The sequence below is a fragment of the Peromyscus eremicus genome, chromosome 3 (genome assembly GCF_949786415.1).
Source record: "Peromyscus eremicus chromosome 3, PerEre_H2_v1, whole genome shotgun sequence".
Lineage (NCBI taxonomy): Eukaryota > Metazoa > Chordata > Mammalia > Rodentia > Cricetidae > Peromyscus > Peromyscus eremicus.
Window position 1 is genome coordinate 137,797,176 of NC_081418.1, and position 144,179 is coordinate 137,941,354.

Below are 144,179 nucleotides of genomic sequence, written 5' to 3' on the forward strand. Positions count from 1 at the left end.
GCTCCCGCACCTTCTTATCCTTTGCTCACTCATGGCGCTTTGTGTCTGCTGCCATCCACAACCTTAGGTTGCCAAGTCAGGAAGTCCAGCACCAAACTGATGTCCCAAGTACTTCGTTCCTGCTTAGGGGTTGATTCTTTCAGACTCCTTGGGGCATTTCATGTTCCCCTGTGAACATGCAGTCTCTCCCTTCACACAGTTTGGAATCTCTCTGTTCCATTCTTCACCTAATTCTGGATTCCCCACTCTCCTCAGAAGCTCACCGAAGCCAGACCTATGAACTTCGCCAAATGGCCCTACTCTGTCTGCAGTGAGCAGTGCTCCAAAGGGTCTTAATCTAGTCTCAACTAAGGTGCTAACAAGTGAGGGCCCAGGGCTCCCACTGTGCTTTAACAGAGAACTCTAAGAAAGCTAGTGCTTCAGGTCAAAGGAATGAGTCTCTGGTGGGGGTGTTTTTAAGTCCTAATAGTTTGTAGGGGTCAAATATTTGAGACCATGCTGCCTTTCCCTCTGCCCTTCTCAGAGATCTCTTTGCTTCGTGCACTGGGGGTTCCACTGCTGGGTTCAAATATATTCAAACTATGACATCTTCAGTCTACAGTGGCACCATTTGTGTTCAGTAAAAACTTTTGTCATAGAGTCAATTTTGTGGTCCCTCTTTTGTTTTCTGTTTACATGGTATATTTTTTTCACCTTCCAACCTGTGTATCTTTAAAGTGAGTCTCTTGTAAGCACAATATAGTTGGCTCATTTCTTAAAAAATCCATTTTCCAGTATCTTTTAATTGGAAATTTTAGTTTGTTTACATTTAATCTGATTGATAAGAAAAGATTATGTCTGCCACTTTGCTATTTCCTTTCTATATATAATATATATTTTAGTCCTTTGTTTTTCCATCACCACCTTCTTTTCTATTAAATAGATATTATCTGGTTCATCAATAATTATCTTACCAGCTTTATTTTAAAAATATATCTTCTTGGTACTAGCAATGAGGGTTACCATGAACATTTCAATTTATAACAATATATTTGGATCAATAACAACTTAATTTTTTTTTATTTAGGGCTTTACTTTTTATTTCACCTGACTTTCAACTGACTTAAAATAGCAGCATAAATGAACAACAAAAAAACCTTAAACAATTATTTGTTTTTTAATGCTTAACTTATTTTGAATACTAAGTAAATCCTAATGTGTGATTTTTACAAGATGTATCCTTGAAATGTTGCAAATATCAGAAAATTATGAATCCCCACCTTGAGTATTAGTTGAATAACGACTTAATTTTAATAAGACACAAAATTCTGATTCTGTGTAGTTCTATTTTCCTCTCCTTTATGTTGATATATATTACCAACAATTTTATGTTTATACCTTCTGAGCCTGTCATGTAGATTTATAATTATTGCTTCATGTACTCATCCTTTAGTTTGTCCTTTAAAAGGAGTTATAAGTGGCCAAGGTGCAGAGAATAAATGTCAATGGAATGGGATGTCTCTATCTCACCCTAACCCCAAAACTCAGGGGCCACCACAGAAGAGAGGATGATAAGATTGTAAGAGGTTGGGGAGGACTGAGACAATACAGCATCTTCTGAACATGACAGGACCACCGCACACATGAACTCACACCAGCTGTGGTTGCCGTACAAGGTCTGCACAAGATCAAGCCAGTCAGTATCCCATCATTGGGTAGGGGTGCTCATGAACCCTTACCCCAAGATGAGGGGCTACTGATGGCTCCTGGGGAGGGAGACTCAGTTATCTTTAAGGGTGTGGCCCCTGGGGCATCAACCATGTGCCAGTGGATGGTCCTACACTCATGAGTATGTGGACAGTACTAATTAGACTCAGTGTGTTATTAAAAATACACAAAAAAAGACAAAAAGTTCAGAGTGTTGAGAGTGGAGAGTGGGTTTGGGAGGAGTTGGGGGCATGATGGGGGTGAATATGATCAAAATATATGTATATATGAAATTATCAAAGAATTAATAAAAATATTTATTTTAAAGGAGTTATAAGTAAAAAATACATTTATATTCTCTTCCATATTTAACTGTATGATTTTACCAGTGTGCTTTATTCCTTCATGCTTTTCATATTATCTGGTTCTCTCTGTTCACCTGAAGGACTCCCTTTAGTGCTTCTCAGAAGGACCTACCTACTAGAGTGGAACTCCTTCAGCTTCTATTTCTCAGAAAATGTATTAGTTTACTCTATTTGGGGGTATAGTTTGTTTAGTTGACTTTCTTTTCTCTCTGAGCACCATGGCTCTGCCATCCCACTGTGCCTGGCACCCATAGTTCCTGGTATGAAATTAGTGTAGTCTCATTGAGGATCCCTTGTACCAGATGTCACTTTTCTCTTTGTGCCTTTGAAGTTCTTTGTCTTTCATGGAGGGATTTTGGTGTCCGACTATGGGTCTCTTTCAGTACATCCTATCTAGATGCTGTTGAGCTTCTTCGATGGTTGACTAGGTTGATAGTTTTCATAAGTTTGAGAAGGTTTCTGCCGTTATTTTTTCACAAACCTTCTCCTCTGCTTCCGGAATTCTCATTATGCATAGTTTATATTCTTGATGGCTCCAGAGGTCTTTAAAGTTCCATTTATTTCTCTTCATCCCATTTTCTTTGTGTTCCTCAATTGGCCTGTCTTCAACGTCACTGATTCTTTCTTCTGCTTGATCAAATACACGTTTATGTGAAATGTTATAATCATCATTGTGTTTGTAGCTCCAGAATGTCCATGTTCATTGTTAGGTTTCCTCTGTCTGGGTTCATTTCCTTTCCTTGGTAAGATATGACTCACCCTTTCTTCTGGTTCCTCAGGGATGGCTTGTGTGGACACAATTAAAATGGCTTACTTTTAGGGTGGCAAGATGATTTAGTGGGTAAAAGCACCTGCCACAAAAAGCCCAATGACCTGAGTTTGAGCCCAGGAACCCATGGTGGAAGGACTGGTTCCTGGAAGTTATCTTCTGGCCTCCATATTCATATGAGGCAATTGTGCACTCCAGACACACACACACACACACACACACACACACACCACTGATAATAATCATGCATAAATAATTTAAATTTAAATAGCTTAGATTTCAAGTCTCAAATCTGCCCTGTGTGCAAATCAAGTCCCTCTCTCCTCCTTCACAGTGCATATTGTACAGCAGGAACCTGGATTCACTGTCAGCTCCACCTCTGGGCTCCTTCTCAGTCTCTCCTCTCTTCTGAATTGAACAAGGGAAGATAGCATTTCGATCTGTGAAACTCTGCCCTCCAAATGAGCTCCTGGAAGCCCTTGGTGAGATGAGCTTCCCCCAGGGAGAGTTCAGTCCCTTGGGTAGGTGGAGGGATGATGATGTCCTCAGGTAGATCTTCATGTGCTCCCTGCAAAGCTCTGCTAGGCAAGGACAAGTGTGGGAAGGTTGAAAATCAGATCTGAAGTTTGAAAAATAAAAGGCCATTTACAAATAATGCAATCAAATTTGCAAATAATGAAAGCAGAGCCCACATGCATGGTGAGCCTAATTCATAAGTAGCTGCTACTTGGAATCAAAGCCCCTTTTGACTTCCAGGTCTGGTCTTGGCCCTGGCCCTGGCCCTGGGAGCAAGGCACCTCTCCTCTCTTCATGCTCAGCCAGGATCCACAGGATGTGACTCTATTGATGAACCTCACCCTCCTTATGGATGGATAAGAGGATGCCAGAGCCATCTGACTCTCCAGCCCCCTCCCTAGTTACCTCTGGTGGTGTTTCTATTAGTGGACATATTCATTACCAGTAGCAGCCACACTGAAGAACCTTCCACATGATTCAGTGGGGCCAATTTAGTCAAAGTGTCCTACTTAGGAGAACATTGCTGGGAATGTTGGGATTTGGGGAAACCATATGGTGCTTGGCAGAGGCCCTGAAATCAATGTGGAAACTGAGGAGCACAGGTGAGGTAGTACCATTTATCATCCTGGCTGAAGCAGGTCCAATAACTGACCCTTGTTCCTAGCTGGGACTTCATCAAGGCTATGGCTCAGATCCAGAAGGGACTTGTCATAATACCAGGAAGCTCCTCTCCCTACAAATGAGGACTCTGAGGACCAGTGAGGCCTGTGCCGTCATGATGAATTATGACTGGATTCATCTGACCTATAAAAAGTACAACGCATAAAAACCCTGCACTCCTAAGCAAAAATACCCAAAGAACACAGACACGGAGAATGGGATTGCTAAATTTTGATGTGGAAACAAGAATTGAAATACAGGAGTATGAGATGCAAAATGCTATGGGTTACATCATGGATTTTGGAAATGTGGCTATGGAAATGGGATTTATTAAGCAGGTTCAGTATTGGGTTGTGGTTCGATGCCACAAGCATGGGCTCTCCAAGCCCCTCTGTAATAATGCTAGTCAAATGGCTAACCACTGTATATGATGCTCATTCACACACTGACCACAGGGCTCTAGAGAATGACAGGCATGGGACTGAGCTCCCAAGGGCAGGCCCATTCATCTTTATAGCTCCAGTTTGGTCTACATGAGCTATTGAGAGCAAAGCATTGTTTCTTCAGAAGAACATCCATCCCTGGGGGAGCTGCTGTGCTGGAGGCCCAGGTCTTACAGGCTGGGCAGCTCAGTCTAGGCAGACTCAGCTGGTTCAAATGAGGTACTCCTTCTGGCTTTAAAACAACATGCTGGGGAGCATTCCAGCTGCTGTGATTCGATTGCCTTTCAGACAGTGTGATGCCCATCAGAGTGCTCCATCTCATCCCCCGCAGCCACCCCAGCTGCTAGTGGCAATCCATTACCCCTGGGCAGCCCAACAGCTCAATTGACTTGGGCTCGATGCCCTGTGCATAGCAGATGCTTCCCTGCCCAGCTCTTCTTCATCCTGGTATGAAACCAGCCCTTCCTACCCCACTGTGCCCATCCTGAACACTTTCTCTAATTTCCAAAGGGCTGCTCAGAATAAGGTCCTACATACAAGTGTGTGGCCTTGAACAAGCTCTGGTATGGCTCTGAGGCCACCTACACATCTGTAGTGTAACACTCTGCCACCCATTGTGGACAAGGAAGAAAGACAAGTGAACACTCAGGGGGAGGTCTACTCAACTGAATGGCTCCAAGCAAGTCATAGTTATTACATTAGCTGCCAGGAACGGCACCAAAGCATGGTAGGGTAGAGGGTGGGGAAAACACACTTCTGGATAAGTGAGAGGCGCAGGGGTCACAGGTGAAAATGCCTCCCATTACTTGCTGAAGAACTAACTAAATGGTGTTACTTCAAGCTCTGAACCAGGGTTCTGGATAGATAGACGAGAAAATACCTCAGACAACATGCTCCAACATGACCCACCTTTGTATGCATGGTTTGTAGAACACTTTAACACTGGGGTGGTGAGAAAGTTCTAGAAACGGAGGATGGGAATGGCTCGATGTGATCATGCAAATGTACTTAAAGGTATTGAACTATACATTTTTAAATGGTTTAAACTAAATTGTGTGCCTATTTTGATCACAATTTAAGAAAAAACATTTTAAGGAACATTGGATTTTCTCCCATCTGAAAGTGAAGCCCAAGTAGTGAGTAGCCATTCCAGCTTTGATCTGGAAGTTCCAACCCCCCAGTGAGGCTTCGGTAACTGTCATGCCTACAAGGTGGGGCCGAGAGAGGACCCTGAAGACCCAAGATCCAGATGCGCCACCTCTCTTGGTTCCTGGACCCTGGACGCTGGAGGTAGACCAAGCAGAGTTCTCCAGAGAACACCACCGGACTGCGCTACATCTTTCCCAGACCCTGCAACCTACCTATCCCTTCCTTTGTAAGTTACACCGCTAAATAAACCTCCCTTTTAACTACGTGGCGTGGCCTTAATAATTTCACCAATAAGAAACTCCTAAAAACCCACAAGGAACTTGCCATTCACGTGCCACTATAGTATCCACTGTCTTTCACCCTAAGGACCTCTTCCAACACCTGGACCCTGCAGATGAAGGCCCTCAGGGCTCTTGGCATGCATGTTATCTATGCACAAGCTTGTTGGTGTATCTGCCTCCACCACTAGGGCAAGTCCCCTATCAGTGGGACCCCTATATGGCAACAGGAGTAGCTACAGGCCCCAGAGTAGGTACTAGAGCGTGTATTGAGTGAGAACATCAAACAGACAACAGACGACTCTTGTTGCTTCTGGAGTTCTGCTGCATCGACCACAGCAGAAATGGGTTCAAAAGCACCCAGGGATGCCTGAGCTTTAAAGAGACTTGCATTGAAACCATTACTGGCAAAGAAAAGCTGGAGAGGGAGAGGGAAGCTCATAGTCCAGGGGCACAGGCAGACTTGGGCATTAAGCTTGCTCTGAGTAGCTCCAGAGGTTGGGTTAGAGCCAGGAAGCAGAGCATAAGGTTGAAGTATCTCTCTGGGGAATTGACCCGGAGCACTGACCAGAAATAGAGTAAGCACTCCCAGCCCTCTGCTCCTGGGAAGGGGAGAAATGGAAAGGATGAATTCCAAGGCCACACCCCTACAGTCCCCATCCTCAGACTCAATGAAGGGAAAGGATGCACCCACTTCCTTATCACCCAGGTCCTCTTCCTCCATCCTCTGTCCCCTCCTTCCTATAGGTCCCATCTTGCCTGAGTGTCCCCCCAGAGAGCTCTACAGCGTCCCTGGAGTGGGCAGAGGTGCTGAGTCCCTGCCAGGGCTCGCCACCTTCTCTACTGTAGCAAGTGGAATCACCGGCTTCACATCATGGGTCTATTTAAAACAGCCTTTCACATCTGATGGATTTAAAAATATGCTAGAAGCTGGAGGCTTGCATGCAGAAAACACAAGCAAGCAGATGAGGCCTCTCTCCTTCCTCCTTGCCCTCCCACCCTGCCTCTTCCCCTCCCCCACCCCGCCTCTTCCCCTCCCCCACCCCGCCTCTTCCCCTCCCCCACCCCGCCTCTTCCCCTGCCCCACTCTGCTGCTTCCCAAAGCAGTTTCCATTCATGAGATCCATGTCCCTATTTCTACCCATCCCTCTCCTCTCAGGTACAGGAAGTTTGCAGCCTGAGACTGGTCCTGCTCAGCTCCATGGGAACTCCAGAGTGGAGCCAACGTCTGAGGCCTATCCAGGACCCCACAGGGGCCGCTGGTGTCTCCTCACTACTGTTGTAACCAAATGAAGACCCAGCTGACCCGCCTTGACCAGTCCTGCAGGCATGGGGACTGGGACCACATCCTGGGCAGGAAGAGGGACCTGCCTAAGCTGCTGTGTCAATGAGCAGTTGCTGGCTCTGATCTACTGTCCTTGCCGTCCTCAGCCTTCCGGAGTCTTCACTTGGTGTTCCAGCAAAGAGGTGTACCACCCTCAAACAACACTCACAGAGAGCCTCAGCCTTACTATCCCTTGTAAAGCACCTGTCAGAGTTCCCTAGCTCCCAAAAGTGCCATCGCCACTCTGTTCCCTCATCTTAAAGGACCGTATTCACTGGGAACCCTTTTAGGGCCATGACCCACTTTCCTTGGCCTAACCCAGTTTTCTCTTGCTATAAATTAAACCACATACACCCTGAGCCAGAGTGTCATCTATCTAAGGTTTGATAAGTGACCCCGTTGCATGTCCTCCTGTCTGTGAGTGATGGCCACCAATGACCCAGCTGGTGCTGCTGACATTGAAATCAGCAGAGTGGCTTTATCTGGACAGAGCACTACCACCCCTAGTCAGCCTGCACTGTGCTGTCCCCAAACCACAGCCCAGCACATCCAGCCTGCACTGTGCCCCTTACCTGCCTAGCCCAAGCCATGATCCTTAGCTCTGCTTCTAAACCTTGGTTGTGTGCCCAAATCATCTGGGAGTTTAAATAGTTTAGTTTTATGCTACTTTTGATAGCTTTACTTAATTAAAAAAATCAATCCTTGTCATTCGCCACACCTAGAGATGCTGATTTAATTAAATGTTGGAAGAAGCCCAGCATGATGGGGCATTCCTATAATCCTAACATCCAGGAGGCTGAGGCAGGAGGTTTAAAAGTCCTATACTATCTGAGGTTGTTTAGCTGGAATCTGTCTCAAAAGCAAGCAAACCAACAGGCTGGGGCTGGACCTAGTACCACAGGCCTGTAGTCCTAGTCATTTATGAGGCTGAGGCAGGAGGATTACCAGTTGAAGATGTCCATAGGCTACAAAGTAAGTTCGGGGTCAGCCTGGGTAACATGGTGACACTCTGTCTCAAATTTTGAAATATGTAATACTGAGAGACAGGCACAGTGACAGAGTGCTTGCCTACACATCGAAAAGTCCTGGGTTCCGGGATGATGCAAAAGTAAAGAAATAAAACTTGAAGAGATTTATCAAGCAACCTTACTTTTAGTAACAACAAAAACAGAATGGACTAGGAGAAAATGAAATGTCTCAAAAGCATGTGCATCTCCTTGACCTGCTCTTTGATGTTACTGTCCTTGTCCAGCCCAGTCTAGACCAATGAATCTTAATTCTTTAAGAGAACATTGCTGACTTCTCTGTGACATACAGCAGGTGGTTAGTACAGCAGATGCCGAACAGGGCCCTCAGGCTCCCACACCTGCCGTGCCCACTCCATGACCAGGCCTGAGGGTAGTCCACTCTGACTGCTCACATACAGGATTGAGGGCTCAGTGCCTGCTGTGAGCTTTGGGTGCACCATACACATTGATGAAACCACACGCTGACTCCCCTTCTCAACATGAGGTGATATCAGGCCTCACACCTCAAAGCGAACTGAATTCTGTATCATCTCTTACCTGAAGGGTCACAGGTCACAGTTTCTGGCACAGAGGTGAATGATCAAAGCTATCTGTGGTTTGTGCATTGAACAGGTGACAGAAAGCCCAGGTGCACACTGAACTGCAGAGATTATAGGGTGTTATCCCAGCATGCTGTGGAAATCAAGACCCTTCCTCAAAGGGGTCCAGTCCTCTGTGTTGCCATGGGCACTCCACATTTAGACCCATCTTGTGGCTAATGAACCAAGCGTCCCTCACTATACCTCCTCTTACCCTGGGCACCTCCCCAGTCTTTTGCCCTCACAAAGCCCTTGAAGTCATATCACAAGGGACCATCTCAATGGAAATTCTTGGCAGCATGACACATGAATGAGCATCTAATCAGATAGGCAACATGAGCAGACACAAATTAACTCCCCACAGAAGAGTCACCCGGCTCTGGCCAGCCAGCAGCCGGCATCCTTAATTCCATTTCCTTTCAGTTATTAAAATGATTTTCCCCCAGATAGCCTATCTCCATGGATTCCAGACTAATAAGCAAAAATCAAGACCAGAAGACTTTCCTGCGGACCCATCTCCATTTCCTATTGGTATGCATCAAAACACCTCCAGGAAGCCCTCCAGCAGCCCTGGAAGAAACTTCCTTCACTCTTTGAATCTTTATTTATCACCCCATTCCCAAATAATAATAATAATAATAATAATAATAATAATAATAAATCCCAGCATTCATTATACTCCCTCAAAGTAGGAGACAGGCCCTTCTTGGAAAGGATTGGATATATTGTGATAAAATAAAAACAACAGTATCAGAAAGATTCCTCCAGCTGGGTAGGGACCTGGAGATTACTCCAGGTTAACACCTTCGTTTTCATGCATGAGACACAGAGGCTGAGACAGTGAGTGAATAAAATAACTCGAGGTCCCACAGTGGGTTCCCAAGGAGAGTCAGAGCCAGGTACAGTGGTATGGGCATCATCATCATCATCATGGTGACAGTCCATCTCCTGGCTGTAACAATATTTGAATGAACTAGGATCTGTCTTCAATACTGAGAGACAAACATGAATGAGACAGTCTGACTTGTGCAGGGAAGAGACATAAAAGCACTCTAGTGAGACATCAGGAAAATGTGGGCACAGGGGTACGGGAGCTCAGAGGGGACTAACACATGCAGGTCCTGGACTTGAACCTTTGTATGGCTCAGTGGAGCAGCATTCAGCAAGAGAGTAGCCATTGTCTAGATTTCTCAGCTTCTCATCCAATCCTTCTCCATACCACCATGGGGTGGACAACAAAGTTATCACCAGTTTCCAAGAAAGAAAACTGAAGCAGAGAAAGGCTTGTGGCTTGCTAGTGGCTACACAACCTTGAGTGGAGAGTCAGGGTTTTAACTCAGTCTTCTCACTCTATGCTCCTCCACCACCCCGTGTCCCTCACCCTGAGCTATCCGAGGTTGGCCAGGACTAGGTATTCGGTACCTCTCATCCCTGCCCAGCCCTGAATTGTGCTTGATGATCTCACATTTCTACGAGTCTGGAGTCAGGGACTCTTATTCTTTGGATTGCTCTGAACTCCTACAGGGTCCAAGTCCAGACATCTTCAGGACAACCTTCAGAGTTAGACAACCACAGAGGGTCATGTGCCTTCTAGCTTTGCTCACAGCAGGCCAGCCTCCTGACCTACTGTAGGAAGGGGCTCTGTCTTGGAGCTAGATGCTCTGGACCTTCTTACCTGAAGCTTTTGGTTCCAGTAACCGGGAGAGTTCCAGTGTATAGGCAGCTGTTGTGAGCCACTCACCACACAGGGGGCATCACTGTGCCTCTCTCGTGCTTGTAAAAACCCCAGGAGAAAAGGGTTATTATCATTCCCATTTAACAGGGCAAGAATCGACACAGGAACAGACACAAAAAGCCAAGAAGCTGGCTGCAGGTCTCACAGCCGTGCTCTGGAAGAGCCAGGCTTCTACCTCAGGATTGTTTATCTCCAAGGCTGGCAAGAGTTCCAGGTGTCATCCACGACCGCGAAGCTGAGCTTGTGAGTCTGTGAAGCCCGAGCTTTGGCTTCAAGCAGAATGCGCTATCCAATTGAGCTAACCAACCGTGGCCAGAAAGCAATTGTCACCATATCAGAAACCCATTATGACTCATGGAGCCTCTGAAAGATGCTTCAAGAATACTCTCTGTGAGTTGAAAGTGATGCCAAGCATTAGGCTTCTTTGGAAACAGCTGCCCAGGGCTTGAAGACTCCCCAGTGCGGATCCAGCCTTGCACAGATCAACCACCTTCTGCCTCCCAGACACTTATGTCCTCGGAGCCGAGGGGAAACCATCCTTGCGGGAAGAACAGAGTAATATGACACTAGAAAGGACAAATGCAAGTGGTGTCACACACATTGGCCCATCCCAGATTCTCTCTCTGTAAACCAGGGAATTCTAAGATGAATCCATCTGCAAGCCATTTTCAAACCCAGCATCCAAAGGCAGCCTGGTTTGCTACCCTCCACTCGAGCCCTGGAGCTTTAGCAGCTGTTCAGCGCTCCCTTTCTACCGGTTCATTTTCTCAAGTCGGCAACGGGTTAAGCCTATCACCAATTTCCAGGGGAAATGGCTGCAAATTGAGCTCATTAGATGGAGTGCATGTGTGGCATGCAAATCTTTTGCTGTCACATTCCTGATTAAAATCCTTCAGTGTCTTCCTGTTGCCTAAGGAAAAAGTGTCCTTGACATGGTTTGCCGGGCCCTTGACCTTGGAGCTTAGACGGCTTCACTTGCCCCTCTTCACTCCGCTTCTGACCTTCAGCTTGCACTAATATGACTTGCTTTCAGCATGCTAAGCCCTTTGGATTTCCTCGGTTGGGCCTCAGCACATGCTGTTTACAATGGATGTTTCCTCCAACGATCCCCCACTTTCTGCCCTCCTTTCTGTTCCCCATTTTTTTAGAGTCTCAGATTAAAGCTGTGTCCTCAGGGACACTCTCTTGATGTTACACTTGGCCTCACAGCCTCATATTCCCTCTGCCTCTGTGTTTTCTTTTTCCTGATTTTGATCCGATCACTCATGTCTGTTTCCCAGTCACAGGGAATCCCAGGAAGGCACACTGGTTCCTGGTTTGTCCACAGCTATATTCCTGCAGCCTTCTATGGAGACACAGCCCCAAAAAAGATTTATGGAATGGAGGATGCTGGGAGAGACCCCTCAGTCCTCTTGGTTCTAACAGGACTACAAACAAACCAAGGTACTGAAGATGGAGTGGTACCATGTGCTTTACCTGAGAGTGTTGCCCTGCATCCCCGGGACAGATGCAATGGCACCTCCCTCCTACCTCCAACTAGATCTATGCTTCATGGTGACCCACTACTTCCAGGTTAACAGGTTTTATGACCAGCACTGCTGTGATTTGGATCTGGAGAGTTCTTTCCCAAGGCCCATGTGTTGAAGACTTAGTCTCCAGCCTGAGTTGCTGTTGTGGGGAGTGGCGGAACCTTTAGGGGGTGCGGTATGATAGAAGGAAGGCATATTATTGGGGGCATGGCTGTAGGAGGATATTGGGGCCCAAGCTTATTATTTCCTAGCCACATTGGGGAGCATGCCCCTCTGCCTTGTATTCCTCACCGTAGCACGCTGCAGGTCCAAAGACAATAGGACCAAGCAACCGTGTACTAAAACCTTGGAAACCTTGAGGCAAAATAACCTTTTCTCTTTGTAAGTTGATGACCTCGGGTATTTGTCACAGTGCTGTGTCGTTATTTCCAGGCCTTGATCTTTTCGTCCTGTACAATGTTCTCAGGAGGCTCGCTCCATCCTTCCCTGGCCTCCATGGCCTTCCAGATCATAGAGAAGACACCTTTGGTTCTGAACTTCCAGTTCTTCTGAAACACAATGCCATATGGATGTGCCTCTGTCACGTTGACAGTAATTTATGACAGATGGAAATTGACTGGTTATCTCCTATTAAAACTGGCCAAAAGTGTCTCAAGGGCTTACATGGTCAGTACGGCCAATCAGCATTCAGTTCTCATCTTGGTCCCTGCCCTGCTCCCACAGCTGGCTTCCAGAATGGACTGCTGAGCCACTAACTCTGAGCATCAAAAAGCACAAGTAGCCTGTGTATACAAACTCAATACATTATTAATGGAAACTAAATATGCCTAGGGGAAAAATTCCCCTGGGAAGAGCTGCCTGCTCTGAATTCCAATGCCAAGTGAGTGTTTCAACACTCCTGCTCTTCATTGGACGACACTACCCAGGCACTTTCAAGCTACTGGGCCCCACCCCAAGATCATAGGAAGTTCTCTGAGACTAAAAGTGGGCAAAGAGCCCTGTGGAAGGCTAGCCCAGTCCATAGCGTCTGAGAGGGAGAACCGGAGTAGATACATGACTGAGGCTCTTTCGCTTTTAAAGGAAAGACAGGGCTGTGGACACCAATCAGCCATCACGTGGAGGAGCCTGGGAAGTGGATTTTAAGGCCTCTGCAGGCCTGTCAAGTGCTAATGAAGCGAAGCCACAAAGCAGGCCACTCCTGCTCAGAGCTCTGATTCACTCCAGAATGCGACCCCCAAACACTAGGCGAACGCTGCAGCCTGGATCCTCAGCTGCCACTGACCGGAGTTCTGCTGCAATGCCTGCTGCCCTTCCAGACCCAATGAGCCTAGGCCTCGGGACTGGCATCCAGGGCGTATCTTGGTAGCAGGATGTTACACCAGGTATCATCTCTATCAGGACAGTGGGAACACGTAGAGTTTCCTTTGCCTTTGAAGTTCCAAGAATGCTTTATATGATTTCATTTCATCCTTGGCCATCTCCTGTGTCAATGGTGAAGCTCTAGAGCAGAGATTCTAAACCTGTGGGCCCAGGACCTCTTGAGGATCAAACGGCCCTTTCACAGGGCTTGGCTAAGACCATTGGAAAACACAGATACTTACATTACAGTCCATAACTAGAAAATTACAGTTATGAAGTAGCAACAAAAAATTATATGGTTGAGGGTCACCACAACAGGAGGAGCTGTGTTAAGGGGTTGCAGCGTTAGGAAGGTTGAGAACCACTGCTCTAGAGCCACATGGTGAGTGGTGACTTTCTAGAGGCCACTTCACCAGCCAGCAGCAGTGCAGGGATTTTGCTGGGTCCTTTGACTCATGTCCTGGGCAGGGTTGTCCACCAACTAATGGCTACCATCAGAAATGGGGACAGCAGAGTTTTGAGTCTAGGGACCAGCACACAGAGAGGATTCTCTGCCCTGTTTGCCCTGGCTGTCCTGGGGCTAAGGTGCTGGCAGACGTTTGATAAAGTTGCTTTAGCACACGTCTTGCGAGGAATGGCCTGCGGCTGGCATATAGAAACATTGTGGGTCTCTAAATGATGGGCTGGGACATGGGCTGTATGGACCACAGGGAGATCTGAGCATGCTCCCCCTTTGTTCCTGAAGGCCTATTGAATGAGATGGGGTAAGTCTCATGGTTAATTTTCACGGTCAACCTGACTAGATTTAGAATCCGCCATGGGAATATATTTCTAGCTGTGTCTTTAAGGATATTTCCAGAAAGATTTAACTGAGGCCAGGAGACCCAGCCTCAATGTGAGTAGTGCCATCTCATGGGCTGGAGTCCTGGGCTGAAACAGCAATCTGAGTCCCAGCATCCATCTCCCTCTGCTTGACTGTGGATGCAATGTGGCCGGCCACCTCATACCCCGGCCATGGTGTCTCCCCTGCCATGATGAACTGTTCACACCCCTGCCACTGTTCCCTGTCATGATGAACTGTTCACACCCCTGCCACTGTCCCCTGTCATGATGAAGTGTTCACACCTCTGCCACTGTCTTCTGCCATGATGAACTGTGCATTAGAAATGTGAGCCAGAAGAAACCCTTCCTTAAGTGACTTTGGCCAAGTGCTTTGTCACAGCGGTGAGACATATAATGAGCACATTAAGGAAGAGTGTCTCACACCTGTTCTGCCCAGGGGCTGAGAGCTGAGTACACTCATGGGCTGGGGGTGGAAGGGGGTTGCACAGACCTAGGGGACTCAGTTAAGTCAGCATGAAGGAAAGCTGAATGGCCTTATTTCTCAGGATTTGGACAAGAGCTAATCAAATCTACCAGAGACTAACATGATGAGGGAGTTCCATGAAGTCATGTTGACTTAGGGGTTCGGAGTATCCTATTCTGGCCCATTATCCAATAAGTGTTTCTTGGATAATCTTTTGATTAGTGGATACACTGTGTCTGAGTCTTTGCGGAGTGCAAGCTCATGACTTCCTTTGGGCCAGAGACCTTGGAAGCTCCTGACCAAGAACAGACTACAGCCACTGGAATCAGGCTTATCTTGGAAGTCACAGGATAAGAGACCCCGAGTTTAGTGTGATAGCTGATAGCCCAAGGGTATACGGCAAGCCAGAGTGCCCCCCCCCAAGTAGGGTTGTGCTCAGAAACAAGACGTCTGAGGAATAGATGCTCAAGGCCCCATACAGACAGGTAGCAAGGATCAAGAAAAATGTTCTTTTAGAAAGAAGGCTTCACAAACCAGGCTGGAATTGTTGAGGGTCTTAGAAAAAGGTATTTTATAAACAAGTTGGAGAACTCTTAGACTCTGAGACCTGGGGGTGGGGGTGGGGCTGAGACAAGCAATCAAGACAAGACAGATACCAGTGATTCAAACTGGCCTCCAGGTTGGAAGTGTACTCCAAGCAAGTTGAACATGACCCAGGGATGGTATTTCAGTCCCTTTCTGTTGTTATAACAAAATACTTGAGACTGGGTAATGCAAAGAAAGAAAGAGAGAGAAAGTTAGTTTATTTCGGCATTGGTTCTGGGAGCTGGGAAGTTCATGGTGTTGGTGAGGGCTTCATGCTGCTTTAGTCCGTGAAAGACAGCACAGGAACAAGCAGGGGTGAGAGCGGGATGAGGCATGAGTGGCCATCCTCCACCCTGCTTTGCATCAGCCAGCTCCACTGTAACCAGCCAGTTCTGTGAGAGCAAGGACTCACCAGCCTGAGAAAAGCATGAGTCCTCTCACAGGGGCTGCAGGCCCACAGTGAAACTCTCCCACTGAGACCTACCATACGGCACTAGCTCACTAGGGACCAAGCATCCACACAAGTTTCTCTGGAGACAAACCATAGTCCAGCCACTGAGGATGGGCTAAGATGCCTGGGGACATCCCATGCCATTGCTGAGGTCTGGAGCTGGGCAGTGCCTGCAGATGGAGTACCAGGGGTAGCATGAGAGGCCGGTTATAGATAGAGGTGGAGACTAGGTAGGCCTGGCAAAGGCTTCATATCTGCCCATAGTCTCCAGGGAAGATGGCCTCCATGGACCATCTTACTTAAGAAAGTGAGGGAAATGTCAGCATCTCAAGGGACTGGAAGGCCAAGGACTAGACAGGCCCATGGGAACATTGCATGGAATGAGGTTTGCTCAGCTCTGCTGTTGGCCTGATCCCCCTAGCTCTATACTCTGTTCATTCACAGAAGTCACATCCTCAGAGCCTGTAGTCTAGCTGGGGGAGAGAGACCTTCCAAACCTGGACTTCAGAGTATGCCCAGTGGCCCATGTTCGACCATATCCACGACACACAATGGCAAAAGAGGCAGTGCAGAGCCATGCTCATGGATCTGTGAGAAGTTCTCTAGAAGAGTGACAGCAGAAAAAGCCACGAATAGGCTCACTAATGCAGCCTCAGCAACAGCAAAAGCAATGAGTTTGGGTGAGGGGTGAGCTTCTGAAGGGACATCAATTCTACAGCATCTCTGTATCTTAGACCCGGACTTCTATTCAGAACACAGTCAAAGCAGATATGGTTTATTTTCACTGAATCAGAAAATAAACAATAAATAAATAAATAAATAAATAAATAAATAAATAAATAAATAAATAAATAAAATGAAACCAAACCTAAACAAAAGAAAAACTTGGACAGTGCCCGCTGGAGACTCCCAGTAGCAGGAGGGGACAGAGCTGTCATTTTAATCCTTTGTAGGGTCCATGGGCAGAGAGTGATGGCCACAGGACAGGGTCTGGGGCAGCCCCAGGAGGCTGAAAATGAGGACTGGGGGTGAGGGGAGCCTGGGATGTCCCTCTTCTCTGACAGCTGGAGAGGATGAAATGGTGTCATGGATACCTGTAACTCTCACAAGATGGTCAACCGGTTGACTCCTACGGTTTCTGGCAACCTGGGACTTTGCCCTGTTTGCAGGCATCCCCCGTAAGTGGGATCCAAGGCTGGGCCCCTTGCAGTAGGCAGAACACAGGACCTCTCCAAGAGCTTTGGCAATGGAAGCTCACTAATAGATTTCCCCCCAATGCCCTCAGAGTGCCCCTTTTCAATTAAATTTCTTTTTCTAACTCAAGGTTTTGCCCTCCCCTTAAGTTTCTCTATTTTTCTCATCTGGCATATGCAGATTAAATTATTATATAATTCTCACTGATTTTTTTTCTAAACACAATGAGGGTCTCATACTTTAGGTCAAGTCTCTGAAGAGCCAGCCTAGGGCAGGAAGGGCACGTGGAAGTAGTCTGGAGCCTGCTCCAGCTCTGCACCAACTCTGTGGCTCCTCCCTGGGTCCCAATATCTGTCAGCTACAAAGGGGGTGATGAGGCTTTGCCATCTATCTCCCAAGGCTTTGGGGAAGTTGACAAGCTTCATAACACAGAGTTCTAGAAACAAAAGAGACACTGCCATTGGATTTGTTTGTCATTATCTGAGGACTCTCCATAGACTTTATGTAGGCTTGATCCTGTCTAGAGAGTCCTTCTAGGTTGGTTTTTATGAAAGTAGAGAAAAATGTTAAAATCCCCCTAGAAGAGCACTCAGGGGACTGGAGCCTGGGGTCCTGGAGAAGGTTGTGGGAGCCTTTCATAGAGTCAGGTTGTGCTAAGATATGCTGTCCCTGTCACCACCTCCTGTAACTCACTCTATGTAGGCAGCTCCACCTGGAACAATCTATTAACAGCATGCCTCTCCCATGCACAGCCAAGCCCAAGGCTCCTCTGCATCTGACCCCTCCTGGGCACCATCACTCCACAATGGACTCCATCTTTCAATGGGCCCCTTTCCTTCCCAGCACTTAGAATGTCTCTCCCATGGGAGACAACACAGGTGACAGTCCAGAGGCCAAAGAATAATCTAGAAACAAAGACCAAGTATTCCACCAAGCCTGACAAAGCACACTGTCTTTCTATCCTGTGGAAATTCTGTTTCCATTCTTAGACAAGGGCCTTCAGACTACAAGTAGCTTCCTGGCTATGTGTATAGCACTGTTGGTCAGTTCCTGTCCCTTTCCCCAGCACCCTCACCTCCACAGCTCCAGGACTCTCGTGTCCCCTCAGGGCAAGCCTAGACAATCTACAGAAAGGTGTGCAGGACTGACTCAACTTCCCAGCTGCTTTCATGGAACTTATTTCCAATGAACAAACATAAACACAGGCAGGGCCTGCACTCCACGATTTTCTGCCCCATTGTGGCTTCCTATCACCCACTCTACACCCTGCACCCACCCCTACACCCACATAGCATCAGGAACACAGGTATCCCATATTGCTTCGTTCTCATGTGTGTTTATTGAGCGCCCACAGAGCCCGTGGTACTGTGCTCAGGATTCAGAGCCACAGTCTAGTCAAAACGAGACCAGAGCTAGAACACAGAATGTTTCATAGCTGCGTAACATCTGTTAAGGGATGGGGATGGGGAAAACTAATCACGAAACAAATTCCTATTCAAAAGCAACAGAACCTCCTCTGAGAGTAATATAGATTCTAGGCACACACATCCACACTCGCGCATACACATGTGCACACACCCCTCAGAATGAACGCCCAACTATGCCCACTTAGTTGTATATGCATGCATATACAGATGTTTGTGGGCAAGGAAATTAATATATATGCTGTATGCACACACACTAGCACTTGCGCGTGCACGCACACACTCACACACACACATACACACACACTCACACACACACACACCACTGCACAGACAGAAAATCTGGCTTATGCTATCAAAGACACTATGTCTCCAGGTTCTAGTGGAAGCAATCTGTCCTAGATGTCTGCAGCATGCAAAACTTGGAAGATCCATAGAGTCAGTTTAGGAGGACAGTGGGGGCACATGGGTATGTTTCCATCCTTGGAGCCCCCACCACTGCACACCAGGCGACAACAAAGCCTTTGTGAAGGGCTCCGGGGGCAGAGCAGAGGAGCTGGAGGCTCCCCGTCATGGTGGGGCCCCGGAGAGCCCTGGCAAGTTCACCAATCTTCAAGGCAGAGTGGAAAGCTCTGGTTGTCGAGTGTGGTCCTCCTAACAGTATTCCTTGGGCAGCGTGGCAGGCTGAAGTGAGTGCCTCTTCTCGCTTGCTCTCTGCAGCTTCCCACATGTGCTAACGCATTTTGTAGTCATTAGATACAGATGTTTCACACAGCTGTCCCTTAAAATCCAAGTCTACTGTGAAATCAAGGTCTCGCTGTGAGGAAAGAGCAAAGGGCCACAGTGTGAGTCTAGGTAGGGGATCATAGCCCTTCCCAGGCACAGGACTTCTCTTGAAGCCCACAGGGACAGGCAGCCATGGCATCTCTAGCTCAGGGGTCTCCATGGACAGTCCTCAGGAATCCATTCTGGTGCCCCGTTATCCTCACAGGAAGGACTTTGACAGCTAACCTAAGCCTTCCTGTCCTCACACGAAAGCAGTCCCAGGATTTCTTTCATCTAGGTGATAACTGAGGTTGGCGCTGGTCTGGCTCGACACCACCCTCAAAACCCTGCAGACTTGTAGTGTCTGTGCAGATACAGGGACACCTCAGCAAGGTCCCACCAGGTCAGCTGGAGAAATGCCCAACAAACACTCCCTCTATAGCAGACTCTTGCATTTACTGGCTCAGCTCACCCTAAATGAGGCAGAACCATTTGTACAACATCCCTTCGCAAAGGCTCTCCTGTGGGCTTCTGGGAGCTGTCCTCAAGGTTGAGTTCAGAGTCCAGAAAGCCTCTAGCCACTGGGGTCAGAAAGAGTCAACGTTGAGATCATCATTTAGGCCCTGTCACCTGCAAACACAGCTGCCGTCTGCCTCCCCCAGAAGCTTTTCTGTTTGTAACACAAGACATTCAGCTGGGCAGGTGACTTCTGGGAGCTCCCCTCAGTGGTCACGGCCATGCAGGGCTCCCTCAGACTCACCACATTTTTGGCATTTGGCTTCATGGATATGGTCCCGTAGATTTCCTCCCCCCTCCGGACAGTGAGGTAGTCTTCCAAGTAGAAGACGGTCTGCTTCCAGTGGGTGTAGGGGGCATCAGGGGCTGGGGAGGAACACAAGAGAGGGAAGAAGAGTCAGAGATGAACAAGAGTCAGCTGAAGCCCAGGACCCACAAATGAAGTCCTGAGCTTTCCACGGTGGAAGGGCTCTGGCACGCCCAAGCATGGCCAACACAGGCCTGAGCACGACATACAGGGCTCTGGCAGGCCTTGCTCTTCCCCATCCCCTCTACCTTGCTTACGTTTTTTTTTTTGTTGTTGTTGTTGTTTTTTTTTAATATGAGTACTCTGTCTGCGTGCCAGAGAGAGCTTCAGATCCCATTACAGATGGTTGTGAGCCACCATGTGGGTGCTGGGAATTGAACTCAGGACCTTTGGAAGAACAGCCAGTGCTCTTAACCACGGAGCCATCTCTCCAGCCCTCCCTCTACTTTGCTAAACCATTAGATAACATTCCGAAAGCCAGCTACCAAGGTCCGTTCCCTTATTTGGCCACTTCCTTTTCCTGAGGCTGACCACCAAGGTCCAGCTAGCAAAGTATCAAAGCCTAGCAATCAGAAGCCCCTTGGGCTCACCTTATTAACATGCCTAGTTCAAAATTAACCAACTCATCCTAACACTGGGTTTCCCCCTTTCCCATTATAAGCTGCCACTTACCTCTACACCACAGCTGTCTCCTCTCTATCCAGAGGCAGTCCTTTGTTTCTCTGGGACAAGTACCCCTGCCCCCTTTCCTTTGCTCCCTTCCCCTTGTCCTCTGTTTCCTGTCTTTGTCTCTTATTCCCTGTCCTTTGTTTCTCTGGTGCAAATAAATCTCCTTTTGTGCTGAAAACTTGGGCTTGGGGTGTCTTGTGCCAGCACCAATCCTTTCATGGGGGACTTAGTGATTTCTGCCCATACACCAACACTCAAGGGGACAGGTGTACAGTCCAAGGCCCAGAACTCCGGACTCAGCCCCAGTGCCCTTCCTCGCATTTCAGCCCCGCTGAACTGGTGATCTCAGTGAGGGGTCAGAAGAGAGGCAGCCTTGTACCGGGGAGCAGCTGGTACCCTGAGAGCTCCCTCAGCAACCAATCCCATCAGAATAAATGGGTCTCCTCCCTATGCTCCTGTGTTAGTGCAGTAAAGACTTGAGAGTGCGAGACATATAGAGCAGAACATCCCATCTCCATCATTTGTAGATTTATGACATCGTTCATGCAATCTCTACAGCTCAGCCAGTCTCCCAGCTTTACCAACACCCCTCCTTCTCACTCCTGCATCCTTCGAGTAGTTTCTCTTGCCTGGGAGTTTGCCCCAGCGCTGCACCCAGCACCCTGGCCCAATCCTGCTGTAAGATTCCAGCTGTGCCTTCCCAACCAGACCAGAAAGAAGGGGATTCTTACTCCACAGATCCCCCCTCCCGCATAGCTCAAGGCCATTGTGATGCTCGAATCTCCTGGGTATTTGCCACTGGATCTCATGTGGTCTCCAGCTGACTGGGAGGGGCCCTGTGTCTTTGGATACAGTCCTTTTCTTTGGCAGTGACTGCCTCTGAAGCACTCTCCCCCTTCCCTACTCACTACATCCTCATCCTTCAAGGCCAGCCTTCCTGGACCACTCCAGCCTGGATCTATCTGGTGCTCCAAGGGCATCCAGAATGGATGTCATCACAATGCCTAGCATGCCTCAGAATGAGCGCCTCCCCCTCACTTGTTTACATCCTTCACAGACTCCTAGAGAGCAGAGCCAGGCCAGCCTTGCTTAGCACTGCTTAGCTCTCCCCAAATTTAATCTAAAAGTACGGAGTCGAGTGTCAAGTGGACACCGATAAGTGGACAGTGTCAAGAGCCCAAAGCACAGCATCATGTGATGTGTGATGTGCCTAAAGATGCTCAACTGAAGCCGGTGGCCACAGGAGACTCACTTTAGGGTGACAGCCTCTTGGCTTAGACCCTCATCTTCCCCCGGTGGACTTTGCTTCTTGCCTAAAACCAACGCTAACAGCAACCAGACTTGGGAAGGACATAAGGGTCCTTCAAACACACGGAAGACTGTTTGCATGGGAGACTGCCTTACATGCGCCGTGGGGAATTACTAGGAGTCAGTTGTGCATCTGCAGGAGGAGTTGGAGCTCTCTTACAACCGTGGGAACTGAGCTGCTTATTCCTCCCCAAGGTGTTGAGGACACCACTGGCAGTGAGCTCATTTGTCACGCACCAAGTTAGACGGGGTGACCTTAAATATCTTCCCAAACCCCAAGATCTATTTTAACGATGGCAAAGAGGCCCTTCCTTTCCCTTTGTTGTTTGCCGGGAGCGGGCGTGATCAAATGTCAGTGGTCAGATGGAGACTAGGGCAGCCTTCAGTGTGTGCATTTGGCAATCAATGAAACCCCAAGGTCACAGGAGAAAGCACAGCCCGAGCATCTGGAGGGGGAAGGAGGAGTGAGATACCACAGCCCGTGCCATGCAGACCTGGGGCCTCCAGCCCACCTAGCACCCAGCCTGCAAGGCACGCTGCTGTCTACAGACCACCTGCTCTCAGCACGCTTCTGCCAATTATCTCTAAATAAACTGCCAAAAGACAGTTCTGGCTGTGTGTGCAGAATGCCAGAGTGTGAGTGACAGCACTCTCACCCCCATCTCCACCTCCACCCACTCAGGCAGGTGTTCCTAAAGACCTTCAGTTAAGGGGGTTCGAGCTGCCTCCTCTATCACCCAATCAGAGACATTGAGGATCCAAGCTTCACCGGCTTAGGTCTGCTGGCCAGTGAGGCCAGACGGCTTCCAAGGAATGGCCCAAGGCATGCATGCCATTCCTGGGTGGAAGGAATATTGTCTCAAAAGATTTTCCAAACGTCATTTCCATAGTGGAACCAGTAGCCGTGGCCTAACGGTCTCAACATCTTTTCTCATCTGAGTTTTCCACTGTGTCCAGTAGAAACAGCAGAATTTAGAAGCTTGGCTCTGCTTGGTTTTGCATTTCTAATTCAATAATTTTGGGGAGGTGGTGCACAGAGGGGTCAGACATGCCAAGACAGAGTATCTGCCCCCATGGCTAAAGTGGCTGTCTTCTCTCGAATCCTCCTGGGTAGATACGGTGGGAAGAATGACAGGCCCCACCTAGTTCTATATTCCTTTTGCCACAGGTTTGTACTGTGATCCTGGAAATCCTGCACCACCACATGGACCTATAGGTCACACTATTTATCCCCTGAGGTATTGTAAGGGTGAGATGGATCGTAAAGAGTGACCATACCTCCCTCTGTGCCTGGGGACACAGTTCATGTCTCTTCACCCCGCACAATCATCACTAGCTCACCCTCTTGCTTGCCAAAGCATCCTTAATTGAAAGCTGTATCATATGGACACCCCACTTAGAACCGATTAGTTATAACAAAACCACATTAGGGGATGGCTAGGCTGTGGCAGCTGATAGTGAGTCATTTCATGAACTGGTGTGTAAGTACCCATCCATAAACTGAGGGATACCTGCAAAGAGACACTGCCTCATGCCGGTGTTCTACAATGCCTGAGTTATATCTGGAATGCCGCAATGCATGGGGTGGTACTCACACTAAACCATGCATTCAGGGTTGTGAATGATGTCTAAAGCTTTCTTTGTCAATGACTAAGTTTTCCCCCCTTCCCAGTCCCAACCCACAATCCAGGATGGCACAGCTTCCAGTCATTATGAGGATGAGTTCCTCTTGAGAGTATTCTGGACCCACATGTCAGCCCAGCTTCCTGGTTCTGGATTACTGCTGATTTTCACTCTATATTTACAATGAGTATGACCAATACTGTTTGGAATGCTGCAAGTATAAGAAAGTGTATTCAAAGATCTTTGGCTTAGGATGCCTGTCATGCACCAGGCATGGCTCTGAATTTGTCCAGCAATGCCCAAGACGAACACAGCTTTGCATTCCCATGCTCATCCCTCCTGTAGTCCCTACACCCTTAGAAGACCATCAGGCAAGTAGTGGATAGTGCAAGCAGAACTGTGGAAGCTATGATCTTGGGTGAGGAATGGAAACACAGGGAGCCATGAGAGCCATTGGGAGTGGCCTCTCATGAAATGATCCTTCTGTGCTTTGAGAAAGAGAATTCTGCTTCCCGTTTTACTTTCTAGTGGTCAAGTAGTTAGTGTTTCTTTGTAGGCTATATGTTTTCCAGTTGTATATTTAGAGTTGTGTTGTCTAGTGAGCTTCTTGGAAATTAAAGACTGTGCACAGAGAGCCTTCATTGACCTGGAAAATGACTCAGTGCCACAGGATAGCAAATCGGGAAAGAGGCTGCCTGAGGCCCACAAAGTCACCTGCTCAAGGGCATCTTTGGTGATTATCATCGTACCTTGGAAAACCTGATATTTGAAGCCAGCTTCCCTTAGGGCCACTGCCTTCCACCCAGTGCTGTGGGATGTTCTGTATGGCAAATGTGTTGCTAATTAGTCAATAAATAAAACACTGATTGGCCATTGGCTAGGCAGGAAGTGTAGGCGGGACAAGGAGGAGAATAAAGCTGGGAAGTGAAACAGCATGTGAAGATGCCGGTAAGCCACGCGCCATGTGGCAAGGTGTAGATTTATAGAAATGGATTAATTTAAGCTATAAGAACAGTTAACAAGAAGCCTGCCATGGCCATACAGTTTGTAACCAATATAAGTCTCTGTGTTTGCTTGGTTGGGTCTGAGTGGCTGTGGGACTGGCAGGTGATAGAGATTTGTCCTGACTGTGGGCCAGGCAGGAAAACTCTAGCTACACCCCACAGCTTTCCTGGATTGAACAGCAGCAGCAAATCTCCTCCCACCCTCAGAGAGGATGAGTTCAAGGGGACAGGGACAGCTGTGCCTCTGGCTGGCGGAGCCTGGAACCTTGGGTACTTCTGCCTGATGCTGTAAAGCAGCCAGAACCATTAGCAGCAGCATTTTCAAGCCACACAGTATGTGATTTGCTTTTTTGAGTGGATCCCCCAGAGCTGGCTGCACTGGGTCTGAGATGGAAGACTCAATGGGGAGCCAGCAGGGAGGGGCACCCGCTGGGGAGGGGAGGATGCATCCACAAACTCCCACCATCAGCATCTTGTTTTTGCGTGTGCATGATTGCATTAAAACTCTTTTTCCAATAGTCAGGACATAGGACTACTTAATTTAGGGATGGGATGGCTGGAAATGGGACATTTAGATAAAAAATTCAGAGATACTGAGTAACTAAGCCACTAAGTTCTGAGGTGGGCTCACAGGGAGTTCTGTGAATATGAATTAGTTTATTTACATTTATTAATTATAAATATTACCATATATCATTTATTCATCAACCATTATAGCTGATATTTATATTTTAATTAAGTATTACTCAATAGCTCGTGCACTTACATTCCAACAGAAATAATAATAAATTTGTTTCCAGCTACTCTTTTGCATTGTAGTTAATAATTTAGTTCCGTTCTAGTTAATAATTCATCTCCATCCTAGTTATTGAGTTAGGTGGTAAGTTCATGGGTACTCATTATATTAATAAACAAATAAGTCAAAAGTGAATCATGCATAGGTTGTCCAATTGTGACAGCATGTCTTGAACCTAACATTGGGATTTATCAAATTGTATGCACCTATGAGCCTGAAAAACAACAAAAAAAAATTTCTCTGCCAGTGGCCAGAGTGAAGACTCTGAGTAGAGCCCGCTGACAAGTGCACACGGTCTAGTAAAGTCTTTGACACGCTAAACTGGTGCTCATCTCCCGAGAGGGCTAAGAGACTAACCAGCTGCATTTCCTCTGGTTCTCAGCAAGCAGGGTAAGAGTTTACAAGCAGCATGGAGACTGGGTGAGCGCAGAGGACATGCCTTGGTGAGGAGACAGGCTTGGCCTACCAGAAGGGAGTCAGGCACAGTTGAATTCTCAACTGTTTCGTTCCAGATGGTCTCACAGTGCTTCTCAAACTCAAGTGGGAACCATGGCCACCTAGAGGCTTTGCCGAGGCACAGAAGGCTGGGCCACCCTCAGAGTTTCTGAACTGATGGTTCTAGGGTGAGGCTTTCCTGGGCTATGTCCACATACCACACTTTGAGAGTCACTGCACAGAGACACAGGAGTTAAAGATTTTAGGGCCTATGAACATCCTTCCTGAGCTCAGCTTTGCAGAGTTCTGTGCAAACAAGAGGAAATATGGCTTGCTAATGGTTCGAAGGCAGAGAAGAGCCTTCCACCTGGGCTTTCAGCCTAAGCGGAGTAATGGTAAGGGGATGGCCAACAGACAGAGGAGACTGAGCCTAGAGTTACACACTTCAAGTCCTCACCTTCTTTCAGGAAGCCCAGAAGCAACAGTTTGGAGTCTGGGCTGAGCTTTAACCAAGCCTCCTCCTCATGGGACCATCAGAATGTCAATCCTGCCACCACAGAGCCAGGGAATCAACTCTGGACAGAAGTCCAGTAGGATATTGGGACCAGAAGCAAATCACTTTCAAGAAAGATAAGCCTTAGTAAGAGTCATGGGTCAGGATCCAGGCTTTAGACACCCACAGCTTTTTCCAGAGTGCCCCTGCCGGTGGCTCTCATCACCCACAGGGTAGGCTCTGTGCTATCATCATTGGGAGATGGGAGAGACAGAGCTAGACATCATGGTTCCCTCACTACCAGCCTCCCTTCTCCATTGCTAGACTGAGTCTCCTTTATCCTTAAAGTTCAAGCAGAATCTGACTTCCCCTCTCCAAGCTGCTCCTGCACACTGGGAAAAAGAGCTCAGCTCACCGACTGACCTTTGAAGGAGGGCAGCCCTCAGCAATGGCCCAGATGGGGGGGGATCTCTGGTTTTTCCCAGGGCCAAGAGAGCACCAGGCCGGCCTAGATGATAGAGCCCAGGAGACACTAGTCTTTGTAGTCAGAAGCTGAGTGCTGGACCTAGGAGAAGACTTTCTGGGATCTGGACAAGATTTGTGTTTGTTTGTTTGTTTGTCTGTTCATTTGTTTGTCTAGAGACAAGGCCTCTGTATCCCTGGCTGATCTGGAACTCACTGTATGGACTAGGCTGGTCTCAAACTCACAGAGATCCACCTGCCTCTGCCTCCCAAGTGCTGGAACTGAAGGTGTGCACTACCATACCTGTCCTGATATTGGATATGCTCAAAAATTCTCCTGCCTCCTGTCCACAGGTTAAAGGGCATTCCTGCCCCCACGTATCTAAGAAATAAGTGGTTACATCTGCTAGAACATTCCCCTGTGCCACTAGCACACCTACTCAGCCCCTGAGGGCACATTCACAGTTTCCAGGAACTCATATGGAGGACATTCAGTCTCTGGACCTTTGTCCTGGCAGCTCAAGCAGACTATTGCAGAAAGAAAGGGGTAACAAGAGCCCTCTGATAAAGGACCCTCCCGTTCCTGGGTCACATCCCAAATGAACATGTAGAAACAATGGTCCAGTGATGAAGAAGTCCCCTGAGCCTAGGGCACTGGAGGGAGCCCAGAGTGGCTGTCCTGTGGGTGGGAGTGATGGGAAAGAGCTTGGGCACTCCCAGCAAGAGATGTCTAAGGACCCACTAGGGGGCTAGGGCCAAGCCATGGAGCCCTCCCTTGCTGGGCCCAAAGGCAGTGAAGAGTCTCTCAAGGTGAACTAGACAAAGGACATGGTTTGAATTTGTCTGCCAAAGCTCATGTGTTGGAAATGTGGTCTTCAGTGAATGCATCAATGTTGAGAGCTGAAATCTTTTGGAGGGGGAGGGGTGGGTAATTGGGTCTTGGGGTTCTATCCTCATGAATATACAAATCTATTCATGGATGGATGGACCTGTGGGTTATCATGTGTCTTAGTTACTGTTCTATTGCTGTGAAGAGACACCATGACCATGGCAACTCTTATAAAAGAAAGCATTTAATTGGGGGCTTGCTTACAGTTTCAGAGGGTGAGTCCATGATTATCATGGTGGAAAGCAGACAGGCATGGTGCTGGAGCAGTAGCAGAGCTTTGCAACCTGATCCACAGATAGCAGACAGAGAGAAAGAGAGACTGGTCCTGGTATGTGCTTTTGAAAGCTCAAAGCTTGGTCTCAGTGACACACCTCCAACCCTTCCCCAAAAGTTCCACTCCCTGGTGACTAAGCATTCAGATATATGAACCTATGGGGACCATTCTTATTCAAGCACCACATCACAGGAGTGGCCTACCGTGCAGGAAAGCTCACTCTCTCAGGCTTTCTTTGTCTCATCTTTGGTACCCTCTGCCATGTTATGATGCAGCACAGAACCCTCATTAGGTGCCAAGCTAAACATGTTTTTGGACTTGCAACTTCCAGAACTGTGAGCCATATAAACTTCTGTTCCTCATAAGTTATCCAGACTCCAATGTTTTGTTATAGCAACAGAAAGCAGACCAGGATAGTGGAAGTCATCTTCTGGAAATGCAACCACAGACTTAATGAGTGGACACAGGAGGGAAAAGCAGAAAGAAAAGAGAGAGGCCAGTTCATAGCCCAGAGAGAGTTATGTGTAGTCTTGGGTAGGGGCCATCACCTCTGCATGCTATACACACAATCCCACTTGTGCATATGGGCTGTCCTAGGGCCACAAGGGGATTCTATCAGAAGCTCTATGGTGTTCTTACCCTTCACACAGAATTTTTTCACAAATGCTAACCAGATAAACATATTTAAAAATCTCCAGAGGACAGGCACAGTTGAGATGGATCAGCAGCCAGAGACTCTTACCACATAAGCCTATTGACCTGAGTTTGATCCCAGGAACCCACATAAAGGTAGAAGGAGAGAATCAACTCCGAAATGTTGTCTTCTGACCTCCACATGCACAAGCACGCCACAGCACACCCACCCCTCACACACATCATAACACACATTATAATAATAATTCATTAAAATTTTCAAAAGGGAATCTCCTTACCCAGCCCATGTCTCCTACCTTGCCCTCACCCAGTGTTAAGTAGGGCGTCATATATGAGCAGGGTGGAGGTGATGGGGATGAGCCCTCCCACATTATCAGCAGCTTGTAAAAACAGGAACAGAGATAGCAAGACTTGGATGATTAGTCAAAACAATGAGAAGTCTATCTCTGGCCCCAGGTGGAGACATGTCATTCTGAACTGACAGGAATTGCCTCCATTGCATTGGCCTGTGGGCATGTCTACGAGGTATTTTCTTGATGGTTAATTGATGTGGGAAGACTCAGCCACTATGGATGGTACCATCCCTAGGCAGGTGTATCTGGGATGTATAAAAAAGGAGGGAAATGTGAACCTGAGAGCAAGCCAATAAGCAGCGGTCCTTCAGTTCCCGTCTCTGTGTTCTTGCCTGGGCTTCCCCCAGTGACCAACAACAGCTGTAGGATTAAATAAACCCTTTCCTCCCCGAGTTGTTTCTGGCCATGGTGTTTATCACAGCGACAGAAAGCTGACTGGGACAGCCTCCATTCTCCTGTGCTCACACAAGTGAGCACACAGGAACCTTCAAACACAAGACACAGTGTAAGGTAGACCTAAGGATGGAAGTCAGAATGACGACTTCCCTGAGCACTGTTCACGCTTGACCGTCCAGAGTGTCTCCCCCCCACAAAGGTCCCTTTGGTCACTATCCACTCTCACCCTCCAAAGTACCTCATGTTGTTTTACAATAAGCTCCCCTGTGTTATGTAACTACACCATGTCTCATAGGAATTCTTTCCTTAAAGACCACAAGGATAGAAGAGCAAAGGGGAGGCCAGAGTGCGTTCCTGGTGACACCCACGCCAGCTCTCAGCTCTGGGAACTCTACCTCTATCATGTTTACCTTCTCCTTGGGAAGTCAAGAGAGTGGGGGCTACATCCTCTCCTCAGATGGAGAAAGCTCGTGAGATGCCAGGTCACAGCCCCAACTGATGTCTGGCCAAGTTAAGGCCAGCCCTGGTTCCTACCCATAAGCCTCAAGGAAGCACAGAGGGGAAGTTACAGAAAACCAATGGAGAGCTCACCTGTAGAAAAACCCATTTTCTTGTGGCACTTGGTAAATTCAATATTAAAGTAGGTGACGAGGGCGTGGACGTAGTCATTGCGCTGAATCTGCAGGCAGAAGGCAGATGTGAAGGACAGCTCTTCCGTCTTCACAGTGTAAATGTCCACTTCCTGTAGCCCAGAGGAGAAAGAAGCCGGAGGCTTACAACCTCTGTCTTTCGGGGGCCCAGTAGCCTTACCCCTAGAGAAACTGGATTAGCCACTACTTTGGGGTGACTTCCAGACCCACCCACCGCCCTCCCAACTACCTCCTCCATCTTTCCTAAGGTAAAGGACACTTGGAGAATGGTGTGAGTGGAACTGAATCCAAATCTGACCAGAACTGAACCAGGAAGGTCCATCTGCTGGGGGAGGAGGCCAAAGGGGCAGAAGCTTGAGACAAGAGTGATTGAGGAGACCAAAGCAAGTTAGAATGGCTTCTGGTGGCCAGCCAAGCATTGCTACCTTCCTCCAGTCATCACAAAGTGTGGGGCCCCCCTGCTCGGCGTCTTTATTACCTGGGAGAAAATTCTGAGAGGGGCAAGGAGGGTCACCACAGACCTACTCAATCAAAACAGCAGGACCCTCCCTCCAGGTCTCCCATGAATCAGAAGACTCATTCCCCGGCCCCCACTAATTTTTATTTTTTATTTAAGTTCTCCAAGTCAAGAACACTAAGTGTTGCCTCAGGACTGAAGCATAAACGGGCTGGAGGAAGTTCCGCTGACCATTTATAACAAGGCTAGACAGGTTTAAAAAATAAATAAGAGGGGGAAACATGAGGCGAGAAGTCTCAGTTTGGACTGGGGAAAGCGGAACACAAAGAACTAATAATTCTCACAAGTTCAGCTGGAGAGTGACTGAAAATCGATGTTGCGTGGGGAGTGAGTGCAATGCAGAGACAGCTCTCCATGTGCTGCTCTTCTGTGAGTGGAGGATGCTGACCGACCCGCTGTTCACTGGCCGTCCTGAGGCAGGAAACCCTGCTGGGGGCTCTAAGGGGCATCCAGGCAGATGCCAGTGAGACTAGCTTTTTGTTTGTTTGTTTGTTTGTTTTTTGAGGCAGGGTTTCTTTGTATACTCTTGGTGCCTTTCCTGGAACTCACTCTGTAGACCAGGCTGGCCTCGAACTCACAGAGATCCGCCTGGCTCTGCCTCCCGAGTGCTGGGATTAAAGGCATGTGCCACCACTGCCTGGCACCAGTGAGACTTTAAGAACTTCTCTTGTGTTGGGCTGTATAGCAAGAACCACTCTTTGGGGGACTCTGGAAGAGACAGGCAGGCATCTGTGTGCCTAATGGCTCCAGACAGTGTTCCAGATACCCAGCAACAAGACCCATAGAGCGACAGATGGCACTGGGCAAAGGGCTCTCATCTCTCTGTGTTTTTAGAATCATTAAAAGGAATGGGGTTGCAAAGGTCATAGGACTTGTAAAGAAGAAATAGAGTCACAGGAGCCAAACAAGTCTCAGTCCTGATGGGGCCTGAATGAGCCACCATGGCCCTTGCGGAAGGGAAAACGCTCTCAGACTGGCCAGGAAGAGGGCAGAGGCAGGGTTAGAAAGTGAAGCCCTCCAGTCATTGGCAGCGAGCAGCTGGGCTGCAGGATCAGATGGAGCCTTCCATGAGGTGGACACTACATAGTTTCTAGAGCCCAAAGATGGAGAATAAGAACTAATGGGAAGGTGAACCTTGGGCCAGAGGGGCCACCATAGATGATATAAAGCATCTCATCCATCCTGATAAGTGACAGCTTGACCTGGGTGGACAGCCCAGGGATGCTGATCCTCTGTCCACCATATAATGCCTTCCAGGTCAAGGCATCTTCAGAAGCAGTGGAGAGATCCCAGCTGTTTGCCCTGACTTCCACCTACAGGGCAAGCTGAATGTCCAACATGGAGGCTCTTCACTCTCCTGCTGGGAGTCGCAATGCCGCGGGGTTCTGTCTGCGTTCAAGTATGCTCTCCACCCCGCCCCTCCAGCAGAGACCCTGCCTAGGAGTGGAAGCCATTGTTCCAGGGTAAGAAGCCCCTTCAGAGGAGATGTCTGACAGACTGTCTCAGTGCTCACAGTCCCTCCAAGCCACACGCCATCTGAAAGTTCCCCGTGGCTCCAGAATTCAAGAGAAAGCCTCAGGGAACTGAGCAGTGACTAATGGTGTACATAAGCACCTGGTGACTTTTCTGCCTCCTCCTCATGCAGATTCTTTCACAGTCCCTGCATCTTTCTCGTTTGATCCTCGGCCACCAGCCCAGCTTGACTTCTGGCTCTTATGTAGGGGACTTGTCCACCTCCATCCTCAGCCCCTGCCATTAGAATGGATCCTTCTGGGGACAGGAGCCATACCTCATTGTCTTGTGTGTCCTTGGTATATAATCGAGTACTAACAGGTGCGTGGGCTCACCTCCTCCCAGAACAGGTCTCCCTGCCTGGAGTCTTTCCCTCCTTCCTGGGCTGTCTTTCACAATCACCCACCCACTCAAACTGTGTCACTCTTGGTCTACAGCCTTCAAGGACTCCCTAGGACTTATCCCCGGATCTCATAAATTTCCCCATCTATTACTTCTCTTTCACTTTTAAAACACACATGTGCACACATGCACACACATACATAAATGCACACATACACATAGATACACATACAGACACACGCAAACACATACACACATTGCTTAATGGGAACAAAAATAAGCTTCTACCTCCACACCCTTCAGTTGATTCCAAAGACATTAGTTTGGGAGACTATGCAGCCATCGACATGTTACCACTGGCTTCACGCTGGCTTTGCTCCAAGTGACACTCTGCACGAAGCCACCCTGCTGTGTGAAAATTGCATTTCACTATCTAGCCTGACTACAGTTGCATGTCTCTGGCCCTCCAGACTAAGTGGGTTTTCTCTATCCCCCAGGGTCTTCCAGCAAAGTAGTCCTTCGCCATCTTTTCCACTCTTTGGAGAACAGTGTTTTCTATTTTATAATAATTAGCTGCAGAATTAACTTCTCCTGGAGCAAGCAATTCTAAAAAAACAGGAGTTGTAGATTTGTTTGGTTTGGTTTGGTTTGGTTTTTTGAGACAGGGTCTCACATAGGCCAGACTGATCTCCAACTCACTAAGTAGACGAGGCTGGCTTTGAACCATGATCTCTGGCCTCTACCTCCCTAGTGCTGGGGTCTCAGGTGTGTCCCACCATGCCTGGCAGAGACTTTCGAATCAGTAACTTTACTTTAGATTTCAGAATCCAAAACAGCTGGTCAGCACAGTGGACAGCAGTCCACACATCAGAGAAGACCAATGCTGGTTTAGAACCTGAATTCCACTTACCCCAAGTGCCCTCATATTTCCCTGTATCGGCCTGCAAACCCAAGGCAAGATGATCTTGCTGATATTCAGGGTATTTTTTTCCTTGCCCCGACAACCTGCTCTGGAGTCATTAGCTTTTTCCAGCGATGAGCAACAAACTTGTATTCATGGTTACACACACACATACACACACACACACACACACACACATATACACCACACACACACACACACATATACACCACACACACACACACACACACACACACACACACAGCCAGCACAAGCAAACCATCTAGCAGGAATCCCATCTCCAGACAGTCTCTCAGACCATCCATCAACCAAATGTCATCCGTCATGTCTTGTGCTAGCTGACAGTGTTCCATGGGTCCTGGAGACATTTGCATCTTAATTGGGGCCTCTGAGGAAACAAAAGGCTCCCGGCAAAGGGCAATGAAGCTGTGCACTGACGTGACAATAGTAGAGGCAGACGGGTCCCATCTGTGGGAATAGGATCAGACCTGGCTGGGCTTTGGGGACTCAAAGGCCCGGGGCTCAGGTGCATGCCCCAGCCCCCAGCTCAGCCACAGTTATCCCCACTGATGCCCCGGAGCCCAGGCGCTATTACTGGAAGGCATCTTTCTCTCTCATTTGCACCCTTGAGACCTCAAGGAAATTCACTGCCTTGTCCTCAGACAACCCCAGATAACACAGGGATCCTCAGGGAATGAGCTTCAGAAGAGCTCCTGGCCTCTGCTACCCCCACCTCTCAATAATGTCACAAATAGATGTCTCCAGGCAGAAGTCTGGTCAAAACAGAGTCTTAATTATAATAAAGTGTCACACTCGGCAGTGTTAATAGCTATGAAAACAGCAATTAAGTGTGTGAAGAAGGGCAAGTGTTTTCCCAGGAGGCTCAGTGAGATGCTGCAGAGAGAGAGAGAGAAAGAGAGAGAGAGAGAGAGAGAGAGAGAGAGAGAGAGAGAGAGAGAGAGAGAGAGAGAGAGGTGGGAGCGAGCACTGTAGGGGCAAACAGTCCCCCTCCTGGCTCAGAAAATGCTGATAAGAAGAAGGTCACAGCGCAGCAGCAAAGAGGCATCATCGCAGAGGGTCCCTGGTCCCAAGACATCTTCAGATACTTCTGAGTTTGCAGGAGGAACAGATGCGACACCCATCCTTCCCCAGCCTCCTTCCCTGTCTAGTCTGACTGCTTGGCACACAGATACACCCAGGTGCAACATGGCCAAGGATCTTGCTGCTGAGGTACCCACCTGGGAAGCGGGAAAAGGAGAAAAAGGGAAAGAGAGGCATGGGGGCTGAGGGTTGGGGAGGACCTAGCCAACCTGACAGGCAACACCTCGGAACACAGTGGCCACATTGCAATGGGACTCTGTCAAGGACAGTAAGGCGATCTAGTGCCCCAGAACACTGACAGATTTTATCTCTAAGCTAAAGCTGCTTTGTGCAGGCACCCGATGGCAGCTGTGACGGCTACGTGTTGTTTTGGAAAATTCAGTAGCACTCGTTGACGTCTACCTCTTCTGAAATCAATTAATAAATCCATCAATTTATTTATTTGTTTGTTTATTTTTGGTCCTGGGGATTGAACTCTAGGCCTAGTATATGCTAGGCAAGTGCTCTACCCCTGAACTACTGAACTGAACTCTCCTCTTCTTGCTTTGGCTTCTCCGACAGTTGCTCAAGGGTCTCAAACTCTCTATCTTCTCTATCCTTCTCTCTTAGCCTCCTGGAACACAGAGACTAAAGATCTCAGCCACAAGGCTCAACTCTTCTTCTGAATTTTGAGGGGTGTGCCATGCCCTGAGAGTGAGCTTCTCCCACTTTCCTTGCTCTTGTTCAGAGTTCCAAGAGAGAAAGGCCTCAGGGGTATGGGTTTATAGGAAGATGTGGGCATATTTCCTTGCAATGACTCCTGCCAGTACCAGAGAACTGATGAGCGAGGAGTACTGTGAGCCTGAGGATGAGAAGCCAAGACTCAGATCTGAAGCTAAACCTCTCAGGCAGGATGCTGCGAAGTGGGGGGTCATCAGGTGATGCAACAGGGATGATCAGGAACAAGGGCTGCAGTGGATCCTATGTCCAAAAAAGGAGGGAGTTCTTTGTATGAGCAAACAGCAGCCATTCAGATACTTCCCCTCAACTTTGGAGGCCGTGAATTGGTCCTTACTTCTTCCAGAAAGGTTCCAAGCCACCAGTCCCAGACATCCAGAAAACAAGGGAGGCACGGGGGCCCAGAGCAGACAAGGATGCCCCAGCAGAATGAGAGAGACAGGTAGATGATGAGGCTTACCTAGGAGCCAGAAAATGAACTTGCATCCTGTGAAGTGGATGTCTTTTAACCTACAAGACTAGAGCTAGTCACATGTCAGTTGTATCTGTTTCAGATCATACATTAGCACATAGGAGTGCTAAAACATAGAAGAAGGACTGAAAAGATTCATCTGGCCTTGAACAGTGGTGGCTCCTGGGAGGAGTTGGGGTGGGCAAAGTGGTGGGGGTGAGTTCAAATGCTTATTGTTACGCTTTGTAATTAGGAATGTTTAGATATTTAATAATAAGAATGAATTCAAGATGCTCACCAACTAGTTGTGCACACTATAGAAACCCTGATAAAGGGTTTCAGGGCACAGACCAAGGAGGAAGCTCCAGGATGGGGCTGGAGACTCTGTCTGTGCAAACCTGATGTGTGCTTGGAGTGGCAGTCTCAGGAGGTCTGAGAGGTCCTCCCCAAGATGGACACTCAGTCCTGAATTGCCCTGCTATCCTAAGTCTCCATATTCCTCCTGCTTCCCAGCAGTGTGGTCTCTGATGCGCTTCCCCTCACTCATACCACCAAGGGCCCTGCTTTGGGTCCCACTCTCAGCAGCATGGTTTCTGAGGCTCTCCTCCTCACTTATACCACCAAGGGCCCCGCTTTGGGCCCCGCTCCCAGCAGTGCCACTCCGGAGCTGTCTCAGCAGCTCTGCTTAGCAAGAACACCAGCTTTTGACTTGTCGCCAGGCTCTGACCAAAGTGGCCTTGGTGCCCTCAGTGGGGAGCCCTGCAGGAATCGCTATGACCCCGCTTTCCAGAGTGGCACCGCTGGGTCCTTAGCATACCCAGTCCCAACCCAGACGAATCTCCAGACCTTTATTAAACAGGCATTGGTCACCACTTGCTTTGGGTCCACGATGTCCACCAGGGGCTCCTTCATGGCAACATCCCGGATACAGGTCATGTCAAAGCCATAGACGTTCTCCCACCCTGAGGAAACAGAGTGAGACATGAAGACAGGCAGCAGGACCCCCAAGCTCACACAAGCTCCTGGGTGCTACAGCACAGTCTTTCTAAGACAAGGGAGCAAGGCGAAGTCTCTGCTCCTTTCGATCAGAATACTGTAAGCGTCACTGGCCTGCAAGGGGGGCCTTGCAGTGAAGCAGCTGCTCATTCACACTGCCATTCTCACCTCTAGAAAAGGCAAGCCCCATTCTGTCACATCAGCCAGAAGTCAGAGAGGCTGTGAAACTGCTGGAAGGTCACACATCTAGAAGGCAACAAGGCTAAGGTCCTTCCTTACACACAGGACCTGTGACTTCCGGCATGTGCCTGCTGTCTCCTCTCCAGGCCATTTACTTTCCTGTTTCTGGGCCTTTGCTCAAGATTCCTGTCCCCTAAGGGCCCATCTGAACCTTCAAGGCAGCTGGGAGAAACCAGGGCTCATAAATGAAACAGACTCAGGTTTGAGTCTGGCACTGTAGATTACTCTGAGGGCGCTGGGCAGACTCCCTCCCTGATCTCTCAGAATCCCAGCTTGCTCAGCAGGTGGGTCCAGGGGGGTGCTCACCTTACCCCCATGCCATCAATCTGAAAAGCACTCACTGAGGATTCACCCCATAAGAAATCACCCTATGTGGGGAGGGGGCAACCATTTTTATGGGGCTCTGGGCCACATGGACTACTCATGAAACGCTTTGGGAAGGAAGAAGAATTAGAGTGTAGGAGCTGGCGAGTTTGAGTCTGATGGCCTAAGACCATCAGAGATGGTGCTAATTGGCATTAGTGATTAGTCACCTTTGCCTAATACACCCAACAACCCCTTGAGGGTGCCTCCAAGCTACAGATGAGAAAATTGGCCCTGATAAGTTGGCATCTGGCTCACACACAAACCCTGACCCAAAGTCACACACCAGCCCAGTGACACCAACGTGGAGCTAGGAAAAGAGCCAAGTTGACCCCTGGCCTCCAGCTGTGTCCCAGTGTAACACCAGCCAGGCATAGAAAGTTCTTTCTGCCAAAAGGAGGGCTTGGGCCAGGGCTCTGGTCCCTGAGAAGCTGGATCTCATCTGTTTATTCTGAAGGGTTTGGAAATGCTTTGAAGTAAAGATGCTTTTGTCTAAACTCTTATTAAATGTAAATTTTCTTTTGGTGTTCATCACACAAATGGTGCCTTGGGGAACTCAGGTCCCTGTGTGTGTTGAAGACAGTGGATGTGGAAGAGGGAGGTGTGAATGGCCAGTCAAAGAACTGCTGTTCTTTTCTAAGGTACATAAAGATCTCTGGGGTGGGGAGAAGCAGGCAGAAGGAACACTCATTTCCCAGAGGGTGAGTGCTGGTGAGTTCCTGCTTGCAGAGAAGTTGCCAGTCATGGCCCATTCAATTGCAGGAGGCTGGTGCCAAACTCCTGGTTGAACCCGATATTGTGGGGGCTGGGAAGTAGCTCATCCGGTGGAGTGCTTGCCTGGCGTGCCCTGGGTCCATCTCCAGCACTGTGTAAGTGTGGTGGTTCATGCCTCTGATCCTAGCACTCAGAGGTGGAGGTGAGAAAACCAAGAGTTCAAGGTCAGCCTTGGCTATATAATGAATTCTAAGCCAGCCTGACTACATGAGACTCTGTCTCCAAGATAGATAGATAGATAGATAGATAGATAGATAGATAGATAGACAGACAGACAGATAGATAGGCCATGTTATGGGACCTGGCTGCTACCCACTCTCTTCCCAGATGACACATATATACTGAGTCACATTGCCTTGGGTTTAAACCCCTCCATGAAGAAACCTGCCACTGTGCACCTATTCCTTCAGTCCCTGTACCCCTTCCCTCCAGAAAAAGCTCTATGCAAGTGTCCAACAAAATCCTCAGAGATGGCATGTGTGATGGTTGATGGCCTGGGTGTTTGGGATTCACATCTGAGCTCTTCCGTTTCTTTGTTGTGTAACTTTACGTAAGCATGAGTTTCTCCAAGCCTCCGTGTCTTTTTCTTTAAAATGGAGCTGTTGGTGATAATGATGGCTATTCTCCAGGGCCCTTATGAGCATTGAAAGGACATTATATGCAAAGTGCCTGAGACAGTGCCAGGTGCAAAGAAAGACCTTGGCATGTGGAGTCGTCGTTATGTGGTTTGAGCGCTAAGCTGAGTGGCCCTGTGCAGACCAAGCCTCTTCTTCAATCTTATTTGTAAAAAGAAAGGTTTGGCTCAGTGTTGATGTGTTCTAGAATGCTTTTTAAAGGGCAGCTCCTGGGCTCTGACCAGACCTACTGGACTAGAATCTCTAGATGGGAGACTCAGGAAGCCGGGCTTCCACAAGCATGGTCATTCTACCTAGAGTTGGCAAACCTTCATGTTGCTTGATCTTCTGAGGTGTTTTTCAGGTCCTGAGTTATGAACTTAAAGTCCCGTAGCATTGGTGAACCCCTTTCCAGCTACTGGGGGCCCTTCCATGTCCTCGGCACCCACAGCATCTGACACAGCACAGACCCGCAGCTGGTTCTTTTCAAGCTGAAGGTATTCACAAATGAAATGTTGTCTTTCTTTGCAAATGTCTCATCCTCTAGGTACCTTTACTGGGGCTTATTGATGTCTTATGTCCACAGCTAGACTGTCCCACTCCAGCTCTTCAGGAACAAAGCATCCAGAACCTTCAGAAACGCATTTTCTTGGTTCTGCTGACATTTGTTTCCCACTAGGCTGTCTTGGTGGAAGTGAAGCAGAAATGGGAGGCTGTGGATCAGGTGTTAATTGTCTATTGAGAGGCCATAATGTCTGTTGAAGGACTGCCATTACTTATCTAAGTGACATCAGAGGGCCCTGAACATCTTTTGTTGATAGATTCACATTAATTCTGAAACAGACCTTGACACATCACAATAAAGGTTATTAAGGCAACCTCAAAGCCCATGACTGCAGGCCCATTCAACTGAAGCCCCTATTGCAAACCCTGTTGGAGGAAAAGGCCTCTTTTCTGGGTACAAATATCCTTCGCCTCCTGTGTTGGGGTTTAACACACTGCCCAGCAGCAGTGAAGAGTTACAAGACCATTGAAAAGGACACACACATGACCTGTGATCCAAAGAGAAAGAGAAGGACGGACTCAGCTACAGCTCAGATGTTAGAACTGCTCAGCAGAGACTGTAAAGCCACTATAACAAACACATTAAGAAATCCAGTGGGGAAGGTAAAGGATGCTCAACAGATGGGTAGAAGAGAGAAACAGTGTCTTCAAAGGCCAGTGAAATTCTTCAAACCAGAATCACGCTACCAGAGAGGAAGAATTCCTGTAATCGGCTGGTTGGTGGAATGCATGAACACATTGAGGAAATGATCAATAAACCCAAAACTAGTTCAATAAAAATAACTCAAAATTAAACACAATGAGAAAAAAAACATTCAACATCTATAGTGTAATATCAAATACATTTTTAATGAAACTCCCTGAAGATGAGGAAGATCAGACAGAGACAAATACACACCGGTATGGATGATGGCTAATTTTGTTCCAGGTTAATGAGGTAATCAACCTACAGATCCAAGCATTGTATATAACCCCAATCAGGATGCATACCAGGAAAACACACCCAAGTAAATCAAAGTAAAACTTGAGAGAGGGAGAGAGAGAGAGAGAGAGAGAGATCCAGAGAGACACATACAAGAAAGACATATGCACGAGGAGATACAGTCTCAAAAGCAGCCAAAGAAACAGAAACACAAGTTCTTGGAAAGGAACAGAATACATATTGGAAAGTACAGCAGCTGCCCTCCTCTTTCTCTGGCCTGAAAGATCTGAGTTTCTCTGTGAGGGCTGACAGCCAGGGCTACTGTCTCAGAAGACCTCCAGAGGAAAACAGGGGTACCTCAAGGCCCCACTTACAGCCTCGCTGTGCAGAATGGAAGATGTCTATAATGTCCTCATGTGTTTTAGGCTGCCAGTAGCAAAGTGAACGATGGGGAAAAGCTCCCACATAAAAATGTATAGGTCCAGGAGTGGAGTAGGGGGTAGAGAGTAGAAAAGCCAGACGGACCCCAGCCCTCCAAGAGATAGAGTCTCCAACTCTCCAGCCACAGTGCAGCTGCCTCTACACCGGGTCTTCCTTCTGGCTCCCCCTCCTCTTGACCCCAGCTGGCTGGAGATTCTAGTGTTGCGTGACTTGTGGCAGGGATGAGCCAGAATGGATGGCCCAACTTTGAGATTCCATTCCATAAGCCTCCTCTGCAGTAGGGGACTGTTGTTTTTACTGATTGGTCCTCTTTCAGATTCAAACACACCTTGCACGTTCCTCTGAGGTGTTATTCCCTGCTTTGTCCAAGAAGACATGCACACCCTGAGCCAGGGAAGGTCAGGCACCTGGTCCCCTTTAGCTGGTCAGTAGAGTGAGGACAGGGCCTGTGTTTTGTCGTATGCTCATGGCTGAGAAGGTGGGGAAGAGCAGAGACAGGAGGAGAGGGGAAGTGGGGAACAGAAGAGGAGATGGGAAAGAAAGCCTTCAACCTCAATAGTTTACTTTCTGTAGAGCGGGACAAGCCCCACATTCACACTGTTCCCGTCCTTCTTGGACCAATTGAAATTTGCCTGTAACTGTCCCCTTGGCAACCAGCAACCAAAAGCTGTTGTTGGAAACACATTTCTCTAAAGGGGCCTGTTTCCTTTAGCTAAAAATGTGTGTTTAAAAGAAAAACATTTAAGTAGAAAACTTAACTGTATCCTAAATGAAATATAAATGTTAGAATCTTGTTCTTTGGGAATTTAGGGGTTTTGATGTTGCTTGCTTTTTTTTTCCTGTGGTGCTGGCAGTTGAAGCTAAGTAAGTATTCTACCACAGAACTATAGTGTGAGCCTTTTAAAAAAGATACTCAAAGGTAAACACTTTATAAGGAAAAAATGGCGCCTGACTTTGGGTTTTGTTCAGTTTTAGTTTGTTTGACTGTTAATTCGTTTTTCTCCTTTCCAGAGCTATAAAGGCAGTCATAGGAACTGTGAGAATAAATTACATGCTCTCCAGTTCCGGGCCGTCCCCTAAGTAGCAGCCACTGTCCCTTCCTCTGGTAGGTTCAGAATGGCTCATTGCAATGTGCCTGCTCCAAGGAATCCCAACAGGTTCCGGGGAGGGAAGTGGGGAGGAGGTGAGTTTGTTCTGGAAACCAGAAGGCCGCTCCATAAAGAGCTTTCCTAGAGCTCCATAAATATTTAAGTAGATGTGAGTGAAGAATGTGTTTGAATGTTCTGTCCACACGCTGCTCAGAACAATTACTCCTCACAAGCCCCAAAATGCTGTTCCAGGGTGATCTGAATTCTATTTAAACACACGCTTGACTAGTGTTCGTCACTCAGTGGCTTCTTCAGTTTTCGATGGGGAGATGCAAGGCCCATATTCCGAGCCACCAGAGGCCAGCAGGCTTGACAGAGCCTGGAGCCGAACAAGATGCTGCCTTACTCCTTCAAAGGATAGGCCTGGCCTGTTGCTACACACACCACAAACTGTGGTGCTCTTTGGCATGTATCATCTGATTTAGTCCTTGCAAATCACTGGGATTGAGAGCATCACCTCTCCCTGGGGCTCAAAGTCAGGCAACCCACTCAAGGTTACTGAGTCAGTGAATGGCAAAGCCCTCATTTAAAACGCTGGGGTTGGCAGGTGTCGAAGCATTCCCCCAAGCCACCTCACATCTGACTTTCACTCAGAGGCCTGTGTCCTCCTTTCCTGGGGTCAAATATTAGCAATGACAGTGACCTAGCAGGTTTCCAAGGCCTGGAGCTTCAAGTCACTCCTTCATTTCCCCTTCCGAAGTTTGACTCTGAGCCTCACCCTTTGACCTTCGACTTCCAGAAGGGTGTGTGAGCCTCACAGCCATCTTCCCAAGCAGGTGTATGCAGCCCGTGGACGTGAACCTGGACGTACTGACTGCTGTGCAACCTAGAGCTCCTGCCTCTTGCTTCTGGTTTGAATGCTGGTGTGTCAATCATTTAAAGGGCTCTTTGCTCCATTGCCATGTGCCGTTCCAAGTGACACGGCCATGTCTCACCTGACAGAAATACACTGGGTATCATTCCACCCAAACACCAGGCCCATGTCACTAAGAAATAAAACTTTTAAAATGAAATAGAAAAATATGGTTCTCTAGAACCAGATAAAATACTGGCAAAGGTTTTGTTTATTTATTTTCTTTTGTTTTGAGACCGAGCTTTATTCTGTAGCCCAGGCTGGTATTGAACTTGAGATAATTCCCCCCGTCTCAGCCTCCCAAATGCTGGAATTAGCTACTACATCTGTTTCTTTTGTTTAGAGTGGTGTAGAGAGAGAAATATAGGGTCTTGCTGTATTAGCCCAGGCTAGCTTCAAATTTATGATCTTCCTACCTCAGCCTCCTGAGTGCTGGGCTATAGGAATGTACCACCACATGGAGCCCTTTTGCCTGAGAGAAGACACTGTTCTAACTCGTAAGACATTGTGGATACATATTTACCTATGAGCCTCTGCCCCCACCCCACACGCACACTATCTGGTTGATTGAGATCCTCTCCCCACCTCACTGCATGTATCCTTAAAGGAACCTCAGAGAAGCATCCATACTTTACCTAATGTGACGCAGAGTCACGGTGATTTTGACCAGTTTAGAGGCAAGGGGACGAGTTTCAAAGCGGTTGGCTTGACGGGAGACCTGCCACACCTGGCCACCTGCCCCTCCGCTCTCTGCACAACCACAACCCCTACTGCCCCGGGTCCACACTCTGTTCCCCCTTCCCAGATGTTACCTTCTACCAGCTACATTGTTCATTTATATTCTGTAGACCCCCCACCCTTGGGAATAGTGAGAAAGACTCCGTAGAAGACTCCAGAAGGGTCACAGATAAACTCTCCCAGGACACCAGCCGTCCACCCTGAAGTTTCTCTCACCCCCAGCACACAACAGAAGCTCAACAAAGAACCATAAGGTGACTTACAGTGGATTTTGAAGTCCTTGTACTGTCTGTCTTCAATTGCTACCACGTATAAAGCTGCCCGGTCTGGAAACATAAGCCCTCCAGGTTTCTGTTGATGAATTGTGGGGAAATGGGTCTCGTAATCTATTCACCTGACAAAGACATCACATTTTGAACTGCACATAGAGTCACCAGACAAGCACCCCCTTGCCAGCATCTCTGACTCAGTGGACTGACAGCCTGGCTGGACGTGGCAGTAACACTCTGTTTATTTGGAGCAGGGGGAATCTGAGGAGCCCAGGCAGAGCTGACGGGACAAGTGAAATGCAGAAGGTAAATCAAGGAAGGACGAAGCACCAGCCCGTGGCTCGGCGAAGCCGTGGCAAACAGGACCCCTGGCTCTTCGGCAGTCTTAACAAGGGGAAATGGGTTTCTGCTCTAGCCAGAGTGACAAGTTAGACCTACTATGGTTATGCATTCTTCCAGCTGAGCGTGTTGGACCAGGGTTGACTGATCACTTGCTGCCATGAAGCAGTTGTGTTTCGAAGACAGGGCCTCAAGAGAGTGATCTTCTAGCCCATTCCTCTCTGAAATTCTCATATTTCCCCCAGGCAGGAGGCTATGGGAAATGTGGCAAGACTGCCACCAGGGCAGTGCGGGGACAGCATGCGGACCACTTACCAGCCACTTGTCCCTGGCAAAGATCACCGTGTTGAGCATGGACTCATAGAACAGACAGTAGCCCATCCACTCGCTGATGATGATGTCCACTTTCTCCACAGGCAACTCCACCTCCTCCACTTTACCCTTAAATATGGTAATGACTAGAAAACAAGAACCCAAGCCATGCTGTGCGAGGACCCCTAGGCACCCTGGGCTCCTTGCTGCAGGGCTGCTGAGTCTTGAGCCCCATTCTCATCCTGCTTTTAGGGTGTGACTTACCTTATCCTTCATTAGAGGAACTTACTTAGTCACTGAAAATGCTAAGAAAGTCTTTGAAAGCTACTTGAGTGTGTCCTTTATCCAAGGTACTGGACAATTACTATGCATCTGACTCTGTGCTAAGCCTGCAGAATACACCATGTCATGCAATCTGCCTTAAGAACTAAGCACATTACCAACCTCTTCTTTTACAGCTAGGGAAGCTAAGGTATCAAGGTGAGATGATGGAGTAGAAAATGAGTCCAGGTCTGATAGAATGGGACTGTAACACTCCTACTGTGCACTCCCTGCTCCATGTGAGGTTACCATGACAACACAGGCCCAAACTGAGCAAAGGACACTGCACATATTACTCTTGCATCTGCACACAGCCAAGGCCCTGTACTCAGTGGGTGCCCATCTAGTGTCTGTGAAGGAGGCAAATTGGTGTTTTGACAAGACCAATGGACTCAGCAGACAGAGAAACCTAGGGTTAAATGCTGGGTCTTCTAATTAGCTGTCTGATTTTACACACATCACTTGGCCATGCAATTCCCATCCAATTCCCCAAAGAATACCAGAGAGCATGAGGTCTCTGTCGGGGCTGGTTGTATTAAGGAAATGAAACGACACCTAGGAAGTGCCAGGTCTTTAGCTGAGGCTCAACAGAAGGTAGACATAGCAGATACATTCTTTATTTAGCAATATATGGAAAAGAGAAAGGGGTAAAGCCCCGGTGAGAAGTGACTTCCCATCCCATTGCGGAAGGAGAATGATCTTGAGTTTTTGATCAGTTGACCCAGAAGGACACATAATTTTTGTATTCTTTGATGCACAGATGGAGAAAAAAGGGAACCTTAGGGTCTGCTGTCACACTGGAAGAGTGTTGTGTCAGTTGCCTGGTCCCTTCTTAACATCTCCGCTGCAAGGCCACACGCTGTCATGCTCTGAAATCCTCCTTCTGTGACAGTCCCTGGAAAAGTCATGCTAACAAAACTGAGCAGAAGCCCAGACCTCAGAATCACAAACCAAATAAATTATGTCTGTCTTGAATCCAAGGCAATTAATTTGGACTGGAGGCTCCTCTGCAGCCAAGGACACAGAGGCCAGGGCCTTTGTCTCGTGTCTTCACAGTTAAGGGCACCATCAGCAGCTCCTCATGGCAGCTCCCTCTCCACTTCCTGGTTAATCAAGGCTTAATCAAGTTTTATAAGGTGTCAGACGCTGCTCACATCCACCCACCCTCACCACCCACCATGGAGGCCTGAGTGCCCTTCCTGCTCACCATTGGTGGCCCCTCCCCCCAAGAAGGAAGAGTAAAGTAAAGCCAGACTTCTCCAAAAATTTTGGAACAAGTGGGAGAGGCAAGTGTTAAGCCTGTGGGTTTTTTTTTTCCGGGGGGGGGGGGGCAAGACCATGAAGAAAGAATTCAACTAAGAGGAGGGCCCCATAGCACACCCTGAGAATTCACAAGGGGACAAAGTCAAAGGCTTTGGAAAGTGTTCACAAAGTCCCTAATTTATTCCTCATTCTGAAAAAGAGCCAACCAGCATGCTCACGCCCTTCCGCCTAACTAACAGCTTGCAAAGTCTGGCTTGTTTTATTTTTGTCAACAGTTTGACACTGTCTAATAGCCTTCCTTTTTGTATTTTCTTTGCACATCTAATGTTTATATGCAGCTGTACAGCTTTGGGTCACTTTGTCTTCTTGTAATATGGCATGGCCTCCGTTTGGCCCTGGATAAGACTCCCTTCTGCCTCTGGGATCCCATAGCCCCACTCTGGGTACTTAATGCAAGGCTCCAGCTGGGATGACCTCAGAGATACTTCGAGAAGGGAACTACTTAAGGAAGAAGAAAGGGTTTATTTTTGGCTCACAGTTTGAGGACATAGTCCATTTACAGGAAGTCATGACAGCAGGAACGTGAGGCAGCTGGTTACACTGCATCTGCAGTTGGGAATCAGAGAGATGAACACTGGTTTTTAGTTGATTTTCTCTTTTTATTCAATCCTGGATCCTGGCCCGTGGGATGGTGCTGCCCATAGTTAGGATGGGCCTTTCCACATCAATTAATCTAATATAGAAACTCCCTCATAGGCATGCCCAGAGATTATCTCCTAGGTCAAGTTGACAGTCAACATTAACCATCACCCATGTATGCATGTATGTAATATATGTATTATCTATCTGTCTATCTATCTATCTGTGTTCTATCTATCTATCTATCTAGCTAGCTAGCTAGCTATGTTCTATCTATCTATCTGTGTTCTATCTAAGCTGTCTTCCTATCTGGCTCACATAGAGCATGAGGCTGGCTCACAGGACTGTATAAGCATACAAAGCTCTATTTTCCTTCTCCACAGACAGGCTTTTTGAGGGGTAGAAGCTAGTGTCCTCAAGGCTCAGAACAGCTAGGCTGCAGATCCCCTTGTCCAGTCTGGACCCCACATCACCAGGGCAGCATCAGCTCAAGGTGGATTTGAGGTCACTATCTGGAGCTGTGTTTCCAGGCCATAAGTATGATGGAAAGTTTGTTCGACTAGCTGTGACAGGACCCTGGCTCATAAAATTTACAGTGATTAATCATAGCTAAATGTTCCACAGGGAGCCATAGGTTCTAACTTGGGAGCTTTTACCCTGTGGCTTCAGTTGGAAAATTAGACAACCAGAATTCAGTTGTTGTTGCTTTTAATGGGATTTTTTCCCTTTTTTATTTGAGTGGTTATTACAAAGTAAATTAGGCCAGCCTAACCTGATTTGGGATTTCAATGTATCCATCAAATCAGATGGCGCCATAAGGCCTGGAGTTCATGGTCTGCCATTTAATTTTATTTTAATTATCTATTTATGCTTATTTACTTACTATTTTGTTTTTTAGATAGGATCTCATACTGTAGCCCAGGCTGACCTGGAACTATGCATCCTGGACTAGCCTCAAACTTACAGGGAACCTCCTGCCTCAGCTTCGTAAGTGCTGCATTATAGGCACGAGCCATCCTCCTCCTCCAAGAGCTAATTCTGTCCCACGGAAAAGTGAGCAGTAAGGCTGCATTCTCCAGGACAGGAAATGGATTGTGAGTCATGAAACCCCCAAATCCGTCACTGTAACCACACCAGAACCCCTCTCTCCATGTCCTTGGCTTAGTCTCCTGTTTGGTGACACTTGGAGTCACCACTGTCACCACTGTGCCCCTTAGGCATCAGCCCATGACCCCCTCTCCAAGTTGCCTATCTCAGCTTCCCGCTTCCATTATCTGGCCGAGCACTAGACTCTCCACAGACATTCTAAACTTCTCACGTGGGTGGGTAGATGAATAAACAATTAAAAACAAACAAACAAACAAACAAAACAAAGGCATTGGTTTAAAAGACCAAAGAGCTGCAAACCAGTCCTAATTATACTAGTAAATTATCAATATCCGAAAAGCAGCTTGAAGAGCAGTTTCACATGAATTGACTTAACCATTCCCCCAGAGACAATGTGGCTGCTCTCATCTGCCCATTAAGAGACCTGGAGTCTAGAAGAGTCAAGTTCTAGAACCCAAACTGGGCCCACTGAGTCACCTGAGCAACTCACCCAGCCTCACAGAGGCTCCTGCCCCTACTTCGTGAATGTGCAATCATTTCTGACCTTCTGCCACCGGGAGAGTGTGCGCACCGAGAGGTGGAAAGGAAGAAGCTGGAGGAGGGGAGGACTGCCCTGTCCTTCTCAAGGCTGCTCACACGAGCAAATGAGGGAAAGACGGAATAAATGTGGGCAGCTAGGCTTGGTTAGAGCTACCAATCTTCCTTGGCATCAACCCATACCTTGCTTCTGTGCCCTGTGTTCTCCAGAGCCCAGGTACTCCGTAAATCTCTCTCACACAGAATCAGAGCCTACACACCACAGTCCACTGGTGATGGAGAAAGACACCCTCTGAGTCACCATCTGTATATCTAGTGGTCCTGCAGCAACAGATTCCATTACAAGGGGCGTAGGTGGGTCCTGGGTGCCATGCAGCCTCAGTGTACCACATACAGCAAAATGGTACCCTCTCCTGGTCCAAATCCCTATTCACCTGAGAACTAGGAGCTTGAGAGTCCACCCCTCTTCCAAGGCATGCTTCCTATCCTAGCCAGCTCCAGATCTCTGCAGGACTTGCAGGACCAATCCGCCAAACTGCCGCTCCGATGACATGTTCGGCTTTAGCTGGAGGCCTTTTCTACCTGGGCATAGCACCCACCATAATGCTTTTACCATCAAAGCCATCTGAGGATTGGCCACCCCAAGCCATCCCTGAACACTGAGAAGTACTGTCTTGGTTTAGTCTGCTTAACTCCCAACACACTGGTCAAGGTCAGGTGACTGTGCAGGCCCAGCCTACATGGTAATTAAGAAAGAACTTGTACCAGGCAGAATGGGTCCCACTGGGCTTGGGTGTTCAGAATATCACCCTCAGGTCTCGTTCTCACCCTATAACCAGATCAAAAGCCAACAAGGGACAGAGAAAAAACTGTCCCACACCTCAGGGGATTTACACAGACGACTCTCTATCACTGTAGGTTTTATATCCACAGATCAGACCACCAGGGAATCAAGAAGATTTGAAAGGCAAATGGTGTCTGTACTGAGCATAGATGTTTGTTGTCTTTATTCCCCAGGCTGCATCATCTAACAACTATTTACATAGTGTTTCCATGGTGTTCGATGTTCTAAGGAATGTGGAGAGGATTTAAAGTATGGGGAGGAAATGCACAGGCGACATTCAAAGTCTACATACAAACATTATGCCATTTTATTATTAGGGACTTGATGTGCTTGGTTCTTGATATCCTCAGGGAGTCCAGGACCAACCCTCCATGGACACTGAGTGGCAACTGTACATTAGTCCCCCTACATAAACCACTTGTCCTGTCCCCTCAGCATGGCTGGCCTCTGCTCTAACTCTCTCAAGTCTCTGCCCCAAGGCCCTCTCTTCAGAAAGTGTACCTTTACAACCAGTGCTTGTCAATGCTTAACAATCGGATCCAGAAAGGGAACTGGGATCAGAGGGAAGGGGGAGGGGGGAGCGGGAGAAAGGAGGAGTTCAGGAGGGAAGGAAGGAGACCTGCTGATGACTAGGATGTAAGCTCCAGCCTGCTCTCCCGCTGCCCGCCTCCCCCACCGACTGGGGGCTGGAGACCATTCCAGGCAGGGCGAAGATGCATGTGCAAACCCAGCTCTCTAAAGCAAGCATGTGAGCTGCTCCCACACACCTCCATGACTGTCCGTGCTAACGTCCAGCCCCCAGTTCCCTCACCTGTTCTTTCTAAGCACGTTCGTTCACGGCGTCTAATTACACAGTAGTCTTTGTTCACCGCTTTTGTGGTCGTGCATCTCTGTGAGGCTAGAAGCTTCGTGACAGCAATGATTTTTGTTTTCCTAGTCACACGGTTAACTCCTTTAATACCTAGCACGGGGCCTGGCATATGGGACAATAATGCTTGAAGGGCTGAATCAATGGAATTACTAATGGAGCATTTCACTGCAGTTAGGAAAAGGAGAGGCGATTGCCAGGAGCTAGTGGTTCAGGTTCATTCAAAACAGTTTTACGTGATTAATCTCATTTCTTCCTTTGACAGCACTATTTGTCAAGTTAATAAATGAAATAATAATAACAATGGCTAACGGGTATTGGTTGCTGCCTGCCCACCAGCCTGGGTTCTGTTTCATACAGTGATGTGCTAGAGAGAGATACTTGACCGGATCTCCAAGGAATGAAAACGTGGTCCTTAGACTTTGACTGTATGGAGGTGGTGAAAAGGGATGAGGGCCAATTTCTTTTTGTTTTTGCTTTTGTTTTTTTTTTTGTTTGTTTTTTTTTGTTTGTTTGTTTGTTTTGTTTTTCGAGACAGGGTTTCTCTGTGTAGCTTTGCGCCTTTCCGGGAACTCACTCTGTAGTCCAGGCTGGCCTTGAACTACAGAGATCTATCTGCCTACCTCTGCCTCCCGAGTGCTGGGATTAAAGGTGTGCGCCACCACCGAGTATGTCACATGGGCTCTCAGGGTCACATAAAGAGCTGCTACAGGCTGTGGCAGCTTTACAGCAGTAATCACCCAGTCCCCACAGTGACACCATGATGTCTGAATCACTATGGTTCTATAGAAGAAGAAACTGAGGCACACACAGAAACTCATCTAAGATGACTGGCTGCCCTTGCCCAGATGGATGTGAATCGGGAGCAGCCCCTGCAGTTTCCCAATAAGGAGAAAGGCAAGCGTCAGTCCAATGGCACCCTAACGGAGTCAGGGACAAGTTACCATGCAGGTTCACAAACAGTCCCAAGACCACATTCCAGAGCTGGTCATCATGTAGGTGAGTGTAGGTCTCCTGCAGGGACTTCCACATGCACCACGGGATGCTACCAAACACGCAGCTAGCATGCTGCTGGGAGCTGGGACCCCAGGCAAGGGATGAATGAGAGAATCTTGGGAGTTTGTAGTGAAAACCAAATTGAACAACACTGGTGTTTAAATTTAAAAAGAAAAAGAGTATGTCTCTCAGTTAGGTTTCGAAGCATCTACCAGGCAGGTTTAGATGAGGAGACAACACCTGCCAGCAGCCTATGGCAAGACCACCTCCTCACACATAACCATTGATCTCCAGCTGGTAGCCACGTGACGTGGTACCTGCCAAAGTGCCAGTGGGAACCACAGTGCACAGTGTGTCTGGCCCAAAAGAAAGGGATTCACCCAAGGCCCTCAGAAGCACAGACAGGGGGAATCTAGGAGAAACAGCCTGGGGATGTGTGAGCAAGGACAGCTCCTTGGCTTGTGTGGCCCAAAAGAAAAGAAACAGAACTTCAGGAGAGTAACAGGGAGGTCGAATCCACCTCAGCGAAAAGTGCTTTCTGATGGCCACAGAAGCCCAGGTGTTCGGCAATGAGGTCTTGTCAATGAATCCTAAAGTGTCTGACGTAGAATCACAGCAGTATCGGCCCTGTATGCTATCAGTGTGAAATAACATACAGCGAATATGTGTTGAGTAGCTAATATATGTAAGGTCATGTACTTGACATTTGACCTGCTGCTCATTGCTCATCTCTTCAAGCTGTACCTCAATATACCTCCTCTGGAGAGCAGTTAGCTCTTCCGTGTAAAATGGTGCAAGAGAGAACTCGTGAGTTAGACTGCAGACCCGTGTGTTCACTGCCACTGTGTTTCATCAGCTACCCTACGATCTCTTCCACCTGTGACACGTATCCTTAGGGACATGCACAAGATGAAGAAAACAGAGAGGTACATCTTTTCCCCTTGAGTGTCTGGAGAGTAAATGAATTATACTTCTTTTTCCTTCTGGTTTGTTTGTTTACAGAATTACAGAGCTTCGATCTCTGCCCTGATGTCAATCTTCAAAAAGGAGGGGAGCAAAGGAGGGGAGCATGTCTTCAGCTGCTCCCCCCTCCCACGTCCCCGTCAGTTTCTGTCATGGAGGAAATAATCATTGCTGGTGTTTAAGTCAGAGAAAAATGACTGAAACATGTGTGGATCGAGGCACGTGAAGGTGGCCCATCTGTGCAGGTGGCTTCCTGTAGGTGTGTGTCTCCATGTGAATCAACCCACCCCAGGAGCCACATGGAGGGGGAGAGGGAGCCACGCTCTGACTCTGGGTGCCAGGTATTTTGTGTGCGTGTTGTTATTTATGGCCCGCCGCCCACACTCCCGACATTCGTACAACTGGTGGTGGCGGCATTTCTAACTCATCTCCATGGAAGCACTCATCCAAGTCAAGCTGTCCTCTGTCGAGGACACATGCCAAGGCTGAGTCAGCTGGTGCAGGGGACACGGCCTGCTGCCATCTCGCCCGCCCCGCCTACCTATTCTACCTTCTAGGGAGGAAGAAATGAAGGCCACTGGGCCTGGGTTGGTACAGTGCATATGGTGTAGGGGGGGTGCACACCTGAGGCACAGGGGTAGTGGGTTTTTTTAGGGGGAGTGGTGAGAGCAGTCTAGCCTTCATAGGCCTTTGCTTCAGTTAAGCACGAGACCAAACAGAACCAAGTATGAGCCATAACAATCCAGAGCATGAAATGGGTGAGCTGGGGCTGAGCAAACTGGACGTCCGTGCTGCCGGGGACAGGTGAGGTAGATGTTGCAGGGCAGCATGGGATGGAGAAGCCTGAGTCAAGAGACAATGGCCCAGCCTGGCCATCTGACACCAAGTTGGGAATGGGGGACATTTCTCAGAGGACTGTTCTGGGTGGGACAGAGGTGCCCCAGAGTGGAAGCGGGCCCTTGAAGATGGAGGAGGTGGGATGCCACTTGGGAAGCTCTCCAGCAAGGGTGATAGAGTGACAAGCGTACGTGGTGCAGGAGGTGGGGACTCTGGGAGATTGGTGACATGCAGGAGGATTGATCCAGCAAGCCAATATGTCAATAACAGGACTCTAGCTTTTCAATGTCAGAGGAAGAGGTTTGGAGAGAGAGAAAGGGAGAAAAGCAGAGGAGACTCATGGGGCTGAGTCAGAAGTGAAAGAGTCCCACAAGCTTAGCCTCAACAGCATATGAAGATAGAGAGAGGAATGAGTGTTGTGTAAGTGTGTACACACATATACACACATACATACACACATATACACATATGCATACACACATATACATATATTCACACACATGCATAAACATATACACACATATATACATATTCACACATGTAACCCATACATATATATACATGATATATACACACATATAGCACACACAAACATACACCACACATGCATATATCATACACACGCATGCATGCACACACATACACATATATGCACACACATATATCACATACATACTCAGTCCCCAGCTCTCTGCAGCGAGACACCCTAAATCTATGGAGCATACCCAGCTCCTTCTTTATTTCTAGCTGCTATCATCCAGTCAAGGATACTGGGGGGAAGAGCTGATTGAAAATAGAGGCAGATGAAGTGCAAGACGCACCTGAAATGGCTGGAGCTGGGAAATCAGAAATCCAGAAAAACGGGGAAAGCACACAGGAGCCAGGCTTAAGATGCTCTTGGAGACCAAATCAGGGATGCTGGAGTTTTAAAGTAAGTCGTGATAACCAGGTAGAACCCACTAAGTACAGTATGGGTGCACAGTAAAAAAATGTTGAAACTAATAAGTAAAAGGATGAATACTTAGAAATGATAACAAGATGATAGGTAGGGACAGACAAACAGATGATAGCCATAGACAGAATAGAAAATATAGAGAGAAATAATAGAAGATAGATATAGATGGTCGATGAAAAATACATGGTAGAGATAGACATACATAGAAGATAGACACATGGTAACTAGAGATGATAGATAGATAGATAGATAGATAGATAGATAGATAGATAGATAGATGATAGATAGATAGATGATAGATAGATAGATGATAGATAGATAGATAGATAGATAGATAGATAGATAGATGATAGATATATAGATGATAGATAGATGATAGATAGATAGATAGATGATAGATAGATAGATAGATGATAGATAGATAGATAGATAGATAGATAGATAGATAGATGATAGATAGATAGATGATAGATAGATAGATAGATAGATAGATGATAGATAAATAGATGATAGATAGATAGATAGATAGATAGATAGATAGATAGATAGATAGATAGATAGATAAACAGATATAACAAATGGGGAATGGAATGTTTACAGGATTTCAAAGTACCTCCCCCAGAACTAACTTGCTCCAAATATGTTGTGACAATAGCAAGAAGAGAAATTAATTCAGCCAGTAGCAAAAGAAATGGGAAAGCACAGGGAGAAAGGCAGACCCCAGAGGTTGGGAGTTACCATCAAGGAAGTCTACAGAGGGGCAGCCTAGGCACCAGAGGAAGGCCCCTGGGGCCAAGGAATGGAGCCCAGCATCCCAACAGTAAATCAGATTCCACCTCATCTACACTCACTTGTGTTCCCACTTCTGGGACTGTGGGTGCTAGTAGAGTGCTGTGTCCACTCACAAACACATGTTGGAGTGCAGGAACAAGAGCTCAGGTGGGGTTCTCCCCTCAGCCCCCACACTCTTCACCTTAGTTTCCACATCTGTTAACTGGGAAGAATCACTTTCCTTTTTCAGAGAGATAGAGAAGGGATGGGGGAAGCCTCGGAGTGCCAGGCTATGTCACCCTTAGACAGAGGGGTTGGCCTGGTTTCCCTTTTCCATACTTAGCAGGTGGAAAAGACACCTGTCCTCCTTCTGTCCAGGTCAAACACTTTTGAGAAGAGCCTTGTTCCTGTGCCTTCTGAGGGAGCTAAGAGATGCTAGGGACCAAGCCAGAGGTCAAGATGTCCGAGCAACATTTGCCCTGTTCAGTCTGAAGGCATTGCTCATGGCCATGCAGCTACTGCCCATACAGTGTCCCAGCCTTGCCCCTGTCACCAACACCCTCCCCACCCTTCACTCTGCTTACTTCTTTACCCAGATTCTGCTACAGCTTGAAAGTTGGCCAATGTCTCCCCAGATGCCCATGTGTCAAAGGCTTGGTATCCGGGGTGGCATTAATGTAAGATGGTGGGCCTTTAAGGGGAGCCAAGTGGGACATCCTTAGGTCGTTGGAAGCATGGGCTACCTCTCTTGGAGCTCCGAGTTCTTGCAAAATGGGTGTCATAAGAGGAGCAAGCCTGGCCCCATGCATCCTTTCCCTCTGCTTCCTTGTTCTTAATTTTAACCTCTAAAACTGAGCTACAGACTTCTTTTCTTCATTGATAGTTGGTCTCTGGTATTTCATTATGGGAACAAAAGCTGACAAAACCAGATGACATCATCAATTTGTCGTCATTGTTCTCTGGACCCTCCCTCGCTCTGCCTGGTCTTCTCATCAAAGCTAGACAGCCTCCAGCTCCACACACATACAAGCCAGTGAGCAGTGGAAAGAGAACAGCCACAAAACAATGAGAGTTGGGCCCTCTGCACAGCGGGGTCCACAGCTCTCTAAGAGAGAAGCACATTTTCCAGCAATCCTTACTACCCCAGCAAACCCTGCAAAGAGCACCCGGGCTTTCTTCTCTCCCTTCCCATCCCTATCTATTTTCTCTGCCTAAGACTGTATTCTCGAAGCAAACAGAACCAAGAAACTAGAAGCCTCAGGCCACCAACCACCTCCACCTAGATGCCCCCATTACTGTGTCTAAACTGTCTGTACTCCGTGATTCCCTCCCCTATGATCTGCAGCCAGTCCTTCGAGATCCCTGTCTCGCATACCTCTTCCTGCATTTCTGTTGAATCACATACATTTTCCCAGCTTTTCCTTGACCCCTATATCCTCTGTAGCTGCTGCTCCATTTTCCCATTCCCCATTACTGAAAGAAAAGACATTTGTGGTCCCCACATCACAGCCTCCGCTAATCCTACTCTAACTGGACTCTGGCCCCTGCTACACTGAGTACTCATTGGTAACACCAATACCTACCAAGTGGCCAAATCCCGCTGCTGTTACTCTGGCATTATCCTGCCTCACCTCAGCATTCCCTGGGCTGCTCTTGAGGGTTCACCAGCCTCCCAGGCAGCAGCTCCTCCACTTCTTTGCTGGCCCCGCCTCCCCTGCATAATGTCCAAGTGATGAGCGGCCCTTCGGTCCTATCTTTGTCTTGTTTCTTTTCTCCTAAATAGATTGGAGTGACACTTCAATGTCGATGACCCCAAATGGAAGTCTCGGTGACTCCTCCTGAAGCCCTAGATGCATAAATCAAAGTCTTCCTCAATATATCCACTTGGGTACCCAAAGTGGGGCACCTCAAGCCCTCCACAGGCAAAGGCAGCTCTTGGTTTCTCCAGCCACCCCTGTGAGCCGTCTGTCTGCCCACAGCCACCTTGAGTTGGTTGTTCCCTACACTTCCTCTCCAGCTCGGCAGCATCAGGTCCTCTGGCTCTGCTTCTGAGGCTACAACACAGCTCATTTCTCTCCACCCCTCCATGGCCATCTTTCCTGTCACACATCTCTCTCAGGAGCCTCTGGAATGCATACTGGTGTTATTTGCGTCTGCAACCCATCCAGATGTTCCCACTACCGGCAAGGTTCCTCCCCTGCTTAAAACCCCTCCAAATGATCTCCTGGCCTGAAGAAAGAAGTCTAACCTTGTCTGTGAGTGGCCTTCGATCATTCAGGCCCCCTCTTTTAGGCTTCTCCTCTCTGTGCTGTGGCCATGGGCCTTTCTGTGCCCTGAGCATGCCCAGTTCAATGCTGCCCAAAGTTCTCCTCTGAACTTTAGGTACTTGGGTTGAGTGTGGCCTCAAGAGTTCATGTGTAGGATTCTTGATTCCCGAGTGTGGTGGTGTTGGGAGATGGGGCCCAGCAGGATGTTGGGTGATGGGAACTGAGTACCAGCAAATGGATTACTGTTACTCTCAGGGGAAGTCATGCTGAGAACAGGTTTTTGGCCTCCTTGCCCTCCCACATTTTCACTGTGAGCAGAAGCAGTACAAAGCTCTTTCCAGAGACATCAGCCAGTCTGGGACTTCCAAGCGTTCAGAATGGTGAGCCAAATTAAACATCTTTCCCTTATAAATTTTCCAGTCTCAGATATTCTATTATAGCCATGGGAAACAGACACTTGGTCAGCCTGCTTCCCTCACGTTTTTCAAACTTGAACTTGAATGTGCTGCCTGAGAGGGCGTCTAACCTAATGTGAGTGGAAGGTCCCCAGCTCCCCTACCACCCAAATGATCAGAACATTGTCATCAGGAGCTTTTCTCTGACTGGTCACTGCTTGCTTTAGTATCTGTAATTCTGCTCCCCACTGGAAGCAGATTCAGTTAGGTCAGGGACATCCGTTGTCGTATTCCCGGCTCTGTCCCCAGAGTCAGGCTCATGATGACACACAGAGAAGTTTGTGGGATGATTTATGCTCCTGTCTTCCATGGAGTCTGCAGCAAGTGGGTCAAACAGAAAACAGCACAGGTGGCAGGCTGAGGCCACCCCGAAGCAGGTCTTTGACCTACTGCAAGTATTGCGTAGTGGGAGGGGCTATAGTGTCTGGTCTCTCAGATGGGGGGGGAAATATCTGACTCCCTATGGGGGAGCAGAAGAGTCCTGGGCTACAGCAGGAGGTGCCCAGGGTCCCAGTCTCCTGTTCCACCCTGCTCCCATGCCTGCCAGTGAACCCAGCCTACTTCTCTCAGAGATGCCCATCCTTCCAGGCTCCATACTTCCCACCCTTTGGAACTGTGGATGGGAGCCTTGCCCTTGACCTTGCCCCAGCCACTGCACCCAGCTACCTTAGCCTCACTGCTCCTGCCAGCCCTGCCTCTGTTCCAACCCACTCCTCATAACGTGGCTTCTGGTCTACCTGCCGCTCTTCCAACTCCACCTCCACGCAGGACCAAGTATGCACCTAGAATGTCAAGTGCTCAGTAGCCCGACGCTAAGCATGGGGCCTGGCAGCTATAGTCAGGCCTGATGATGGAGAAAATTTATGAGGAGGTGGCCTGGTCAGGGACCCTTGCAGGTCTGAGCATACTGAAGATGGGCCACTGAGAGAGGGAGGCTGGGAATGCCACAGATCACAGGAAGGGAAGGGAACACATCTCTCCTCGTGATCAGAATCCAGCCTGAGCAAGACCTCACTCCCCAGAACAGCTTGATGAGCACACTCCATCAATACCAGTGCTAGTGGCAGACATTCTGGCCAATACCCCTGGTCGGGTGACAGAAGAGGATGCAGGAGAGTATGGAGAATGCAGAGGAGGAAGACCACCAGTGGCTACCTTACAGGCTTGACAGCCTGCAGCTGGAACCAGCAGAGAGCATGATGACCAGGCCTCAGTCACAGACAGGGTTGGCTGATGGCTAGGGTGGGACAGACTTCATTTGACTAGCAGGATAGGGGAATGTCACACTCCCGGGCCACAGTTCTGTGAGTGGTTGTTCCAGCACAAGCAGTACCTCCCTCAAAGCGCATGTCCTGTGCTCTCCCCCCCTGTGCCCACCTATGCTGCCAGAACCAGAACATGCAAGCCCCTATCCCACCGCGAGGAAAGACTCAGAGGTGGGCCTTACCATTGTCCAGGTGGTTGGCCTTAATGATCTTCTCTGAGTAGTCAGAAATACTGGAACATTCGATCTAGAAAATACACAGAACAAAAGAGACAGGGATTTAAAAAGCACAGCTGCCTGCTAAACTCAGGACCTTCAAAGTCCCCAAAGGCCTGTGTGTTGAAGGCTGGGGAAAGTCCCAGCACATGGCACTATGGAAAGCAAAGGGACCAAGCAAGAGGAAGTTAGGTCATTGGAGAGGGGTATGGAGACCTCAGCTCCTCCTCTTCTTCCTCTCTTTGCTTTCTAGCCTCCCCGAGGGAGGTGGCTTTGCTTTACCAAATGCACCTACCATAATCAGCTGCCTCATTGCAGGCCTGGAACAACACAGCCAACAACCTGTACCAGACCTCTGAAACTGAGTCAAAATCAACCTCTCCATCTTTGGAGTGGATATTCTCAGGGATTTTGTTGTAGTAATGGTAATCTGACACAGCACCCAGAACCAACTGAATAGATGGAAAAGTTAAGGTTCAGAGAGGTGCACAGTCTGAGACAATAGATTTGTGGTAGCTAGAAAGCCAAGATCTGGCCCTCTCATTGGGCGGCTCACGTCATTTTACTAAATTGACCACTTTGCCTAGAGAGCAAAACCTAGCTGTGGAGACCCTGTTTCTGTGCTGGAGTCTAAAGAGTGGCTGACTGACCTCACCATCCTGCAGGACGGGGATGGGAGAAGGCAGAACAGACTAAGCTCCTGAGGAGGGGTGGAGGGCAGCGCTGGGCCAGAGTTACCATGAGTGTCTCTCTACATCCCATCACTAAGTCCTGCCACAGTCAGGTGGGCACATATGTGAACAGAAATGTCAGGACAGCGCTTGGGACTGGTCTTAAGTCCCCTCTACCAAGGCACGCACACAAAGGTTAACTCTGAACCCTTGAGCTGATTTTGGTAAGTGTTTTCTAAAGGCCCTTGTGGTGATGGTGCAGTCCTCAGCCTGTTGGTGCTACCGGCACTGGTGGACCGTTTAAGAGGTGGAGCTTTGTGGGAGGAGGTTAGGTCATTGGATGCATGTCCTTGAATGTGATCTTAGGATCATAAGCCCTTCCTCTTCTTTCCCTTCTTTTCCTACCAGGAAGTGAGGCCTTCCTTTACCACAATGCTCTCACGGAAATGTGATGGCTCATCTCAGGCCCGAACCAAGGAGCCAAGTGACCATGAAATGGAACCTTTAAAACCGTAAGCCAAAACAAAACCTTCCATCTTTTGAAACTGATTGTCTCGGGTATTTTCTTATAGTAACTAAAGCTGACTCACAATGCCCTTCTCTGAACTCTTCTTTGGACAGAATCTCTTCGCTTTTGTATGAAAGGTTTTTCAGGATCCCCAAATCTCCAAGAAAGGGCACAAGTATTTGAGAAATTAATTGACCATCAGCTAAGAGCAGGGCTTCATGGGAAAGGTTGGAGGCCAAGACCCGTTGCAGGGTCTAGAAGCTTAGGACATGTCGTCAGAAGGTGCTGGAGCAGAAGGGCATTTCCGTGACCTATCTGCCACTTTACCTGACTCTCTGACAGAGGGCTGAGGCTGAGGCCTGGGTCTCAGGAAGGGCTAGTTCTCTTCAGAAGTTATTGCAAAGGGTCACTGATGGCCTGATCCAATGTCCACCTTTGGGACTGGAAAGGTAATAACCAAGGGCACAGATGCCACTGGCTGTGCTCTGTCCCAGGAGCACCCACACTTCCTTGGTCATCAGGCCCTTGACTTTCAGGTTCCATTCCCCACGAGCATTGTTCCTGTCTTCTCCTCCTTCTTGCCTCCCTGCCACCCCAATACGTGTGGCTCCTGAGGTTAGCACTGAAGAACACAGCAGCTCTAGATAGGTAGCTGGCCACATCCCGAGGGCCTCCCCGGCCTCTTGCAGCAGGCTGTGGTCCCTTTCAGGCGGCTGGATGAGGGTGAGCTGAGTCCAAACACATCAAGCACAGAGGTCACCTGCTGTGGGGAGCCCACTGGCCAGGCTGGAGACTTGAGCTCCTCATTTTAGGCCATCACCCTTTCCTTCTCTTCCCTCTGTTTCTAATCTCACTGCTTGCTCCATTCTTCTTTACCTTCTCCTTCATCTTCTTTCTTCTAGCTTGCCTCCAAGTCTCTCCAGCTTGTTTCTCATGTCATATCACCTTCCTTCTGTGTTTCTGCCTCCATTTCCTATCCTTGACCATGGCTTCTGCTGTTCCCCACAACCTCCCCCTCCCCAGTGGAGTGGACTGTGGACCAAGGGGAAGCCTGAAACAGGAACAATGGAAGTGAGCTAACGGGAAAGAAGCTGGCTAAACATGGCAGGGCCAGAGCCGCTGATGACAGGCAGGCCATGCCAAGTTACCACTGAGAGGCACCAAGCAGGAGCCCCGGAAGCAACTCAGCTGTAGTTCCTGATGACTCAGGAACCAGAGACAGTACACTGCTCTCTCCTGCTCAGCCTGACACTAATCTAGGCCACAGCCCTTGAAGGACAGTGTGGGATCACCAGATGGCCTCAAGGCCACTGAGATCCATGACATCAGGGTTCCATGCTGATGAGGTTTGAGAGAAGGAAGGAAGTTTCTTAGCAGTGATGGTGATGGTGCTGTTCTTGATAGCAACGGTGGTGACGACAGTGATGGTGATGATAGTTATGGTGGTGATGGTGATGATGATGATGATGATGATGATGATAGTGATGGTGATGATGGTGGATGATGATGATGATAGTGATAATGGTGATGGTGTATGATGATGATGGTTATGGTGATGATAGTGATGGTGATAATGGTGGATGATGATGATGATGATGATGATGGTGATGATAGTGATAACGGTGATGGTGTATGATGATGATGTTGATGGTGATAGTAGTGATGGTATTAGAACTGTACTGTGATTGATTTTCTCTGCTCCTCTAGCAAAAGAGATGGACTGGGGCTGGGGATGTGGCTTGGTGATACAGCAATTGCCTAATATGCTCAGTGTTCTGGGTTCCATCCCCAGCACAACACAAAAATAGAAAAAGAGATAGTAGGCCAGGGTGGGTCTTTGTAGGAAGATCCAGAGAAAGCAAGAGGCAGGGACCACTCTGCAGAAGCTAACACGAGGGAGGGCGACATGCTTACCCCGAACACCTTCTTGGCCCCTGCTTTGGCAGCGAACATGGAGAGGATCCCTGTGCCACTTCCGACATCCAGCACCACTTTGTCCTTGAACACATGCTTATTATGGTACATGGAGTTCCGGTACGTGAGGGTCCTCACCTCATCCTTCAGCATTTCCTGCAGTGGAAGGAAAAGACAGTTATAGTCAGGGAACTCAGGACATCTGGGAGCACATCTGGGTCACTGGAGCACATCTGCATCACAGGCAACTGAGTCATCCCAGTAACATCTTCTGGAACCACTATGACATCACTGGGTAGTTAATGAGAATACTGTAGTACATGCAGGACACATGCCTCATTCCAAACTTAGCCTGCTTTAAAGGTCTACTTGAAAGATAGCTGAGAGGTATAAAAAAGGAGTTTGTGTCCAAACCTGCTCCAGTCTGTCTAAAACCAAAATGAAAGATCAGAACAGCACAGCACGAGAGACTCAAGAAGGAATCATCAGACTGATGTCCTCCCTAAGCTTACACCAACTCTGCTCACCACCCTTCACATCTTAGCAATTTAGTATCTTTTGTATTTTTACTTGTAGCAATTTCAGTGCATAGGAATCCACAACACTGTGGTTTTAATTGTACGTCCTGTTTGACTCCTGATAGACATCACCTTTTCAGGGTGCTCACTGGTTCTTTCTCTCTCTCTCTCTCTCTCTCTCTCTCTCTCTCTCTCTCTCTCTCTCTCTCTCTCTTTCTTTCTTTTCCTTTCCCTTTCTCCCTCTTAATCAGTCTAGGTTAGTGTTATTAATTTAATTAGTCTGAAACCTAAATTTTGAGCTACACACAGCAAACTTACAGCCACATTATGCTGAATGGGGAAACTGAAAAACCTTTCCTCTAAAACTGGAGAATAAGACAAGAGTGACCACTTTCTTCACACTTACTCAGAACGATGCTTACATTCTTAACTAGAGTGGCAAGAAGAGAGAAAAAATAAAAGGGAACAGAGACAGAAGGAAGAAGTCAGGTGACTCCCATTTACAGAAGCCATGATCCCATTATTGAAAGACACTAAAGACTCCTAAAAACTTATCTCTGACAAACACTAAAAACTTAACTCTGACAAACGTGCAGAAATCTGTAGCTTTTCTAGACACCAATAATAAATACGAAATGCAGAAAACAATCTCATTCACAATAGCCTTTAAAAACTTAAATGTGTAGGAATGAGCCTGACACCAGAAATGAAAGACAGCTGTAACAAAAACTATAAAACACTGGGAAGAAACTCAGGAAAATACCAGAAAATGAATTTTTTCTCATGGGTTTACTGCTGAGAAAATGGCCACATTAAAGTAACCAGCAAATAAAATACAAGCTCCATTAAAATTCCAATGACATTCAAAGAACCAGGAAAAGCAAACCTAAGGTCCCCATGGCAGCACAAAACATTAGAACGCAAAGTAATCTTGAATGAAAAGGTCGATGCTGCAGGGACTGCATGCCTGGTCTCAAGTTACACCCAGAGGAAAAGTGACAAAAACAGCCTGGTGCTGGTGCAGAAGCCACACGGACCTAAGGAATGGAATAGAGAACGCAGAAATCCACGAAGCTCCATAAACCAAAGAAAGGTGCATGTGGGAGAAAAGACAGCTTTTTCAACAAATAGTGCTAGGAAAATTGGATAATCCCATGCAGACAAATGTAACTAGATCTCTATCTCTCACCCTGTACAAAATCCAACTTAAAATGGATCAAAGATCTTAATGTGCAAGACTTGAGACTTGGAAAAGGAACACTTAATGATATAGACACAGGCAAGGACTTTCTGAACAGGGTTCAGTAACTCAGGAACGATAACAAAAACTGACAAATGGGACTGTGTGAAATTAAAAGGTTTCTCCCAGCCAAGGAAGCAGTAGAGTGAGAGGAAATGTTTGCCAGCTATACATCTGGCATCAAATTAATATTCAGAATATATAAATAGTTACAAAAACCAAGAGAACAAATAATCCAATCAATAAATGGGCAAATGAACTGAACAGATACTTCTCAAAGGAGAAAGACAAAATGTCCAATGAATTCAAGGCCAAAAAAAACCCAAAAAAACCATTAACATTCTTAGTCATCAGGGAAATGCAAATTAAAATTATGTTCAGATTCTCTCACCCCAATCAGAACTGCTATTGTCAAAAAAGAAAACAAAACAGTGCTGGTGGGGGTGTGAAGAACCCACTGGTGGGAATGTAAAGCAGTCGCTATAGTCATCAGCAGGGAGATTCCTTCAACACTGCAAGTAAAACTGCCATAGGATCCTGCCACTCACTCCTGAGCACCGACCTACACGATGGGCCATACTCACGCACAGATAAGAAAGCACACCGCATGAGGGAAACTGGAAGAATCATCATGCTAAACGCAATAAGCCAGACTCAGAAAGACATATATATTTTCTTTCATATGCAGGATCCAGTTGTTTACAAAGATGTAAAAGAAGAAAAGGGGTGGCTTGGGAAGAACAAGGGGCACAAAAATAGGTGATTTGGGTAAATAAGGTTAAAATGAACAATATTCACTGTGAAACAGTCACGATGAAATCAGTTACTTTATACAGCTAATGTGCACTACTAAATTCAAAACATTGGGCTCTGATGGTTTCTCTATCATTTGATTTCTATTTAGTTGACTTGCTCTCATCTGTATCATTTCCTTTCTTTGACCTGAGTTTTATGTGTTCTTATTTCTCTAGCTTTGCAAGGTGGAAGCTCTGCTCTTGGATTTTGGTGTTTGTGTTTTTCCTTTTGTCCCTAATAGAAGCATTTAAAGCTATAGATTTCCTTCTAAATCAGTGGTTCTCAACCTTCCTAATGCTGTGACCGTTTAATACAGTTCCTCATGTTGTGGTGACCCCCAACCATAAAAATTATTTTATTGCTACTTCATAACTATAATTGTGCTACTGTTATGAAATGTAATGTAAACAGTTGATATGCAGGGTAGCTGATATGTGACCCCCACCCCAAAGGAGTCATGACCCACAGGTTGAGAACTATTGTAAATACTACTTAAACTGCATCCCACAAATTTTGATGTGTTGGTCTCTTACTTACAGTCATGTAGTCTAGAATGCTGTCTAATTTCACTCATGTTTTCGGGTACATGGGTTATAAAGAAGAATAGTTTAATTTCCAACCATTTGAGGATTTCCTGTATAAATTACTTTAGGCTTTTAATTTTGATTGTTCCAGTGCTGAGATTGACTCTAGGGTCTCACACAGCTTAGATTACTACCCTAACACTGGCTTTTTCTAGTCCCTTTCCTCCCCACCCTTTATCGTGAGGCAAGATCTCACCAGCTTGTGTAAATCGACCTGGGACTCACTGTAGCCCAGGCTGGCCTTGGACTTTCAATTCTCCTGCCTGAGCCTCATGAGTAGCCACGATGTTAGGTGGAAGCCTCTAGGCCTGGCTCTAATTCACTTTAGTGAGCACACTGTGTGGTTTCAGTCTTTTGCAGTTCATTAAGATTTGTTGAAGACAGTGATGTTTGGATTCTAAGGGTCTCCAGAGCCTGCTGTGTTGAAGGTTGGTCCCCTAGCCTGTGGTGCTAGGGGAGGTCATGGAGCCTTTAATAGATGGAGCCTAGTATAAGGAATTTGGGGCATCAAGGGTGTCCCTGCAAGGGACAACTTGGGACTTCTATCCCTTCCTAGTTCTTTACTTCCAGACCACTCTGAGGCCAGCATCTGGCCCACCATGCACTCCCCACCATGATTAATTACTGCCTCCTCCTCAGGGGCCCACATTCTTAGACCACAAATCTGTGATAGAACCCCTAAATCTGGGCTGAAATCAATCTTTCCTCTTCTAAGTTGATTATCATTTTGTCACAGCGACGGAAAGCTAATAAGCCCTCCACAAGATCTATCTCAAAAGACTGTTTACCACACTGCTTGAAAAGCTTGCACCTCTGCAGCTTGGGGATGCAATACTCCATAAGTGACAAATTAGGCCAGACTGTTTGTGGAATGCAAACTACCTATATCCTCACTGGTTTTTAAATCTACTTGTGCTCTCCATTACCAAAGAGAAAAGACTACTGCTGTGTATATCTCTCTGTATAAATAAAATGCTGATTGACCAGTAGCCAGGCAGGAAGTATAGGCAGGATAAACAGAGAAGAGAATTGTGGGAAGAGGAAGGCTGAGTGAGGAGGTGCCAGCCGCTGTCCAGGGAGCAGCATGTAACAGGCACACAGGTAAAGCCATAGAATACATGGCAACATCTAGATTAACAGAAATGGGCTGAGTTTAAGTGTAAGAGCTAGTTAATGGTAGGCTTGAGCTAATGGCCAAGCAGTTTTAAATAATATTAGTCTCTGTGTGTTTACTTGGGTCCAAGTGGCCAGCCGCAGGGCCGTAGGAGCTGAACAGAACCAGGAAAACTTTAGCTACAAACTACAACCAGCTATTTGTCCCTGCATCTATTTAGTCCTGCTGGTCCCCATCCACGCTTTCAGAGCTCTATGCACAGGTACTGTGGTAATGTGTCCCCTTGGCCAGGCTGTACAGCATCTCCTAGGATTCTTTCTCTTGTGTTTCTAGTTATAGTAGATCAAAGAGAAGAGTCTCCTGAGACATGGAAGGCAGAAAGGAATCAAGAACCACTCTGAAGGCCAGCTGCCACTTCCTCTGCTGCCCCAGGGCTGGCGGCTTCAATGTTATAAGGTGTGTGTGGGGGGGGTGGTACTTGGACTGAGTTCCTATCTGGATTTTACTTTGAGGATGAGCTAAAGCCTCTCTCTTCAGGAGATTCCTAGATCCCAGTGCCACAAGCATGCAAGGCCCTATCCCCAGAATAGGCAAGGGCATGTTAGACATGCTCAGTAAATCAGAAGACAATATACAGAGCATGTGGCCATTGCACACAGATGTGGAAGCCTCAACCACTGCACCCACACCACATCTCCACTGTTACTAAGCTCTCTGACCCAGCCCATCACCAAGTGTCCGGTGCCTCCGCTTCCTCGTCTGTGAAGTAATGTGATGTAATGTGAAGTAATGCTGTGATGATTAAGCAAATGCAGAAAGTTTCACAAAAGTGTCAATGCTAGGCTAATGCGAGAAAGTCAGGTCTCCCAGCAATGTACCTAGCAGAATCTGTAGAAGGTATTTAGTACACAAGTGCTAGCCAGCTGTCAGGCCACACAGGCAGGGATGTTGTCTTCCAGCCTGATGTCTCAGACCTACCTCTGACCAGCAGACAGATGTTGAGATTCAGGCTGGCTTTTGGGGACCTGGAGGCTGTCCTCTCCTTTGAAGGCCCAAGGAAGCCACTCTGGGTTCTGCTGGAAGGTCATGGTCACTTTCTCCTGGCCCTGCCCTCTTGAGTCCTCTCTAAGTGAAGCCGTGGATGCAAAGAACATAAAGGTCCAAAACCACCTCTTGCTTAGCCCTCTTCCTATCGTCCATGTTTTCTATATTTACAGAATAACCATGCTCTGTCCATCCACCCACACTGTGATTCAGCCACGCTCTCTGATCACCATTGTTCCAGTGTCCTACTGATGGCCTGGGGACCACTGCACAGTCAGCTGGCCTGCTCTGGGCATCTGAGGGTCCTGCCTAGAATGTCCAGGAAGACTTTCCTTGTGAGCTTTCCAGGGATAAGCAGATCCCTGCTGCCAAATCACAAGAGGTGAGAAAGCGTCTCTCTACACAGAGCACCTCCATTCAGCTCATCCCTGTCCCTACCTCCTTTCATAGTCAGTGATCCTGGAGACCAAAAAAAGAATGGAGGCCAATCACAGGGGTGAAGGCCACCCATCTAGTCATACCTGTATTAAAAGACCTGCATGTTACCCTAGCTGGATCTGGAGATGGCCTATAGCAGTAACAGGAGGGATTGAAGATAGATGTGTAGAAGCACTTCCCCATGAGACGGTTGCTAAGGCTGTGGGGTAGAGGTGTCGTCTGTGACTTGCAGACCCTTTCATCTGCTCTATGACATACATAAGTTTGGGTTTTTTGTTACAATACCTGACTGAGGGTACCTGGTCTGGTATTCAGTTGGTAGCTTTCTCCCAAGCAGAGTCAGGCCAATCTCCCACCTCTCACATGTTGGTCATGATGCTGCTCCCCATTGACAAGCTGGGTGAAACCAGGCGTGGCAGCTCAATCTGCAATCCCAGCACTTGGAGGGCTGAGGCAAGAGGGCTGCCACTAGTTCAAGGCCAACCTGGCTACATAGTGAGACCATGTCTCAAAATGCACACACACACACACACACACACACACACACACACACACACGTGCACACACACCTGAACTCACTCAAAGCCTTGACAATGTGCAATCCTCAGGTCACAGTGAGGGGTTGTCAAGTACTGAAAGAATTAGAGACTGAAAATAGCCCAGGAAAGCTGCGCTATGGGCCTGGAGTTGGCCCAGGAACTCAGATGGAGGCTTCCTGGGGTCAGTGTGGAGATACAGGGAAGGCTGTTGTTCTCAGTGTGCTCGGGGCTGGTTTCCAGTGCGGGAGCTTTAGGCAGGCCAAGCCATTCAGGGTCCTGGATATAGTTCTCAAGTGTGGTGGTTTGAATGAGGATGGCCCTACAGGCTCATATATTTGAATGTTTGGTTCCCAGTTGGTGGAGTGTTTAGGAAGATTTAGGAAATGTGACCTTGTGGGAGCAGATGTATTACTGGGGTGGGCTTTGAGATTTCAAAAACTCATGCCAGGCCCGGGCTCATGATTGTTTCTCTCTCTCTCTCTCTCTCTCTCTCTCTCTCTCTCTCTCTCTCTCTCTCTCTCCAACTTTCAAATTAGATGCGAACTCTCAGCTAATGCTCCAGCACCATGCCTGCCTGCCAGCCTGCCTGCTGCCACGCTTCCAGCCGTGATGATCATGGACTCACCCTCTGAAACTGTAAGCAAGCCCCAATTAAACGCTTTCTTCTAATGTTGCCTTGGTCGTGGTGTCTCTACATTGCAATAGTGTAGTAACTAAGATGCCAAGTGTCAGCCCAGAAGGGAACCCAGAGCTGCGGGCTCCTAGAGCTTGCTACATGGATGTACCCTTTCTCTAGGATGGATACTGTCATGAGTCCCCTCTGCTGCATGGAGTCTGCACGGCTTTAATACAAGTTAATGCTGGATGGGAAGCCAGACCAAGGATGGTGCAGGCATCTACCCCCTCCAGGACCAGGGCCCTTGGAAAAGAATGCTGATCCTCAGGCCTCCCCACAGGCCCGGCCTCACCATTTTTGCAGAAGGCAGCACAGAGAACCTCCAACCTCCCTAGACTATGTGAGACAGAGCCCCTGATCTTAAAAAAAGGAACTGAGAGGCCTCCTCACCTTCACCGTCTGCCTCCACAGAGGCTGCCAAGGACGCAACAGAAGCAAGTGAGTCTACTCAATCCTTAAGTGAGGGTCAGGGAACATGGAGGAAGGAAACATTTTAGAAGGTGTATGGCAGGGCAAATAGGAATGAAATCCATGTGCCAAAACGGGAAGGTTGGATTTCCAGCTGTCTTCACTGGTCTTAAGCAAAACAAAGGCTAGGGTGAGGGCCGGGCTGGTTGGTAAGGCCCTGATCACCTGTGAGCAGGAGCAGCCTAAGGTTCAGCGGAGAAGCAAATGAGCTAATAATCCAAAACGCCGGGAACAACACTCGGGACACAATAAGCATTTCACAACCAAAAACCGCTGACTGCTGATATTAAAAACCTCCCTGGCAGCAGCCTGGCAGTTTGGATGGAGGCAAACCTTCCTTCTGGCATCATCTCATCGCCAGGGAGCCACAGGAGCTGGTTTGCAAAGACATCCTCACAGCCAGGGAGCCGCAGCCAGTAAACACTCCCTCCTTTCCCAGGACTGTCTTCCCTTTGGGATGGTGGGGATGTCTTCCTCACTGGGTTCCCATTAGGATCAAGTGAAAGGGATCCATAGGACATGACTAGAACCATGCCCAGCACTTGGCCAGCGACAGCCACTGTTAACCGCTTTGGGGGCAGTTTGGGTCAGTGCTAGGGAATTACATAATGAGGTGTGACATGGGGCTCCAGTCTGCACCCACGGGGGCCACGAGGCTTGCTTCTGTCTGGGGACCGATACAAGGCTTCTCTGTTGGGAAGGGGGCTGAGTATTCACCCGAGAAACTTGCAAAGATGGAATCAGAGTGTCAGAGAAGGCCTGTCTATACATCTCATCCTCAGCTCTTCCCATGGAGATGACCCTTGGACAGATTAATAAGCATCACGACCTCCGGGAGGCCAGGACAGCCTCAGTGCATTGGCGGCAAGCACTTCAGCTCTTGGCCAGCATTGGTGCTGTGTCTGGGTCTGGTGGTAAGACTTAAGGTATGACAGGGCAGGGCCGGAAGGTACCACAGAAGCTCAAAGCACCTCTGGCCGCCCCACCCCCAATGTTGCCATTCATTTGTTTTGAACAGCAGTTCACTTTGTAATGCGGTCTGACCAGGAACTCACTACACAACCCAGGCTGGGCTCAAACTCAACAGTCCTCTGACCTCCCCTCAGCCTCTCAAGTGCTGGGATACACAAGCATCCACTTGTACCTACACACCTGCTCCAGGCCCCACCTTGGCCATGACGGTCCCAAAGGGAACCACAGGATGGAGAGAGGGTCAGGGTTCAGGGGCACCAGAGGGGCTCATTTTGAGGTGGTAGAGAGTTGGACATACATGTTTTGCCACCTTTGAAAACAAGAATAAAATGACAGAGCCACACCTGTCCCACCCACTGGTCCCCAACCTGAATGTGTTACCTCATGGATCCCAAAGTGAGCATAGGAGTCAAAATAGTAATCCCTTGATGTCATCTCCTCGGGATTCAGCAGCTTGGACATCTTGCCCCGTCCTGGGCAGCTGGGCTGTGTGGACACGTGGTGGACACATTGCACAGGCTTGGCTGGGATGACAGGCTGAGGGGGCTGAGGGGGGGCACTGCTCACCTAAAGGGAGAGAAGGGACTCAAGTTAGCCCTGCCTCAAACGTTTCAGATCATCTCCCCTTCCTCCTCCCCCCTCCTCCTGTAGCCCAGCACTAATTGCCAATGACTTCTTGACCATAGGATTGACAGCAGGCTACTGATGCGCCAGACCCAGATTGACCTCAGTTCCAGATCTTACAAACTAGGTGGTCTAAACTGGTCTGAGCCTCAGTTTCCATACCTGTCAAATAGGGAAACAGTATTTTCCTTTAGTGGGACCAGGAGGAAATACTCAACAAAGGGAAGGATGTGTGGGGAAAATGGGAAGCAAAGAACTGGCTTTTTAGCAGCCTTGGTTTTGATATCGCTTATCTGTGAAGGGCTCACATATTTAAGGCTGGCTCTGCATTATGGTGAGGTGGGAGGCAGAGGAGTCTTTAAGAGGTAGAGTGGCCATGTCATTGGGGACATGCCAGTGAAAGTAATTAACCTCATTGTCTCATGGGGATTTGATTAGTTCTCAAGAGAGGATCTTCGAAGAGCAAGACTCTCCTTTCTCTCTCTCTCTCTCTCTCTCTCTCTCTCTCTCTCTATCTCTATCTCTATCTCTATCTCTATCTCTATCTCTATCTCTCTCTTCTCTTTCTCAGCAGAAAACAACACCATGCCCCTAAACCTTCAGAACTGTAAGCTAAAGAATTTTTTTCCTTTATAAATTACCCAGCCTTGGGTATGTTGTTACAGTAGTGGAGAGATGATGACTACATCAATTACATAATGTCAGGCAAAGTTATTAACCACTGTACTCTGTGCCTTAGTTACCCACCTCTAACATGAAAATAAAATATCCATACTTCTTAAGATTGCGCTGAAAATTAGTCAAATTAGTATTTTTTTAAAGTGCCTAGAAAAAGGCTGGGCATGTAGTAAGTGTTCATTAAACCAAATCAAATATCACAGGCAGATATGGGGCCTAGGAAACGAAGCCTATGCACTTCTCTCACGTATCATCTCACACTAAGCTACAATCAGACTTGCCACCCTCAAATATGGGTCTCAGGTGTTGTACTATGTCAGGGCTGATGTCTCAGCCCATAGGTTCTGATTCTCACTTTGCCTTGAACTTCAGCACCACAAGTCCCTGTACTGACTGACCTCTTCCCTGAGCTCTGCCGACTACTGCTTCTCTGGGTCTCTGTCCTTCCAGCCCAGCTCTGTGTCACCATTGCAGCTACTTGGCTTTCATTCCTCAGGCTAAGGGAAGGGGGGGTTGTGGAGGTCAGAAGTCACCCAAATGAAGCATCGCAATGCCAGAGGACTGCCTGTCTCTGGAATGGGTACACCAAAATGCCAGGCACAGAAAAGGCCTCAAAGAAAGACACACATCTTTAAAAATACCAAGACCAACAGCCAAGTGGGTTTCTCCAAGGGCTGGTCTTCTTCAGCTGGGAATCAGGGCTCCAGGATTCCGTCCTGACTCCTGGCTGTGTGACCTTGGGATTTTTGTATACCACCACTACATCTCTGTTCCCTCCTCGATAAATACAGGACCTAATGAAACCTCCCACGGAGCTCTTGAGATAGCTCAGTGCATGAAGGGCTGTCAGGGAAGTGAGAGCCCAATCCCCAGCACCTATGTAAAATCCAGGCATAATCCTAACACTGGGAGGTGGAGACAGTGGACCCCTGGGCTTTCTGGCCAGACAGTGTAGCCTAATGGGTGAACACCAGCACCCTGTGAGAAACCCTACCTCAAAAAAACAGAGTAGATGGTTCCTGAGGAATAAATAACACAAGGCTGACCTCTGGGCTCCAAACATACGTGCACACATACGTACATAAACTGCACAAACACACACACAGAAAGAGAGAGAAAACCTTTCTGCAAGAATAGTCAAGGCACTAAGGTCAGTTTCCTTAGCGCTAGACGTCAGCATGGTGTATATATAATAAGGGCTTCATTATTGTTGCTAGTATCATTACTACCATCTGGACCTTATAGATAATATATATAAAAATATCCTTGTCCTGTCTTGATTTGCCCCTCCATGAGCTGGATTAACTCAGACTTACAGTCAAGGGAAAAGGTAACCCCTGGGACAGAGCAGATGGAAATGCCATCCCTCCCTCCTACCTCAGGCACAGCCCCAAGACCACCCTGGGTCTGAGACTAGACAGGAACAAGCAGCACGGGGCAAGAGGTGATGCCCTGTTCTCATGGTGCATCCAGACTGCCGCCTCTAAGAAACAGCAATGACTTCCCAGTTTAGCAATGCAGGCCTTTGGGTCGAAGAGAGGCCAGGCTGGCTGGCAAATGGGGCTGCCTCATCATAATGCTGCAGGTGTACCCACCCTCTGCTTGGGATGTTGGTCACGGTCTCTGGGAGGCTAAAAATAGACTGTGTCAATTGCACAGTCCCGTGCAGGCTGCAGAGTCACCTCCAGAGCTGAAGACAGCTGTGCACACAGTTGACCCCAGTATTGATTCCATTTAAATACATTAAGGAGAGAAAAACTCTTAGCTGGTGCAGGCACTTGCGTGTCAAGGTCATGGGGCTCCCAGGACCCTTCGGCTGTCATTCAACTCTCAGTCCAAGGACTTGTTTTCCTTAGAACTCTCTGGCTTTTTATCCTCCACAGTCAACTTGTGAGGTAACTTCCACATGTCACACATTGCATGAGGCAAAGGGATGAATGATTTGACCAAGGACAAGAGAAGAGCATTGAATAAATAGCCACAGGTCATGAGGACAAAGGAGTGATCATGGCTGATGCTTTGTCCCAAAGGCCACTCATCAGCCCAGCTCAGCCTTCTGCAAAGTAGACTTGGACTCTGCCCCTAGACTGACTGACAGGCGTGCTCTTCTCACAGGGGCCTTGAATTCACAAGCATTGAGCTGCAGGAGAATTGCTTTGAATTCTAGAGACGACTGCCGAACACCTGCTGCCACGAGGCACTGTGTGGAAGAAATAGTCCTGGGGGGAGGGGCCCCCCAGAGACTCTGCTTTCTAGACCTTTTGCAACCTCACCAGAAGCTGCAATAAAGCGCACTCCACAAAAGAGGTTTGAACACAAAGAGGTGAATTCCCTTCAGCTGGGAGTCAAGAAATCCTAGCGGAGCTGGCCATGCCATGAGCATAGAGCTTTGTCAACGGGCTTTGAAAGGTACGGCTGACAAGAGGGGATTCTGGGAGGAAGGGGTGGTTGGAGCAGAAAGGATAGGGGGCGGGAAGGTGGTGAACTTGATGGGGGAGAACATGCTGAGATAGCAGAAGATTCGGCTGAGAGAAGGTCATGGTCGGGCTAAGAGGGTGGAATTAAATACAGCGGCCAATAGAGAGCCGTCGTGCCCTGTGTGTGCAGGGCCCCCGAGTTTGCACACCGATTTGGGGAATCCAATGTGAGCACAGAGTAGAGGAGGGGGCAAGGAGAAAAGGGTGTCCATGGAGGAATTTAAGAGACTGTTTTCAAAGTCCAGTCATGAAATGATGAGTATCTGAGCCCCTGGGGTGTCGGAGGGGCTGCCTGCCAGCGGAGCACAGAAATAGAACCTATAGGGTTGGCAACTGGCAGAACATGAGGAAACAGGGAGAAGCTGGAATCCGAGATGCTGTCCACATTTCAAGCCTGGATGAGTAGGAAAATAGTGGTGACATTAACAGAAATAAGCGAGTCAGCGGGAAGAGCAGGCTGGGGTGGGGGAAATAATGAATCTCAATTTGGATATGCGGAGTTTGAAATGCCATCAAGCCATGTAAGAAAAGATGTCAAGCAAGCGGGTATGGAGGCAGTTCTAGTCAATAAACACCTTCAACAAGACTGAAAGGCACACCCTAACATTTGTGGTGAGGAGAGGTTAATGTGCGCTCACTGAGCGAGAGTTGACAAACCAGTAACTTCACACCCCAGCTTAATGGGGATGAAGAAGCTTCATCTGTTCATGTGCAAATAAAGACCAATGGCAAATTAACACACAGCGTAAACGTTTGGCTCCACTGGAGCTCAGATAAATTTAAAATAGAACAAAACCTTATCTCATCCCTCAAAACGATCAATCTCTGCACTTGCAAGATTAGAAGGGGCAGGGGAAGGGAGGAGGGGGAGAAAAGGGAGGAGGAGAGGAGTACTTTTGTATGTGTCTTGTGGAAATGTAATTAAGTCGAGACTTTTTAGAAAGCAGTTTGGTAAAAATTCATTAAGCGCATCAAAAAGCGCAAATCCTTTAACCCACATTGCTTTCTTTAAAGTTAACACCAGGAGAGAGTCATTTATCGTCCTAAGTATGTAGCTCTCTCAATTTCATGATGACCAAGAGTCAATCTAGATGCTTCACAAAACAAAAGTGATTATAATCTGTAGTGAGCACCTTGCCGTAGAAAGCTATGCAGCCCTTAAAAATATAGGGAAAGTGTTTAAGAACACAAACACGAGCCCAATAAGCTACTGGTTGAGGAGGATGCACAGGAGAATACACTGCAGTTATGTCTTAATTAAAACCTGTTCATGCTGGTGCATGAAGAGAGGAGACCCAGGGAAGGCACCGGAATTGTCAACGATTGTCACCGGGTATTAGGTCATGAATAATTAATTCTTTCTGGCGCCACTTTTGCAAATAGCGAAAGCTAATATTGCAAAAGAGTATGAAATGTAATTCCAGACCCCTGGAGGGAAACTGAGGCCAGGACTGTGTCTTGAGAGCCATCGGAAGGATGGGGTGGAGTAAGAGCTTGCATAGGAGAGACCCTAGTGGAAGAATGGTGGATACGCCTAAGAGAAAAGCCACAGTCACCACCCTTTGAGGACCTGGGTAAGCTTGGGGGACTTAGGGAGTTGACAAGGGAACAGGGATACAGTGGAGAAGAAAGATGTGTCTTCAGACTGCCCTTCTGGGGACATGTGACCCAGGCTTTGACTTCAAGGAGGGGACTCTAAGGCAAAGCTTTCCTTCCTGCAGCCTGGCCAGGGCCTTCATCTACCCAGAGTGACAAGGAGCTCAGAGGGCATCCTAGAGTCATCCCCCCAAACTCAAGAAGCCCCTATACATGCAGTTGTCACCAATATTGACCCTGTTTAAATACAGTTAAAGGAGAGAACATTCCTAATTTGTTCAAGCATAGTGCCTAGTCAAGGTCCTCTGTTTCATGGGGCTCCCTGAGTCTCTTCCCAACAGCCAAGTATCTGTCATGCGCCACAAGTGCACTCATGAGACAAAAAGATGCATGAGTCAGGGGAGGCAAAGGAGACTAAGAGGTGACATTAGCCCTGGTTCCAAAAACTGCCAGCCTCCTGCCGAGGAGACCTGCATTCTGCCTGTGATTCCAGAGGTGTGCCCTCTCCCGAAAGCTGAGAGTGAACGGCAGTATCCAGTGTCACTTTGCCTTCCACGGCTACTTGATGAGCTACAGGGCACTGTGAATGTGCTAGGAAAGAAATGTGAGACAGAAGGGTCCATGGAGGAATGCAGCAACCACCCTAGGAAGATGGTTCAGCCACAACTGAAGGCTCACTCTGGGAACTCAGCTGCCTGCCCACGTGGCCTCTGGAGACACTCAAGGAACACAGGCCATCAGTCCTGGTAGTCACTTCTGTAAAGTCAGAAGGCCTGACTCTTCCCTAGGAAGGAGGTTCAAAGAGGCAAGTCTTCCAACTGAAAAGTCAGGAAGAGGGTTTGAGGGTATACCGGGTGTGGAGCTCAACTAACCCCCAGCTGCAGCACCTTAGTCCCCCATAGCTGTGGCCATTAAACTCCAGTGTGCCTCCCTACCCAAACCCCTTCCCTCTATGGATAGCCTTCCACCACTGTGTTCCAGTAGGGCCAGAACCCAATCCACCCTCCAGTTATGACCCTGCCTGCCCTGAATGGCTGTCCTGCTCAGAGAAAGTGCTTCTGCCCAGTGGCCCTCATCTGGTCCTGCCCATACCTGGGGCCCCAGGGCATGCGAAGGCCCAGCAATATTTATCTTAGCCTCCTCCAAGATTCTCAGGGTGCTGCTATTTCCTACGAGTCTCTCCACACAGCTTATGATCCCATTGTGCTTAAAATCATGCCCACTTTCTGCCAAGGTCAAGAAGAAGAAGGCTTCTGGAGAAGAAGAAGAAGAAGAAGAAGAAGAAGAAGAAGAAGAAGAAGAAGAAGAAGAAGAAGAAGAAGAAGAAGAAGAAGAAGAAGAAGAAGACGGCTTCTGGAGAAGAGACCCTGACTGAACTGGTCCTTCAAGGAAGGGTAGGACTTCCCCAGGTGGGATGGGATAGGGACATTTCAACCTAACCCTATCTCAACCTATAAAGAGTGGGGGGCAGGGAGATAGTAGGTGATTTGAGGAAGGTGGTTAGTTCTGATTGAAGGCCCATTCTGCTAAGCACTTTGCAAACATTGCTCAGTGAAGGTGTAACAAATTGACAAGGTGCTGCAACACACAGACAAAACAGAAAAAAAACTCTAAAGCTCTCAAACTCTAGAGTTATTGGCAAAAGTCCAGAGCTGACAAGTCACAGAGCCAGGCATTAAACGAGTATCTGTAACAACACCAGAGCCCATGCCATCAGCGTTGACACCATAGCAAGCTTGGGTGTCATGCCTAATCCAGCTTCTGCCTCCACCAAGGCAGGCTAGCTCAGCAGGGAGACCCGACACTCAGATCAAAACAGTGACCAGCTCAGGAGCATGCTTCAGCCGGGTAGACACTTCTCTGAGGTTTCAGGATTTAAAGAGAATCCGGAGCAGATTTCAGGTTATAGACAGAGAAACTAAAGCCCACATGAGGACAGGGATCTTTTTAGAGTGGCCTGGAACTGAAGCCGTGAAGAGCAGGGAAGGCGTGGAGACAGGACAAAGAGCAGCATTGGGTGGGCACAGGGAGAGGAAGGTAGGGCTGCAGGACAGAGGACTGCCCGTCTTTTCTGCATCCGGCCGTCAAAGCCGACCTGAGCCCTTTGGTCTATAAATGACTCCTCCTGGTACCAGACCAAGACTTAAAACAATCCCAGAAGACAGATGCCCACTACAGGAGCTGGGTCCTGCTCTGTTCTCCAAATGCCAAGAAAGCTTCTAACATCACATTCCTATATGTCCTGGGGTTGTCACCGAAGGAAGGCAGTAGAGTGTGGAAGACAAGACCCCACAGGAGAGCGGGGTGCCCTGGCCTCATTCCTGTCTTCTCTCCCAGTTGCCTTTGTCTCACCCTCCTTGCCCATCCTCTCACCTGGCCCTGCCACCAGAATCACTCATAGACACCCTCTGCACCCTTCGCCATTCCATACACACTTCCAAGACTGTGATCTAAGCTGTAGCTGTGTTGTTGACAATGGCATAAGCAGGTAGCTGTGCTAGCAACATCTGTGGGTACCAGAGTTCCACACAGTGGGCTTTTGGACCACTCCAACTTCCTAAAGAGGGAGCTTTCAAGTCTGTGTTCAGCCCCAGTGGCCAGAGTGCATCCTCACATCTGCTCTCCTGCATGCATGTTTTCTGACAGCTGGGCTGCAGGATGAATTCCTGGATGCTGATAGAGAAGCCTTGTGGTCTGTGAGTCTGGAGGGAAGCAGCGTTTCAGTAGGTGGGTCTCACTCACTGCCAGAACCAGGGGCGGTGGCGAGGGTGATGATGTCTAGGCACCACAAGCCCTGAATATTATTGTCGTTGTTCGAGATCGTCCACCAGCTGCCTCCTTTGTGCTCCCACTAAATGGGATGCCTAGGCACAGCCACCCCCAGATGCTCTTCCTTGGCCCTGAAGGTAGGAACACGGCCCTCCCCTGCTGCCTGCCACCCTTCATGTGCTGTTTTGTGACCATGGAGTCACACACCCTCCTAGCTACCTTCCTAGAAGCCCTTCTCTCACATCCAGTCACACCACACTCAGTTCATCGCACTGAACAAGGTAGTATCAGGAGGAGACAGGGGACAAAGGGCAGTGGTCCTCAGAGTATGGGTCCCGTACCACCAGCATCAGCCTCCACAACACCAGATACTAGTGCCCCAGAATCTACAGTGGGACCCAGTGGTCTATGTGCAGAGTGTTCCCAGGGAATTCTGATGTCCTGTCCATTTTAAGAGCTGCTGGTCCCTATGGGCACCTCCCTACCCAGCATGTCATGGAAAAGCAACTCTCGGGGGGAAAAAAAAAATCTGTGGTCAAGTATAACTGGGCACATGAGCTCAGAAGAGTTCTTTGTGGTGCTTTTAAAGCTTTGATTTGCTAAAAATGAACTGTCAATCTCTGAGAAAGATGGTAGGATGCCCATTGGCCCTGAATTCCTGTCTGGGTTGCTCTCTCCCAAGAGGGAAGGTAGCATGATTCTGAGGGAGCTAACCTGGGCTGTCATTCAGATTAGTTTCTAGTTACCAGCACTGTGGACCCTCACAGGCAGGTCTGAAGCTCTGATGCCCAGAAGCAGAACTCATGAAGGGAACACCACAACTGTCAATCACATCAAGCTCCCAGAGGATGATGCTCATGAATGTAGAGTACGGCTACATGCCTTCCTCAGCCCCTCTGAGCCCCTGAACTCTTACATGGCCCTCAACACGGAAACTAGACACACTACCTGGGTGTTACTGGCATTGACAAAAGGCTATGGCAGCCCCAGACCCTGGGGGAGAGACAACTGAAGGTTCTAGAAGGCACATTAGCTCTGCAGGAGGTGATTGGAGAGTGGGCAGATTCCATCACACTTGGGCTCTGTGGCCTGGACTGATCCCTGACTGACTCACAGTCACTACTAGAACCCCTTGTGGTATATCTGGAAGGCAGTCGTGGTGCTGTGCACTGTGTCCCAACGCTTCCTGTCAGCCCCTGGCTGTCTCTTTGTGGTACAACAGCAACGCCTGCCTCAGATCAAAACCACACTGCTCCCACACAGCACTCCCTCTGTCTCCTGGATCAGTAACCACCGAGAAAGCATCGCCTGGATTTGTTGGGCCTGACCTATTTTTTAAATAAACTGGGGCTATTTTCCATTCTTAGTCACTTTTCTCCCAAGCCTCCACATATTAAATTCTCTTCTTATATCCTCAGATATTTGGGCTGCAAACGATGTCAGGTTAATTGGATGCTTGGCTCCTGGCTCTTCCTCTTCAATGGGCTTATAAAGTAGACTTCCCCAGGCTAGCATCTCCTCCTACTCTGTCTCCCCTCCCTAAGGCAACAGGATCCTCTCTCTCTCTCTCTCTCTCTCTCTCTCTCTCTCTCTCTCTCTCTCTCTTCCTTCCTATGACTGGAAGGAGCTTGCTGATCACCTGGCTTCCCCTCTGCCACTATGGGCAGATGCACACTTACCGTCCCTATGGGCAGATGCACACTTACCGTCCCTATGGGCAGATGCACACTTACCGTCCCTATGGGCAGATGCACACTTACCGTCCCTATGGGCAGATGCACACTTACCGTCCCTGTGGGCAGATGCACACTTACCGTCCCTGTGGGCAGATGCACACTTACCGTCCCTGTGGGCAGATGCACACTTACCGTCCCTGTGGGCAGATGCACACTTACCGTCCCTGTGGGCAGATGCACACTTACCGTCCCTGTGGGCAGATGCACACTTACCGTCCCTGTGGGCAGATGCACACTTACCGTCCCTGTGGGCAGATGCACACTTACCGTCCCTGTGGGCAGATGCACACTTACCGTCCCTGTGGGCAGATGCACACTTACCGTCCCTATGGGCAGATGCACACTTACAGTCCCTGTGGGCAGATGCACACTTACCGTCCCTATGGGCAGATGCACACTTACCGTCCCTATGGGCAGATGCACACTTACCGTCCCTGTGGGCAGATGCACACTTACAGTCCCTGTGGGCAGATGCACACTTACCGTCCCTATGGGCAGATGCACACTTACAGTCCCTGTGGGCAGATGCACACTTACCGTCCCTATGGGCAGATGCACACTTACCGTCCCTATGGGCAGATGCACACTTACCGTCCCTGTGGGCAGATGCACACTTACCGTCCCTGTGGGCAGATGCACACTTACCGTCCCTGTGGGTAGATGCACACTTACTGTCCCTGTGGGCAGATGCACACTTACCGTCCCTGTGGGCAGATGCACACTTACCGTCCCTGTGGGCAGATGCACACTTACCGTCCCTATGGGCAGATGCACACTTACCGTCCCTGTGGGCAGATGCACACTTACAGTCTCCTTTCACCCTTCTCCCTGCTGCCCCTTCACCTCCAGACTTCAGTCACATCGTCCCTATGGGGTCTATGCTGGGCTCCTGACTCTGGTCCTCTCAAGCTGGGGGCATCAGCAAAGGGGTCTACCCTGTCTGTGTCTGATTTCTACTTGAACAAACACCTGTGGATCCTGCTCTTGAGGCTCTCCTCACTTTTATGTCACTACACCAAAGCTGTTTCTCAGTCCTACCCCCCCCCTTCCCCTTCTTCATAATGACAATGTATTCTGTCTCTTCTCTGGGGCCACTAGGGTGACTAAAAGACTCTGCATGTGCCAGCAGTTAGAGGAAATTCTCAAGTATGACATGGGTACCATTAGATAACCAGTTCTGGCCACCTGATCCCATGCCATGATGCTATTTTTGGATGTTCCTTGGGCCCTTCAGCAGCGCTGGGCACAAAGTCTCTGGCTGCCCTTTGTGTGCTGTGTGACAAGTGTTTGACACACACACCCCTACATGGCCTGTTTCCCCAGCATTTGCTCCACTCCCCATCCCACTTCCCATCATTCTCTGAACTCCTTGAGTTCTGGGGGACTGATCTCTGCAGGAAGGAGCCACCACTGGGAATCCTCAGGCACCTGAGTTTCAGCTGCTTCCGTTCTGAAACCCCAAGGCACCTGCTGGTCTAAAGCTAGTAGCCATAACTGTAGGGGTCACTTCTCCAAGAAGGAACCCCTGCAGACTGTACAGAAGGATTATTCCACAGCAGAACCGATTTCATACATCTCCGGTTCCCTCGGCACGCTGGACACAATGCCGTGTTGAAGGCACCGCCCTGACACTTCAGTGGGTCAGCATGGTCCTTCATCAATGAGACCTCCACCCGCATCCCTTCTGCTAGCTGAGATCCACGAGCTCTGCCTGGTCCAAGGAGAGTGGAGGCCGCTCCCCTCCCTCCTGAGACCAGACACAGACACTCCCTTGAGAAGGTAGCAAGGCGGCTGAAAGAAAGTTGAGCATCATCAAAGGTGAGACTATGGATGTTCTCAGTCCCTTTGGAGGGTTCACAGCACTCAGGTAGTCCTACCAGAGTGCCTTATCACAGGGGGGTTTCACGGGAAGAAAATATCTCAAACAAACAGCTAGCTTTGGCTAAGACGAGTAACCCCAGCCTTGTAGACAAGTGACTTCAAGTGCAGACTCGAGTGCATCTGTTAGACATTTTCCCAACCATCTTCTTACACTCTGGTAGCACACTCACTGCTGCTGGTTCCTCACACCCTTCAGGCTCTATCATTTGGGCATTACACTGATAGCTCGGATTTCATTTTCTTTGGGTTTGGGGCTTTTGTTTTGATTTTTGGTTTCTATTTTGAGACAAGATCTGACTATGTAACCCTGATTGGCCTGGAACTCCTTGTGTATATCAAGTTACCCTTAAATTCACAGAGATCTGCCTCCTGAGTGCTGGGATTAAAGGTACACCATGGTACCTGGCCAATTAACTTTTACCACATTTTAGTGTGTGTGTGTATATGTGTGTATGTGTGTGTGTGCATGTGTGTGTGTGTGCATGTCTGTATGTCTATGTGTCTGTGTTTACATGCGTGTGTGTGTGTGTGTGTGTGTGTGTGCTTGTCTGTATGTCTGTGTGTGCATGTGTGTGTGTGCATGTCTGTACGTCTATGTGTCTGTGTTTACATGCGTGTGTGTGTGTGTGTGTGTGTGCTTGTCTGTATGTCTATGTGTGTGTGTGTGTGTGTGTGTGTGTGTGTGTGTGTGTGTGTGTGTGTCTGTGTCTGTGTGTGTTTGTTTCGGGAAGGGAGTGTGCTTGCTATGATACACCTGCAGAGGTCTCAGAAGGTAACTTGGGGGAACTGGTTCTATTCTTCCACTGTATGGGTCCTGGTGATCGAACTCAGGTCGTAAGACTTGGCAGCAATTGCAGAACCATTTTTCTGGCCCTCAGTGATTTCTTCAGGAGAACTACAGGTCATGTGATAATACAGAAAGAAGTTGCAAGCGGCTGGCCCAGCTCACAGCCACGCACACTTAGACTGTCACCTGGTTTCATGGATTCCTTCAGACATTTTCCACCTCATCATAACAAGCTTATTTGCCCCAAATAAATGTATTTCCACCTGGACTCTTAGCAGAAGCAATTGGCTTCTTTCATCAAAGAATCTGATAAGACTATTTCTTGACAATGCTGGCACAAAGCTAGAGAATAATAAAGTCTGTTGTCGGGTAATCGCCAACACAAACTAGATTTTTTGAAAAAAAAAAAAAAGCATTCCCAGGCAATTCCAATAACTATTTTAAAAGCCAAATGAAACATAAGAAACAAACTGTTTAAACCAAGTGTGGTGGCACACACCTTTAATCCCAGCACTCAGGAAGCAGAGGCGGCCAGTCTGATCTATATGAAGTTCCAGGCTGGCCAGGGATACAGAGTGAGACCCTGTCTCAGAAAGACAATTAACAGTTCTCATGACCCTGAACACCAGACAATGGAAAAGATGACATCTGAGAAAGGAGCTGTGCCAGCATGTGGCCTGGAGGAGGTATCCAGGTACAACAGACAGAGTTCACACTAGGCAGAGCTGATGGACCTCTGTTGCTGAGAGGGATGGAGGTGAGGACCTGATGCCAGCCAGGCAGGATGCCAGCCAGGCAGGACTTCCCAAGGCAAAGTCCCGGGGAAGAACAGTCTCCAGGGCATGTGCACTTCTGCTGAGTGTTCCCATGGATTCTGCCAAGGTTGACCACATGAAGAATGTGAAAAAACCACATAAAACCAGGAGAAGAAGCCCTGCAGGGACAAGGTGCCTAATCTGCAGTGCTCACAGGGCCTGGAGAGCTTCTTGTCCCTCCGAGCCAATTTGGAAAGCTCTTAATTCATGAATACTCAAAATGTTTCATTGCTAAATGCTCCCCAATACAAAATACCTAAAAGTATCCACTCCCCAACAACAACAGCAAAAGACCATAGTGTTTGGCTTCAGTCAAAAATGATCAGACTCGCCGAGCGGTGGTGGCACACACCTTTAATCCCAACACTCGGGAGGCAGAGGCAAGCGGATCTCTGTGAGTTTGAGACCAGCCTGGTCTCCAAAGCGAGTTTCAGGAAAGGTGCAAAGCTACACAGAGAAACTCTGTCTTGGAAAAAAAAAAAAAAAAAAAAGATCAGACTCTTAAAGAAGCAGAAAAACACTATCCAAAACCATCTAAGGTTAAGAGCAAAACCTGCCATACATGTTACGGTACTACCTGAAGGCACACTACAATAAGTTGGCAGTATACATTGTTGTCCTGTTTGGCTTTTTTTGATCAACTTGATACAAACTAGAGTCGTCTGGGAAGAGTGGCCCACAACTGAGAAAATTCCACCATAAAATCCAGCTGTAAGTAAGCAGAAGGACATTTCCTTAATTAGTGATGATGTGAGAGGGCCCAATCCATGGTGGGTGATGCCACCTCTGGACACATGGTCTTGCCTTCTATAAGAAAGCAGGCGGAGCAAATCCTAAGGAGCAAGCTAGTAAGCAGCACCCCACGAGACCCTCTGATTCAGGCTCCTGCCCTGACATTCTTCAGTGACTATGATGTGAAAGTGTTAAGCTAAAATCAGTTCTTTTCTCTCCAAGTTGCTTTTGGTCATGATGTTTTATCATAGCAATAGAAACCTAAGGCAAAAATTGGACCAGGTCATTATAGACTTGATCATATATTTTGGGCAAGATTGAACTTTGGACTTTGAAAACCACTGAGTACTCAGAACTCAGCAGGCTGTTCTGTGTGGATTTGGAAGATAATGTCGAGAGGCGTGCAGATAAGAAATGAAAGGCTTGTGGAGTTTCAGAGGGAAGTTTGAGAGTTCTTCAAAAACTCTTCTGGGACCGTTCACATTATTTTTTTTAATATTTATTTTTTAGATTTACTTATTTCATGCATGTATTTTGCCTGCATGTATGTGTGTGTTCCACATGTGTGCCTGGTGCCCTTGGAGGTCAGACTACCACATCTGATCCCCGGTAACTAATGTTACAGATGATCATGAGCTACCATGCAGGTGCTGGGAATTTAACCCAGGTCCTCTACAAGAGCAACAAGTGCTCTTAACCACTGAGCCAACCCTCCATCTCTCATTCATGTAGTTCTGGTCAGCAGTGATAAACAAGAGGCCAGCACCACTGAATTGAAACTTTTGTTTTATAGGTAACAATTGATGCTGGTCAGCTGGAGCTGAGAGGCGATTAAGAAGAGACCAGCATCACTGAGGTGAAATCTGAAATCTTATTTCCTCAGGATTAGCACACAGAAGCTGTGGCCTACAGGGGACCAAGGCTGAGTTTCATGGATGTAGTTGAACTTGGTCATATGTAAGAGTCTCTCAAGTAGTAATGATTTTGAAGACATGCATGGATCATGGAGAGCAGCTGAGACTTGGCACTGTGAGAGGCCATTGGTGAAGGAGCAGCCTCAATATCAATTGAAGTCTCAGGATTGAAGGGGTCATGGAGAGAGACTGTAGCAGGGTTGGCATCCCAGAAGACAGCCCAGTAGAGGCTACTGGCAAAGGAGCAGCCCATTTGCAATGGAGACCCAGCATTTTGAAGATGTCAGTGCCACGGGACAATCACCAAAGACAGCAACGTGTGTGGAGTGGAGCTATCCTGAGCCCATGAGATAAGCTGTGGGTGCTATGGATGGCAGAGCTGGAGAAGAGGAACTGTCTGAGCCCTTCGGAGCCTGAAACATTGTGAGCAGGTCTCAGGAGCCAGATGGCACTATTAGATTTTGGCTTTGCTTTGGTTTGATTGTGACTGTGCCCTGGTTATTCCCTCTTGGAGTAAGAGAGTATGTAACTTCTTGATTTTTATAGGGGTCAAGAGACTTGGAATTGTAGACAGACTTTGAATTTTTAGAGTCTTTGGAGTTTTAGGGAAACTTTGGATGTTTTAGAGACTGGATATTTAAGAGACTTTGGATATTTTAGAGAGGCTTTGAACCTTTGGACTTTGAATGTTTTAAGACAACTTTATACTTTTAAGCATTGAAATTTAAAAGGCTGTGGGACTTTTAAAAGTCAAACTATTTTATATTGTGATAGTGATATTAATATATGAGCTTGGGAACAAACAAGAAAGGAAAGGTTGTAGCAGAATGTCCACATATTTGTGTGTCAATTTGACAAGGGTCACTTGTCCTTGTTTTATGTTTGTTTGCCAACTTGACACAGTGGGAATTATCTGAGAAGAGGGAACCACAGTTGAGAAAATGCCTCCATAAAACTGGCCTGTAGGCAAGTCAGGGGAACATTTTCTTGATTAGTAATTGCTGTAGGAAAGGGTTGCCCATTGTAGGTGGTGCCACTGGGCAGATGGTTTGGGGGTATATAAAAAAAAAAAAACAGTCTGTGGAAGCCACTAAAATGTTTTCCTCTGTGGCTCTCTTTCCATTCCTGCTTCCAGTTCCTGCCTTGAGTTCCAACCCTGACTTCCCTCAGTGATGGAGTATGACCTGAGAGCTATAACAAAAATAAACTTTCATCCTTAAGTTGCTTTTGGTCACAGTGTTTTATCACAACAATAGAAACCCTAAGACAATGGTGAATCCTAAAATGACTACCTTATGAAAATCAGTGCATTGTAGGTGGTGCCACTGGGCAGATAGTCTCCCCAAAGGGCCCAAAAAGGAGAAGTGACATGACAAAGAAACAAATATCAAGATAATAGGCTTCAACCTAATTGCATCAACAATTACATTAAACATAAATGGTTGAAACAGCTCTATAAGAAGGCAGAGGCTGTCATATTGGATTTTTAGAAACAACCAAATGCTTCCATGTCTGAGATGCATTTTAATGTATTAATAAAGTACAGTGAAGGGATGAAGAAACTATGCCATGTTGGTGCCAATGGGATGAAAGCTCAGCAGCCATGCTAACAGCAACACATTCTTCAGAGCAAATAATGTCAGGAGGAAATAGGGACATTTCACCGTGTCCACTTTATCAAGAGGATATAGCAGTTCTATACACTTATCCACCTTAAAAAAATGTTATAAAAGATATCAAGAAAAACCTGACATAATTATTTAGGCCCTAAATCAAAATGCTAATCAAAATATACAGGGGCTGGGAGTGCAGCTCAGGGGTCAAGAACTCAAACAGCATGAGCAAGGTCTTGGGTTTCATCCCCAGCACTAGCAAAATAAGCTGCAATGAGTTACCCTGTCACACAGAAGGCAGCAAGCAGTGAGGAGATTGGAAAGAAAACTGTGTGTGCTGCTGGTGAGCAAGAAAGATGGTATTGCTACCATGGGGAACAGTATAGTGGGTCCTCAAAAAACTAAAAATAGAACTATGTCTAATGCAGTGATTCATTTCTAGGCGTGCACTCAAAATAACTGAAAGCAGGTTCTGAATGAGACATCTATGCTTCCATGTTCATTCTAGCAGTACGATAGCATTCACGATAGCTAAAATATGAAAGCCTACCAAGAGCCTGTTAATGCACACATACAATGGAATATTATTTAGCATTAAAAAGGAAGGGAATCCTGTCTAGGGGTGTGGCTCAATATTAGAGGGCTTACCTCGCATGGAGAATGCCCTGAGTTCAATCTCCAGTACCATCAAAAGCAAAAAACTAAAATCAGAAAGGAAACCTCAATACATGCCACAACACAAAGGAATTTTGAGTACATTGTGATCTGTAAACTAAGACAGTCATAAACACCAAATACTGCACCAGTCCAGTAGTCTGGGTAATTGGAACAATCAATATTCTAAAGACAGACAGTAGGACAGTGGCTGCCAGAGGCTGGGCAGAAGTGAGAGATGTGTGGTGTCAGGGCTATAATGTTTCTGTTCTGCAAGATGAAGAAGGTTCCAGGGAAAGCTGTCAGTGACGACTGCAGAGCAATATGAGTGAGCTTGGTGCTGTAGTGCCCCACACGTGGGTAAGATGGTAAATGCCGTGACTATGTGTACTTCACCAAATTATAAACATATAGAGAAAACGTCTGATGGAATAATAAGGAAAAGTAGAGCAATCCCATTAAGTGGTTTAATGACATTCAAATAAGCCAGCCTTGGACTAAGAGCCGATGAGGTGACATCAGCCTTTTTTCTTTTTTCTTTTTTAATCACTTCCAAACTCCCCAATTAAGGTGTCTACTTAAGTAAACATCTTAGCGTGAACTCGCTCATCAGGCCTCTTCTCCTCTGAAAGGAAGGGGGAGAAGAAAGACCGATTTCAAAGACCATTTTCCCAGGGAATGGCTCAGATCCTGAAGGGTGGAGACAGCAGTCACAGGAAGTGAAGTGAAGCTGGTGCTGAAAAGACACAGGAAGGTCGGAAGCGCGTTTAACCAGCCTTGGCCTGCTGAGGCCCTAAACACATGCCCAAACTCCTGTATCCTCTACAAAACCTTAGATGCCGCATCCTCTGCAGCCCCCCGGGCTGTTTGGCCTTGGCCTGCCTGCTGCTCCTCACACACTACAGACTCCTCTCCACCCCAGGGCTGAGCACCAGCTACTGTCCACACACTGAGCCACTGAGCATTCAGTTCACATCTCTTCCCACTTGGGTGTCTGTTCAGATGGCGCCTCTCTGAGCACTGTCTCCACGCCGCCCTGTCTGCAAACACCGCCACTTCTGTTACCCCCGCTTCTCATATCTGCTGTTTTCCTCAAAGCTCCATTCGGTTCCTGACTCTGTTTCACATCCTTGTTTGTTGTCTGTCTCCCCCGTAAAAAGAAAGTTCTCTGCTGGCGGTGCCAGGCTCCTCTACCTTCACACCAGTTCTGAGCGCCGTGCCTTGTACTGAGTGGGTGTTCGATAAATCCCTGGTAGATGCCTGGATGGATGAGGGGAACCCTTAGCCAACTGCCAGGGGGGATGGTGCAGAGAGGAGCTAGAAGAGCCACAACCGGGACAAAGGAGCCTCTTCCATGCCCAAGCTAGACTAAGCCCCACTTCACAAAGCCAGATCCTTGAGGACAGAGATGAAGCTGGAGTCATAGGAAACCCACTGACAAAGTTCAAGTTCATTAGCAGAGATGGTAAGTTGACTCCCACCTGCTCCTTGAATTCTTTCTTGGACTTAACCCCTTCTCGAATGCTGGCCCAGTGTCACTGGCCTTCACTGTGTCCCCTTAAGACCATGACAGGCCTGGCGGCCTTTGCACTTTCCTCTGCCTGGAACCAACACCTTCTCCCTCTCTGCTTACCTGCTCAGCTCACACCTAGGCACCCCTGCTGCATTTTCAAGGAGGTCAAGACGGTGGTTGTTAAAGATGATGGGGTCACCACTTCCGTGTATGCCACTCTCCTCTCCCCATGAGAGAGAGCATCGCGAAATTCCCTCTCCCAACTGACCCAAGACAATCTTCTGAGGAAGGCGTCTGCTCTGACTCTGTGTAAAAGAAAGCTGTGGCTTTGGTGTGTGTTAAAATGGTGGGGGTAGGGGCGTGAAAAGGTGAGCCTTTGGGGGCATGCCCTTGGCTCTCTTCTTCCCACACTGCAGGTCTCAGTAAGTGAAGTCTGTCCTCAAAGTTCTGAGTCTCTTTTCCCCCAGTTTTCTGTGGGAGACCAGGCTGGTTTTGAACTTACTGTGTAGCCAGAGCTGGCCTTGAGCAGCTGATTCTCCCGCCTCTGTATCCTGAGGGCTGGGATCACAGGCATACGTCACCACACTGGGCTCAGTTCTGAGTCTCACATTTTCCCCCAGCAGCTCCCTCCTGGAAGACTTCTCTTGCCTTCCTCCTAAGCTTTTCAGAATTCCCAAGACTGATGGTCTCCTTACGAAGCCCCCACATCTCTACTAAAAGCATATGCTTCTCAAAGACAAGGACCACCAGACATGGCAGCACACACCTATAATCCCAGCACTTGGAAGACTGAGACAGGCCAGTTGCCCTGAGTCTGAAGCCAGCCTGGGATGCAGAGTAAGTTCCAGGTTAGACTAGAACTACAGAATGAGACCATCTCAAACACAAAAGAATGCACGTGCACTACACCACACACACACACACACACACACACACACACACACACACACACACACGGGGGTGGGGAGGACCATGTCTTAGTTTTAATTGCATAAAAATTCCATTTGTTGAATACACAAATGGATGGGTGGACAAATAACCCTGAGGAGGTGACTGAGACTCTGAGAGCCTAAGTGATCGTTCCCTTGAGTCCCTCTTCTTCAGAGTCTATCACACCCTCTCTCCCTCAGTCCTTGGGCATCGCCTCAGACAGCCAGGGCTCTTTGCTCTCTTTGAACTTAATTTTATCTTGCCAACTAGACCTGCTTTGGGGGTTTCATGTAAGAGGCAAGCATTCAGCAACCCTGAACAGCCAACATCATCACTACCAGAATGGCAGCCACACTTCACGGAGCAGGCCCTGTGCTAAAGGCTCTGTTAATGTTTCCTCATTTGACCCTCACACAAATCTGAATGGGGTGGAAAATGCCATCCATAGAAAATAAGTAGCTAGCTCAAGGCCATAGAGATAGAAGCTAGGAGAACCTGGACTCCAGCCTTAGGAAGCCACATCTCGTATTTTGATTGAGACATGAGAGCCAGTGCTGTTCCAAGGTCGTTGGTATAAGTGGCCAATGATGACAGCCCCTGCCTGGAGCACTTCCCAGACAAGGTTCCTTTCAGACCCCACAATGGAATGTTCTGAGCTTTCCATTAGTACTTCCCCACTCTAACTGGACACAAAGCTTTGACCCTGTGTATAAATCACAGCACCCACAGCCCATCTCTAGGACCTTGAGAGAACCTTTCTTTAGTTAGACTCATAACAAGATCTTGAAGAAAGCTTCTACTGGGGCTGTTTTAGGGGGTTCAGTGGCACAGAGATCCCTACCTTCAAAGACCTTATTAGGCCAGGGTCTCATTTCTAGTCCTGGCTTAGCCCCTGACTCCAAGTGTGTCCTTGAACATATCTACCTTTCTTCTCTCTGGTCTTGGATTCCTATCTACTGAAATAGGAAGGACTAGATTAGATACTGTTAATCCTAAGCATCAGACAAGCATTTCCAAGGGTGACATGAGTACAGTGAGAAGGGGGGCATGATGCCACCCACCTTTGGTAAGCAGGGTGACTGGCAAAATGGGCCCTTCCTCTATGAGGTGGGCAATGGCCCATGCTTTATTTTAATCTTCTGATCATACACCTGTTGGTTTTTAAAAGGTAGCCTCCATGAGGCCAAATGAAACATGTGTGGGCAGGCTTGGTCCATGCCTCCTCAGTAATTCACACCGTGGCATTCATAATTAAGGAGAAAACTGATGTAAGACAAAGCAAGGGGAAATACGTACATAGTTCTAAAAAGCCAACCACAGGAACAGCCTGCACTCTGGGATGAACACAAGCTTCAAGAAACTACCAAGGCTAAGGGCAATGAGTAGACCCCGAGGACAGCCTGTTCCCTTAAGTGGGCTAGAGAATAGTGTAGTCCCTGATCAGTGGATAAGGGAGCCAGTGTATTCCCATGAAGGGCAATGATAAGTGATGATAAGTGGCAATTCAGTGTCATGGGCTGGTCATCAAGTGGCTGTGAGAACCCCCTACAGAAATGATTACTGACCCCATCTCTAGTGCTTTAAAATCCAGTCGGTCTGCTCTGGGAAAGCTTACAGTTCTAACAGCTCCAGGAAGTGTTGCCGTGGCTGGTACTGGGACACCAGGGCACCAGGGGCCATGTAGGTTCTAGAAGGTAACCAGTTCTCTTGAAATCAGCTGTGTGACTGCCAGAACTTGGGAGGTTGCCTGAACCTGTCTGGATCACAGCTTCATCCTCATCTGTAAACTGAGGCTGGGATGCATATCCACTCATGGGGTTATTTAAGATTTAAACTGGATGATCCCCACTGGGTGTGTCGAAAGGTGACTGCTCCTAGCACAGAGTGTGCCAAGTGAATGAGGCTCATCATTTCTGTTTGTGAACATGGCTGAGTGGAAGCCACAGCTGTAGGAGGCTCCACAATGATCCCTAGTTCTCAGGCGAGAAGAGAGAAGTTGCTGGAACTCAGAGCCCATGTACCTAGGTGACAGCTCCAGTTCATAGAAGGAGCCTTGGTCTATAGGGACCACACAGAACAAAGGAGTATATAGTTGACTGTATTCTCCTGTTCTCCTCCTTCCCTGCTGCTGCTGCTGCTACCCCAGGACAGACCTAGTTAATCAGGGGCTGATAAGGGGCTGTGATGACCTGGGGATGGGGTGGTATAAAGTTACTGTATGTCAACTCTCTGCAGAAAGCCCCACAGAATGTCCAGGGGACAGGTGGAGGGTGAACTGGAGGAGCAGACTTAAGGTTACCTGCATGCTTCATTTCCTTCAGTGAAAAACATGTATCAGGAAGTCTCCACTGGCTGGGCCAGCAACTGACCCCCATTCTGCAGCAGCAATGGCCAGCACCAAGCTGTTCCCTGGCATCCCCTGCCCTGGCATTCCCGGCACCTCTGGCAAGATGAGCCAGAAGGTCCTGGGGCCACAGCCAGCTCCAGCACTAAGCCAACCAGGTGCTAACATCTTTGGTCCTCAGGAGAGGACAAGCCACTACCTTGCAGGGTCCAGTAAGGTGGAGTGAATTCAGGAGAGCCTGGAAGATGAACACATCACCTGACATCCGGCCCCAAAGCCAACTCTCTGACTCAGACAGAGCAACTTGTCATCAAGGGGCAGTCACTGCCACCCTGCCCCCTCCTCTGTCCAGATCCTCCTTGTCCTTCTAGACTGAGGCCGGAGAAAGATTCCAAGATCTGCTAAGTCACTTTAGGCTCCTTGGAGAAAAGCAACATGCTACAGTGTAGTATTCGTTATCTGAAGCTGGACAGAATAAAAGCCTCTTGAAAGATATACGATAGGGCATGAGTCTGCCTGAGCCAGGTACGGGACTAAATGCACAGCCATTATTAAACATATTCCCAAAGCTGCTGACATTTGGTGCTCTCTTTCTTCAGATTCTGGCTCTCTTTGTCAGAAGGCTTGAAAGGAACTAGTAGTGGGGAAATGACATGCAGGAAGCCCGGAGCTGGATTTCCAAAGATATCTGGGAACAACGAAGTGCAGGCGATCTGATAGACCGCACTGTGAAGAAATGGCTGCTCTATTGGGGTTCACCTGGAGTCACTGTAAACCGCACGTGGAAGAGCAGATGAATACATGGGAACTCCAAAAGGGACCTCCAGAAACCCCTGCTGTCGGGTAAGATGTTAGGCAGGTCTAAAAGTCCTTCACCTGCCAACAGGTAAGGGAACTTAACCTAGCGTGACCAGTGCAGAGGACGTACGCTCTACTGGGTTAGCATCGGAACTATAACGGCAGGACAGCTGAAAACCTCGGACGCCATGACTCTTGGCTTCACAGCACTCTAGAGGACAAACAGTCTCAACAAAGGGCGGCCACACAATGAGCCATTGTTGGATGGGACTCTAGCTCCAGTGTTTTGAATCCCGTGACCCTTGTCCTAAAATTATTTAACTCCCACTAAGGCTTAATGAGCTGATCTTACCTGACATCACACTTTCAAAATGTTCTGATGCCATTATCCCCGGTTACTAAAGGGCCACTCCATAAAGCAGGATGGATAGGAGTCACCTTGCCTGCTTTTCAGAGGAGCCACAGCGCTCCCTGTCTGCTAGCCTCCAACGACAGAATCCAGACTGTGGCTTCTGCTTCTTGGGTCTCTACTTTGACTACGGTATCTGGCATCACATGGGAACCAGAGAAACTGGAGGGAATGAACAAGGAACGTGGAGGCAGTTCATCGTTCAGGCTCAGGACAGGTCCCCACTGGCCGTACCAGATCATGTGGCCTGCAGTGTAGAGCTGGAGGATGGACCTGAAGTGCTCTAGATTCTGGATCACTGAAGGAGTTGGAGCAGGGTGCAGGCTCAACAGAGCCTACGAGACAAGACACCAGAGCGCCCTGTGGCAAAAATCACAGTGCTCCTCAGTGCTAGCTGCCCACGCAGTTTGGGTTTCTTTACATAGGAGAGTAGCAAGTATCTATTTTTAACTATGAGATAAATGAGTAAAAAGCAGTGCTGAACCAAGAGCAGGTGCCATCCAAGAAGCCTGGGCCAGAGGAGAAACGGAAGTCTGATGGCTTCTGTATGACCTGTCCGCTATAGGCTCCTGTGCTGGAACACTTGGTCCCCAGCTGGTAGCACTATTTTGAGAGGTCATGGAACCTTTGGGACATAGGCCCTATTTAGTCGAAGTAGGTTGCTGGTGGTATACCTTGAAGATTACATTCATCTCTTATTTCCGGGCTAGTTCTCTCTGCTTCCTGACCCAGTCATGACGTGAATATCTCTCCCACAAGCTCCTGTGAGTACAGAACTATTCTACCATGTGCTGTGGGATGTCTTTCTGTATGCTGTGAATATGTGTTGCTCCCATTGGCTAATAAATAAAGCTGCGTTGGCTTATGGCAGGGCAGAATGAAGCCAGGCAGGAAATCCAAGAGAGATATAGAGAGAAGAAAGAAGAGTCAGGGCAGACTCTGTGAGCCACCACCAGGAGAAGCAAGATGTGAGAGAGCAGGTAATGCCAGGAAACCATGTGGTGAAACATAGATTAATAAGAGTGGGTTGAGTTAAATTGTAAGAGCTAGCCAGCAAGAAGCCTGGGCCATAGGCCATATAGTTTTTAATTAATATAAGCCTCTGGGTGATTATTTTATAATCGGCTGCAAGAGTTCAGGTGGGAGAGGCTTGTTCGGACTGTGGGGTTAGACAAGACCAAGAACCTTCCCCCTACACACCATGCCTTCCTTTCCATTGTGGGCAGCATCTTCTGACACCATGAGCCAAAACAAGCCTTTCCTCCCACACATTTGTCTAATGTTTTTGTTAGAATGACAAGGAAAGTGACTGATCCAGGCTATCATGTCCACTTCCCTGTATACAGGCACTGCAGGACTATAGTTAGGAGTCAGAGTCTCAGGGCAGTTCTGATCCCTTGACTGGGGGCGTTTAATCTCAGAGCAGCCAGGGATGATAGACCAGGTAGAGGAAAGGTACTGGTGGATCCAGAATCACAGTCCCCTGCCTCCAGCCAGGGTTTTCCAGGCCCCTCTGGTTATCTTTACTGTCTCTTGTTGTGACCAAAGGGCCAGGGAGTCCCAGTCACCACAGACAAAGCCCTGGATCCTAGCCCTTGCTGAGTTCTGTGTCTTGACAGTTCTTACCACAGTGGGCCTGGAACATGGAGGGCAGACTTGGGTTGGGAGGTAATAAGGACCTAAGATGCCTAAGTGGAGCTGGGGAATAACTAAATGGTGAAAGCTCTTCCTATGCAAGCACTCATCCATATAAAGTCAGGCATGACTTCGTGTCTGTAACTTCAACATTGGGAGGGGATGGAAAACATATTCTGAGAGCTTGATGACCATCGGCCTTAGTCGGTGAGCCCCCATGCAGTGAGAGACCTTGCCTCAAGGCAATAAGGCAGAAAGGAATAGTGAAGGACGCCCCATGATCTGTCTTGCTCTGGCCTCTTCATGTTTGGGTACAGGCACCTACATATTCACATGCATATACCACACATACCTATGAAACACATACACATACACACACACACACACACACACACACACACACACACACACACACACACAGAGCAATCGGGCCTTGTTAAAGAGAAAGGAAGGAGAAGAGTCCAGGTTTGTAGCTTTGGTGACTTAATGCTCAGCAAGATGAGAATACACAGAGCAGAAGAAAGTGTGCTAAAGTAAAGAGAGGAAGCCTGGAGATGAACATCTGAGAAATCCGTGATTCCAGTGAGACATCTAAGTGGAGAGGTCCTGTAGGCAGTCAGACATGCGGGGTGAACTTGGAGGAGAAAGCTTGGTTCAACTCTGAGGTTGACAAGCAGCTGCAGATGATCCAGGAAGGAAGCTATAGTAGTCGGCATCACAATACTGTAACAAAACACTGGAGGCAGGCTTCTTATGAAAAGGGACTTCCATAGCTCACAGTTTCAAGGTTCAAAGTTTGAGGTTGGGCTGCCACACTGGCTTGGCTTCTGGTGAGGGAAGACAGGTGAAAACATCATGGCAGCAATACATAGAAACGAACCTTTTCCTCTCAAACCAGGAAACAGAATGAGACAATAGTCCCATAGTCTGTGCTGAGAGTACAACCCATGAGACTCGCTCGAGTAGCCCCCACTCTGCCCTGCCTCTTTGTTTCTATTACTGTTACATGGCAATGGGCTTCACAAAGGTAATTTCTTTCACGTCTATCATGTGATTTGACCGTCTTCACCCCAGCCCCACCTCTCAAAGCTCCGTCTTCCATTCCCGCCATTCTGAGGACAACGCTTCCAAATCCATTGACCCTCTGTACTCTAACTACATTCAAACCAAGGAGAAGCTGGGAGCAAGGATGAGATCACCTGGAGAAAGCCCGGGAGAGAGAGAAGGCAGCCCAGATCCCAGCCCTCAGGGGGACCATTGCACCTTACATAGCACACGGTGGAGATTTGAGGCTGCAAAACCTTCCTAACCCCAAACCCAGCTCTCTTTCCACAAGGCTCTGCCTCAACTGTCCCCACAGCTGCCTGTGACCATTCATCTTAACTGCCAGCTTGACAGAACCTAGAACCACCTAGGAAAGACACCACTGGACGAGTCTTAAAGGGGTTTCTAGATTGCTTTAAATATGGGTGACAGTATCCTGTAGGCTGGGTGCCTGGACTGAATAGAAAGGAGAAAGCAAGTGGAGCACCAGCATTCAGCTCTCTCTCCCACCTGCAGACAGTATGACCAGCAGCCTCACAGTCATTCCTTCCCCGCTCCTTCTCTGCCCTTCCCTGAAGCATTAATCTAATTAATCTTATCAATAAAAAATCAGGAGTCGGATATCACGGTAAAAACCTGAAAGATCAGAGAAGCAGGAGAACAGCCACAATCGCTTCCTACCCCTCCGGTTCCTCCGTGCAAAAAATGTCTAGATCCTCTCTCTGCCCTGCCTTATCACTTCCTGCCTCCTCTCTGTACAGACCTCCATAGGGTTAACTAGTGGCTAGCTCCACTCCCTGACTCCAAGCAAGCTTTATTTGTCAGAACACAAACAAAATGTCACATAACACTTCCCCAACCACGATGGTCTGTACCCTCAAACTGTGAGGCAGGATAAACCCTCCGTTCCTTAAATTGCTTCTGCCGGGTATTTTATCACAGTGACAGGAAAGGTAACTAATCCACCAGCCTCATTCTAACCACAGCCCACATGTAACATGCTCCCCTGTGCTGAGACTTCAGACGCTGCCTCTATCTCAGCAGCTCCAGCCAGCCATTAAAACTGCCCTCATGCATTCTGTGAAAGGAATTCGAGCCACCTCTGATGAGTGTGTAAGGACGTGAACATGCTTGTCTGTGCAATGTGCCTACCTCCTCAGACATGGGTACGAAGACCCCTACAGGAGCACACTCATCCCCTGCCACCACAGCCTGCCAGGAGCTTCTCATTCTCATCAGCTCTCCCAGAACATTAGAAGCAACTGTTCCCACTCTGAACTATAAATTTTCCACTAACAGCGAAAACAAAAGCTGGGTGAGTAAAGTTCCAAGAGGAAGCAAAAAGAGAAAACATTTGTGGGGCTTTTTTATGTCCAAAGTCATTATTAAACGTAACACCGATCCTGTAAAATGCTCTTTGTAATCCCACAGGGATGAAAACTCAAAACTGATGCCCCAAACCACCTTCAGCTCCAATGTGAGCAGAGGGGCATGGGAAGAAATTCTAATACAAGGAGATTGGAGCCTGTGTGTGGGGCACAGGTGAAACGTCACTGTCACTCAGCCATTAACTAGTCCTCCTTTCCCTAGTTTACACGCGCACCTGTGGGCAAAAGTTGGACGAATGTGTGTTAATATTGACACAGGATAGTCCTCAATTAAAGTCCTATCTGCACTTGTCCTGGGCTATAATCATTTGTGTATTCTCTGATTGAGCCTCTTCAGAGAATTGCTGTCATAACTGCTTGTCGGGGAGAGATGGAGTCCTTGAATTGAAGGCATCTGCGGGAATTCCAGCCTTTCATTTTCTGGGAGCCCCAATCTTGAAAGGCCACCACTTCACTTCATCTAGTGGGAAATTATCTCCCACAATACAGTGGCAAATAGGCCCCTAATTAATGAATTTGCTAATCGCCACTCCCTTTGTAGTGCCATTAGCCCAATTTGGTCCTACTCAACTGGACTAGCCTGAGCCAGGCCAAGCACACAGAATCTTCTAACGGATTTATGATCAAGAGAGGAGGATGCTTAACTCATTAATTAACCACCCAATCTATCCTGTGAGACTGGGCATCTCTCTCCTCAGTTTCTCTCTGTTAAGAACATGAAGGAGAGTACTACATTCGTACAGTAATTAACAGGTAAGGGTTGGGGTTTTTTGTTTGTTTGTTTGTTTTTTGTTTGTTTGTTTTAAGGAGACATGTTGTGGAGGATCTCAAAGGCACCTGAGCCATTATGTGCTTCCTCTGGCTCACCATAATCTGGCCAACTGATGTCCCCATCTCCATTTCCCTCAGATGTGCAGGGATGCTCTGAGATTGCACTTTTGCTGTAGATATTACCAGGTACCAGAGTGCTGACCTTCCAGGGCTGAATGAACTCCCAGTGCAGTAGGTCAGCCTGTGAGCCACAGAGAATCCCCATGCTCCTGTGACAAGGATATTGCCACGGGACCAGGTTTTCCCAGGGCAGCAATACTCTGGAGTCCTGTGTCCAGCTGTCTTTGGACCACCTGAATTTGAGCCTTTCCTCAACCGCTCAGCTCCTGCCTCTGCTGCACTGACTGCATGATGTCATCAACTAAGGCTCTTTGTCTGTCTGCTCCCTCTTTTAAGACTCCATCCGATAAGCCCAGGTGATTAATGATAGCACATGCTCCTGAGCACAAACCTCATGCTAAACACTGTGCTTATATGATCAAACCCACTTACCACTCAGAATGGCCCTAAGGGATGAAGTGCTGTTACAGATCATGGATGAATGCCAGGTGTGGATACATGGAGAAACCTGTGAGAGCTGGCAAGCAGCAGGTAGCTAAGCTCACACACAGTTTGGCCAGAAAAGACAAGAGCTTGCATTCACCCTTTATTCAAGGCCAAGAATGTGGAGGCCCACAGAGGCTATCTAGTGAGACCTTACCCAGGGTCAGAGAATCTGAGCTTGCTTTACCCAGCAGGGATGCATAAGGAGATGATTTGGCCACAGGCCTGTTTACTAGGTGTCTGGAAGGGTCTACACTTGGCTGTATGGTGTGCTTTGATCTTGCAAGGGGAGGTCTTTTGCCTCTCCTCTTGGCATGTTATAAAAAGCCTTTTGAATAAATCTCTGGGCTGTTGGGTATTGACCCAGGGCCCTCCGGAAGCTATCCTGTGTTTCTGTCTTTCTCCTAGTCATCTAGGTCTACCTTTCTATCTAATATTTTCTCACCCAAGATGCCTTTGATAGGTGAGAGCTGGACTCTCGCACAAGAAATCAGTAGCTCGTGCTTTAACTTTTAGTAAGTACTGAGAGGCTGGCTGTGTCCCCACCCCACCACCACCACCCAGAGTAGCCTTGCCAGCACACTACTGATGGGCTCACAACTCTGCCACTTAAATAACCCCACTGGCAATTCCCAAACAAATCCCTGAGGAGCTAACCCACTGCAGATGTCAATCAGTTATGTGCTCTTTCCCATGCCTACAAGTTTATCTGGTGGGTAGGAGCTGGTGTGGAGCAAAAAGAAAGACAAGCTTAAAGTTAGGAGTGTCCATAAAAGAGAGGACAGAGTCAGGTGGCTTCATTGGTAAAGTACTTGACATGGACGCATGGCGACCTGAGTTTGGATCCCCAACACCCATAACGGGGGAGCTGGAGACAGGAGGATCCCTGGGCTTGCTGGCCAGTTATCTTGCTGCGTAGGCAAGCTGCAGGTTTAGGGAGAGGGCTTTTTTAAAAAATAAGGTTGACAGTGATAAAGGCAGACACCTGATACAGACGTCTGGCCTCTATGTGTATACATGTACAACATACATTTGAGCAATGCATACACCACACACACACCAAAAACCTATTAAAGAGGGAGAGACAGAAATGGAGAAAAATGAAGGGGAAAGAGAGACCTTATGTCAATAACAGAGCACATTCCAACTCAAAGTGTTACATCCCAGTTCCCTACCAACTGTATACTCTTGGTCGAGACAATTAACCAGTGCAAGCTACAATTTCCTCAATTCTAAAATGCAATTGATATGGCCTGCTTTTTACTGCTGCTGTTAAGGAAAACAGTGCCTACCCCTGCCCCCAGCATTTACTGTGCCCAGTGGAAATAAAAGTATAAACATTAAACATGGTAGTGCCTGTGATCATTGCTACAGCCCAAGGAAAAAACTACAATAAGAGACCCTGGGCCAGGTGGGGAGCTAAGCGAAGGGAAAGAAATCAGTGTGGAGAGAGGAAAGGGAAGGAGTGATGAAATGACCTGGACTGGATAATCAACTGTCCAGTCATTCGACAGCCAGGTTCTGTATTCAGCTTACTATGTGGTGGGCACTGTACTGAGAGAACCTAGATGTTGAGCTGTGTTCCTGAAAAGATGTGTTTATGAAAGTGACTGACTTGGATGTTTTTGGTGGTGGTGGTGGTGGTGGTGGTGGTTTTGGGGTTTTGTTGTTGTTGTTAGCTTTGTTTTGTCTCTGTTTCTTGGTTTTTATTTTTTGTTTTTGTTTGGTTTTGAGTCTTGCCAACTTGACGTGAGCTACAGTCATCTGGGAAGAGAAACCTTAATTGAGAAAAGACCTCAATCATATCACCTGTAGGCAAGTCTATGGGTCATTTTCTTGATTAATGATTGATATGAGAGGGTCTGGCCCACTGTGGGTGGTGCCACCCTTTGGCAAGTGGTCCTGGGTTGTGTAAGAAGCAGGCTTAGCAAGCTACATGGAACAAGGCAAAAGTGTAGCAAGCTTTTTCAACAGCCACCAGCTCACAAATAACAACATGGAAACATATTAATTATGAGAGCTCAGCCGTAGCTTAGACTTGTTCTCAGCTAGCTCTTATAACTTAAATTAACCCATTTATATTAATCTATGTTCTGGTGAATGGCATTACCTTTCTCCATACCTTTCTCCTGTTTCCTCCATGTCTGACTGGTGACTCGCCTTTCTTCTTACCAGAGTTCTCTCTGTCCCCAGAAGTCCTACCTAACCTCTTGCCTAGCTATTGATTGTTCAGCTTTTTATTATACCAATCACAGAAATACATCTTTACACAGTGTACAAACTTTGGACACCAGATAATATGTTTATCTAATTATTCTTTATCAATAAAAACTTGGGAGTCAGATATCGGGGTAAAAACCTGATTGATGAGAGAAGCAGTAGAGAAGCAACCAGTGACCTCCTCTCTCTCCTTCGTTGATCCAAAAGGGCCAAGAATCTCCTAAGCCCCTCCCTACTACTTACTGTGTATCTCTATATGTCCTTGGTCCTCCAAAACCTCAATGACTAATTTTGGTCAGCTAGTAGCTAGCTCCATCCTCTGATTCAAAGTAAATTTTATTGTCAGTCTCGGGATTATCAGAGTGAGATCAAGATATCCCACAACAAAACAGTTCCTCAGTGATCCAGTACGGCCTGAGATTTTTAAGCTGAAATAAGCCCTTTCTTCCCCAAGTTGCTTTTGATCATGGTGTTGTATCACAGCAATAGAAATCCTAAGACAGTGACTTACTGCATTTGGGATTGCAATCTTAACAGAAGTGATCAAGTTAAGATGAAGTCCAACTGCAGTGGGGGAGGGCAGATAAGCCAATGTGGCAAATGGCCTTTTAGCACGCACACACACACACACACACACACACACACACACACACACAACACAGCAGAACTCCCTGTGAAGATGGAGGCAGAGACTGGAATGCTATGTCTACAAGCCAAGAAATGCCCAGCACCCTTGGCAACCAAAGGAAGCTAAGAGAAGGGGAAGGAACAAGAAAGGATGCCCGCCAGAGCCTCCAGACTGAACCAACTCTGCTGGCAGCTGGATTGCAGACTTCTGGCTTCCAGAACTGTGAAAGAACTAATTTATTCTGTTTGAAGCCACCCAGTTTATGGTAGTCCACTACAACAACACTAGAAAATGCAAAGAAGTGATGAACCCAAAAAGATCCTTTAAGAAACAAACAAACAAACAACAAAATAGTCTTTAGTGTTCACTCCATTCCCACCAAGTAGCGGCTAGCTAGAGTCCAGGTGTAATGCCCATGGCCTTGAGTTTAACTTCCAAGGTGGTGCTTGCACTTTATTAGACAGGAGTGTTCTTTCCTGGTCCACCAACACAGTCTCCAGAAGGAGCTGCATGGATGCACATGGGGGAGGGGAGATAGTTGTCTCCACCACAGGGGAAGGGGAGATAGTTGTCTCCACCACAGGTTCTGATATGTCCTTGTTATCCACAGGTATTTCTGAGGACTTCGGAGGTGAAGGTGGCAGCAAGATGGTGGTGGAGACCACAGGGGAGTACTTGAAAAGGGAAAGCAGGGCTGGGGTCTCTTCCTAGGTGTCTCCCAAGCCTGCAGGTCCTCGTTACCCTACTGATTTTTCCCTTCCTTTGTTTTCATCTTTCAGTTCTTGTCTTTGGTTTCTCCCATGTCTTTCCAGACTCATGAAGTGGACAAAATGTGGGTCTTGGTGACTAGAGAGTCAAAGTTTGGGGTCTTGGTTCCATCACATACTCATGTCAGGGCCTTAGAAAGTCAAGTCATACTAGCTGTCCTTGCCTTGGCTTCTTAACTTACACAATGGGAATAGCATTTGTCTCACAGTGTCCCAAAGGATGAAATTGCTAACAGAGCATCTAAAGGTCATATGAAGAGGAAGAAACTCTCATAGTGCACAACTTCCAATGTCTGTGTAGAGAAAAATAGAGCTTTGGATGATGCTGTGGGTCAAGATGTACCAGAAAACATGTTCAAAAAGTCAGAACCAGAAATTTGATGCTCTCTTTGAAAGGGGCAGAAATGTCATTGCTCTAAGACTAAAGGAGTGTTGTTCTTTCTTTGTCTAGATTTGAGTTTCTTTCAGCTCTAAGATTATGACATTATAAAAATGTACAGATCAAACTGTTTGCATTTAATCAAATAACACTTTGAAGGAGATTTATTTTTACTTATGGGTGGCCCATTAAAAATCTGAGAAAAGCCATGATGCTTGAGAGAATTCTAATAACAAGTGAAATATGAAAAGATATTTGATGTGTGAAAGAGCTGACAGGCTGGATGATACAGGACAGAAGTCTTCTCAAATGTTGCCTTCTACATGACCCTATGAGAAGTCTGAACTCAGAGTAGTAGAGAGAGATCTGAACACAAAGTAGAGAAGAAATTAATAGGCTTAGCATGATGGAGCTCGCTTTTACTCAGGAGGTAGAGGCAGGCGGAGCTCTGTATGTTTGAGGCCAGCCTGGTCTACATAATGAATTCCAGGCTAATCAAAAGTATATAATAAGACTCTGTCTTTAAAAAAAGAAGAAAAAATAGGAGTCAGTAGCTAAACTGTTAGCTAGAAACCTAACCACCCAGTTTTACAAAGGTAGCTGTAATTACAATATGAGAGGACAGGCCCAGATTCCAGGAAGAACTTCTCAACTACTGAGATAACTGGGAAATTAGGGGAACCATTTTCTCCGAAGCCTTTGACAAGAGACCACAGAGTGGGCAGGCAACTAGACATCTTGGGTAGGGGCATTCAGAGTCAAAAGCAATGACAAAGCAACTTTTTGGAGGTCCCTGTCCTTCCGTTGACTGCTTCGGTTTGAAAGGATGAACCCCCCTGTGTCTCATACACACAATAGCCTCTTGCAGTTACCTTGGCAGCTCACACATTGTCAAGCTGCCCGTTTCTTCCCTGCTGGCACAGTACAGTCCAAGGTGTAAACAGTGTTTTTACAGATTCTTGCGTGTTCCACACTGGTATGTGAGAATTGCTTCACATTGCAGTTAGCAGAGAGGAGGAAATGAAGCTCACTCCCAAATTGGAGACAGGAGTGTTGTGTTTCACCCTCTTTGACAGCCAAAAGCCAATTTAGGACTCTCTACAAAGCCAAATTTGCCAGGGGGGAAAAACATGTGGGTATCTTCTTAATTCTCCTAAGCTCACTTCGGGGTTGAAATCAGTGTTTGTTGAAGAAGGAAAAATGGATGTGGATTATGGATTAGGGGCCATTTCAACAAGAGAAGCAAGGAAGGGAGAGTCCACCCAGACTGAACTTCTCCTGGCAAGATTCTTATAAGCCAGCAGGGTAACAGTCAAACACCAAGTGTTGGCCGGGAACGAGCCAGTCTCCCAACCCCAGAACAAGCCTGAGTGTGTTTAGTCATAACAGCAATCTCATGATATGGCTGGTTCAACATAGCAACACATCTAGGGATCCCAGACCTGGACGTAAAACCAGCCACCTAACTGCTGGGCCTGAGTAGGTTTCGGTGGCCACATTCTTCAGAAAGAGATTTAGAGGCAGACCATCCACAGAGAAGCAGCTGCCTCCTGTGTCCTCCCACTCCTATCTCTCAGTTCTCTGACATTGGGGTGATGGGGCCAGGCATTTCAGCTAAATGTGAAGCTGAAGCCAATGGGCATTACAAGTCTACATAGCACTTGGGAAGTCAGTTCAGTTACCCTGTAACTCCAGTTGTGCTCATGGGTACCCAGACTCTGTCATCACCTGAAGGGTCCTCCTCAGTCTGAGAGGATTCACTTTCTGGACCAGCAAGTCAATAGAACATCCAAGAAGCATTCTTTGAGATGATTACTGCTAAAACTGTTTTTTTTTCTATCCCTGGTGTTCTCCTTTAGGGTGATGGATCCCCAATCAAGGAATCACTAACCCATTAATAATGCATCAGGTTTTCACCAAGAACCAGTACAGCAAGAAAAACAGAGAAGGATCCATTAACCCCCTGGCTTGTAAGAGGCCCTTGTGATTAATACATTTATCTTCTTTTACATGAATATCCCATAGCAAGAGGCAATGATTACCAAATATTGGATAGGTCCATGAATGACCAGAATGCGCCACAGTGCTTTGAATGGTTGCAATCTCTGGATTCCCAGAATCTTTGTCCATTGTGAGTTTTAAAAGACTGCATTAGCTCAAGCACAGCAGAAGAATACGAGGTGAGAACCCCAATTTTTAGAAAGTCAGAAGGCTCAGGAAAGTCTTATAATTACACAAATCAATTCTACCTACACATTATTTACTGTGCAGCAGATACTGTGCCAAAAATAAGACGTGTAGGAAAAAAGTTGCATATCCAGTCGGAGAAATAGACATGTATAAAAGACAATTATCTTGCAATAGGAAAAGCAAGAGGCAGGCCGCACAAATGCCCAAGAAGGAGCAATAGGTTGCTCTCCCTGGGGAGAGAGGCTAAATGAGAGATCTGGGAAGGCTGCCCAGAGGAAGCAACATTTGATTTGAGTCTTGCAGGTTGAAGAAGATCTTTTTTTCACCAGAAAGGAGAATGGGAAGAAGCATCATCGATGGAGGGAAGAACACAAAAGCATTCAGGCCTAAATTTAGCCATCTTGGAGGTTCTCATGGGGCAGATGTTAAAGGGCTTTGTCCACTATGCTAAGAACCCCAGTACCTTGTAAGGAATGGGGTAGCTCCTAAGTTTTGAGAGAGCTGACCTATCCAAGCAGATTTATCATTTCAAAAGCGCCATGCAGGGATGGTGAGATGGGACCAGGCATGGCCAGCTGCTGGAGGCTAGGGTCCTAGCATAGAAATAAAGGGGGCATTTCTTCAGCAGTGAGGGTAAGCTGCAAAGACTGGGGGTGGAGGCTCTGCAGGTGTCACAGGAGGCCCCAACACCAGGCTGAAGATGTAGCTCAGTTGGTAGAGTGTTTGCTTCATGTTCTCAGTCCTGAGTTTGGCCCCCAGCGCTGTCACATGCCTATAATCCCAGCAGGAGAATAAGGGGTTCAAGGTCACCCTCAAGAGTTCAAGGCTTGACTGGGGTACAGGAGACTGATGGGAAGAGGGGTGTGACTAAGGGCACGGAAGAAAGCAGGAAGTGAGGTCAGGGACTGCCCAGTCGTTTTCTTAGGCCACACACAGAATCAGCTCAGATTAACAAGTTAAGAAACCAAAATCAAAGTGACTGAAGGTGCACCCAGGACCCACTGTAGCTGCAAAGCCGTGCACTGGAGGTTCTATGCCCTGGCTTCTCCCCTTGCTCCCAGGCCTAGAGACTGTGGTCACAGTACATACAGTTACATTCTCTCACCCACCCCACCCCCGCCACATTCCTCACCACACCACCCCTACCTGATGACTGCCATCTCTTTCCAAGTCTTTACCTTACGGGGAAAAAAAAAAAACAAACCTCTCATCCTGCCATGCTCTCAGCCTCCCTTCCCATTGCCTCTTTCCCTTCCAAAGTAATTCCTCTCCTCCTACTCCCCATCCACTCCCATTCACACATGGCATCTTGCTAGAAATAGCAAGAGTAGGGCAAAGAGCAATGAATCAAAATTGAGGGCGATCCACGTTCCAAGCCTGATTTAACCCACCAGCTGGCTGTAGACACTACCTGACCTCAGACTACTCTGTGGCCTCAAGTAAAATGAGAAACAAATACTAACCTTTGCTTCACTCACAGCCCTAGTATGAGGACAGAACACAAGGAGTGTGCTAACACCAGCAAGAGGACAGGAAGGACACAACAGGGCTCTCCAGTAGGAATGTCCACTAACCTGTGAGTTCTTTGAGGGCAAGAGCCAGGCCACCTGGGGTCTTGGGGACCTTACTTTTTCCGGTACAGAGTGAGTACCTGCTAGGGACTGGGCAGGAACCATTGTCACCCCGACCTCCACACATCCACAAGGTTGCTCTTGCAAGCCCTACAACGTGCAGGCAACGCACCCCCACAATACCCCACTTTGGAAGCACTGTTTTGCTCTTAGCTTATTCCAAAAACAGCCCGTTCCTGGAGGAAAACCAAGCAGTAGTCACGAGGCCTGGATGCCTCACTGGGCACGTTTGTTTGACCAAGTCTGTGTTCCATCCTTTCTCCAAGGAAGTTGCTGAGAGCTGAACCTCCTCCATTCTCCTTTGGTTCATTTTCCCTCCAAGGGGCCCCAGCTGGGTCTTTTCCTACCAAGCTGCCCTTGTGCTCCCTCCCTCCCCGCACACCTCTTTCTCTCTCTCTTTCTCTCTCTTTTTATCTCTCTCTCTCTCTGCCCCCCCCTCTCCCGGTCCCCCGCCGCCGCCTCTACTGCTGTTTTCATTGATGCCTTGAGCAGAGCTGGCATGTGCGACTGCTGAGAAGGGGGAGCGTGGAGCAGCGGGGGAAGCAAGTAAAAATAGCCTGTCGCGCGTCGCTCTGCCTGCTCCGGACGCCTTTAACCCTCACGGAGGGGGAGAGAGCCGCAGCCGCCGCTGCACTCTGCAGAATGTGGCCCGGGTCAGCACCAGACTCCATGCACCAGTCCGGGTGATGGCGGACCAGGACCCACGAAAACTTTCACATTTTAATTTAATTTTATTTTTTTTAAGACGAGCAGAGATGAGCTGGGGTAGGGGAACAGAGGGGAAGGGCTACAGCTACCGAGCGGCAGGGACTGCTACGTGCTGGCGGCCCAACACTTTACTAGAGCGCGGCCTTGAGACTCCAAGCTATTTTTAGAAACCTGTTCCTCGGGTGGGCGATCAGAGGACGGAGGGGGAGGGGAATGGAGAGACCGGCTCTGCTGCGAAGCTGAGCGCCTGGTGCTATACTCGTTTTCAAAGGTCTGATCTCCGGCTAGGGGTGGGGAAGAGGATGGGCCAAGGAACGACAAGCGGGCTGACTTTGCCCTAACTCAAGGAGAAAACATTAGCTGCTGAATGCCCTGTGTCTTTCAAGCTCCAGAGCATGTTTGTTTCAAAAATCGACAGTTGCCAGAAGCATGCTGTCTCTAGGGCCCAGGAAATGGGGATTCTTAAGCTTTGCTGCCTACACTGTGGGGTGGGGATGAGTTGTGACCTCTAGGAAACAAGGCCTGGAGGGTCTTCGCGTTGTTTTTGCATTTCCGAAAGGCCGGGACAGTTTCCGCGCCACACCCCCATCCCCGCCCCACGCTGCATATGGGTTACCGTATGTGAAATGTACGGCAGCCCCACCAGACACCGGGCTATTAATAGAGCCCCGGAGTTTGCTCTGTGTCTTTTTCCTGCCACCGAATAAGGGATGATCACACACACCCCACTCCGCCCCCACCTCGGCGCATGGTTCCTCCGCGAAGGTAAGGGGGCTGCCCACGCCAATTCCCTCCGTGACTACAGGTGCCCAGAGCCGAGGAACAACCCCGTTGTGGTGACAGCAGGGTCAGAGTGAGGCAAAAGAACAGACTTGCTAGGGACGCAAAGCAAAGCCCTGCTGGGCTCTCTGAAGATCAGGGTCAACTCCGGAGTAGAGAAAGGGCAGCTAAAGGGCTGCCGTCAGGGTTGCCGAAGACGGAGGACAAGAGTATCATTTGCGGAGCTAGAGCGGCCTCCTTAAAGGCTGCTGCGGGACAAGTGGCCGCAGACCCGTTTCGCGCCGCAGCCCAGGGCGCGCAGCCCCCACCTCCTGAGCAGGCTCCGCTGCGGCAGGCACGGGCGCTGTCCCTGGTGCTGAATGGGGCCGCGGTCTGTGTGCCCTCCCCGGGTTCCGCGCTCCCGCCTCTCCTTCAGCACTCTTGGACTGCAGACCTCCAGTCGCGCCCGGATGTGGGTTGGAGGGGTCTGGTTGCAGGTGCTTGTGTACCGCCTCCTAGTACGGCCCCCTGAGGCCGGGAGCTCTCCGCGGTGCTGCAGCGACCCAGAGGTTGGGGACCGCCTCAAGATTGAAGGGTAAAAAGCCCAGGCAGCGGTGGGAGATGGTCGAGGCACTGCAGGGAGCAGACCTGGCCCTAATATAACCCACCCTAGCTCTGCGTAAAGCCGGGATCTGGGATCATTATCGGAATCCAGTGCACACGGGCAAGGGAACCGGGTTGTCCAGGGTCTGGGACTTGGGGGAGCAGGAAGGGAGCAGCGGGTGGCAGGAGAGGGTGATGGGGGTGAAAGAGACTTTAACATTTTCAAGAGGGGGGAGCTGAGACATGCACCGTCGGCCCCCTCCCATACTCCTCTCAATCTCTCTCTCTCTCTCTCTCTCTCTCTCTCTCTCTCTCTCTCTCTCTCTCTCTGCCGGTAGAGACACAAGCGGGATGGGGAAAGTTTGACACCACCGCAGAGGTAGTGGCAGCAACCAGCGGCGGCACACAGGGGTCCGGGTGGGCGGCAGGGTCACCTAAAGCCCCGGCCCGGTCGCCTCCTTACCTCCGTGCTTTCGACTGCGTTCTCCGCCATTTTCCTCCGGAGGAGCAGGCAGCGGGAGGAGTGTTTCATGCCCATAAGAGCCAGCAAGGGTTTGGGGATTCGAGATAGTAAAGAAAGAGAGAGGGCTGGTGTGGCTTTAAAAGAGCCAAAGAATGCGAGAGGAAGGGGTATAAAAAATCCCCAGCCAGCCCCTCTCCCAGAGCGTCCTCCGCGACAATCGAGCTCCGTGGAGTCCCTCCTGCGGTCGCCACTTTGTTCACGTTTCCTCGCTCCTCATCTGCCTCGCATCCCTTCGCACACTTCCAAGTTCTGGTCGAGCTCGCGACCCCCTCCGCGCCCCTCTCCCCTGCGCGGCGGGCTGGGCGGGAGGGAGGCGGCCCCGCGGGCTCGCCGGCTGTAGCCGCGGCTCCGAAGTCCGGCAGGCGGGAGGCGGACGCCAACTCTCCCAACTTCTGCCGATCGCTGGGCGAAGCAACACGCGTCCTGCTCGGCGCTCCCGGGGGCTGAGCGGGTGAGTGGGGGCGGGGTGGGAGGTGCGCGGGAGCGAGCGGTGGCGGGGCGCTGACGGCGGGGACCCCCAGCCCGCCCCCGTGCCCGGGACCGCGGGGTCTGGGGGCCGCCTGTGCTCCGCTCCGCTCCTGGCGCGGCGCACACCTGGCGCGGGGGCTAGGGCTGAGCGCACGCCGCAGGGCCGCGCGCCAGGCTCCCGGAAGCTTGCGTCCGCGAGGCTGTTGGAGGTTCTCAGCCCCGGTGCAAGTCCTCCTAGCTAGGGCAAGCTCGGGGCAAGACTCGGCCACCGTCACCCCCGTCTTCGTCGTCTTCCCCCACCCCTCCTCCCGGGCGATTCCTGGATCCTTCGTGGATTACGGTTTGGGGAGTGAAAGAATGGGTGTCTGGATGGGGGGCGGGGGGAGTCCTTAACTCCTTCAACTCTAGGACTGAATAGGCCGTCTCTATCTAGCCTTTCCTTCACCCTCCGAGCCCAAGACTGAAAGGGCTTCAAAGCCCTCTCAGGAGGACCGGGTTGGGGTGAAGGTGGCCGCTCGAGGTGGCTTGGGAAAACGATCAGGAACAAGTCAATGAAAGGGCTTGCGGTCTAGCTTTCTATCCCTGTCTTGCCTGACAGCCCCCCTACCCTAGGCCCACATGTTTCTCCTCCCCCCTTCCCGACCCCTCCCCCCACCGTCACCAGATCTTGAAGTCCCTTTTATGGGAGAGAGCTGTGAGGATGTCACGTACCCATTAGGATTCTCTGGATCCTTTTTTAAGGGAGTTTGGGCGGCAGCGGGGGGTGTGAATTTTTATACAATGCATTCCTGTCTTCACTTTGAGAGCTTTTTTCTCTCTTTCGGGCCATCTGTCAGGCACTGGGGGATAGAACAATGGGGGAAGGAGGCCGGACTCAGGACACTTTAGCTGGCTATCTCAAAGACAACTGAACGTTCAGGTTTTCCAGTCCACAGGTCAGGGACAGGGACCTCACAGATAGCCCTGGAGCATTCTGCTCTCTTCATTTTGGTCCCTCTTTGACTTATCTAATCCAAATGTCCTGCTTGCTCTGATCATAACCTTTGATAGCCAGAAACTGTAAGAGTGACTGTCCTCATCTAACCCGGATCCATTGAGGACAAGGGCCAAGCCAGGCTCAGCATGATGAATTCCTCCATCAGACCAGATCCTCCCGCAAAGAGAAGAGACACTGCTATAAGTGGGGGTGAGAAGTGAAAAACGCAAAGAGGAGACGATGAAGAATGAGAAGGATTAAAGAAAACGCAGCAAGAAGCGTGGGTTAACTGAGCCACATTTATTATATGCTCCGAACAAGAGTAAATTCAAATGAATAACCTCAGCCTTCTCAGTCCACAGACCTGAATTTGAGTTGGGTGCAAATGAGCAGATCTTTGGCAATACCTGGTCCTTCTTCACTACCATCCTGCCATTCTTCCAAAGTTATATAGGGAGCGGGGTATAAGTGTATCTAAAGAGTGACTCTTACCCTCTGGTACCTCCTGTTTTCTAAGCACCTTCTCCCAGATTTAAAAAAAAAAAAAAAAAAAAAAAACACTCTGAGATCCTAGATCAAAAGAGGCTCAATACTTGTACAATCAAACAAGACCAGAAAAGCAAGATCTCCACCCACATTTTGGGCCCACACATAGGTAAGGCCCCTAGATCAGAGAAAAGGGGACATTTATCTATGATCCTTTGACAAGCTGTGGAAGCCTCTGAAACCAGCTCTCCAGCCTCCCGACTTTCAAGCCAACACTGTCTCCACCCCACACTCCTTCTGCTTGTTCATCCATTCTGTGACTAACAGAGGAGGAGGGGAGCTGAAGCAGGCTCCCACCGAAATAGGCTGCTGCTGTGCGTGATTATGTTGCTATGAGAACCTCAGTGGGGGTGTTTCCTCAGTTCTCTGTTGAAATCTTTTGCTGTGCTTGGCTTCTCCCCAAGTACAGACACAGCTCCTGTTGGAATGGGGAAGGGACATGGAGAGCTGTGTTTTTACAGCAAGAGTTTTCTGTTCCAACTCAAAGCCAGCCTGGGGCACTGAGTGAGATATCTAGGCCACGAGGGTTGCTCTGCAGTGGCCAGAGGAAAGCATGAGTGACCTATCATGGTTGATGCTCCCACCCCCCTTGAACCCTACTGAAGCAGAGACACTGTTCATGCTGAGCACTCACCTAATTACAAATTCACAAATTGAAAGGTGGAGCTTGGAGTAATTTGTTACTCTTGAATGCTGGAGGTAGAGAGATGGCTCAAACCTCCACTTGCACCCACGCACTTGTACACGTACACATGCATGAACATGTGTACACACACAAGGATTACCTGAACACTCACTGCCTAGGGTTGTGAAAACCCATGCTGTATGAAAAAATGCACAGTAGGCCCTTTCAAGGACTATTTTCTCGCCATCCCCTCATTCTTGAGGAGCTAGCCCTTTCCTGTCTCTTGCATGAGTATCAGCATATCCTCTTACCAAATTAGTTTAATTATTCCACATGATACTGACTGGGCATCTCTCAATAATAGGAACTTGGCTTAACAAGGCAACAGAACCCACCAGACTTCTGAGTTCTCAATTTTTAGCCACCTTGAACACTTGGAACAGAATGTTTGTAAAGCTTTTGTAGAGAGTTTAGTGGCAAGTGAGAAAACATGGGATGATAAAGGCATTTAGCATTTGTTGTGGTGTGTGTTTGATGTGTTCTGTGGTCAAGTGGTCCTGAAGACCCATTAGCTCATTTGCCTTGCACTCGACCTCGAACAGAACAGAATGTGTTGAATGGCACACATAATGTACTCAGCACAATGCTGACCTGATGGTAAGAACACAAATATGTAAACCTTTGCTACAGCTTGTCTTGGAGCATGAGTTAAACTTCATAAAGTGTTTGTTATGTGTTGTAGTCTCTATATCTGAACAGGTTTTCATGAAGTCCTTTTGGCTAACTCTTTGGGGTATTGTCTCTACCAAACAACACAGGGCAGATGTACAGAAAGAGACAAAACCCAAAGAATTGCCCTCAGAATGCAATCAAGGTGGAAGTCCCGGATGCCTTATTCCATACACAGCTCTGGAGAAGTTAACTGAGCTCAAAGAACAGGACAGTGGCTCCAACCTTAGCTGTATGATGGAGCCATCTAGGGAGCTTTAAACACATCACCTCTTTGGTTCCTCCTCCAGTGATTGTTAAGTTGATGAGTGCATCAAGAGTTTTTAAGAGTTTAATTCTAGTAGAGAGCCATGTTGAGGACAAGCGGATACAGATACGTGGAGACAAGAACTGTGTAAGGTCCCTGGGGTATAGAAAGGACCCCCACACACACCCAGAACCACAGGATCTGCCCCCATATGGAAAGGTCTGCCTCTAACATACACACCTTTTTGGTGTTTTCCTCCAGTGCTGGGTTCCAATCCCAGCAGGTTCTGCATCAGCACTCTACCACTGAGCCACATTCACAGCCCTTGGTTTTGAGATAGGGTCTTGCTGTCTGATCCAGGATGGGCTGGAACTAGGGAAACCACCCCTGTCCTTGCTTCCACGGTGCTGGACCTGCAGGTGTGGGCCGTGACACTACCAGTGCTGCTTCCTGAGATCTGTGGAGTGGAGCTGCGTTGGTGCCTGGGGTGGCATGTAGGATTGGAAGGAGCCTCTTGGGGAAGGGTATCATGGGGGACAGTTCTCTAGTGCTGTGAGACACCACTGAAGAGCTGGAGTTGCTGTCACCAGGTTTAGTTAGACTCATTATATGACAAAAACATTGAATATGTTGAAGCACCAGAGGAAATGATTACTTACATTGTTCTATTAGTAAATAAAACTTGGGAGTCCTATATTGGGGTAAAATCTGATAAATCCAAAGACCGATGGAGGGACTATCAACTGACCCTGTCTCTCCACACTTCCAGATTGAAAAAGCCCGAGAATCTCAACCCCTCCCTATTCCTTCCTGTGTCTATCCTAATCTGGGTCCACCAAAACCTCTAATTTTAGCCAGCTGAATGTAGATGCCACCCTCTGACTCAAGGTTTAACTTTGTCAGTCTCGGGAGTGTCAAAGTGTGATCAAAATGTCCCACAACAGGAGGAGACTTGTAAACACAGGAGGCCTATATGTTCCCACCCATCCTATTCTGGAACTCTATAATTTTGCCTAAGAGCCCATGCTAGGATCCCAGAACCAAACATTTCCTTGGCTGCCTCACCACTATCACCAATCCAATGATCCAGAATAAGGATGCAGCTTCCCTGACCTATAGGCCACACTGCTTGGGAAGATGTAGGTACCAAGTCTGGTCTGCTCCAGCATATAAGCTGATGTGTGCTATCCTCGCCCCCTCATATGTACCTAGGACTCACATAGGACCACAGCACACTGCAGTGGATCCATGTCTCCTCAAAAATCAGGCCACAGCCATTATCCATCACCACACATGACAGCTAACCCAGCAGTGTTCTGAGTGTTGTCTGGGCCAGATGGAGTCCAGCCAAGGCTGCAACAGCCGCTACCTGGCCAAGCTTGCAAGCAACCCCACACCTGGGTGGTTCTCCTGCACAAAAGCAGCTGCAGTTCTTTCTCCCTGGCCAGAGGCCCATTGTTTTTTGTGTTTAATTTTTTGTATTCTTTGGGAATTTCACATCATGCATCCTATCCCACTCATTTCTCAGTCTTTCCATGTCCACCCTCCACCCTTGTAGCCTCCCCTCAAAAGAAAAAATTATTAAAAAAAAAAAAAAAACACTTCACTCTGCCTTGCCTACTTCATCACATATTCGTTGATCATAGTATTGGGAGCGGTGGTGTGTCACCAGTATACCCTTTCCCAAACAGTTTTACTTGTATATGTTCATTGCAGTGAGTCATTGGTCTGGTTCAAGGCCTCTGGCTTCTGCTATACCATCAATACTGAACCCTCACTGAGACTCATCTCAGGTACCCATCCTGCTGTTGCCAGAGTCATGGAAATCCTGCAGCTATGGTTCCACAGAACTGATCCTTTCACTGCTCCAGCAGGTCGCAGATGTTGGGGTGGGCCAACTCAAAACTCTGGATGCAGGCCTGGGTGGTAGCAGAATTGGTTGCCCTGGCCTCTGCTGGGACCCAACTCAGGCAAGGGCCAGCTCTTCCCTTGGCAGCCATCTAGGAGTGGAGCCAACTCTCCCTTGACCATGCCATTGGGGCCAGCTCTCCTGTGCCCACACCACTACCTGCTCTGTCACACTGCCACCAGCAAGGGGCAGGGCCAGTTCTCCCATGTTCAGGCCACACCACTGGGGCCAGTTCTCCTGTAAAGGGCAGAGCCAGCTCTCCCACTGCTTCCAATGAGTGGGCAGGGTCAGCTCTCCCAGGGCCAGTGAGGGACGAGGCCTGATCAACAGGGCCCTTGGACATCAACAGGGCTTTAGGCGGCAGTACAGACCTCAGGCATTCTCATGGCCTTTGGTGGTAACACGAGCCACAGACATCAACACAAGACCCCAGCTACGGAGGGGCCACAAACCCAGACATGGCCCTCAGTGACAACACAGGCCCAGATATCACATGGCCTCAGGTGGCAGCTCAAGCCGCTCATATTAGCCTGTTTCTCACTGCTGCTGCCTGACCAGTTCCGCCTCTCTCCACAGCACGTGAACCGCTCTGCTTCTGGTTCTCTCCATCTCTCCACCACATACTTGCTCCTCACAGCGGCACCCAGAGGCCGCTGTCTTCTGCCTGCCTGCAAGCCCACTGTTCTGCAAACCACATTCCAACTGGCACAAGTGTCACCAGGCCCTGTGAGGCACTCGGTTTCCTTTCCTCCTTGTTAACACTAAGACCAGAATAAGAGTCTTTCCTCCTCTGATAGTGTCCGATTAAGTCATTGTGGGTTTCTGTTATGCGTGACACTACTTGGCATGGTAGCTCAATGTCTGGGAGGCATTTCATTATAGTTCTGCACTGATAGGGCATTCGTTGGTGCTTTGTGCTTTTCAAATCCAACTGCTCTTGGGCTGAAGCACACAGCTCAGGACAGAGGGCATGCCAAGGCCCTGGCTCCAATCACCAACACTACAGAAAAAATTAAAAAGGAAAAATTCTGGAGACTGATGAGATAGCTTATTGGATAGTGTCTGTTGTATAGAGACCTCAATTTGGATTCCTGGAACCTATGTAAAAGCTGGGAGCACAGGCAGGCATCTATAACCCCAGTCCTGGAGGAGAGAGTGGGGAAGAAACAGGAGGACCCATGGGGTTCAGTGGCAAGCCAGACTCACCAGCTGATGAGCTCTGACCTCTAAGTCAACTGAAAGACCCTGTCTCCAAAAAAAGTGGCGAATGATCAAGGAAGACATCATATGTCGACCTCAGACCTCCACACACATATAGACATTCATGCATATCCACATACATGCACCCCCATGAACATGTACACAGAACACATCCAAACCACATACACCACCCCAAAAATCTAATACCTTGATTACCTATCTTTCTTTCTAGATGAGAAGGGCTCAAGGATTCATTTTTCTCAATCGTCTATGATAAAAGTCCAAACTTCTTTGGAGACATAGAAGAGCCTCAAGACACCAAAATAATCCAAAATGCTATCACAACAGAATTAACTTTTTCTACTTGCTAAAACTGTACATGTCTTCCTTCCTTTTCAAGTCATTCATATTTACCTTTTTACAGCAAATCCCTTCCAAGCACCCCGTCACCATGAATGCCATTTCTTCCTAAAAACCCTTATGCAGAAATGACTATGGGTCATGCATGTGTGAAGCTTTCTGGACTAAGAGACGTAAAGCTGAGTGCCTGGCCTGGTGGTACTTATCTGGGAAGATTTTGTCAAATGACCAACTCTAGTACAGTCAGTGTTCTGATAGGCTCAGATACTTTTGGAGTCTCATGAACTGGTTCTTACAGGTTAAATACAGCTATGATCAGTGGCTAATCATCAAATGTGGAGATGATCAGGGAAACCCTGAAAGTTGTAAGCTCTGCACCAAAAGCATAAGTCTCCATGCCAGGGAGGCTGGGGACACATTCCATTCTGGGAAGTATTGCTGCCTCCATTCTCCAAATGCACTGTGATTTCACTTGATCATAACACAGACTGCATGCAAAACTGACCTCAGGCAGCCAGGAAACTCAGTGAGCCCGTACAGCCGAATAAAACCATGAATGATACACTGCTTTTCTTCTACAGGCTACTTACCCATCATGATCACTTTCTTCTATCTTTGTTACATTTTCATTTAAGACTTTGCTGGGCTGAGGAGAGATCAGTAAAGTGCTTGCCTTGCAAGTGTGAGCACATGAGTATGATCCTCAGAACCCATGTTAAAAAACAAAGCCAAGTATGGCGTTATGTGCTTGCAACCCCAGCATAATAGATGTGAAGACTCAAAGGTCATTTGGACTCACTGGCCAGCCATCCTAGTCTACCTAGCAAGCTGCAGAGAAGTGAGAGATCTCAAAGTGACAGCTCCTGAGAAAGAACACCTGAGCACCTGAGGCTGTCCTCTGGCCTTCACAGGCATGCATGCACTCTCTCTCTCTCTGTCACACACACACATATACACACACACACACACACACACAACCCTTCATCTCTCAGTGTCACTGTTGACATTTTCCTGTGTGATCTTTGAGTTTTGCTCCTGCACATCTATATAATATGCAATTGTGTGTGTGTGTGTGTGTGTGTGTGTGCATATATACATATTGTATGCATGGTGTGTGTGTACATGTGTCTGTGTGCCTGTGTGTGTGCCTGTGTGTGTGTGTGCATGTATATACATGGGTGTATGTGCATGTGCTCAGTGCATGCTGTTGCTATGGCAATTGAATCATTTGAAAATTGTTTCCTTTATTAAACAAGCCTCTTTCCAGGTTATCTCATGTTTAGCCAAGTTAATTTTTAAAACTGTAAACATCTTGGATTAACCTTACTTTTTAAAAAAAGCAACCCTTTATTAAGAGACTTTTAAGTTGTTCTCAGTTTCCTGTCACTCTGAGAAACTGTAGTAAATGTTCTTTTATATATACCTTGAGAATGGGAGCCTTTATTTCCATGTGATAGGTTCCCAAAAGTAGTATTGTCTTAGTACATATTGTCAAATGTTAACCAAATTGGTATCTAGAGGTATAGCCTGAATCCTTGTAAGACAAAACCTCCACCTTCCTTCCCTCATCTGCCCTGATGTCGTGTGCAAAAACGTCCGTTGCATCCAAAATTGAGATCAGGGACTTGAGGCAGATCTACAACAGCGAGGTCACAGTCCTGTCAGAAAGGCGTGCCCATAGCATGAGCCTTTCAGTGCTAAGAAAATCCAGGAGAGTCACTGAGACCTGTGGCGCTTCTCAGTGGCCATCTTTGCAGTGCCCAGAGTGCTCCCAAACGCTGGATAACAGGAACGGTTTCAATGTCTCCAAGACCTTCTGTGATCTGAAAAGCAGTAAAACTCTTTTTAATTGGCACCAATCTTCTGTCTGGAAAGGTAGCCAGGACTAACCAGGCACCTTTCAGTCCCTTTTCTTCCAGGCTATGCTGTGGCAGTGCCTAGATCAATAGCAGCTACCACTGTGTGTACCTAATAGAAGCCTCACCACCGAGAAGCCACTTTCTACCTCTGGGAGAGCTGTGCTCCACCTATGGAGCAATGTTTCCTGTATTCAGGGTTGCCCTACCAGGTGTGACTCATCCGTGACTTGTCACACAAGGAAAGCTCACAATTTAAAATCATCCACTTGAGTCCAGGCTTCAAAATATGAAGCCTAGAGTAGAAGATGGCAAGAGGAAGGAGGCATCCAAGGGAGCCTTGGAGAAAGTGTTGTGGCTTAGGCCAGTAAGTCAACTGCTCCATCTGTGTGCCCATGGAAAAATGGCAGACTCTGGCTAGCAGAGGGGTGTGAGGCACACAAGCTCCCAGGATAGGGCATGTCTCAAAGTTCCTAGGTTGCGGTGTTTAAGGCAGGGAGAGTTCCTTCCATTTCTGCTTTGTCATCTTGGAAAGGCTGTGACAATCACAGCTCTGTCACACACCCCAGTAACCATGAAAACTGACCAGACACATCTGACTCAGTAGTACAAATGAGGAATGAAGAGCAGAGTGCCTGCCCCCAACTGTGAGAGTGCCCATGGGCTCCTGTGTCTGAAGGCGTGGTCGCCAGCTGGTGGCGCTGTTTGAGAAAGTCATGGAACCTTAGGTGGCAGAACCTTGATGAAGGAAATGGGTCACTGACAGCAGCTCTTGAGGTCTATCCACCAGCCCCACTTCCCATCTGGTCTCGGTTCCATGTTCTGCTAAATGTAAGGCGTCTCAGCTACAGCTTCCCACTGCCATAGAGCTGCTTACCACCACACCTTTCCTTCTACGATGCACTTAAGCCAAAAATAAAATAAAATAAAATCTCCCTCTTCAGTTGTTTTGTCAGTTATTTGGATACAACCATGAAAAGTAACCAATGGAGAAAGGAAATCCAATTCCTGTGTGGTCAGAGGCTGATGGAGGCCCAGTCCTGTTAACCACGGTGTGTACCCTCAGTGAGCCATGCCTTGGCCTTTCCAGATAAGGAAGGCATTTCCATGACAGTAACCAAGCAGCCAATACCACAGTATATTTCTCTGTTGCTGGTCAAGAGCAGAGCTCAGTGGGAAAGCTGGTAAATTTATCTACAGCAAGGGCTGTTGGACCTAAAAACAGCTCGTGGTGATGGAGGTTGGTGCACAATTAAAGTAATCCACAGACTGACCTGCTTCAAGTGTCCAGATACATAAAAATAAGAGCTGTTGCTTAAAAAAAAAAAAAAGACTCGTCAATGATTCTTGACATCAAAATTCATCCAGATGTATGGATGGCCTGGCATACACTATGAGGGTCACCAAAGACATTGCCAGTAGCAGCCATTTGGTTACAGGTGAGGCAGCCAAGGAGCATCCCTTTCTGGAAGCAATCCACTCTGCAGCTAGCCTACCTGCAGGGAAACAGACATTGCTCACTATGCTGGCTAAGCTCTCAACCTGCACATAGCCAGCAGGGCTACGGATGGTTCAAGTTATTCCACAGGAGAAATGACAGCGGTGTGAGGACCCTGTAAAATCACCCAGGAGAAGAAGACAGTTCTGTTTCTTGGACTTACCAGGGTCCGTGTGATCCGAATGCAGCTGTGGCTCGCTGTGGTCGAGGACTCTCTTCTCCTGGGGTGGATGTTTTTCGGGTAGATCTGTTTTTCATGGCTGAGATTCTTCCTCCCGGAGTGTCATAAAGGAAGAGAGTACCTAGTGTCCTTAGTGTGAAGTGTGCACAATAGGACTCTGTGATGTATGTGCCCAGTCACTGTCCCACCAGATGCTCTTGGCAGCCTCAACTTCCAATGCCAACCCTTACTGTGTATGTCAAGGGCAGAAGGCTGAGAAAGGCTGAGAGGCTTGAGCTAAAGGACCGGGTCACAAATCCAGCAACTGAATTTCACATGACCTTGTTTTCTTTGACACCACCAGTCAAGGGTCACAGACTTTGCTCTTAAATTTGGGCTCTGTGACCTTGGACACATCATTTAACATCCCTAAGTAACCCCATGCTTATCTACAAAAGGGAGCAGAGGACTGGAAAAGCTTACTGTTTGGGGCTGCTAGGAAGCACATAACCCCAAACAAGCTCATTGTAATTCCTAATAAATGAGAGTGGTGACACACAGCATACAGCTGGGGCGGGGGGGGGGGGGGGGGGGAGAAGATCAGCAAAGCTGAATCTGCTCTTGGACTCTTGTTACAGGGACAAGTGCAAAGAGTACACCCCACCCCCGAGGCCAGAGGACCTGTCAACTTGGGAATGGCTATAGACAAGAGCAACTGCACACAACTGACACCTATCAACCTATATTCCCACCCTCAGCGCTGTCTGTCACATCTGCTTAGGAAGTTCTCTCAAGGGTGTCACTCGGGTTGCATAATATCTTTGCAGGTATGGAAGACATTGTTTTTTAACTGCTGGAAAAGTTCGGCTTATACAATGCCCATTCCATGACACCAGAACTTAGCTAGTGGATCTTGAAAATGGAGCTTGCCCAGGAAGGAAGACAGGATCCAGCACATTGGCAAGAGGGTGGTGGAAGAATTGAGGGTGGTGACGTCAGGACAAATTGCATGCAAAGATGATCTGTTGTTTTCCTTATTTCTTCTCTCATCTCTCTCTTCTTTTCCTCCCCCGCCCCACATTCTTCTCCTCTTTCCCCTTTTCACTAATCTAATGTCAACCCTGGCAGGCTATCTTATGCTACACTGAGATTCATTAAACTCAGTACCTTTTCTTCCTGGTCCATGAGCCACGCCTTGGAACATTCAAGTCACAGTTTCCCACTGAAAGACTCTGAGTTCAAGTCTTGCCCTCTCCCTTATTTCTCCTTTAGTCTCACATCAGTCAGGACAAAGAGGAGCCTATTCTCTTCCTTCTCCTGATTGTGTAGTGGGGTCCTTGAAACCATTCTTGTCTCTCCCCTTTCTCAACCTTGCCAGAATCTCAACCTTGTAGAATCACAGCCTGCATTTGGGTGTGTGAGATGTCAAGTGAGTGGACCAATGAGCCTGTGGGTGGTTTTTGTACAGCATTTCAGGTAGTGATCTGATGATGTCACTAGGAGACTATGCCTGTATCACACTAAGTAGCAATGCTCCGGGGTCCTCCCTAGATCCCTCTTCTGATGGGATGCCTGCAATGGTCCTCCCAGAGATTTCTAGGAGACCCACATCATGCATATTCACAATAAGCCTTCACTTGAGCTCCCCTGGGTCATCTTCTGATAACCTTAAGCTGCCTTGCGGCCACCTGCATTGACAATGACCCCCGTGAGAATAGGGAGGGCTGTGCGCAGGGCTGCTGAATGCTGTGCAGAAATGTGGGTGGGTTGTGAGCCACCAGCACCCACCCTTGTATTCAGAGTCTCAGTAAGTCTCTTGCAGAAACACCCATTTCATCCTGTTTCTGCCCCGAAGCCATCCTAATGACCAGAAGACAGAGTACACTGTGACTTCTGCTCTCTCTCTCTCTCTCTCTCTCTCTCTCTCTCTCTCTCTCTCTCTCTCTCTCCTGTCTTCTAATACCAATACAAACTCCTTCCTCTTTCAGCCCCACACAAAAAGAGCCTTTAATGGTTCATCTATGTTGTCAACTTGACTGCATTTGGAGTCACCCAAGAGACACACCTCTGGGTGTATCTGTGATGATGTTTCTAGGGAGGCTTACGAGAAGTCCTACCCTGAATGTGGGTATCACCATCTACTGGCTGGGGCCCCAGAATGAATGAACAAAGACAAAGAAGGAAACCAGCTAAGCACTGGCATCCACACCTCTCTGCTTCCCGAGTGGAGGCGATGTGACCTGCCCCTTGACGCTCCTTCCTGCCACATCTTCGTCGCCATGACGAACCACATCCTCCTCAAAGCCCTTCCTTAAGCAGACTTTGTCAAGTGTTTTGTCACAGCCATGAGAAAAGTAACTAATGTGTGATCATATAGGGCAATTCTTGGAGAAGGACGCCTCGGGTTGAGGATTGGGAGGCCTGGCTCTCACCAGATCTCAGACTCAGTTATGCAGGAGCTAGAGCCCTGGGACCTCCTCTGGCGGCTTGCACATGTGCCCAGTCCTTTCCCTCTGGGTTTCTGGCTTGCTCAGGTCTTGTGCAGGGTATTTCCCACCAACGTACCTGGGTTACATTTTGTGTTCTACATCCAGCTTGGCAGGTGACAGCATTTATGGAATATCTGTAACAGAATGAGGACCATCTCTTAAGTCCCAAAACTATCCTTATTACAATTTCCAACATCCCCGTCATGGCTTCTCCTCTGTCTCATCATCACCAAGGTTGCGTGACTCTTGGGGGAACAATCCTTCCCGTTTGTGAGCTGTTCCCATTTGCTGTTGACGGGTCTGCATCCAATGAAGACACCAGCCTCCACAAAAGAATGAATCTCTAATGGTGGAGGGTCAAGCATCAGACACAGGGTGCTGCCACCATGACCATGGAGTGGTTGCAGAGGTGTGCCTGGGTCATCCCAAACCCATAAAATCATTTTATACTGATATATAATTGTAGTTCTACAATTCTAATTCTTTAGCCGACTGCTGAGTTGTGGCCTGGTGGATGAGTTTCAGGAAAAGCATAAAGTTATAAGAAGAAAAAAAAAATACAATACAGAGTCAGAAGAATGTCAAATTCTAGGCCCAATTGTACTGCATGTTGCTGAGGGCCCCAATGTAGTGGGTCAGTTAAGACAGAAAGACACCTGGGAAACTGGACCTGGTAGCAGCTACAGTCTGGGTCTGTCCTTAAGGTCCTCTATATTTTCAAGTTGCATGTCTTCCTCAATATTTAGAGGTGTTTGGGCAAGCCAAATGTATGGGTCATGTTCAAATCTTTGCTGGTATTATTGTCAGTCGAATAGTTGATGTTCAGAGTACAGACACTGTTCCTAGCTCTCTAGGCAGGCAAGGGGAAGAAGGAGGCAGTGTTTAGGAAGCTGGGACTCAAGTATTTGGGTCTCAGGAATATCCAGCCATACCTGTCTTCAACCTTTTTTATTTTGAAAAAAAAATTAAATACCAGTAGAAATCATCTGTCTTGCTGTCAAGCCAGGCTTGAAGAGATGTACCCTCTGGAATTGGACCATTACCCATGTTCATTGGAAGGGATGTGTTGGGGACATGCATTTGGAGACTGGTACTTCTGGGTATCCATCCTGAAAGGTAGGTAGTTATGTAAAACCCCCATCTTCCAACTCCACTTTCCAAGTCTCAGCCACTACCATGGACCTCCCATAGTTTCTTCTAGTTGTGTTTGGAGGCTTTGCAATGGGGATAAGGCACATGAAGAATGGCTAAAACATCTGAGGACTGAATTTGACATTAACGTGTAACCAAAAAACACTCTATAACAGCTTTAAGAACCAAGAGGGCAAAGATGGCGGGAGACTATGTGCATGCCATCAGAGCTCTCAGATGGATGGGAAAACCCTGATACTGGTCCTGTCCTAAGTCATAGTGGGTCTTCAGGGGAAGCATGCCATTTCTTGATTAATAGCAAGAAATGCAGGCAAGCTTTCCTGGCGGGTACTGTAGCAACTGTTTCCTTAGGAGTATTTAAAAAGCAAAAATGATTAGCTGAGGAAATTGCCTTCAATTTGATTCTGCCTGGAGCCAGGAGCCAAGACATCATGACTCTAAGGGCCTCCTTCCACAGTGTACTCCCATGATTACAATAAAAGGACTGAAAAATGTTGGCCAGGTTCATGGTACAACTTGGAACACAATCACATAAGCACAGTGCCTGCTCTCCTGCAGGTCTGGAGAGGTGAGGACAATGAGGAGCGAATGGCGAGATGAAAAAGATAAAATGGGACTCTGTTCAGCAAGAACCAGGACCAGCTATGAACTGCAGAAACCACCAGGGAATCACAAACTCAAGAGGGAAACATAGCCCCACTTGGCTTTCCCAAACACAACAGTAGGCAGAGGACAAAAAAAAAAAAAAAAAAAAATGAAGGTGAAGAATTATTTTAATAAAAAATTTAATTGTTTCTGAATCCTGCTCTGTGGATAAGCTTCCCACAGCATCCAAGATGACTGACTGTATCCTTGCTGGTTCCTTAGCAGCTGGACATGCAGCTAAACCACCCTCCTTTCCAAACCCCGCCCAGGAAGGCTGCCAGAGGGGCATGCTGTGGATCAGCCCTGGTCGTCCAGAAGCTATAGCCTCCCAAAATAACCTCCAAGTCTGCCAAGGCCTCTTTCTGACTAGCCTCCCTCCTCCATCCAGCAGGCTGACCATGCCCTGGGATGCCAAGCCACTGGGTGCCTTAAGATGCCCAATTCATGCCTCTCTCTGTTCAATGGGGTATGAACCTACGGTCCTTAGCAATCAAATCTGTCTCTGTGCTTCTCCCAATAAGAAAAATCATTGAAATGTATTTGTTGCAAGCTACAACTTATGTCTGGGGAAAGACAAATATTCCAGTCTCACTTCTAGGTGCCCCAAAGTGAATTGAAGGGACAGTAAACATCTAATCAGGGAAGGGGTGACAATTCCAAATAGGCAGCCATACTTTTTTCCCCAGATTTTTAAATTTTAATTGTGTGTGTGTGTGTGTGTGTGTGTGTGTGTGTGTGTGTGTGTGTGTTCATGAGTGCACTTGCTCTTGGGAGCCAAAGAGGACATGAGATCCCCTGGAGCTGGAGTTTCAGGCACTTGTGTAAACCATCTGATGTGGATACTGGGAACTGAACTGAGGTCCTCTGCAAGAGCAGTATGCGGTCTTAACCAGGGAACTGTCTCTCTAATCCTTCTTCCCCCAGGTAGCCATAATGCCCCAGGGTGCAAAAGAAACAAGTCTACTCTATGCTTTCATACATACAGTCCATCTGCAAGACCACTCGAGACTAAGAGACCTTTTATAAACACTACAACAGTCTAGCCATCAGTCTCTAAAAGAACTCCCTTCAGGCCTCCTCGGCCACCACTCTGCTGGTGAATACAGGGAGCTGCCTTCCTTTGCTGTCTGTAAAGCACAGATGTGTACAACTTTTTTGTTTTTTGACTTCTCTTTTCTTGACTTCTCTTTCCATGGTTTTGCTTTTAAATAATGACCTTTAGTGGTGTGCGTGTGTGTGTGTGTGTGTGTGTGTGTGTGTGTGTGTGTGTGTGTAAGCCAGGAAATGATGAACTCTGAACCCATGATGACCGAAATAACTTTTCAGCCACACATTTGATCATTTTGATGGCTACATAGCACCAGGCCCAGTGTCTTTCCCACTTCCACAGATTTTGTGGTCCCGTTGCTCTTTTACATGCATACTGTGATAGGTGTTCTCACGCTTATTGTGCTTCTTCCTGTTTGTATGCTCTTCTCAGTCCTCCTGTCCCACCCCCTCCCCCCGTGTTGTCTTAGTACCATGATGTGTTCATTTGGTCATGGATATGTTCTCGAGCATTCTAACCCATGACCATTGCAGTTGATCACGCGATTCAATGCTTGGATTTTATCTTGTTTCATGTCTGCTGCTCCCATCTTTGTGTCTTCACCCCACCCCATCCTCTAAACTCCTTCCTGAGAAATGCTCAACTGTCCAGACATATTTCCCATCTCAGCCCTTAACTTGCCCAGTCTCTATCTCGTCTCTTTAATGCCATAGTGCAAGAGGGTTCCCATTCTGGCTTCACCAGTTTTCTCTTCAGTTCTGTTCACTCTGCAATCTGAACCCATCTGTTGGTTTTAAATGTTGAGCAATTTAGTTCCCAAGGCCTCCTTGTGTATCTGCTGGCCAGGTTAATTTCCAAGTTTCATTCTGCTTACACATCACCTTTCCTTTGCTGTGAACTCTCTGTTGACATCAGTATAACACAATGTTCATTTGTGTATGGGAAAGTTTCTGTGAGCCTGGCAATTAGGAGAAAATTGCTGTATGTACTATGATCAGATTTTGCTTCCTTCTGTCCAATACAGGGAAGGTATTTGTCATTGGTAGAGTGAGGCAGCAGAGATGTCTGTCTCGGTTTGTGTAGACTAAAGAGCTCCACTTGGACCCTGCAACACAAACGTCTGAGAAGTCCAGGTAAAATGCAGTTATGGAGCAATCACCTTGACTGTCTGATCATCCGGGCAGCCACAGCCACTCACTCCGTTGTGTCCTTTGCACACCCTTCAACCCACATCTGTCACAAATGTGCCCAGGCACATTTTCCACAGGCTGCTTCTGCAGCAGTATTCACAGCAATGCTTCATTCAGAAAACTCACTCCATCGACTTTCCATGTTCCAGAGATTTCTCCCAGTTTCAATGCATCAAAGACAGTCCCCGCTCTCTGGCCCCTGTTCATGGCTTTAAAGGATATACTGTTCTTCCTCGGTATTTTGAGTGGAAAGGTGAGATTGTCACTTTTGTTTAAAACCCTCCTCTTGAGCCAAAAGACACGATATGTTCTCAATAAATAGTTGTTGGATGGAGGGATGGGTAGATTCAATGTTTCCTTACCAATTAAAAAAGTTTCAACTTTGAAAAAGAATTGTTGCATCAGAAATCTAGTGAACTGATTTCTTGCCTCTCTGCCATTCAACTTGAGTGCAGAACTTAGTAGAATCGATCCTAAGGCCCCAGGTAGCAGATTTTTGTTTGTTTGCAAGAATCTCTAGAAATTGTTCCAAGAATTTCTAGATTCCCCAAGGATAACGTGGCAAAGACCCTAAGGGTTTCATTACTAACAGATATCACAGAAGCTACCCCCATATGGTGCTCGTGATTGCAAATCCAACTTTTAACTTTCCTAGAGTATCTGGGAAGCTTTGGTTTCGGGGGATGAGATGTGTCTTTGGCAGCACAGGAAGTACATGAAACCAGCCTCCCGCCTTCACTTGTGAAGTGCACATTGAAGTTCTATGATATGTCTCATTTTATGTTATCTGAGTAAAAGCCAGGGTATAGGTTTCTTTTCTGCCATTCAACTTCCCTGACCAGGCAGCAGCCAGAGCCAGCAAATGCACTGTAGTATCTCACAGAAAGGGGAGGGGCCAAGCCAAGGGCCATAGATGTCTCAAAAGACAGATACACATACAAATTATGAAGGAAGATTGTTCAACAAAAAGTGAGCAGATGACTACTTTTTGTTGAGGTAAAGAGTATGCTACTTAATCTGTAGGGAAATTATGCAAGGGTGTTTTCCCCCAGAATCTAGAGGATGCACCCTCATATGGACTGGCAGCACGGTGGTACAGTATCACTTTGCAACTCCATAAAGATGTATATGAACATCCCACAATGATGCCATCTGATTCCATTGGAGAGTATAGTCTACCCTTTTCTTGAAAATGTGACTCCTCCCTCAACTCATCTGGGCTCTACTCTGTCCCTGAGGCCCAGTTAAGTTTCATTTCCATAAATCCTTTCCTGGGGCTTCTCAGAATATGAAGATTCTTTCCTTGCTCTATTTGACCCATCAATATAGATGTTACCAGTCACTTTGACAGGTCAAGTATTGGGCCACCTTAGTTTAAAGTTATGTCCTTCAGCTCTGATTACATAAAACACAGAAATGGGTGGGGGAGGGGGAGGAAAAGACATGCCTACAGGAAGGTAAGGAGAGACTGGCTATGATTATCCACAAAGTACTCAGTCACTGCTGAAGCAAAGCTCTGTAACCTGGAGTTGGAGAAAAGTTAAGTTTGCTCTTTAACCAAAAGTACGTCTCTCTTAGCTCCAGCTCAGTCCCTGGTTCTCAGTGGGGATAGTACATTAAGATACAGCCACAGTGAGAAGTAACTGTTGTTGCTTTTAGAACTTATAGAACCAACAACTAAAAAGTTCAGAGACATTCAAAGAAGGGCTGAGTTAGGACCAAATCATCTAAAATAAGATTGTGTCCCGAGAACTCTGTTCTTTAAGGCAGAGTAGGGCTGTCTTTTTAAAGGTCCCATCCTATGTCTTTATAAAATGTTTCTGAACTTGGAGACAATAATATCTACTGTAGGAAAATCAAGGCGCAAGTGGAGATGAAAACCAAGCCACCTGATCCCTTCCTGCGCTGCACAAGCTCTTGGTCACTGTCTTAGATGCAAGCTCCAGAGGGCAGAGTCATGCCTTCATTTCATTCCCCTCAGCACTCAGACCAGTGCTAAGCACATAGTAGGTGCTTTTAATATACTGGTTGAATGAATGAATGAATGAACACATATCAGTAACTCTAACTTTTTTAGGCCCCCTGCCTTTCCTTACTCAAACACTTTTGCACTAGGATGTCTTGTCAATAAAGCAGTTTTAAAAGTACTGATTTGAAGACCCCACAGCAACTATCACCCTTCTCAGACCATCGAGGTTGGTGATTTTCTGTAAATTGCTGCTCCAGGTTCTCCAGATGGAGTCTTTGAGGGCCAGCTCATGCAGGGCCTTTTTCCTCCATCACCCATCAGATGGGCAGGCTCTTAGTCCAGTTCCCATTAGCTCACAGTACTGATACATGCTTGGATGCTCACATCCAGAACCATAGTTGCAGGTGCGGTATAGGTAGAAAAGAGGAACCACTCAAGAAGGTGCTGACAAATACAATGTTCTGTCTTAATGAGTCTGGGGAAGGACTCTGCCTAACAAGACATTTTTGCAAGGACTTGTCTGCTCTGCCTTGTCTTGTGAATTCCCCCAAAGAGCACTGAGCCAAACCCTTAAAGAGATTAAGGGAGAAGGAGAGGGAATTTGTGTGCTAACAAGATAGGAACAAGACCCATGTCAAAAGGCCAATAAGAGTTTAGGGCCTTCTACGTAGGCACGGACCTGTTAGCAGGCACTTCCCTGGTTCACTGTTTATGGACCTGTTGAATGGAAGAAATCAGACTTCTTGAAAGAAATGGTCTGCCTGGGACCAGCTGCCTTAGGCACCATGACCTAGCAGGCCCACACATCAGCCACGTCAGCCTGGCACCCTGGATGGAGGAGAACTTGTGTCCTTTATTAACAACCTCAAGAGAAAAGGCCTCCCCTATGCTCAGACATCCAACTGTCCCAGCAAGAAGAGCTGGTGTGTGTCTAAGGTGTGACAATCCCCTTAAGAGCTGGGATCCCTTCAAATACTCAAACCGCCTGGCCTCAGAAGTGACTGGGGAACTTTTGGGTTTCTGTCCTGGACATTCAGAGTGTTGGGAAGGAAGACGAAGTGGCTTTGGATTAAAGCTGCTCTTAGGATCAGTGCCCCGAAGCTGGGGCTTCCCTTGAGAGCCTTAGCATTTTGAAGGAGCTACAATTGTCTCACTTCTCAGGATACTGAAAGATAATAAAGCTCTGGCATGGAGAAAGGTGTCTAAAAAGAGAACTCGAGGCACAAAATTCCTGACTCTTCAGCCCCTCTTCCCCCACATCCCTCTCCAGCTTGTAAGACGCAGAAGAGAGTGAGCATTCAAGAGGACACGGGCTGAAGCCTGCCAAGAACCAGCTGCCCTAGCTACTCGTTCGAGGGCAGGAGGCAACTCGGCCCTCCCACTGTGGCCAGAGGCTGTCTCACTGCTGGGCCTTGCAAACAGGTGGAGGCTTACCATCTGCCCCTACTTCTGCTAGCAACCCAAGCAGCAAAAGCCAGTCATGTCTAGCAACATGGGAGATGATATAAGTGCCCCTATAGAGCGGGGTCTGGCAAGAAGCCTCAGCCAGATGGCACAGCCAAAGAGGTCAGATAGCTAGCTATACATGCCAGAGACTCTTGGACCTTTTAACACAAAATCAAAGTCGGGGCAGAGGTTTAATAGCCCCTGGGACAAACTGTCTGCATGAGGACAGAGGCTCATAAAGGATCCCTATACCTCCTGTGAGTAGAGCCCCAGGAAGCCAGAATAAGAAGCCTTAATTCTCTGCTGCTCGGCCCCTCCCCTCTCAAATTTTCTGTGCTTTCTACCCCAATCCTCCCTTCCCTCATGAACACCATCTCCCTCCAACCCCACCCTGAGACCTCTCAGGCCAACACAGGATTGGATTGGGACAAAGATTTGATAGACTTTGACATCCCCCATCTGGGATTTCCTCCTTGCTGGGACTAGCCAGGCAGTCAGTGATGTGCAGTGTGAGTTTCATATTCCCAGTTCTCCAGGTTACCATGCTGCAATGGGCCCTGCCCTGGGGACCTTGCCCATCTCAAGTTGAGTTGACAGTTCCTTGCCACCAAGAGGAGCAGAAAAGTGAATAAATAAGAAACAATTGAGCAGAAGTTTGAATGCCACTTAGAAACATTGCTAAGTTTGAAATTGGTTCATTTTTCAAGTGTCTATGATAGCCTAGCATGTTCAAGGACAATGCTGGGTCCTAGGGATATAGAGATAAATAAGACATGATCCCTGTTCTAGAGATTCTTTGCCCAGGGAAATGCCCTTGACTGAAAGGTAATTGGCAGGTAGAAAAGTGAGGGTCTCGGAAGGCCATCTAGGAAACATCTAGAAACAGCAGCCAGGAGAAACTTTGTGTAACTCCCGAGAACCACCTTAAGCAGTGAGGGCAATTAAGTCATGAACAAGAAAGTGTTGGGCTGAGCATGGGTGTGGGGCTTGCACACGGTATAAAGGGTCGGAGATGGGAAAATGTCCACTCCTAGGAGGGACCAGCTCCTCAGGGTGGAAGCAGCAGAGGGCAGACATTGGGTGCAAAGCTACCAGGAAGAGTGGACAGGAGAATGGAATAGAAACAGTGGGCCCCACTCACTGTGTGCCTACAAGTGAGCCAGATGCCAACAGAGTATACAGAAAGACAAACACGTGTGTGACTTCATTTTTGTCTCTGTGTACCCAGGGAGGCAGGCACGTTATCCTTATTGTATGCATAACACAGAGGCTCATAAAGGTTAAGTAGTTCCCTCGAAGACACACAGCACAAATGTTGCTAGGTTAAGAAATGGGGTCTCTTTAAATCCCATCCTCATGAGCACTGTATGATGGGAAAGGCCTTGGCCACCCCACTAAGGAGCTTGCACTCTATCTTAACACATGGGAGCCCTAGAGGATTTTAAACAGAAGGAAAACATGATCAGATCTGCATTCTTAGTCACCCTGCCAGCTGTGCAGGGAGTGGGTAAACTGAGGCCCCAAGAGGGCAGGAGGTGGCTGTTGTAAAGATTCTATGAGTCAGAAGCTAGGTAGTGCAGATAAGCAGACAAGAACCACCCTTACCAGCAGTCAGAAGGGGAAATCAATGGGACCAGTGACCAAATGAGAGGAGTCACCAAAATGAGAGGGAGCTGTGAAAGCGGCCCGCTGGGATGAGCGATCACCAAGGTCCCGAATAACTCAGTCCTCAAGCCCTTGAAGACAGTATTTACCAAGACCACAGGTAATAAAGGAAAAAAAGACAGAGGTGTGGAGTTACTCCAGGCAGGAAAAGCAACTGGGATTCAGGACCCACTGCAAACAAAAGCTGCCAGAAACTTCTGCCCGCAAGCTCCAGTCTTCCAGTGAGGTAGACAGAAGAAGAGGACCGGAAGACCGGAAACTGGCAGCTGGGGAGGCACAGACAAGGACGGAGGTGGCACTGTCGTGGAAGTCGAGGCAGGAGAGCACTGCAGGGGCAGAGCAGACCATGGTCTCCCCTCCAGCAGCCTTTCTGGCTTTCGAGAACTGAGAAGTGTAGCCCACCGGGTTTGTGATGCGAAAGTCAGTCGTGATTCAGTGCCTGAGTTACGAAGGTTGAGCAGTGAAGGGGGGCGGGGGCGTGCCTCCGAGACACTAACTGCAGACAGCACAGCGCTTGTAAGACCTTCGACTATAAAAGGAAGTGGTGACAGGCCAGTGTCCTGGGGTTTAGAGTTGAGAATGGCTAGTCAGAGCCTGGAGAAGAGCTGGAGGTGAGAAAAACAATTAAGAGAGGAAGGGAGGAGGGAGTGCAGATGGTGTAAGGTCTCTAAGGTTCAGCCTTAGTCCAAAGTAAGAGAGCTATCTAAAGTTACGGAAGAAGATGCTACTGGGAGGCATGGACGGGAAGGGGACCAGCAATGAGGTTTATCCTAATACAACAAAAGTGACTTTGGCCTTGGGATAAGGGAGTGAATTTTCTGAGAACTGGCATCAGAGCAGCAAGTAGAAAGTGGGCTGAGAAGTCAGTCCCATGTGAGTTTCCACTAGCTAATGTGGGGGACAGACGGGCAACACTGGGGTAAGTCAAGGTCATAGATCTTGTGTTGGCCAAAGTTCACCACACTGTGTGATCTTTAGCAGTTCTCAATCACCCCAAGAGGGAACAGAGACTATCTGACTATTTCGGACTCAGACCTCATGTCTGATGGCATGGACAGGGAAGGTGGACCACTGCAGACACAGAGACACTACAGGCCAGAGAGAAGCAAGCCAAGAGCCCGGGGCCCCTAGTAAGAGTCTCAGGAAGAAACAGAAAGGCCAAGGCCTTGACGTTGGCAGAGGACCAACCCCTTGTAACAAGGTGGGGGGAACTGTGAGGATGAGAAATTGACATAAGGAGAACTTGGCATTGCCAGCTTCTAGGGCAGAGGTGGTTGTGGGTAGCAGGTGGGGACAAGGTGGCTTTACAGGACAGGGGAATCCAGAAAGCCTCTGTTGCCAGAACAGTGTGGCGTGTGGTCCAGGGCCTCCGTAGGAACTCCACCCTGGAACTGCTCTCAGAACTTGTGCCTCCCTCCTGCCCACGCCGCAGCCCACTTTCGGTGCAAGAGACCGCTCAGAAACCGGCAGACACTCATGGGACTCCAGGGCCATATCGAAGTCAGGAGAGGTCCAGACAAGCTAGGCCTCACTTGTTCCTAGCCTCCCCAGAGACCAGCCTCTTCCCCAGCACTCTTCTTGCCCAGCCTCTCAGCAAACTGACCCGCAGACTTAGGCTCTGACCCCAAGCCTTCATGTATCCCACAGAGGTTTTGATACCCACGGCTGGCATTGTCATGGGTGCTGGTCTGGCGTATCCCCACCCCACCCCCTCACTGCTCTTCCCCAATATCTGCCTCCCAGGGCACACACTCCTGCTGCCAGACACCTCAGTCATGCCCTGGTTGTATACTGAGTCCTTCTGTTTGGGCCTCTCCAAGTCCCTGAGTGATGGAGATCGGATGGGCTTCTGGGGGATGGGCCTATCCTCAGTTCTTCTCTTTCCCCTGACTATAGGCCCCTGAGCAAACAAGTCTCCATGTGCCTAGGAAGCTGCTCCCAATCTCTGTCCTCTTAAGCTGGCCCACCATTACAGTGCTGTGTAACAAACAGTCCAGTGCTAGAGAATGAAGGGGGTGTCACTCGGACTTCCCAAAGATCTTTGGCATGGACAAAGTTGAGGAAAGGGAGGCTCAGAGAAGTTAAATAACCGATCCCAATGTCACACAGCTTGCAAGTGGCTGAGCTGGGGTTCAAATCCAGGCCTGTCTTCTACAAAGACAAGCACTGTGAAAACCTCTCCTCCCCTACCTGCACCCCCAGCCAGAGCTTATGACAAACTCATGTCATCATTTTTTTTGTCCGTTCGTATATCTGTTGATTCATTTATCAAGGCTAAGCATTTCGGAAGCTGTCTGCAAACACTATCTTAAGACTCAGAATGGTTGTTTTGAGCATGAAAAGGCCTCTGGTGAGTGAGGTCTGAAGTAGATCTCATTTCTTAGGACAATGTACACACCACCTTCCACAACCAGAAAAACTCTACAAACCCTCCCAATCTACCTTTGTTCTTGCTTACAGAATATGAGAGAGAGGGAGAGAGAGAATGAGAATTAGGCTCTTCATAGTTGAGAACTTACAGGAACTACACCACCGTAGCACTGTTGGCCCTGTGCTCACTGAAGAGGCCTTGAGTTTTCCCAGCAGCCTTACCCCGCCCCCCAAATTCCTTCATAACTTTTATTGCTGGGACAACACATCAAGCCTGGGGGAGTTCAGCAGTTCCCCACTTGCTCAGCATTTCCCTGCTCACACCCCACCCACCGTCCCACCACCACCAAGACTCCACCATGAACAGTCCTATCCACCTAGACTGGGTGGGCCCCCGATCCCCTGCTCTCTCAGCTCTAGGCTTGTTAGATAAGCCGAGTGAACTGTCTAGCAGGAGGGGACTGGGCATCTAAGTGGCTTCTTGAAGCAGAATGGCGAAGAGACTCTGTTCCAGAGGAAGGGAGAGCTGGGGAGCGTCAGAAACCATGAAGTGGAGAAAGAATAGCTCTTTCACCATTTGATAACAAAACAACCTGTTTTTCCCCCCAGCCACCCTCCCCAGATGGAAGAGTTGCTTTCTGCAGCCACACTGGCCACCCTCGGGTCCTCAGAAATAGGAATGCTGTGGAGGGATGCTCTCTTAGCCACACTTGCTGGCCTGCTCTGGCTCTGCAGGGACCACTTAGTTCTACTTTAGGAATCTGTGTCCCGAGAGGCAAAAATCTTGGCTTGTTTGTGCTGTGCCATGGCACATATTCTCCCCACCCAGACTGGGCACCCAACTGGGGTCACACTTACTGTAGATATCAGGCTCAAGTGCACCTGCCAATATACTAACGGATCCTCTCTGCCCAGGATGACTGCTAGAGCCAACTGGGTGGATCCAATCACTGTCCCTCCACTGCATTCAGCATCACTGAAAAGGAAAATGGTCAAGCACCTCCCCTAGAAGAAGCCACTTGGAACATGGGAGGAACATCCATGTGCATTCTAATGACTTCAGTTCCCATAGCAGGTATTAATACAAGCTGGAGAGACAACCTAGATTTGGTTCTGATCCTGACAGACAGCAGCATGTAAGATATAACTCCTGCTGTAGAAGGTAACAAATCAGTTTTAAGGTCATGAGCCAGGGGTGGCTGATCCCAGACAGCCATGGCCCTTTGTTGTTAGGTCCTGGAATAGAACCCTCTGCTCCAATACTTCCTGCTGTTCTCATATCAGTGTGACAAAGTTAAGACAACACTAAGTGAAACTAGAATAGAAGGCACCTGGCTCTCTAAAGCAGCCCCAGATGGACTCTGGAAGAACTTCTACGGCCTGAAGTTTCTGATTTGAGTTGTTGGCCCCTGAAGAGTGGGGCACAGGGATGAATCACCCACCCTTTTGCTTCTCATAATGGTCTGTGTTGCAATCACATGATAAGTGCTGTCCAGAGTAGCTAACTGTCAAATCAGAGAAAGTCAACTCTCCCTGCAACAAAAGCCACCAAGGGTGGACCCTACATTCCAACTCCACAGCCCATACTTTGGAATCACTCCTGGATTTCAAGCCAAAGTTAGCCGTGGTCAAGAGCTGGGTGTCAAAGGTGAATGACTCGCGCCACGACTTTGTCTCCTTTGGTGGGGCGGGGGGTGAAGGGGGGTGGCATTCCTTTGGGTTTTTTTTATTTGTTTTGTTTTCTTTAGAAAAGTAAACAGAGGCTCAGAGAGGTTATATGGCCTGCAATAATGTGTAGATCTGGTCAGGGTCAGAGGCAAACATGCATCTTGTTATACGGTCTCCCTCCTCATCACTGAAAGAAAAAAAACTGGGGGTCCATCAGATCTGACATGCCAGACCCACCAGTGGTCTCACTCAGGCCCATAAGCCCACAGACAGCATAAGGCAACATTAAAGACCACCCTGCCTCACCTCTGTTTACAGATAAAGAGACTCAGGCCCCAAGAAGACAAGTGACTTGTTCAAGGTCACACAGCAAATTAGTGGCAATGCCCAGGCTTCAGGACAGATTGGCAGAGTGCGGTGCAAGCCAGCAGCCAGCCTTCCCCTCCAGTAGGTGCACCCAGACTCTGTGCTGGATCATATTGTAGCCTCCTGTTTCTGTTCCATTCCTCTTAGGAAGGAACATGTCTGCACTGGAGTAGCTAGCGCTTCCCTTTCAACCAGGTAGGAGGTCTGTCTCTTACGTTTCTTAAGTGTCCAAGTCTGTCTCAGGCCCGGAGATAAACCACAGAAGAATCCAGACCTCCCCCCCTTTGTTCATGTGCACAGCTGTCCTTGCTGAACAGAGGGAAGATAGGTAGGAAATAACTATTACCTTTATAAAGGAAGACATTAAGCCAGACTGCCGTTCCCCCAGTGAACAGCCTCAAGTCATCGTTAAGTCCACCAGCGGCATTATCATTTAAGGTCCAGTCACAAAAGCGAAATTCCAGATTTCAGGATCTGATGTCACATCTGACAGTGACACCACTATCCTGTCCAGAAAACTGAATGTACTCACTATGCCTTCAAAATCAAGTGGCCTAAGGCTACCTGGGGCCAGCTCTGATGCCTCCTGTAGTGGTCTCGCACTGTTCCCAGGTTAGGCTCTTGTGCCTACCAGATACCCTAGAAAACACTGCAACTCCTTCTGACCCAGCTCCCCAAAACCTCTCATCTCCCTCTTGACAAATCACTGTCTGTCCAAATGCAGATACCAGAATTTTTTTTCTCCTTAAATGCAAAACCTCTTTGGATTATTTTTGCCATCCTCATCTAGCAGAGAACTCAGAGCACATGATAGCCCTGAATAAATAGTAAATAAATGAGTGTGTGCTGTGGAAAAAATACAATCTCCCTCTACCAGTTAAGGCCTGGGAAGAATCAACTACTACAGAAGAGAAAATAGGTGTGGGAGCCTATATAAATTCAAATGAGAGCAGGTCAGAAAAAAGTAAGGTTCCTGTTTGTGGTCTTTCTTAATCTTTCCTAATACACTGAAGAGTTAAAAACCCCACTGGATGAGTTAAAGAGGAGGAATAGAGTGGTGTTATGGTTTCTGTACACTTTGTAACCTGTGTTTGTGGCTGAGGAAACAAATACCTCTTAGTGAGATTCTTTCCCCTTACTTTATTGCTTGAAGCAGGCAAGACATAGTTCACCTCTTCCACTGTGGACTGTTGTTTTGTGTTCCTAACATAGTCACTCACTGTCCACAGTGCTCCTAAACCAGTCACTCACTGTTCACAGTGCTCCCAAGTGTGGAGAGATCCTCCCCACCTCTTCATTTGGCTCAACAACCAAGATCAACAGTGCTATAGACAGATCCTCCCTCTGCCCATCTCTACTGCAAATGAAGCAGTAGGTGGTGGGTCTTAACAGGCAATATCTATCATCCTGGTAGATACTCCCTAGGAAAGAAAGTGCACCAGCCACACCAGGGTCTTGTGTAAAGATCACCACCACTGGCGGGGCGTGGGGTGGGGAGGGACTTCTTCACAATTTACATCTCTTTTCCTGGATATTTTCCCTCTTAATTTCCTCTATATTTCCCTCTAAAGAATCTTTTCAGAACACGGTTCTCCTAGAGTATATGCTTAGCTGAGCCAAGAGGAAAAGTTAAAACCAGGGCTTTCCCTCTATTGTTGCTTTTTGAACCCCCACTAGAATCGTGGAAATCCAACTTCTTTGGCTTATGGAGAAAAAGCAACTATAACCTTCCTTGATATTTTAATCTACCTCATAAACTCCAGCCTGCAGAAAAAAGCTTCTACGGCCTAAGACAGGTACATGAATATGCCAGTGTGCATGTGTATTTGCCCATCAGTCCCGAGCAAATGACTACGAAAAAACTGTTGGGATACCTTCTTTGTCCGTCATCATGAAGTCTACCTTTCAAAGCCAATCATGAGAGTCATGTCTCCATCCTCCCAGGTGGCTCTGTCTTAACATCACCAAATCCTGGACCCCAAAGCCTTTCTTCTGCTAATTTCACTCTTTCTATACACATTTCCCCAGATGTGTGCCACTCACTGCCTTCCAAAGGGAACTGATTCCTAAAGGTTTACAGGAATGAATACTTTCATCTGCCTCCAGTGAGGCTGCAAGATCTCTGGGGAAAAGAATAGCCAGGTCTGTTGAATAAATATATTCATCTGACTTAAACTGGTTCCCACTTCTCTCAGCAGGAAGGTCAACAAAGCCAGTTGAAGCTGAGGGACAGATGGCCCTGGCCCCAATATATTTTTTTTATCTCCCTGCATGGTCTGTTCTTTTGTTCACTCTCATCAGCCTCTCCTTATGGGAATTATCTGTGTACTTGGTATGGGAAAAAGAGGTCCCTTTTGGGAATAAATGAATATCTAGCTCCTTCTCTGTCTGATGCTTGGACCCCACACAAGAGGACTGTCCACTCCAAGATAGCAGGGGACTATTTCAGAAGAAAGAGAGGCATTTCTATCTGCTGACATGGTGGGTTCTATCCAATGAGGTCAGAGGAAGGCTGTTGGCAGCTTCCGTTAAATTCTGTTGGGGCAGGCAAGTGGCAACTGGCAGTTAGTTCTGAGGTGACGCTAAGGATGCTGGGATAGATTAAATGAGCAGCTGGCCCTCACATCCTGAGCCTCACTTAAGTGCCCAACAAAATGGAATACAAGAGTGAAGGGTAGTTAGAAATGATGCCAAGGCCTCTTGTTAGTCTTTGGCTTCCATATCCTTCCTCAAAACTTCAACCCAAGTGCTCATAACCCAGCACCTCCTGCCCAGGCCTTCGTGGCAGGGGTTCCTATAGGTAAAGTTGAAGACTGAGGAAGATAGAGGATGGAAATATTGCCCTAAGACACCAAACACATTGTAGTCAGGACATAGACATCTGTAACTGATTACCCTCAGGCCAGATCTGAGAAAACGCAGTCTCTCAACCTCAGTATAAGTGGGCAGGCTGAAGTAAGTCCTGACTGAATCCAGGGGACAGCCTGGACTCCTTCCTTCTTTCCTACCTTTCCCATTTAGTGCCAAAAAGTCTCATGAAGGCCAGTCAATCAAGTAACAGGAAATGAGGCCATTTAGACATGTCATATTCTTGGGAAGCTGGTTAGGTTCTCCACTAGCATGTGGTACTGGAGCTCAGGTTCCAAAATAGGAAAGCCTCAAGTTTTAATTCTGGATCCTGTTAGATACTAGACACAAGACTTTAGACAAGTTACTTAACCTCTTTAAACCTCAGTCTCCTCAATCTGTAAAATGGGGATAATATTGGGTAAAGCACTAAATAGTGTGAGGAATATGCATCATGTTCAATCCGTGGTTACCTTCCATACTCCTGTGTCCCTCTCTGACACTCCTCTCTCTTCCTCTCCACAAGTCCTCACGACATCATTGCCTATGGACAGCCAGAAGGGAATTACCCCCACCCCCGAAATTAGGCAGTGTTGGACAGTCCAGAAGTGGCTAGTCAGCCATGAGAGTTCAGCCAGCTGCCTGGACCTTGAAAAGCCTAAGAAGGTGGTGATGTCCAGAAGCTCACATGATTCCTACAAAAGCCAGTTAAATTATTTAGAAAATGACCCTCAATCCACCTTCTAAAAGAACACAAGTATATTTTGCTCACTGGGTTTCTCAGGCGGGAGCTAGACTGCAGAAGGTCATCTGGGTAATGGATGTTGTTACCCAGTACCCAGTCTATGTCTGTGAGCACTTCAGAGTGCCTTGATGTCTTGATGAAAAAAAGTCTTCACACTTCAAGACTTCAAGTTTAAATGGTTCAGTGATGGCCAGACAGAGATCACAGAAAGACAAAATCCCGATGGGGCACTGGGAACACTTTTGTTGAAAGTTAACTGTGAGGTTTGCTTTCATGAAAATGTAATAGCATGAGGGATTCTCTCCCCATCTTCAATATATAGCAAGCATGGAGTCTAGGAAGGGTCTTGGTCCCTCTTCACCTTGGTGGAAGTGGAATCAAGGCAGGGCAAGGACTCTGTCAAACCTCTCTGCTCTTTCACTGTTTACGTTCAAAGTGAGGAAGCCTGGAGGAAGATCCTTAACCATCTATTGCTGCAGATGCCAGTTCGGCCTCTCTTTTACCTTCCTTGACTCTGTTTCAGTATTCTCTTGAACCTCTGCCCCAAACTATCCCCTGCTAGGTAGGCAGCAGCAGCATTTCACCTGCCAAAGGGCATCTTTTTCCCAATTTACATAAATTTGTGGGTAGGTAACATTTAAGAGACCCTGGTTCTAATTCCTTAAGAGAAAAACACAATCATTCCCTATCAAAGAAGGTTTTCAGGAGACTATGCAACTTGAGTGCTGGTGACAGGCACACTCCTTAGGTTAGGCTGGTTAATGGTGGGGGCCGTTTGGTTTTCTGTGTTTCTTCCTTCACCATTCAGGAAATCTCAGCTCCTTCAGTATTGGCTTGAAATGACACTTAGGAGGTAGGACAAAGGCTTCAGGGAGAGACTGACAATGTGAGGAAGGGTAAGGAATCCCTGTCTTCCCCCCGAGAGCAGGCATAGGTGAGCACTGGTAAGCTCAACTCACTCTGGAGTTCTTCCCAACAGCGCATGTCTGCCACCCTCACCCAGATGTTCTTCAACTAGTTAGCCCAGCCAGGCTCTGATTTCTGAAGTAAGTAAGGCTAGACTCAAAGGGAAGGAAACATCCCAGCAGACAAGCAAGCCAATGAGTACCAACCAAAGACGACTAACCAGTTGAATGGGTAGACACTCTTGAGCAACTTGGAAATGAAAGCGGGCCTCAATGCCCCACTTCCAACGAAGCTTGGGCTAAGAAGCACCTGGAAAGGGGGAAACTGCCTATGGAATCCAGGCAGGGATGACTGGAAAGAGGCTCAAGCCACGGGAAAAGCCACGGGACCACCCAAGCCGCCTGCAGCAGACCTTCAGACTATCCTTTTCCCCACAAAGGGGGGCTCCATCTCATTCAGAGAAGTCACAGGGGTTGTTTGAACCAAATGCGAATGAAACAATATAGGAAAGAGGGGGGTTCATTCAGTGTTCGTATTGGCTCAAAGGACAACTTACAAAAGCATCTTTTGGCGTCACAGCGGCACAGACAAATCTCTCACAGGAGTTTCAATAATATTGCAGAATGTTTTATGTCTTATGAGGAGAGATTTTTCTTTGATATTCATGAAAGGATTCCTGAAGGTTTGGGGGGCAGGCTGCATATTGGGGACCATTCCTTCAGCTCTCATCTCCACCCCATTCTCTGTGGTGGATGGCGAAGTATCCTCCTGGGCAAATGTTGGCTAGTTCTTGATAGCAAGAAGCTATGAGATTTTCTAAACAGTCAAACCGAAGGACAGAGAGTCTCAAGGTCAAATGGGTTGAAGGATGTATGATTAAAGTGCTAGTGAGTGAAAGGGAGGGAGGGAGAGGTGGGGTCAGAGCTACCAATGTCAGTAGTATCTAAATCTGGGTATTGCCAGTAATGTTTATTCTCTCCTTTTCTGTAATGGTTTTCGAGTTTGGTGCACCAGTCCAGTGTTCTAGTATTTTCCAAGTCAACTACAACGTGTGGCTGTGAATTCCAGTTTATAAGTTTGTTGATGCAGCAAGGATGAGCTCAAGGTCAAGGTAGAGAGAGACAGAGTCAAAGGTGGACTTAGCAAGATCTAGACATTGTCCTGGTCCAGGAGTCAAACAATTCAGAGCTTGCAGCAGTATGGGGAGTGCTTTGTTGGAAAATAATCTTTTCCCTGCCCTTGGGAACACAGCTATGCACAGCATGAATCTGGGGACGTCCCCTACACTCATTCTTACAAAGCTCGCTCACCTACTGATGGATGAACAAGGGGAAACAAAATCTTAAGATAACTCTTCCTCAAGAAGAAAATATTAATTTTGTCTTTGAAAAGAGGGCTCTTCTGTTTTCCAAAATTGGTCTCAGCACAATCCCATGGAAATACTCTTTCTGTGGCCCTCATGTTGCCATGGCAGGCCCAGCCAGGATAGGCAACCCCTGCCTTGCCCTGCCGACACCTCAGGCACTCCCGCACACTGCAGGTCTGTCTCCTTTGTTGGGAGCCCACAGCTTCTGTTCTGTATTCACCTACTTTCCCTGCTAGGGGATTTCAGCTCCTTTGACCTGGCGACATATTTTCTTTTCCTTCTTGTACAATCCTTGGAGGAGGGGTGGCCACATTGGGTGTTTCAGCCTCTTCTCAGCGGATCTTCGCTGCTATGTCTCCTGGGGGTGGGTGCATACGACCCCCTTCTGCAGCCTTCTCTCCAAGGCACTTTCCTCACCCTCCACTTGTACTCCTTACTTTTTGTGCTCACCCCCCAGGGCCATCCCCCTTGCTCTTGGTGCTCACTGTATCAGGGTCACATCCTTTACTTTTGATGTTCGCTATATCAGGGCCACACCCTTTGCTCTTGATGCTCACTATATCAGGGTTACTCCTCTCACTTTTGATGCTCACCTCATCAGGTTAACTCAAAAGAGAGGATCGTCCCAGCCAGTTCACAAGGGTGAACTGTGAGTTGGGCCTGACAGCGCACTGTAACTCAGGCACTAGCTGTATGCCTGAGTGGCCAGACATTGTATCTGGGAACCGAGTTTTTCACAAGGTTTCAGAGTTGTGGGAGTCCCTGAAGTTCTGTTGAAAACAGTGTGGATGGAAAACGTTTGAGAAGTTTGAGTGTTCATTTTCTTCTTGGCAAGAGAGGGATATGATCATTAAATAATGAGAGATGTCTTTGCTCTCCCCCTAAAATGTTCAGAACATTTCACTGAAGGACTCTATTCCCTAAATGAATCACTGTGGCAGAAGTTGTAGAGAACATGGAGGCTGGAACCAGGGTGGTGCAGAGAACATCTCTGTGGAGGTGTGGTGGGCATGGCTTCCCTAGCATGCTTGGATGTAGTCGTAGGGAAGAATGTCACCCAGACTGCACACCCAGCTCATTGTCTGTATTGGGATCAGTGGTCCCTACTTCACTGCCCCTCTTCACTGGCTCCCGTGTGGTAGGTAGGCAGCTTTTATTATCCTCATTTTACAAACGAGAAACTAGGCTCAGGAACATTAAGGAGTCTCCCTTAGGTCACAAAGCTAACAAGAGATAGACCTGGACTTGGAAATTGGACCGGTGGACCCAAAGATTCATGAACTTTCAATCCCTTATGCACCAATCACTATCTACCTGTTGTGTCACAGATGAAGCCTGGGAGGTGCCAGTGGCGTGGGCTGGTCACCTGCTCGCCGTGGAAAGGCCGTCTTCTTCCCTTCACTTGTCTGGCTACTTGTCAAAGAGTAATTAAGAGAAGGTGGGAGAAACTCGGCTTCACTCCACCTTCCCTTTCACTGACAAAGTGACGAAATGCTACAGGAGAGGGGGTGGAGGTGAAGGCCATTGCCAGCTACGTCCTCAGGACAGAGCTCAGAGACCAGGCTACGTCACTACCTTCTCTGTGAAAACTGGGGTGGTGGGCAGAACATGTGGTGGGTGGAGTAAGAACTCTGAAGGCTGGGGGCATGCAGGACGTGTATAATAGAGATGTCTCTCCAAAGACAAGGTGGAGCAGAGAGTAAGGTGTCCTGAGAGCCTTCCGTACACAGAGTGTGGCTCCTGCTAGGTAGGGATCTGATGAACCAAAATGAACTTGAGACCTTGCTTGCTGCCTGGGCGGATGAGTCCTCAGGAAGCTTTGGCCTCAGGTTCTGCATCTTTCACCCGGGCCCATGGACAGCCTTTTCTTAAAACCACGATGCTCGTCTCCAACGCACGTTCTAATCTGAAGATGGCAGCAACAGACACCCCTTAGACACTGGTCACCATGCTTTGTACCCTGTGACATCACCACCCTAGTTAGTTACAAAGGTTTTCTAGTAGGCAGCTGGCATTCTGCGCACAGCCGGCACTTTGAGGCCACCCAGCAAAGTGATGAGCATCTGTTCCACAGTCCCCAATAGATCCTCCCTCTTAGGAAGTTACAAATGAAGACTCAACAGAGGGGAAGAGCAAAGGACAAGAGGACCCGTGAGAATGCCGGGCAGTGGGGTTTCAAGTCTAAAAAGACGACTCTGCTGATGGCAGAGCTGAAGGGCTGAGTTGCAGGTAGTGTTACGGCGCTTAGGGTACCCCAAGGTTCCCACTTGAATTTCCTTATTTCAGGCTATAGCCTTTCAATAAATCCTCATCACCTGAGGAGCCGTAAGCACATCACTGCTTTATGATACTGGAGAAGGTCCCTATGAGTTGCTGTGAGAAGCGCACCCTGGTGTCTGTGAAGTGCCAATGACAGATCTCCATTTTAACACTCAACCACGGGAGTAGATGGAGCAGATGCTGACAGGTGGAGGGTGGGGGTGAGGCCGTGAAACACTTCATGGACAAGAGGACAAAGGCATTAAGTACATTAAGTACAGAACATGTGGTGGGTGGAATAAGAACACAGACTAGAGGATCCCCACACAAGTGGTGTGAGCGGAACAAACAAGGTCAAAGATGCTGATACCACTCTGCCAATGGGGGCTCCATTGGTGCTGCGTCTGTGACGTTCCCTGTGAGCTGGACAAGAACTGGCTTCCCTGAGCCTGGAAGGGTATAC

The 144,179-nt window shown here is 48.0% G+C and overlaps 1 protein-coding gene across 1 annotated transcript; it reads right to left on the reverse strand.

Annotated features, from left to right (window-relative positions):
- Positions 1-18,756: 18,756 nt before the first annotated feature.
- Positions 18,757-109,026, reverse strand: Prmt8 (protein arginine methyltransferase 8). The gene is made up of 10 exons (XM_059256915.1): positions 108,952-109,026; positions 70,274-70,459; positions 61,505-61,660; positions 58,379-58,442; positions 44,112-44,254; positions 43,452-43,539; positions 36,382-36,497; positions 29,915-30,065; positions 19,905-20,026; positions 18,757-19,196 (listed from the first exon to the last, which is right to left on the reverse strand). Exons 1-10 carry the CDS (start codon positions 109,024-109,026, stop codon positions 19,113-19,115), a joined length of 1,185 nt encoding a protein of 394 aa, XP_059112898.1. The 3' UTR covers positions 18,757-19,112.
- Positions 109,027-144,179: the final 35,153 nt, after the last annotated feature.

Excerpts from the sequence above, each read along its gene's own strand:
- Prmt8 (XM_059256915.1), bottom strand. The coding sequence starts at position 109,026 with ATGGGCATGAAACACTCCTCCCGCTGCCTGCTCCTCCGGAGGAAAATG. Across the intron at positions 44,255-58,378 it reads GGCCAACCACCTGGACAATG|TCATTACCATATTTAAGGGT; the intron begins GTAAGGCCCACC and ends CTTGTTTTCTAG. Across the intron at positions 30,066-36,381 it reads CCAATGCCTGTTTAATAAAG|GAAGTGGACATTTACACTGT; the intron begins GTCTGGAGATTC and ends TCTGGGCTACAG.